We start from the raw sequence: 144,179 nt of genomic DNA on the forward strand, positions 1-144,179 counted from the left end.
AGTACTTAGATACACTCTATGTAGGCCTCCATTTGTATTCCTGATATGGGCCTGCTAGTGATACATAGTCCTCTCCTACAAGATTGACAAGGAAGAAACAGAAAACATAAGGCAGTGATGTTAATATGAAAACCGACCACCCAGCCACCCAACCAACAACGGACACAGAGCATGTAGCAACAGGTAGCAGGCACTGGAGCTGTTTCTGCCTCCTGCCCACACTATGAAATTTACGTCCTCAACATAGTCCCTCTGAACTCTAAATGCATTGCCCATAAATTTTAGGCAAATCTGTGCTTTTCACAATTTTATTTCTGAAAATAAAGCCAGGCACACAGCCTTATAGAATGTCTCATTTTTGATTTGATCATGTTGAATCCATGGGCCACCTGCTATTGTTGAAGTAAAATTCAATTGCAATAGACTTAATTCAAAAAGTCGATATCCAGGTATACGGACATTTTTAGACTCTAAGGACCCAGTCTATAGGTAATGATTATTAGTGACCAGGGACCCAGAGCTCCAATTAAGAGAGATTGACAAGAAACTCAGAAGGGCAAGTTTCTCATCTTTGGTTCTTTACCGACTCAGTGAAAAATGTCACCTGGATGCTATTGAAATTCCAAATGGCATTACCTCCCACACCACGAAGACCAGCACTGCCTTTATAGAATAATCAGGTGCTCATCAAAGCAAAAGACTGCTGAAAGGGACAGAAAGCAAGACACACACGTGCACACACACAAACACGCACACACACAGAATATCATATCACCAGCTCCGGGATTTGGGTTCAGAAATAGCTATGCTAATACTCTTATATTTTTTATGTTCTATATATCAATGAAAAGAGAGATTTTATTCTTCCTGGAGAGTAGCTATTTAAGAAATTAGTAAGCATTAAGAAACTCTTTTTTAAAAAATCTCTTTGGACTTAACTTTATGAAACAAGGAAATCATTGTTCTGTGTAGGAGTCTGGTCTCCTTGGAATAACATTTTTTCTACCCAGTCACATTGCATTGTAGTAGAATGTGTATTAAGTCTTAAATCTGCATGTAAGCCACAGGGACCAATGGGTTTCTCTCGTGAGTATTCACTGCCATGGACTATATTCATAATCAGACGATCAGTATGGCTAACATGTGCCAGCTTCCCTGGAGGAAGCTGAGGGAGCCTGTCTGACATCATGATACCAGAGAAATAATGTGAAGAAGCTGTATGAATGGGGCTCTTTGTTTTGCCTGTATTTTAAATGTTCTCACTTTTCACAACACTTTATGGAGAGCTCTTAAAAAGCCTTTATTGATGGAGATAATTATTAAATGTCAGTTTCAAAAGAGGTGTTGTTGATGTAATGTAATATAATCTGCTTTTGCAAAAAGTCTTTTTATCCCAGTGTATTGAAGAGTACTTCGCCAACCCAATCCTATCACCAAAATTTAAGACGTAATTCATAGAGGCCAAAGAAGCTCTTTTTGAGATTTAAATTTAGAGGCATATGATATTTATTAGATGGGATACCCTAAAAAGATTGGCATGAACATGGCACATTGCCTTTCTTTTTCTGTGACAACTAGACGTTGACTATTGACTCATTCCATAATCACGTGTTGAACATCTATTTACACCAGCTGCTATTCTGTGTGGTGGGATAAATACAATGTCTATCTTTTAAGGACTGAAGGAGACATGGATAAGTTGATGGCACATACAGTGTGATCAGTGCTGTGTGAGGAACCTGTGCCAGGTAGAAAGTGTGAAGAGAATATTGATTCTCAGAGAATGGTCCCAGGAACAGCAGAATCATCCTTATTTGGGAACTTGCTAGAAATGCAAATTCTTACCACACACACACAAAAAGATAGAGTGTGTGAGGTTAGTTAGGCTAATTTAACCATTCAACTATGTACACATTTATCAAAACATCATGTTGTACAGCACACATATATATACTTTCTATTTATCCATTGAAATGAATAAATAAATAATTTTAAAAAGGTCTTTAAAAGAAAAAAAAAAGCAAATTCTTAGGCCCCGAATTATTGAATTCTAAACTCAACTGGGGCAGGGGGAGTTGAACCATGTGGTCTGCTTTAACAAGCTCTCCAGCTGGTTCTGAGGCCCAGTCAAGTCGGGAAACCACTGGCCTGAGGTGGTGATTCCCAAACTGGTGCAGATTAAGATCACCTGAGGAGCACTTAAAACTCCCAGGGCTCAGGTCACATCCCACACCAATTAAACTGTAATCCCTAGGGGTAGATGAAGTGATGGCTGCATCAGGTTTTAAAAGCCAAATAAGATATTTCAAGGAAGACATAGTGAGAAGGCATTTCTGGTGGAAAAAAGAGTTCATAAAAGCACAGAGGCATGAATCGGCTTTGTGTTTTGGAGGTAAATGCAATACTTGTTGAAGCAGAACATTTAAAGGTAAAAGTGAACAGATATTGATACACAGGGAGCCTTCTGGCTGTTAGTACCTGGAGGATGAATTGAATCTTAGTTTTATATATATACTATATATATATATAACACATATAATATAAAAGTTATATATGTATATATATATGAGTTGCATATATATATAAGTTTTCCCTGTTCTTTATTGGGAAATTGGTTTGGGTTCCATTTTGCTACCTACTCAGCTCACTGCCTGGTGTTGGTTTTTTTGTCAAACCCACTCCTTTTGTTTGTAATTAACATCAGTGATTGTTTAGAACACAACAAAACTCAGCCACATGCTGCTCTGAACAGAAGGACAGACAGAATTGGTAGCTGATAACTAAAAAAAAAGATATCTGAGACAAAACAGAGAAGGGACAGAAAAGGAGAGGGTGGCTGTAGACTTTTCCCCCGGCTAAGTCAGGGAGCAACTCTGGAATAACTGCATCTGCCCACTAAGGAACCAAAGCTAGACACAGGAAGTGGGTGGGAAGAGCCTTCTGAAGAACCCCAGCTGCCACAGGCCCAGCAGCTGCACAGACCCCTCTTGTTGGGACACAAGACAGGGTTCTTTTAGTCCCTTGAACTCAACCTTATCTCCAATGGTGGGGCAGAGAGAAACTGGATTTCTTCCTGTGGCTGAGCATGTGAGAATGTGACAGTTACTTGGGGTAACAGGTTTCCTGTGGGTCCCACATCCAACAGGGCTGTTGTGTGGAGGGTGTGTACTGCTGCCAGCACCAAGCAAGGGGAGAAGAATGACAGGAGTGGTCCCATCTTTGATTTGTATAATATAAACATTTCCAAGGGACAGACATGGACCAAGAACTTAAGCTACAGCCATTTTCCCTCTTGGCAAAGGGGACCATGTTGGTTGAACAAAGAGCTCAGCACCTCCTGCTCACCCCTCTCCTCCCTTCCACCTCCCCTTGAACATCTTCAAGATGCCAGAAGCTGTAACAGCATCTACCCCTTGAATAGGATTCAAGGTCAGCACCAAGTAGGTGTTCACATTCACAGCCTGCTGACCAGATTCAAGGCAGTTTAATAAACAAAGCAACCATGAGTCCGCTATGAGGAAAAAGGTGAACGTTCAGGACTGTACTGACTTTATGAGGCTCAAATCTCTACTTTTGATAACATACCAAATGGAGGGAAGTTGGAGTTGCATATGTTTTAGAGACAGAATGCATCAACAAGTTGAGCCTGAGATTGCAGTGAGCAATTTATGCATAACTCTAAGGTCAGCCTCATTTGGAGTGGAGGAGAGGAAGTTTGCTCCTGAGGGAATATGTAAGGAGTTTATTGTTTGCTTCTGAACCTTGCTCTGTGGGCCCTCTCAGCATCATTTCACATCTCCTTCTATTATACCATGCAATGTATTTGGGAGAAAGGGCCAGGTCCATTTTCTCCTGGTAGTTGATTTTGTTTTCGTCTTCAGTTACTGTTTCATGGATCTCTTTTTGTTGACTATTATATATGGAAGACTTACTCTATGTTAAGCTGTAATAAGCACTTAACAGGGCAGCATGAGAGCATAGTTCTTTAGCTAAAGGCTTTAGGATAATTCTGCCAGGTTCAAATCTCAGCCTTATGCTTTTGGTCAAGTCACCTTATCCAACCAAACCTCAGTTTTCTCATATGTTAAACAGAAATAGTAATAACAGTATAGGTAGTTGCCTCATTGAGTTAAGAAGAGGGTTAATGAACTTACTCATCTGATATGCTCCCTACAGTACTGTGTCTGACACATAAGTACTCAATGAATGCTACACACTTTTTTTTTTTTTTTTTTTGAGACAGAGTCTCACTTTGTTGCCCTCAGTAGAGTGCTGTGGTGTCATATCTCACAGCAACCTCAAACTCTTGGGCTCAAGTTATTCTCTTGCCTCAGCCTCCCAAGTAGCTAGGACTATAGGCACCTGCCACAATGCATGGCTAATGAACTATCCAACCATACTTTTCACAACCTTAGAAAGTATATACTCCTCTCCCTATGTGCACAAAAAAAGAGAGAGAGAGAGAATTAGTGATTTAGAGAGTTCAAATTTAAGTAGTTCTGGTTCAATGGCACACAACTTACATGTGGGAGCTTCAGAATTCAAACTCAGTTCTGGGGTCAGAGTCCACGTAATCAAACATTGCACTTGATAGCCTTTTACTGAACAGTTACTTTTTATTATTTTATGGTTGAAGTTCACCTCTCCTCTCTTTCGCAGAATGATTGCCAGTTTGTCTTCTGCATAATTTATTCTCAAACCTTAATGCTTTTCTGCCCTGATTTAATTTCTTTTTTCCAGTTTGCAGCTCCACTGCTGCATTTCTGTGTGTACTCATAACAGTTTTGAGTACCACGTGCTATAAGCTGGTCATTTTGCTTCTACACATTCATTCCTAAAGATAAGACTCTTTCTTAAGAAATAATAGAATAAAGCAGCAACAGACTCTCAGATGTAATCATTGTGGTGTGCAATGAATATCTAAGCACTTGCAGGGCCACTTTACTTTCAAATATTCTTTTCTTGTCTGCATTACAATGACTCAGAAACACTCTTCTGAAGACAGCTGGCTATTATAGTCTGGGTAAAAAGCCTCAGCAATAGATCTGTGCTCTGCTTAACAGTGAGAGAACAAAATGGCATATGTCAAGTTTCAGATATATGTGTGCACAATTATATATATATTCATACCTGTGTCCACGTAAATTTTATATATATTCATATCTGTGTGTGTGTAATCATTAGAGACTATTAGAGAAGACATAGTTGGGTTTTTATAAGGCTATCTCCACAAACCACAACCATAAACTGAAAAACAAAGAATTAAGTCACCTAAAAAACTATTGGACTGAAACATTTGAAATTGGATGGCTTTTCTGGGACTATTCAGGTACAGATAAGTTGGAAAGTCAATTAATGGAAGTCAATTATTGTCATATGTTTATAATATCACACAGGTTCATTTTTAGAGCTATAACATCAAATAGATTCTTCCCAATTATGACCCAGTATGGTTACATAATGCCCAGCAATAATGAATCTAACATTTTTTGTATAAAGGCTGCCAGTAGACAGGCTCTTGTTTTTAGTTTTCAGTTAGCCACATTGCTGTGGTTTCTTAAGGGCAGGAGCTGTACCATATTTATGTTTCTTATCCCCCCGCTAAGGATTTGGTAATTAGCACATGGTTCCACTCACTAAATGAAGAAGTATAATTAACTGAAGTTCTCTTTTGTTGACCTGCCATTTAACTGGTTTAAAAGCTACAAAACTAGGAGGCGGAGCAAGATGGCAGCCGAGTAACAGCTTCGTGCATCTGGGCACCGTGAGTCTGGGGAGATAGGACTCCAGGCATCTCTGGCTGGTGGGATCTGCCTATCATCACCCCTGTGAGGATACAGGGAGTCAGCGAGAGACTTCTGGATGCCAAGAGAGGACTAAAACAGTGGAAAAATGGCAAGTGGTCGCATGTGTTCAATCCATCTAAACCCGCCCGCAACTGTAAGTTCAGTAGCAGCGAGACTTCAAACCAGAAAGGCCTTACCTGTGAACTGTTTTGGTGTCTTTGGACTTGGCACTCAGTTGAACTGCCTTGGGGAGAGCCTGAGCGGGAGTGCGGAGAACTTTGGCCATTGTCTAGGGCCCCAGTCTGAGCCGCTGAGCCAGATGGAGCTAACAGTGTTTGGCTGTGAGTCACAGGGAGCCATTGTGAGCGATCTGCCCTGCAAGCTCCGCCCTCAGGGTCGCAGAGCTAGAATTGGGTGGGACCTGGTAACCCAGCGACCAAGTAGCCTACGGGTGGGGTGCCTGAGCCGCCTTGCAGCCCTAACCCTCAAGGGCAGAGTGAGACTGATTTTGGCACACTGGGTAAGTGGATAGCCACTTCAGCAGTGATTCCAGTGACAAGCACTTTCCTGGGAAGGCTTCTGCACAGCAAATTTACAAGTTCGAAGTGCCTTTTAAGTGGGCTGAAGAGATATTTAGGGTGTCTACCTGCTGGGGTTTGAGAAATCAGCAGCCTCCAGTTGAATCAGAACTGTAATTAACTTCTCATACCCCAGAAGACCACGAGTTGCCCAGACAATATTCAATAACATATACATACTGCTTTGTTTTTAGTTGTGTTTTTTTTTTGTTTATTTGTTTATTTTGATGTTGTTGATGTTGCTTTGTTTTTTAATTTCAACCTTTTCCATACAGATCCTTTTCTTTCTCAATTTTTCTAGTTTAATTATAATTTCCCATTGCTGCCTTTTTCAATAACTAGAACTTCATTTTTGCTAGTGTTTCTACCGCTATTATTTGGTTTTTCACCAAATTTTATCCTGCAAAGTTTTCTGTTTGCTTGTTTTGGTTTGATTTATAGCATTTTTGTCTTTCCTCTCTACTTGGTGGGGGTGGGGTACTGTGTCTGATCAGGTTAGCAAAGAGCTGCTGACCTGAAGGGAATCACCCAACTGGGCACCCCAAGAAGGTGGGTTTTTTTAAAGGTTGTGTCAAAGTACCCTACTGTTCACCTATATTGCTCTGTCTCCCTCTTTCTGTGCCTCTCTTCTTTTTGTCAATATTCCTTTCACCCACCCCCTCTCCTTTCTCTATTTTTCTTTTTTTTTTCTTATCACTCGATCCTCCTTTCTTTCATCCCTTTTTTGCTCTTCAATCTTCTAACTCTTCTGGTACTGTAACCCTTAGTCCATAGGCACGAGAACTTAAAGAGCAAGAGGAAGTGAAAGGAAAATCAGGGCAAGGAAACAGATAAAAGAAATCACTCATGAGGAAGAATCAGCAGAAAACTCCAGGCAACATGAAGAACCAGTCCAGAACAACCCCGCCAAGGGACCATGAGGTAGCTACTGCAGAGGATTCCACCTATACAGAAATGTTAGGAATGACAGAAAGGGAATTTAGAACATGTGTTGAAAACAATGAAAGAAATGATGGAAACAATGAAGGAAACTGCTAATAAAGTGGAAAATAACCAAAAGGAAATCCAAAAACAGAATCAAATAAGAGATGAACGATATGAAGATTATAAAAATGATATAGCAGAGCTGAAGGAACTGAAACAGTCAATTAGGGAACTTAAAGATGCAATAGAAAGTATCAGCAACAGGTTAGACCATGCAGAAGAAAGAATTTCAGAGGTAGAAGACAAAGTTTTTGAGATAACTCAGATAGTAAAAGAGGCAGAAAAGAAGAGAGAGAAAGCAGAACGTTCACTGTCAGAATTATGGGACTTTATGAAGCGTTCCAACATATGAGTTATAGGAATTCCAGAAGGGGAAGAAGAATGCCCCAGAGGAATGGAAGCCATACTAGAGAATATTATAAAAGAAAATTTCCCAAATATCACCAAAGATTCTGACACACTGCTTTCAGAGGGCTATCGGACCCCAGGTTGCCTCAACTCTAACCGAGCTTCTTCAAGACACATTGTGATGAACCTGTCCAAAGTAAAGACAAAAGAAAAGATTCTGCAAGCTGCCAGGAGTAAGCACCAGTTGACCTACAGGGGCAAATCCATCAGAGTGACTGCAGACTTCTCTAATGAAACTTTCTAAGCAAGAAGACAATGGTCATCTACCTTTAATCTACTTAAACAGAACAATTTCCAGCCCAGAATTCTGTACCCTGCTAAGCTAAGCTTTAAAATTGACAGAGAAATCAAATCATTTATGGATATACAAACATTGAGAAAATTCGCCAAAACAAGACAAGCTCTACAGGAAATACTTCAACCTGTTCTGCACACTGGCCACCACAATGGATCAGCAGCAAAGTAAGAACTCAGAAATCAAAGGACAGAACCTAACCTTCACACTGATGCAACAGAAAAACTAAGCAATGGACTCTCACAAAATAAGACGAATAGAATACTACCACATTACCAATTATCTCAATAAATGTTAATGGCTTGAATTCCCCACTGAAGAGACATAGATTGGCTGACTGGATTAAAAAACACAAGCCATCCACTTGCTGTCTGCAAGAAACACACCTGGCTTCAAAAGACAAATTAAAGCTCCGAGTCAAGGGTTGGACGACAATTTTTCAGGCAAATGGAATTCAGAAGAAAAGAGGAGTTGCAATCTTATTTTCAGATACATGTGGATTTAAAGCAACTAAAGTCAAAAAAAACAAAGATGGTCACTTTATATTGGTCAAGGGAAAAATACAACAAGAAGACATTTCAATTCTAAATATTTATGCACCCAATTTAAATGCTCCCAGATTCTTGAAAGAGACCTTACTCAGTCTGAGCAATATGATATCTGATAATATCATAATAACAAGAGACTTTAACACTCCTCTTACAAAGCTAGACAGATCCTCTAAACAGAAATTAAACAAAGATATAAGAGATTTAAATGAGACCCCAGAACAATTGTGCTTGATAGATGCATATAGAACACTCCACCCCAAAGATAAAGAATATACATTCTTCTCATCACCCCATGGAACAATCTCCAAAATTGATCATATCCTGGGACACAAAACAAATATCAACAGAATCAAAAGAATTGAAATTTTACCTTGTATCTTCTCAGACCATAAGGCACTAAAGGTGGAACTCATCTCTAACAAAAACGCTCGACCCCACACAAAGGCATGGAAATTAAACAATCTTCTGTTGAATAACAGATGGGTGGAGGAAAAAATAAAACAGGAAATCATTAACTTCCTTGAGCAGAACAACAATGAAGACACAAGCTACCAAAACCTATGGGATACTGCAAAAGCAGTTTTGAGAGGAAAATTCATCACTTTAGATGCCTACATTCGAAAATTAGAAAGAGAGTGCATCAACAATCTCACAAGAGATCTTATGGAATTGGAAAAAGAAGAACAATCTAAGCCTAAACTCAGTAGAAGAAAAGAAATATCCAAAATCAAATCAGAGATCAATGAAATTGAAAACAAAAGAATCATTCAGAAAATTAAGGAAACAAGGAGTTGGTTTTTTGAAAAAATAAATAAAATAGATAAACCATTGGCCAGACTAACTAGAAATAGAAAAGTAAAATCTCTAGTAACCTCAATCAGAAACGATAAAGGGGAAATAACAACTGATCGCACAGAGATACAAGAGATCATCTCTGAATATTACCAGAAACTCTATGCCCAGAAATTTGACAATGTGAAGGAAATGGATAAATATTTGGAATCATACCCTCTCCCTAGATTCAGCCAGGAAGAAATAGACCTCCTGAACAGACCAATTTCAAGCACTGAGATCAAAGAAACAATAAAAATCTTCCAACCAAAAAATGCTCTGGTCCAGATGGCTTCACTCCAGAATTCTATCAAACCTTCAAGGAAGAGCTTATTCCTGTACTGCAGAAATTATTCCAAAAAATTGAGGAAGAAGGAATCTTCCCCAACACATTCTATGAAGTAAACATCACCCTGATACCAAAACCAGGAAAAGACCCAAACAAAAAGGAGAATTTCAGACCAATCTCACACATGAATATAGATGGAAAAATTCTCAACAAAATCCTAGCCAATAGATTACAGCTTATCATCAAAAAAAGTCATTCATCGAGGGACTTTACCTATCAATTGCAATCAGTGTAACCTGGCTTATTGTAACCTCAATGAATCCCCAACAATAAAAAAAAAAAAAAAGTCATTCCTCATGATCAAGTAGGCTTCATCCCAGGGATGCAAGGCTGGTTTAACATACGCAAGTCCATAAACGTTATCCACCATATTAACAGAGGCAAAAATAAAGATCACATGATCCTCTCAATAGAGGCAGAAAAAGCATTTGATAAAATCCAGCATCCTTTTCTAATTAGAACACTGAAGAGTATAGGCATAGGTGGCACATTTCTGAAACTGATTGAAGCTATCTATGACAAACCCACAGCCAATATTTTACTGAATGGAGTAAAACTGAAAGCTTTTCCTCTTAGAACTGGAACCAGACAAGGTTGTCCTCTGTCACCTTTACTATTCAACGTAGTGCTGGAAGTTCTAGCCAATACAATTAGGCAAGACAAGGAAATAAAGGGAATCCAAATGGGAACAGAGGAGGTCAAACTCTCCGTCTTTGCTGACGACATGATCTTATACTTAGAGAACCCCAAAGACTCAACCACAAGACTCCTAGAAGTCATCAAAAAATACAGTAATGTTTCAGGATATAAAATCAATGTCCACAAGTCAGTAGCCTTTGTATACACCAATAACAGTTAAGATGAGAAGCTTATTAAGGACACAACTCCCTTCACCATAGTTTCAAAGAAAATGAAATACCTAGGAATATACCTAATGAAGGAGGTGAAGGACCTCTATAAAGAAAACTATGAAATCCTCAGAAAGGAAATAGCAGAGGATATTAACAAATGGAAGAACATACCATGCTCACGGACAGGAAGAATCAACATTGTTAAAATGTCTATACTTCCCAAAGCAATCTACCTATTCAATGCCATTCCTATTAAAATACCAACATCGTACTTTCAAGATTTGGAAAAAATGATTCTGCGTTTTGTATGGAACCGGAAAAAACCCCGTATAGCTAAGGCAGTTCTCTGTAACAAAAATAATCTGGGGGCATCAGCGTACCAGATTTTAGTCTGTACTACAAAGCCATAGTGCTCAAGACAGCATGGTACTGGCACAAAAACAGACACATAGACACTTCGAATCGAATTGAAAACCAAGAAATGAAACTAACATCTTACAACCACCTAATCTTCGATAAACCAAACAAGAACATACCTTGGGGGAAAGACTCCCTATTCAATAAATGGTGTTGGGAGAACTGGATGTCTACATGTAAAAGACTGAAACTGGACCCACACCTTTCCCCACTCACAAAAATTGATTCAAGATCGGTAAAGGACTTAAATTTAATGTATGAAACAATAAAAATCCTCAAAGGAAGCTTAGGAAAAACACTGGAAGATATTGGCCTGGGGAAAGACTTCATGAAGAAGACTGCCATGGCAATTGCAACAACAACAAAAATAAACAAATGGGACTTCATTAAACTGAAAAGCTTCTGTACAGCTAAGGAGACAATAACCAAAGCAAAGAGACAACCTACACAATGGGAAAGGATATTTGCATATTTTCAATCAGACAAAAGCTTGATAACTAGGATCTATAGAGAACTCAAATTAATCCACATGAAAAAAGCCAACAATCCCATATATCAATGGGCAAGAGACATGAATAGAACTTTCTCTAAAGATGACAGATGAATGGCTAGCAAACACATGAAAAAATGTTCATCATCTCTATATATTAGAGAAATGCAAATCAAAACAACCCTGAGATATCATCTAACCCCAGTGAAAATGGCCCACATCACAAAATCTCAAAACTGCAGATGCTAGCGTGGATGTGGAGAGAAGGGAACTTTTACACTGCTGGTGGGACTGCAAACTAGTACAACCTTTCTGGAAGGAAGTATGGAGAGAGCTCAAAGCACTCAAGCTAGACCTCCCATTTGATCCTGCAATCCCATTACTGGGTATCTACCCATAAGGAAAAAAATCCTTTTATCATAAGGACACTTGTACCAGACTGTTTATTGGAGCTCAATTTACAATCGCCAAAATGTGGAAACAGCCTAAATGCCCACCAACCCAGGAATGGATTAACAAACTGTGGTATATGTATACCATGGAATACTATTCAGCCATTAAAAAAAATGGAGACTTTACATCCTTCGTATTAACCAGGATGGAAGTGGAAGACATTATTCTTAGTAAAGCATCACAAAAATGGAGAAGCATGAATCCTATGCACTCAATTTTGATATGAGGACAATTAATGACAATTATGGTTATGGGGGGGAAGCAGAAAGAGGGACGGAGGGAGGGGGTTGGGGCCTTGGTGTGTGTCACACTTTATGGGGGCAAGACATGATTGCAAGAGGGACTTTACCTAACAATTGCAATCAGTGTAACCTGGCTTATTGTACCCTCAATGAATCCCCGACAATAAAAAAAATAAAAAATAAAAAAAATAAAAGGTACAAAAGTCTTTTTTTTCCTTAGCCTTTTGCACTAGGTAGCTGTTCAACATTTATTGAGCAGCATTCATTGTATCCAAGATGCACTTTGGATGATGTAAAGAAGTGTTATGTAAAAAATAGCCGAAACCCAACCCTATCTTCAGGGAGCTCCTGGACGGACAGAAATTCAGGCCTGTATATAAGTAATGATCAAGCTACAGAGATAGTCTCTTGGCTATGAAAATCTAGCCACGTTCTAGAATCAGCAAAGCATTCCTTCCCGTGTTAGGTTGCATAAACAGAAGAATGCTTATTGTATGTACATTTTTTAAAGTCAGCTCTTCTAGGTTGCAGAAGGATTCAGAAACACCACAGAGGAGGAGGCTCAGCTTCTTCTGGTTTTCATGTGTGGACATACTTCATAATGTCAAATATTAGGAAATTGTGCCCCATTGATGCAGACTCTGGGCTACTTGTTTACCTTTTCTCCGGCTGCTCTTCAAGACTCCATGTTTTATAGGCTGAGACAATTATCCCAGAGTTAGGAGGTATCTGAAATGGCACACCCTTTTACAATTCCGCTATAGCTATTCAATAGTCACAGCCATACTGTAGTGATCATTTCTGGATGATAAATGGGGCAAATGAAAAAGCTACATCAGGGCTTTAAAATAATACAGACTGGTCATTTTCTGCCTACTACATCATGGAATATTTCATCAGAGATTTATCTCTTCTGTTACTTAGTCCACACACATTTACCTCATTTTTACATGTTTTATTTACGTGCTTAAAAACCCATCCAGGAAAAGATCCAGTGCCTATTCCACAAGGAATTTGTATGTCTTGCTAGATTATTTGAAGGCCACAGATGTGTTACAGCCTAACCCTTCTGAAGGAACAATTGTTAGGTTTGGAACTATATATGCTATTTGCTATAGAAGACTATAGCCCAGGAAGGCCTAAAATATACCACAGAATATGAATAGATTGGTTATTATGCTACAGCTTAAACATGTACCATAGCTGAGGGCAAAATATCTCACAACTAATTATATTCATTTTACACTTAACAGTACGTTCAAAATACAGATCTTAAAATGTGTAAGTTGAACTTCTGTTAAAACTACATTCTCCCTGAGGAAAATAATATTCTTTTCTTACTATACTTCAGGCTACATTTGCAGGCTGCCAAAACAGTTTATTTAATTTAGGGAAAAAAGTCTGTCCAACTATTGTCAAGGATCATGTAACAGCCAGTTATTTTGCCTTTTTTTTTTTTTTAAAGCCTTGTAACTGTACATTTTGTGTTCTGGTGGCCCAACCCTGGGCTAATTGTGAGGGGCAGGATTGAAAGAGTTGATTCAAACAGGGAATGAATATGCATCATACAGAGCTTTGGTGTTAAGACACTTTCATATGCATTATCTCATTTAAATTGTCCCAAAGGATCTACAGATAAAGGTGCTATTATTGTCCCAGATTTGAAGATAAGGTTTTATTTGAAAAGAAGTGATAGAGGTAGGATTCAAGAACAGATGTTGTGACCTGAAATCTTGGTCGTTTTCTACATCCATATTTCTAAACTCCAGCATGTGCCTGGATAAAACTTGGGCAGGATGATGTTTTCAATCTGGCTGTTGATTCCATTCTACCAACATTGTTTAGATTTCTCTTAATAGGTAGTGTGCATAAGTCAGAATTCTAAGTTTAGGGTTTTCTAAAGGAACTTCATGTGTTTCAGATGCCAATGGAAATTATTTAAATCTTAGGAATCAGAGAAACAGTATAGTATTTATTGATAGCATTGGATTCTTCTTGTTAAGGCTAGAAGCAAGAAATGCCTTTCGTTCTGGTCCTGACCTGCAACTTATCTTACAATGGGTCAGTAAGGACAACTAGTTTTTGTGGACAAAGCAATGGAATTGAAACTTTAAGTTAATCTTGAAATACTTTCAATAGGAAGTGAGTGAAGTTTACATCAGCTCATATTTAAATAGTGCCTAATACGTGAGGATACAGTTTAGATGTTACTGCTTCTCAGCCTTTTGGCTGAAATCAAGTGATACTGTTTAGATGTTAAATGGATGGGGGAAGGGACATACATCTTTTTGCCAGATCAATTCCAATTTATGGCACCTTCTCTAGCGTCCTTCCTGTCTGCTTAGAGCCACTGACTCCTTCACTTATAAATATTACATGATCAAGATAGAAAACTCCCTTTAGGACAAAGTCCCTTTCTGGTGGGGTTTAGGAGGAGGGATATAAGAAAAGCATATATATATGTGTATGTATGTAAAATAAACACATAATAATATTTTATATAATATATATAATAAAGAAGAATTTTCCAAATGTTATTTTAAAGTAATATAAAGCAAAAATTTTTGATATTTAGATAGAAAGATGTATTTAATTGGGATTAATGAAAGAGGAAAATTTTATCATTGGTGTCATTTTTAGCAGCAGTGACAAAAGTTACCAAAAATGTTGGGACATATGGAAAATATATTGCTGCAGGAGAGCAGGGATTCAGATCTCACTATTCTTTGAGGATTATAACTTCATCTACCACCCTGAGCAGAGTACCTTCATTAAAAATAAAGTTTTATTTAACAATATTTGGAGATTTGTTTTTACTTGAGGACTCAGGAAAACATAACCCCTATCTGTTATAGGTGCTATGTCTGTAACAATTACTGCATCTGCCCTTTTTTGATGCCTGGTTTAGAAATAGTCATGAGAACAATTCTCACCAATGAAGTAACAGAGGAATTCAACTTAGGGACTCCTGGAGATGTTTTTATGAAGACAGCGACACACAGAGAGAAGGTGCCAGCTTTTCTTCCAGATGACATGCCTTTATATCGTAGTTGGGATAGTGACAAGGTGAGTCTGAGGATGTGGCCAATAAACAAAAGAGAGGATGGGGAGAAGAACCTCAGAGACGTGGAAACCTGATGCCAGGAAAGCTTCTTGGCTCTGAGTCTCTAATTCTATCGACTTCTGACCTTATTTTCTCCCACGCAGACTGATGAGGATCTCAGTATCATGATCAGGGGCTGTGATGCTTTTGAAAAAGAACACAAGTTAGAAAAATGCTCATTGGAAATCCTTTCTCCTCTCCCTTCTTGTGGTAAGAGTGCCTATTCAGACACCTTAGCTTTATGGCAGGAAGAATATAAATTCTAGACTGGTTTCTCCTGTGAACTCTCTTTATATGATGATTTAAAGCCTTTTATCTTTTAACTTCCTATATTGAACTATTAAATCTTCCACCAGAAGGGACCTGTCCCTATCTTCCACCTGTTTCACAGCCCTTGTAGCAGAGATTGTTTGTTCCCTTACTGAGCAATTTTTTTAAGAATTTAATGTCTGTTTGCATGTGAAATACACTAGACCTTGTGGGTGATAAGTGAAAGAAGCCATAAATAATGGCCTTTGACCTTAATAGAGTGGCCACCTATCATAATTTGCTTAGACAGGTCAGGTTTGTGCCAGGTGTCCTGATGTAATGACTAATAGCATCTCTTTTCATTCTCAAAAGTGTTTCCAATTTATATAATAAATTATATTGTTCCCCAGACCTTAGAGGCCTTAAATTTGGCTGGGGAGACAGGAGACACAAACAGAAAAAGGCAACTCACAAAGCAAAGCAAGTGTGATGAATGCCAAGTTCATGGCTGGGTGATCAGTGAAGGGAATCGCATTTCAGGAGAGACTGATGAGGCCTTCAGCAATCTGGTAACTGCTTGAGGAAGACAAGACTTGAGTTGGCTCTTGAAGAACATGCAGAATGGAAACCAGCAGTGAAGTAAGGAGATCAAGTAATAAACCCTTCACTTGAGAGACTGCTGAAATCAAAACACAGCATAATTTTTCAACTTGCATAAGTCCTGGTAAAAATGATTCTCTCCACTCTTCTGAGCAAGCTGATGTTGCAGGCAAACCAGCTGGCAGCTTGAGCAAAAAAACCATATTGGCTCATTAAAATATAATATGTGGGTATTTTCCAAATGTTCAATCTGGTTCCCCACCACATTAATGAGCCATTTGCCTTGCTGACATAATCACTACCCCATGGCTGTGGAAGCATAAAAATAAATGAGAGCTAGATGGGCTACAACATGTGCCCAGTTGAGGAGCCCCCAGAGGCTGGGCTTCAATGGTAGCTCCAAGATGTGCCACTGCATATACCACCCATTTCCTATTTGGCTCTATTTTCAACCTCCTTTTTGGGCCAGTGGGTACAGGAACACCATAAGAAGGAATGTTGAATGGGATTATGAGCACAAAGCTACTAATTCAATTTTCAAAGGCATCTTAGAGAAGTGGTGAAGAGCGTCCCACAAGTATAACTCATTTCATTCTTCAAAACATCTGTAATGAACAGAATTGAGTTTAGGGCCTTTGAATCCCAGCTGTGAGCATCACAACCACCTTGTTCTCTTTGAGCATCATCCTGTTAAATTAAACACACGAGAACATTCTATCCTAGAGTTTGATTACGTCAACGGCTTTTAGATTCATTTTTTCTTTAAAGATGAAATCTTTTATTCAAATGAAATCTTAAAAGTAATGCTAATTTGGATGTGACAGAGCCTACTACTTGTCAACTCAATATTCACTCTCACTTTCTTTCTTATTAACAAATGCCCAATTTTTATTTGGAGAAGCTATATGCTCAACTTAAAACAATCAAAACTAAATTTCCCAGCTTTTCCTTTACCCAAAGGTAAAGGAAAGATATAAGAAGATATAATATGAGAAAAGCTCAAGGAAAGATATAAGAAGATATAATACAAGAAAAGCTCTTCTAAGATGACTAAATGAAATGGCATGTACTTTTTGCCCTTTCCCTTTCCCTCCAGTCTGTCTGAATTGTGGTAGTGATGGCTGGAGCTCTGGTAGCCTTCTTGAGAACATGAAGATGGAGCCTTAATCTAGTAATGTAGGAAGAGAAAGACAGAAGGAACATGGGTATATAATGATATTATGGATTGACCATACCGGGGCTGGAACTGCCCACTTATAAATTTGATTACGTGAAAAAATTATCCCCATTTCTTTATGTTACTTATATGAAGATTGTCATATTAACAAAAAGGGCAAATGTTAGTGTTAAACTGATAAACTGATAAATATTAATATTTGGATGTGAAACTGACAAACAGGACATTACTCTGGTTGAAGTAAAGAAAAATGGAGGCCAAAGTTCTATCTACTGTAGTATTTGAATTATAAGATATTTACTAAGCAACTTTGGGCTAATATGGTATTTAATAATTAGTACCTAAAGTTAATGTGATACTAATAATTAAATAATGGGCCATCTGTAATTTATTTAATCTTAATAGATTCATGACCCTCTGCATTGACTGTAGAATGTTATTTGAGGCAGAAATATTAGAGGAAACTAATTTTTTTCTGTTATTTTAGAAGAAGTACTAGTAAATCTGGAGTGGTCTAATTCAGACTTTAATTAGTATTAAATAATATGTCTTTTTCTCAATTTAAATGAAAAAGGAAGGTAGAAGAAAAATAAAAAGAGAAGAAGGATATTTTTGAGTATCTATTAATTGAGCGTCATTTAATAAATGGCCCATTTAACCATCACTACATACCTAGAAGGGAAGGAAATCCTGTATGTCGCCCAATTTCAGCAGGCCCATCTACACTGAATACAAAGGCAGTACCCACCTGAGTTGTGCAATGTGACACCCCTAAATTAGAGGACATAACCTTTTTGATTATCTTCTGTTCCTTCTTTGGAGAGCCAGCCAGCCTCCATTCTATAACAATCAGAATTGACTCCATATGGCTGGGAGGGCCTGTCTATTCCCCTTGTCCCAGGCTTGGCTTATCTGACCACTCCATTTCCTAGCCACAGTTGATGCAAGGATGCTCCTGACTAAAGACGGATCAATGAGAGTACCCTCTTGGGACATTTGCTGGAGCTGAAAGGAAAGCTCTTTTCTCCTCTTGGATCCTGAGTTGTGAAAAAGCACAAAAGCTTTCAGCTGCCGGTGGCTGTCTCACCACTATGTATTAAGAGCTTGCCTAAAAATGGAGCTGGAATATTCCTTGAGCACCTGGATCCAGTCACCTTAAAGACACTGGATTTTTTTCAGTGACCTGAGTCCATTAATATCTTGTTCGTAAAAAGCTGTTTGATTTCTGTTTCTTTTATTTGCTATCCAAGGGTTGCAACTAATGCAGGTAGCTATTATCATCTCTGTGAGGCTCTGAAAAATTAAGTAACTTGGCTAAGCGAAGTCAGTAATTGATGGAAACAGGATTCTAAAATAGGGAAGTCTGGTACTAACATCCGTCTCCTTTTTATTACAGCACGCTGCCTCTGCAAACCGATGAAAATCAATCACAATTGATGAAATCATGTTGATTTATCATTAGGCATTCTAAAATATAATATCATTGCTACAAACACAGTTTCTGTGTCTCAGATTTTATGCTAATTCCAACTGGAAAATTTATGAAGCGGAGTCATCACTCTTTGTTATGGAAATATTTTCATGTTTATAAAACTTGAAAGAATATTTTGACTGGGGCTGGCTACAAATCCTCTTTGAATACCTACTATGTGTGTGGGTTGGGGTTGTTAGTCAGGAAGCAAAATAATGAAGCAAATGAAAATAATGGTCTACATAGAGTGTTACGTAAATTTCAAGTTACTCTATCCCAGGATAGGAAGCAATGCAAATACCAATGTAATGTAATGTAATAACACCAACACGGATAAAATGCTATGGCGAAAAGGGGGTGGTGTTATTTGAACTAAGCAATGAAAATCATACAGGATTAAGCATGAGGCAATGTGAGCAAGGCATTCTAGGGTAAGCACTGTAAATAGAACTTTCTACAGTCATAAAATGTACTATATCTTCCCCCATTTAGTCTGAGATACTAGCCAGGGATAGCTTGGATACATGAAGGGTGGCTAATTCAACTGAGGAACTGCACAGCTAATGTCTACCATACGGGTCAGTGCATTTCTAGACAAGAAAAGAAGCAAATAACACAAGCAGATGTGTGAGATGGAGACAACAAAAAGCACAGGGTTTGCTGAAAAGTAAAGTAAGTTGTCTGCTTCAGTTGAAATCAAGCTCATAAGGAAGGAAAATGAGAAATGATGTTTGGTAAAACTGAGTGGATCCAGATCATGGAAGACTTTGACGTGGAGCTTTGGTTTTGCATAACTGGGAGGAGACAATGTCTCCTGACCTAAGAAGTGATATGTTCAGTCCTATGCTAAGGGAATTTTAAACTAGGGATGCTAAAATTCCTATGCTAAGGAATTTTGAACCCACTTCCTGGTTCAAAGACATCCATATCATAGCAGGTGTGAAAATGTAAAAGAAGGGCGGCGCCTGTGGCTCAGTGAGCAGTGCGCCGGCCCCATATACCGAGGGTGGCGTGTTCAAACCCAGCCCCGGCCAAACTGCAACAACAAAAAAAATAGCCGGGCGTTGTGGCGGGCGCCTGTAGTCCCAGCTACTCGGGAGGCTGAGGCAGGAGAGTCGCCTAAGCCCAGGAGCTGGAGGTTGCTGTGAGCTGTGTGACGCCATGGCACTCTACCAAGGGTAATAAAGTGAAACTCTGTCTCTACAAAAAAAAAATAAAATAAAATAAAAACAAAAAAAACAAACAAACAAAAAAGAAAATGTAAAAGAAAAATGTAAAAAAGTGAAAAGTTACAGTGGTGTAGAAGTAGAGGTAAGAGACCATAGGAGACCATGATGAGAGTCTACAAAAGGGATTAAAAATCTGAACTAAGTCAGTGACAATAGTAAAAAGATGTGGTATATCATGAAAGCAAAAACAAGAGAACTAAAAAGTGATTGGCAGAGATGGAGAATGAAGAAGAGGAATTTTGGAGAACATTTTGGAGAACAAAGGATGGAAGCAAAATTATCAGCAACATAGGTTTGGTAGAAAAGATTATTCTCTATATAAAAATACTGCTAAATATATTGTAGTTTTGTTTCAATATTTGGAAAGTGGTTCTCCTTTTATATTTGATTTTCTATTAACTATACACGTAGTATTGTATTAAGCAGAGCATTTCTTTCTATGTCTTTCTAGGTAATATATATTTTAAGCCATATGAAATTTTTGCTTCATTAAAGTTTTATCAATTTATGGGAACTAAACAAGATCTGAGGAATAACTTTCAGATTCAAACTTATGTGTCAAAGAAGTATGGGCAGCTGTTTATACGTAAAAGGAAACTACATTAAGTAGTAGTATTATAGTATATTTATGGGCTGCTATCATAAAATACCATAAACTTGGTGACTTAGAAACAACCAAAATTTATTTTTCCTAGTTACGAAGAGTGAAAAGTCTAGAATCAAGGCAGATTCACTGTCTGGTGAGGTCCCACTTCCTGGTTCAAAGACACCCATCTTCTTGCCATAACTTCATATGAGCATCTCTGAGATTTCTTTTATAAAGTCACTAATCTTATCATAAGGGCTTCACTCTCATGACTTAATCACCTCCCAAAGGCCTCACCTTCAAATGCCATCCATATCTGGGATTAGAATTTAGCATATGAATTTGAGGGGCCACAGATATTCAGTCAAATATAATTTTTTATTTTTTGGACAGAGTCTTTCTCTATCATCCTGGGGATGATGCTGCTCACATCAACCTCCAACCTCCAACTCTTGGGCTCAAGCGATCCTCTGGCCTCAGCTTCCCTAGTAGCTGGGACTATTGATCCCCACCACAACACCTGGGTAGTTTTTCTATTTTTAGTGGAGATGGATCTCGCTCTTGCTCAGGCTAGTCTCAAACTCTTGAGCTCAAGAAATCCACCCACCTTGGCCTCTCAGAGTGCTAGGATTATAGGCCAACACACCCTCCCAGTCAAATATAATTTGAAAAATAAAAAAAAGAAAGAAGAGGAAAGAAGAAGGACAATTCCCATTAAACACAGAAGTGTGAATGACACAGGGATTTATTTATCTTTGCTCTCTCCCAAATCCCCACCAAAGTTAAATTAAAGGGATAAATACTCCATAAATCCATAAAGATGGAGAGAAAATGAGGGGGAAAATGAGGGGAGAAATGAGGGGAAAAATGAGGGGAAAAATGACAGCAAATTAAATATGCCAACATAATTTTGGAAACTGGAAGAATGATTTAAGATTCAAGCAGCAAAAATGATACTGATTTATGTGGGCAAAGAGCTGAAACCTAAGATGATAGAGGGAACCAACAGGAAGCAGCTAATTCATCCTGCAAGACTCTGAGAGGCTCAGACATTGAAAAGATTGGGTCCCACAGCAGACAAAATAGGAGGGTTGTTGAAAATCTCCTTAACAAGCAGTTAGACACCAAATTCCTTCCCCTACCTCCAAACATCTGCATTCTGACCATCCTGCATTCACCCTTCAAGAGATATAATTCTGATTTTCTGGAGTCCGAGCAATGAGGCGCAGAGGAGTGTAGACGTCCTCCCATAAAATGGCGCTAAAATGAAGCATTATCAGTGTTGATACACTGAGAAGTAAAAACTTTAACCTCCTTCTCTGATAAGATGCTAAGCATCAGGTTTATACTGTTCAGGCAGGAAATGAGAGTATCTATCCAAGATAAAAAAATCTAGATACTGACAATTTGCTTTCCCGGAATGAGCTGCCAGATCCCTGGCAGATTGACTTACTAGACAGCTGGCCAGCTAGAAGCATCTTCCACACACAGCGTATGTCCAGGTAACTATTTAGTCCCTCCCAGACTCAGAGAGATGACAAATACCTCCAGAAGTTTGAGGGGAAAAAAATAAAGAACCAAAGCAAACAGACAAAGAAAAAGGTAATCACAGGATAAAAAAATAGTATGAAAAGTAGAGAAAAACTTTAAAATGTTATAATTAATGTCCTCAGAGAGGCAGAATGTTTCCTCAAATGCAATCATCAGAAAGGGAATAAACATAAGAAATTTAAAATATGCCAGCTGAGCTAAAACATCCCATTAAAACTCTGGAGAACCAAATTGAGATCTCCCAGAAAGTAGAATTTACAAGTTAATGAAAATGTTAGGAGAGAAAAGGAAATAAAATCTGAGGATCAATCCAAGACATGTGGCCACAGTTTATGACTAAGTTGAATTCTAGGAGGAACTGAGAAAGCAGGGGGAAGGGAAAATAGAGGAAAGGAGGTAGTAAAACAAAAATGAGAAAATGAAAGTTATGAGTTTCTAGATAACAGAACAAATGAGGAAAAGACACACACCAAGACTTATTATCATGACCATCCGGATCACTAAGGCCCAAGACAAGATCCCAAAGACTTTGAGAGAGAACAAAAATGAGACGTGTGTAAATGGGATGACAGCAGATCCTGGTTTGCCTGGGGTGTCCTCAATTTATACTTGTTGTCCTGGCATCCTATTTGCTCCATTATTTGTCTAGAATTTATCATCTCTGTTTTGTTTGTTTGTTTTGACACAGAGTCTCACTTTGTAGCTCTTGTAGACTGCTGTGGCATCACAGCTCACAGCAACCTCAAACTCTTGGGCTTAAACAGTGCTCTTGCCTCAGACTCCCAAGTAGCTGGAACCACAGATGCCCACCATAACACCAAGCTAGGTTTTCTATTTTTAGTAGAGACAAGGTCTCGCTCTTGCTCAGGCTGGTCTCAAACTCCTGAGCTCATGCGATCCACTGCTTTGGCCTCCCAGAGTATTTGGATTACTGGCATGAGCCACCATGCCTGGCTGAATTTATCATTTCTTAAGAAATTATTATTTGAAGCCTTAGAATAATCCATGATGGTTTTATCACTGCTATTTTGTATTTCCAGCCTAGGGCATGAGATGTATGCCTAATGAATGGGATACTCACTTAAACACATGGTTAAACCTGAAAGATGATCAGCAATCTTATCCCTCTTTCTCTTTCTCACCCTTTCTGGATGCTATGTATCCAATCCTTTCCTTCAGAGGACAGCATTTCTTCCAGAGAAGAAAGTGAAATGCACTCCGATGCTAACTAACTTCTTTCAGGCAGAGGTAATATCTGACACCATTACTCTGCCAGCCAGTTGGCCTACCACTGGGTACACAGCTGTGCTAGGTTTCTTCAAGATGCATGAAGCCCTGGGAAGTGGGAATGTGAGAAATATAGGTTATATGTAGGCAAAATAGGTGTGGGAAATATGGGCTAAGCTTATGTGAAGAGCACATCAAGAGTGGTCTTAATTCATTGGCTGTGGTGGATTTCTCCTTTATCTCATAAATCTAAAACTACTTATCTTATCGTTTGATTTTTTTTTATTTTGCAGTAAATTCATTTACCCCTAATCACCAAACACATAAGTTTATGTTTAATTATTATTATTATTTTTTTTGGCAGTTTTTGGCCGGGGCTGGGTTTTAACTCGCCACCTCTGGCATATGGGGCTGGCACTCTACTCCTTTAGTTACAGGCACCACCTAGTATATGTTTAATTTTAAATGATGTGCTTAATTTCCATTTTTCAATAAAGTCAAGGGGACGAATATGAAATCGTCACCTGCATAAAATGTTTGTCGGCATTTCTCATCTGTGTTAGAATTGTCACCATGATGTTGTGTGCAAACCATTCCAAAGGACAGTGGCTTCAACAACAAGCATGTATACTGATGCTCAAGGGTCTGTAGATTGATGGTGGTTGGGCTGATAGGGGCAGGAGTTAAGGGGGTGATTCTTCAGATTGCAGATTGAGTGGTTTTGATTCAACTGTGTTTATCCATGGCCAAGTCTGATAGGACAGTAGCTACTGAGTTCATGCATGATATTTGCACAGAAGATTACAGAGCACAGCACGAGAACAAGATCATATAACAACATCAGGTTTGCCAGTCTTCTATTGGCTAAAGCATGTCACAAGGATGAATCAACATCAATGCAGAGGGGGAGGTGAATGTTTGCTGAACACTAATCCAAATTATCACTCCCTTTTTTTTTTAAATCATGTGAGCCATAGTAATATTATTAATCACATGATCAGAAGACACAAACCTAATAAATAAGTATTAGCATCTATTTCAAAAGTTGTTAATTAGGCTCGGCACCTGTGGCTCAAGTGGCTAAGGCACCAGCCACATACACCTGAGCTGGCAGGTTCGAATTTAGCCCGGGGCCGCCAAACAACAATGGCTGCAACCAAAATATAGTTGGATGTTGTGGTGAGCGCCTGTAGTCCCAGCTACTTGGAAGGTGGAGGCAGGAGAATCGCTTGAGCCCAGGAGTTGGAGGTTGCTGTGAGCTGTGATGCCACAGCACTCTACCCAGGGCGACAGCTTGAGTCTCTGTCTCAAAAAAAAAAGAGTTGTTAATTAAACAAATTATGCCTGACTAAAGAACAAACATCTACCTATCACTCCATGATGCATAACTTTTCATTTAGATTAAATAAATGACTACTTTAATAAGTTAATTTTGCTCACTTTTAAGTCCAGATTTTTAATAGATGTAAAAAAATGAAATAATGGCATTATAAGTGTTGGCTTCATTAGCAGAATATGAATTTCCCACAATTAAATTATGCCAATTTTATATTGGTGTCATTGAGTGTTAAACCAAAATTAGTTGTTTCCAATAATAGTTGAAGTTTTTAAAAATATCTAACTCATGGAATTAAAATAAAGCTTTCAGAATTTCATTTCATTAAAGGTGAAATGCCCGATATTGTAAAATCAATGAAAAAGTTCTACATTAAAAATACAATGTTTGCTTCTGGAGTCGTAACATGATATGAAATTTGGGGAAGCAAATAATAACTGAACAGCAGAAATATAATTGGAATTAGTTATGGTGCATTCGTGAGCCATAGCTGCTTTTCAATAAGCTGCAGTAAAATCAAAGCTGAAGTTTTTAAAACTTACAGGTAATTTACATATACAGTTGAAGTGGACTGTAACATGTGTATTTATGTGAAGCTGATGTTAAACAAACAAAAAACAACAAAGAAAACTACATCTTGGAAGTACATTCTTTTTCTGTCTTTGAGCCCAACTTCATTTAGATTTTAGAAATACTAAAACTTTTAAAGAACTTCTTTTTCTGCCTTTATAAATATTTCACCATGACATTAAACTTTTGTTTGTAAATGAGAACTCTAAGTTTTTGAAGATAACCAGGAATACTTCAACTAAAATGTTCAAAAGAAGTGAAACACCAGCCTTTATCTTTTGAAGCTCTTAGTGATTACAATTCTTAAAAATAAAGTTTACGACCATGTGGTAAAAAATGCATTCTGACTTACTAAATGATGAACTTGTTAAATTCTCAAAAAAATAAATTTTATAGATAGAAAGACATTATGATTTATGATTTATTCTTTCAAAGGCAAGAAAGAAACTGAATAAATTAAAAAGTTGCATACCAAAGGATGGGGTCAGGAACTGACCCTGCAGAAGTAATTCTCACTCATCTGGTTAAAGCCAATAACCCAACAAATCAAAACAAATGATTGTTGGGATCCCACTCCTGCATTGGTACACAAGCCAAACAATGGTAGCTCACATGGTGAACAAAATTTAATAATGAAATTCTGTGATTGTGTTTTGAAATATCTCAACTTGGGAGAAGAATGTTCTGTGGACTACCACTTAAAAATGGGTAACAAATTATATATGAGAATGGAATAAAGTTAAGAAGGTCTATGATGTTATGGCATCTAAATTCGGAAAAACATTTAAATAATTACAAATAGAGAAAACTTATTTGATGTGCTTTGCCTCCTTAAAAAAAAAATGGAAAGAGGAAGAACTCTGAATAAAAGTTACCTTTCAAATAATTAGACTACAATAGTTAAACAATTCATCAACTCCCTTAAGAATATCCTTCATCAAACAAAGTTTACTCTACAATTACAGAATACCTCTCAGCATATAAGGGGAGTATTTTCTCAGTAAAAATATTATGGTCAACAGAGAAAAACCAATAAAGGTTGTCAGAAATGTCAAATATATTAACTATTTAAAAATTCAACATTAGAGAAGATTTTGTAGAATCAGGCAATTTTGTAGAAAAAATTTTGTAGAATCAGGCAATTTTGTAGAAAAATTTTGTAGAATCAGGCAATTTTGTAGAAAAAAAAACATAGGCAAAACTCAGAGGATTTTTAGGGCAGTGAAATCACTCTGTAGGATCCATCTATAATGGTAAATGTATGTCATTACAAACTTATCCAAACCCATAGAAAGTATAACACGAAGAGTGAACCCCAGTGTAAACTATGGACTTGGGGTGATGGTGTGTCAGTGTAGGTGAGTAGGCTATAACTGGTGGGAAATGTTGACAATAGGGGAAGCTACACATATGTTGGGTAGGGAAATAATGGGAAATCTCTACTTTGCTGTGAACCTAAAAATGCTCTGAAACAAAGTCCATTAAAGAAAAAAAAATTCAGGAAATTTCCAACATCATGATACCAGATCTTAAGGCAGTCCCCAAATTACAAACATCCAGCTTACATACATATAACTCGTACTTATGAACAGAGGCTATTATAGTAAGTCCCCAAGTTGCAAACATCCAACTGATGTGCGACTCACACTTACAAACCTACAGAACCTATCTTGTTTGTAACCCAGGGACTGCCTATATAGCTTTTAATTATTAAACTACATAAATAGGTACCAAGAATAATTGATGTCTTTATACTATTTTTAATATTCAGCAATCAATATAAAAAAGGAATTTTTTTCTTCATTATACATAGATACATATTTTAAAATTTTAGACAGAATTTTTAAAATATCCTTTACTAGAATTAGCTTATGGGTCAATCAATGCATAATAATAATGTCTTAGCCCTGGAGTGCTGATTTGGTCCGGGGACACAGGCTGTTCCCTGGAGAGGAGCTGAGCAAGGCGCCCAGGCCTGTGTCCACACCCTTGGCAGCTTGACCCTTAAGTGTACCTTTTGTGTTGCTTGCCTGCTGCTTTGGTTGTAATTCCAAGTTAAAAAAAAAAAAATCATCCTTCTCTTCAATTGTTCAGTCTGGATCAGCCTTTGTGGCCTGTCCTACTTCTACTGATTTAACTAGAAATTTTTATATAATCACACAAGGCCTATGGGGAGCAGGATTGCAGTAAGAGAGAAATCCTCATTTTCCCTAGAGGAAGTCATTATTCAGCAGTTCATGTCTGTTAAGTTCGGAAAAATAAACAAGGAAAAGCATTATAGATTGAATAAGTCTGGCGGGTAAATAGCTGAAGAAACAGCTACAATGTTGGATATGGACTTGGGTGGAAAGGGGTGAGAAATTGGCACTAAAAGTTTTGTTGTTGTATTTGAGTTTTAAAAATTGTGAACGCATATTTTTTTAATTTTGTAAAAGTAAAGGTTTTTTTTTTTCAATTAAATGTGTAATATACATAGTAGGAACTGAAAGTTTCATCTTCATGTCATTTCTAATTTTCATGAGTTTCTAGTTGTGCATCTGATTTCCTCCTGTTTTTTGTTTTTTTTTTTTCTTTTTGTTGTTGTTGATTTTTGTTTTTCATGTTTTCTTGAGACAGTCTCTGTTGCCCGGGCTGAAGTGCAGTGGTGCAATCACAGCTTCCTGCAACCTTGAACTCCTGCTTTCCAGTGATCCTCTTACCTCAGCCTTCCAAAAAGCAGGGACTACAAACGTGTACCACCAGGCCTTGCTAATTTTTAAATTTATTGTAGACAGGGGGGTATCACTATGTTGCCCAGGCTGGTCTTGAACTCCTGACCCCAAGTGATCCTGCTGCCTCAGTCTCCCAGAGCCTCCCACTGCTCCTGGCTCCTCTTCTTTTCTGGCCATTTCAGCACAGGAAGTTACTAATCCTCTATGATTTGAGAATCTTGCAGACTACCCTAGGTAACCTTAGAATTACTAAATCATTATAAAAGGTTTTCTATTGGGTGAATTTTAATCCATTTACTACTTAAAATATTTCAAACTCAAAGCATTTTTACAAAAATACAATGGATTAGAATCTGGAAAAGTAATGAGCTTCTTCATTTTCTTATGTATCACTCCCAACATCGCATACTATAGTTAAAAGATTACCTCCTTCCTGCAGATGTTCTTCTTACCATGTGAAAGGAAAGCAGAGACCACTTTCTCCCATTTCCCATGCTAGAGATGAGACTACAGAAGGATTATTATAAATCAAGGTCAGTGGTGGGTGGAAATGTGGGGATTCCATAAGGAAAGCTGCGCACCAGACTAAGCTTGTTACCAAAACATTTTTTACAAGGCACTGACTTCTCCTTTCTTTAGTTTCTGGGTAAACAAATTAAGAATGCTGAGTGCTATGGGCTGGCCCCCAGGTGTCTGTGCATTAGACCCTGAGACTCGCAGGGGCTCTGGGGCCTTGTTCATTCCAGGTATTCAAATAGTCCAGCGATTGGGTCAACCCATTAGGGACCATCCTCTGATCCTGATGGACCAGGCAATGGATTCTCTTTCATGTGTGCTCAGACCTCAGATCAGCCTCCACCAAAACCAGATTTCATCAGCAGTGAACAGTAGAAAACTTCTTGTTGAAGTTGCCAAGAGAGTCAGGGGCTGGGTAGGGTCTCACAGGAGGTTGGAAATGGTATTAGGCAAAAAATGGGAGTTAATATTGAGGGTAGTTTTCCATTAAGTCTGCTTTTACTTCCCTGTTAAGAGTAAGGAAGTACAGTAACTGATTATCATCACAGCCGCAGTCACTGGGGCTTTTGCACACCCAGACAGGTATGGTTTCTCTTCCTGCCTTATCTCAGTTAGTCCACATCACATCCGTAGGTTGTATTTCCCTTTCATGAGAGTCAATAAAAGAATGCCTAAAAAGTGATGAACACAGTGCCTGCCAGTGTATAAATAAACGTTACCGTTCTATCACCACTAATCATCAATACAGGCTCCTTAATGTGTTGTGGTTATAAAGCTGAGTCTTTCAGAATCTTTGCCAGGCTAAGGTAGACACTTCCCCCTTGGGGGAAGACTGTGAGAGGTAGGCTGGCGCCTGTGGCTCAAGGAGTAGGGTGCCAGCCCCATATACTGGGGGTGGCGGGTTCAAGCCCAGCCCCGGCCAAAACTGCAAAAAGAAAAAAAAAGAATGTGAGGTATAGAAGAGTAAACTCCTATGCAAATGTGCATTCCTATATTTTAGTGGCTACCAATCTCACCAGATGAAGGAAAGACAAAAGACATTTCTTAACACCAATTCTGGTGACTGAAGTATATCATGTGTCTAGGTATTGATTACGAATAACTTGGCTGGGCCAATACCTCCTCGGACTAATACTGACATTTTTGCCTAGTAATCAAAGGCTCAGTTTCACAGCCTCCACTGTCCAAGGAGAGAATGTGATGCTTTCTTCAAACATAGGTGAAGTTTATTAGGTGTTGTAAAGGAAACTGGCCATCAAGTGTCCTTTAATGCCACTTGTCACTCAGAATTTATGATGCTAAGAACACAAAGTGATAGCTTTTTTAAGGATTAAAGGGAATACTTTATCTCTATAGTGCTAAAAAGATGTTACCAAAGGTAAGTATACATTTTGGAAGTAAAACTTAATTAAATTTTGTATTTAATTAAAACCTTTAATTTTGCAAAAAAAAAAAAAAAATTACATGGGGGTGGCGCCTGTGGCTCAGTGAGTAGGGTACCGGCCCCATATACTGAGAGTGGAGGGTTCAAACCTGGCCCAGCCAAACTGCAGCAAAAAAAAATTACATTAAAAATAGACATTAAAAGGTTAAACATTAGTGTCCTGGGTGCTTTAATGGTTGTGGTCAAGGGGCATCAAGGAGAGAGGTGATTAAATTAAGAACTTTGGCATCAGACAGATAGAACTAGGATTAAACATGGCCCTGACTTCACCTACCCCTGTCTTCGGGAAAGTGACCTCTTTATATGTTGCATTTTTATGTCTGTAAAATAAGATACCTTAAGGAGGCTTTATGAGGATTATATGAGATTATACCTTTTAAGTACTTGGAACATAGTAGGTACTTAATAAATGACAGTTGTAATGATAATAACATGAAGAGAATCAAGAGACCCTGGAAACACATTAGATTCCAAAAATTTGGCACAACGGAGCATCCATTTTCAAATCATTCGACCTAAACAATTTTCTCATCTTGCCCAAAACTTGAGCATATCTAACCCCTCCTGTCCTTGCAAATCAGCTCAGAGAAACATAGTTAGTCCTGGACAGGAAGGGGGAGAGAGATAAAGGGTTGCTCACAGATGATGCCTCTTTGCACATAGGGGGTCCCACCCAAACGTTAGCACATGGTGAACATAAAAGTACGTTAAACCAAGCAGACCAGGGAACACATTCAGCAAAAATGCCATTCCCAACAGGAGCAACTAGCATTTTAGAGTTTCCCGAAGGGCATCAGGGATGTGAAACACACCAATGCAAATTCCACGAAACCCAGAAATTATCTGTAAAGTGGCCAGATATAGGGAACCAACAATTTCAATCAGTCTTGCAAGTACAGGAAATGAAGAGGACAAACACTGGCATAGGCAAAGTCAGGGGATGGAAAGATAAGGACTGTAGGTCCCATGAGGCAAAGAAATGACCGATTCACCCCAGGGAGGAGGAATTAGATGTTATTATATGTTATGTACTTATTGTGAATTGCTTTTTGTTTTCATTCTATAGTATATTCATTCTCGGTTATTCATTTCTTTAAAAATTCTCTCTCTGGTGGAAAAAGAGGACAGATGAAAAATTACCTAATGGGTACAATGAATAAATAGTACCTGAGCCATAGGAACACTTAGAACCCTGCCGCAAGCATCACAAAAGTGACTGAAACAAAAGTGATGCATGTAACCAGAAACATTTGCATCCCTGTAATACTTTGAAATAAATGAATTTGAAAAAAAAAAAAATTTCTCTCTCTGAGGCTTTGGTGCGTGCCACACCTTCTGGGGGCAAGACATGATGGCAAGAGGGACTTTACCTAACAAAGGCAATCAGTGTAACCTGGCTTATTGTACCCTCAACAAATCCCCAACAATAATAAAAAAAAAAAAATTCTCTCTCTGTTGCTGTTAATGACACCTGGAATAACTGAACTTCTACCTGATAATTTTAATAACAGTGTTAACCTGGATAGAACAAGCGAGGTGAAGGCCAGAGTGTTGTGTTTAGCAGAGTGTTGTCTGAAATGAGTGGGCTAAGCATTGTATTTCACATCAATTTCCTCCATTGTTCTCAACACTACTTTGTAAGTAGGGAGGGAATGTATTATCATATCCTTTTAACAGAGAACAGAAAATAAGCTCTTCAAGATTTAGTTAATTTCCCAACTTTATAGAGCACGTGTTAGAACTCCAGTCACATCAAGTAAAACCAGATCCCAGGACCTCTTTTATTACTTTGCCCTCCGAAAAATACTTTTAATATGTTGTTTTGGTTTGCTTCTGGTTTAAAAGCGTTACATTTTAAAATCCAATTTAGATTTAAGTCTACTAGTATATGTTGAATATGAAATCTCTGAGCTGTAAAAAACTTGGGATATTTCTAAGCCTCCAAGAGCTGTATACAGTCTAAGAGGAAAATCAGTTATAATGGAAATGAGAGATGTATTGCATGAGTTGGATCTTTAAAATACTCATTTCATACAAGGAAATGTTTTAGCATTACACTCCATGCTAATACAGGGCAGAAAATATTAATATCAATAGCCCTCTGGGATGGAATTAGGGGTGAAACATAAATCCAGTCAAGTCCTAAAATTTCTGTTTAACATTTATTGAAGCAGCTAGACTTAGTCACATTCTGAAGATGTCAACTCATTTTGTTAAATTTATATGTGTGTGTGTCTAGATAGACTAAGAAATGTTAAATGTAATATAGTTTTCACGTATTATGTGTGAAAAATGTTCTCCTTTTGGTTGATTGGTTATGGAGATTTTGAATTCACAGACCCTGGAACCTGCAGACACCCATGTGCAGATGGTAATTGCTCCTTCCTTTTCCCCACTCTCCACCGCCCTCTGTCTATCTTGTTGATGTTTTAGTTTACTTTTGCAAAGCTCCCAGGAAGGAAGAAGAGACTATTGCACTGGCACATTCCAAGGTATGAAGCTGATGTTTTGAACCAGCCACCTCTGGAGGTGTTGTGTGTTTGGTTCTGAGAGGTTGGGGTGAGTTTCACATCTCCCCTAACCCAAGGATGAATGAGTGAGTGGTCTGGGGTGAGTCAGTCATTTCCGATAATAAGGAATGGCTTTGAGCCAAGGTCTTTGAGCTTCTTCCTCACTACCTACTTCTCTTGATTTACTTTAGTGGAACAACTGCTTGGAGCAACTTCTTGGAATGACTTATTGAATTTTCTAGTTAAGACAGATATTAGGGACTATTGAATGTCATCCCCATCATTTTATGAAAATGGACGCACCTGGAAGTGATGTACTTCCCCAAGGCCACACATCTGGTAGTGACAAGTAGAACTAGAATTCCAGCTTGCTGACACCTGCTACTTAAATCTCTGACTTCTTTGCCCAGTCAAATAAGTGATTTAACAGAGATGGTCACTGAATTAAGCAGTTGTTTTGATTGAATTGCTGTAATAAACTCAAGTGCCTGAAACTAGGGGTTCATTTTTTCAGTTGAACTATAATGCTGATGAAAAGACTTGAAGCTGATTAAGTGTTTTAGATTTAATTCTCTCTCGATTCCTTGGATCATGCTCCTATCTGGCTCAACCTCAGAATAAAGAACTCCAGAACGTTTTATTAAGAAATGCAATTAGGCATGGCATGTAAAATGTATACTCTTGTGTGATTATAGGAATTTTGCCATTATACCCTCTCAGCCAAAGATGATTTTATTATGTGGGATTGAATTGAAGTCATGTAAATGGAAAAACAGTATTTTTTAAACATCAAGAAAGAACAACCACTGCAGAGAAGGTGATAACATCTACATCACATAAATGTTGGGTTTTGACTAATATGCGGCATTGTTTGGAACACAGGATAATGGACTCTAAGAAGGAAATACCAAGCACCACCTTAACATTTCTCAAACACATCTCATGGCAAAACCCATCATGAAAGAGGTCCGCTGGCAATCATCGTAAAATACCTAATGGTTTCAGTTGTAGGACCAAGGAATTTGTGTCAACAAAGATAGGGAATGGGACAAAAAAAGTTGATTTTTTTTTTTTTCTGTAACTCCTCTACCAGTGTTTTAAAATTTGTGAAGTACTTTTTTCACTTATGGCTACAGCAAGGTACAGTGAAATTTATCATGAAACTGGTTCAACAAAGACATTTATAAAAGGCTGTAAAAATAGATGCAAAGTGAGAAAGACCGCCACTGTGCTTATCACATAAGTCTGCTTCAGTCATAGCCATGCTGATGGAGTTTTTGTTTAATCTGCGATTTCCAGCAGCAAGTTCATTCCCTGTTTAATGCCAATTTCCTTTTAGGATTTCCATGTGACTTGCATTAGCTCTTTTGGCTTCAAAAGCACCTCTAATGAACCATTTGTAGTTTTTTAGAGTGCTCAAAAAATTAGGCTGTGACAGTTATCCAAAACGTAATTTGTTATGCTGTTTAATTATTTAATGCGCTGTTTAAAAATTTAGATATGGCCTCTGGTTGATTGTTGGATACAGTACCATTAAGGTGGATTCGAAGCGCCTTCAAGACTGTAATTATCTGCTGCGTCCTTCATGGTAAGAATTTATAAATTAGATTGTAGTCTAATAAAATGCTAATTCAAAAATGTCAGCTTTAATGTTTTAAAAAGTATTTCTTTAAAATGTTACTAAACACCTACATCTTTGAAAAACGTAATTACTAAGCTAAGGAAATTGAGTGAAATATTCAGTTAAAGTGAGTGTTCTAATCCATACATTCATAGTGTTGTTTCATCATATTTGTATGTATTCTTATATATATCCCATTTCCAAGTTCTCAAGAAAATACATGACTCTTTTCCACAGAAGTATCATTGTCTATTATATGGCTCAAATTTTTGTGATAATCATGGGTCTTGATGCAAACCATACACTATGACTTTCTTTAACAAATGACTGTTGAATACCATGGGGGGAAAAAACAACCCTCATACTTTTACAGGAAAAAGTAAAAGTAACTGATGGCTTTCTCAGCAATGTACTATAAATGTGCCCCTTATTGAAAAAAATTAATATTGTGTATTGTTTTCCAGGAATAAAAGAAATACAAGGCAGCTTAGGTAAGTCTTTTTTTGAAAAATATACTGATGACTTCTGCATTAGAACCCCCTGGGGTACTTGCTTAAAATACAGATTCTTGGCAGATCTCTAACCGACAGAATTAAAGGAGTCTCTGAAATTTGAAAACCAATGATAAGATTCTTAGCAGTTTCTTTTCTTTCTAGAATATCTTCCCTGAGCCTTCTCAAGACCAGAGACCAGATTGCTAGCCTTACCTTTATGTTTTATATTACCTTACGTCACACTGGGATTATCACATAGAGGGCAGGGCCGTATCTTGTTCACTGTTATATTTACAGAGCTTAGTACAGTAACTGATACATGATAAACCTTTAAGAAACTACATGTTGGTATAATAGATGAATGAATGGATGGATGAATGACAAATGAGTATGAGATAGGCCTTTGGCCACAATGAAGCAGAATTGATGATAATCCAATTTTCCAAGTCACAGACAAAGTGTTTTTAAATAAAGAGTAATTCTTTTCCTTTCCCACCACTTATTTCATCACCAGTCCAGGAAAGGGTGTCCTTTTAATGATAATTTCTAATCCATCATCTTCAAAATTGAACTTTCACCTTGGTCGTGATATCAAAGTAGGTCTATAGATCTATAACAATTCATGTCTGATCTTTTGCTAATTCAAATTTAGAACTGCTGTGGACCTTTGGCATTGGGATCGAGAATGTTCTTGAGAAAAGGAGTTAAAAATTCAAGTTAAGAAAAGTTCAGTGCAGTCAGGTTGTTGATTAAGAGTGAAGGGACACGGGATAAGATAGATAACTACAAAAACCTCGTGTAATTCTCTGGGGTTAAACCTGAAAATCAGTTAAAAAACCATAGTTAAAGAGTTTTGAAAATTCTGGCCAAGCACTTCAGATTAAGGGGAGTACTTTATTTACTTAAATATAGAGTACAATTTGTGCTAAAAAAAAAAATCACCCTTAAAAAGAGAGCATGGATGTCTAATCTAAGAAAACAACTCCGGGCACCTGTTCCATAGTTATCTCACAAACCACATCTCTGGGATAAAAAAAGGAACAAAATAGGAGCTGTCTAGAACCTTTTTTAAATTTAAATTATATATTTAGTACAAAGTTCTAGTACCAGAAGGCAATAGATGGTGACTGTCTTGAGGTCAGGGACCATCAAATCTTTACCTTTGAACCTCTCATGCCAACAAAAGAGCTTGCTCATAGCAGAAGCCACGTGGCCAATGCTTGTTGAATATTAAATAAAACCAAAAGGAAAATGCACACTGGCACCCAAAGTACTCAAAGTATTGACACAGGGGCAATGCGAGAGTTGGATATGGACATGACCAAGGCATGAAGCCAGAGTGTGGGGCGGAAGTGTGGCCACTAGAAGTACATTTATTGAGACCAGATGCAAGCTTATTGGATTGTGAACAGCTGAGATAATGGCCAAGGTTTATCTTCCTTTGCTTCTTAAAACCTGGTTGAGTTGAAGGTTTTTGAGTGGGATCTGAACACTTGTTCAAAGAAGGTTGGTAAGTGGTTAAGTGTACTAAAGGATCAGAGGAGGGTTTCACAAACAGTTTGGCTCAAAGCATTATCCTCCTTGAGTATAACTCCTAACATCTCCCAGCAGGGCCAGCTTCGTGGGCATATGACCTATGCAGTCACACAGGCCCTTGTTCACTTGGGTTAATGCTCTGTTGTTCCCATCTTCAAAATCTTAATCATTGTTACATTAAACTTGTGTTTTGCAAGTGACATTCCATGGAGCAATGGAACAAGCACATGGACAGAGATGACACTAACAGTGTGCCTGGCTATGCCATTTCTCTCCACCCCATCTGCGGGGAGCATTTGTGCTGCATTTATAGAATACAAAATTTTGGAGGACCCATGATTTGGGCAATAGCAGCAAGACAGGACGTTTGTAAAAGGTAACGTTTATAGCAGAGGAAGCTGAGGGTGCCGACAGCTCCAGGAGTTTCCACTTTCTGTCTGAACCAGAGTGTGCTTTTAATAGAAAAGAAGGCAAGGGGATTCTAAGATACATCAACAATTTAGAAATTCCATCATATTGTTTCTTACCCCTGTGGTTCCCTGTATTGGCCTTGCTTTCAGACCAGTATTCCAGGGAATGACATCTTGGAAAATGCTGGAAAGAAGGAATGCACAGCAGGGAGCTGAAGCTTAGACGATCCCCTAACCTCCACCAACCAGTTGCATGGCTCACACTTGTAATCCTACCATTCTGGAGGCTGAGGTGGGCAGATTGCTTGAGCTCACCCAGCTAATGGGCATGAAAATTAGGATTCAATTCAGGTTAATCTGACTCCAAAGACCATTTTCTTTAAATTTTATTTCCAGGAGGGCTGGCTGACATTCCTCAAAGAGACCATTTGGTTATATCCTTCCATTTCTTTTTATCAAGAAGGAATAAACCCTTTATCACCTTGATACCTATACATAATTTCAAGCCCACCTCAGCTATTACCCATATTTTTTCCCACCACTTAAGCCACTCGCCCAAATTAATAACTCTCTATTCTGTGTTACCAGGTATCCCCTGTATGTGTTACTGTTATTCTACTTATCATATTGTAGAGGGATTTTATAGTTTTGTCATCACTTTTAGGCAGTGACCTCCTTAAGTGAAGGGCCACAACTTTTCTGGTTTTGTATACTGAGTACATAATAAGAGCTAAACAATTTTTTGCTGAAACACATTGAGTTAGATACTCAGTGGAGCCGCCATAGATCTAGAGGTTTGTAAGATAACCTAAGTGTGGAAATGACAACAGTAAAAATGGAAAGACAGGGGGGCAAACACAGAGCAGAAGAGGTGAAATCACAGGACTCGGTGATGGGTTTGAAGAGAATAAAAGATGACACTGAGCTACCAGCCTGGTGCCTAGAAACAAGGCAGACCCTGTAATAAAATCAGGAAAGGCAAGAGGAGGGATTGGTTACAGAAAAAAAAAAAAAAATGATAAATTTGTTTCAGATACGTTAAGTCTGGTTTTAATGCTTATTTTACCCAGTCAAAGCCCAAGTGGAAATACTGGGACTAATGACAGCATTCCTTTCCAAAAGTGGATTAAAAGTCTTCTGCCATTTGGCAGACAAAAGGCTTTTAAGTTCTTTTCTAAAATATACCTTTTCATGATGCTTGGTTTCTGTTTAACCTTTATTCAAAGCTGTGCTTGTCCTAACAACTAAAGAACACGTAGGAGGTTCCCACTCCTTCCCTTGGTCTTTCAATGCTCCTGTCACGTGCTATGTAATTCTAAACCAGTCACTTTAGGTTTCCACGTTTTACATAAAATGGGACAAATTAATTGTCAGAGCAGGGGATTTGGGTCCTTCCTTATGAACTGTGGTTACTGAGTAGAGTCAGTACAATCTAATGATAAAATCACAAAACCCTGAATGTCCAACGGGAAGACAACAGAATTCTGATGACAAAGTGTGTCCTGCAGGAAAATGGATACAACAAATAGAGACTGGATCAGAAACTTACAAGTTCTAGGTCGGGTGACCAAATCTTGGTAAGAAACACATGAGAGGAAAGTCAGAGTGACTAAGTCAAATCACCTGGTTGAGAGTCATGTAGAGAAAATAGGTGAGTTGAAAGATACAGATCGGGAGAAGTGAGAGGGGCTGGGTCTTAACCTCTCAACCAATTGACCAGCAAGTGTATTCAAAGCCAAAAAAGGGTCTGGAGTCTTCACTGTCAGGCATGGGCAGAGCTTGTTTTGTACACAACTGAACACAATTGAAAACTATACTCAACTCCCTTTGGTATTTAAAAAAAATCTTAAAATTAGAAAAAATCAGAACTTAGAAGAAAACCTTGCATGTAAAAATCATGCCACAATCTGAAGATAGTCTGTAGTTGAGTTCACTGTATTGTAACGATGATGATATCTTAGGTCTGACTAATGTGCAAGGTTACGTAGGATGTTAACACTGGAGAAAACAAGGAAGAGTATTTGGGAACTCTGTACTATCTTGGCAACTTTTCAGCCAAGTCTAAATTTATTCCAAAATAAAAAACTTAAATTTAAAAATGATTAATTTACCTAGTAGAAAAATTAGTTACTGCTTAAGGTGTCTTTCGAGAGAAAGAAATAACTCAATAGCCCAGGGCACATATGTGGAAACTGATAAACTTTGGTTCTAAACCTGGCTCTCTTATTTACTAGCTGTGAGGCTTGGAGCCAGTTTATTTAACTTAAAATAGGTAAAGTGTTAATTTAATTCACTTACAAAATGAGTATACTGATGGAGTACACTTATAAAATTGTCTGGCGTGCTTTGCTCATTACCTGGCATGTGGCTAGTGTTCAATTAATGTAACAGTTATTAATAGTAGAACATTGGTTCATGTTTGTCTAGTGTGTGTGTGTATGCACGCACGGAGAAAGTTAAGCATGGGGCACCTAGGGTGTTTCATCCCTGCCCAAATGAAACATTTAACTTGTTTTGCTGTGCTTTGGGTTCAAAAACAGAAGTCTTGTCCCAGTGTTCTGGCAGAAATAGGATTTTCAATTCAGCTACTTTTTTTATATTAAAGCAAGCGCCATGACCAAATGGTCCCTGTTCTGGAGTTACCAGAATGACATTAAAAATGAGTGGGCAGAGGGATTTTATTAGTCATTTGTTGGCTTTGCAGCAGCCATTTCCATAAAATTATAGGACAATGATAAAATTAAAGCAGCTTATTCTGAGCTTTGGAAAGCTGGTCCCAATGTCTTCGAATCGTCATAGGTCAGGAATGTAGAACAGGAGCAATAAACTGGAGAATTATTGCCTGATGATCTGTGGTCCTTTTGGCAGAGAAGCCAAGACCTCTCTGGAGCTTGGCCTGAGGTAAATAGGCTGAAGACAGGAAACACTGCAGTGCTGAAGAAGGCCTGGCACACCTGGGTGTTCTGGTTAGCATTGTGCGTCCAGTCCTAGAAACGTCTCAGGAACCGTACCTAAAAGACCAAGAGAAACTTGGATCAAACCCAGGGCCTTAGGTCAACCCACCCAAGTCCTCTCTGGCCTGCTAGTCCCCTGAGTAAACTTCATTACCCTGGACCCTCCTTCCTCTTCTCTACTTTCGCCTATCAAGCGGCCCTCTCACCCCTTTTCCACCAGGATGCCCTGTCCAGCACAGTATCTCAAAAGTTAACATTGTGGAACAAATAAATATTGCAGTTTAAACACTCAAAATTGAGTTCTAGTCCTAACTCTACCACCAGCTGGGATGGGAAAAAGACCGAACACCTCCCACAGTCTCTGGTTTTTCACATTCATTAGATTCCTTTTGCATTAAAAACAGAAATAATAAGCTCCTTACCTGATCTATAAGATTGACATGGGGGCTTTGAGAGGTTTAAATGAAACATTAAAAAGTGCACCTACTAGGCACCCAAGAGTCATTCGTTTCCTTCCCCCTTTTATCCACTGGAATTGTTTTCTGGAGTTTCAGGAAAATATCCAGGGATGAATTGTCAGTATAATTTCCACTGCCATTGGCCTGATTTGGGCCTTGCTGACAAGAAGCACAATGAAAAACAAAATGTCTCAGAATTCCAAGAAATATTGCATGTCAATATCTAATTACACCGTAGCCTTTGTGGATTGTGGATTATGCCTTTTGCAATTTTTAAAAGCCAAGCAAATTTCAAACATGTATTGTCTGCTCTTTCTAAGTCTAGATTTCTGATAGTAACTGATTTTGACTGTTATACCAAGGATATGTAAGAAATAATTAGTTAATTGTATGACCTTCTTTCTTAATACCCATGTGATACTTGCTTGGATGAATTTGCCTGCTCACTTCACTTGTATTTTTACTCTAAATCCATTGAGAAGAGAATAGTCAGAGCTTCCTATCTAGATCTTATATTTCCTTGAAAGCTTTTATGAATATTTCCAGCATATTCACTCTCTTTTCCCAAAAAAGACACCTGAGGTGATCAGAATCCAATTCTGCAAAATGTTATTTATTTCTTCAACAGCTCTTAAAATTTCTAATGATAATAGAGAAATTGCTCTTGGGCATTTTTCTTTTTCTTTTTCTTTTTTTTTTTTTGTTTTTTTCTTTTCTTTTCTTTTTTCCTGAGAATGATGGGGCAAAGAAGACCATTTGCAACTGACTGAAAGGTCATACTAACTTTTAAAATTGCCATGTCTTTAAAGTTTCAAATTTGATACTTAATCACCAAATGCATTGCATGATAAAAGGAAAATTGTTTCACAACAAAAATAAAGAATAAATAGAAGGAAACCATAGAGCCCAGTAGAAGAGACAATCACAACCAATGTGAAGTGGTTAGAAGCACAGATGCCCCAGGTTCTCACCCAGAGCTACCCACATCAGCTTGTGATTTTAAAGAGGTTTCTCAACCTCTCTGGGTTTTCATTTTCTTACCTGCAGCACAGATGATGTGATAACAGTGTCTGTCTAATAAAGTTGCTGTAAGAATTAAAAGACTCAGGGTCTACCACTTAGTAAGTACCATATAAATATTTTTAAACAAATAAAAATAATAATAACATGATGAATACACACCTGTCAAAACCCAGGGAAATTTATAGTCCAAAGAGTGAACCTCGCTGTGTGTAGATTTAAAGAAAATCATTTAGGAGGTTGGATGGAATGCAGAATATGAGAAAACAAGCTAGCTACATTATAGCAGTAAGTGTTGCGTGACCGGAGACAGGAATGAATAGCAGCTTTGCCATGGGTGTAAACTCGCTCCTGTAATTATTAACTCAAGAAACAGACTACACAAGATGAGATGGCGTGTAGCAAAGATCTTTATTTAGGGGTTTGATTTTATACCTTATACTTAATCTATTATCTGTTATTTTCACCATTACCTCAATTTACCTATCTTAAATCTACTAAAAAGGAAATATCCTGTTACTACATCAACACAAACATTTTACAGTAAACATTTTCTTCTAAACACTGACTAATCCCTGGGCAGGTGTGTAAACAAAATCATAAAGAAGAAAGTAGGCACAGGGGAACAGAGTTAATGGAAGAATATCTTCAAGCATTCACTCAGTTTACTCAGTATGAAGTAATGACTGTGTCTTTTCCTCAGGGCAGAGCACCTATAGACTTCTGACAATATGTTGTTGATATACGTCAACCCTCTGGCTCTATCCTACAGTATGAAACAACCTCATTTTAGGGGATGAAGGAAAAGAGGCTGAATAGAGTGACTGCAAAGGATTGGAGTCCGTACTTAAGGTGAAAGAAACTGTGTGGGTTTCACCCTGGAGGCACTCCCCTTGGCCATCTGGCAGTACTCAGCAACGTGGTATGTAGCACTCTTTCTAGGATGAGTTGAAGAACTTAATTGACCTAAGCCCTGTGCTCTATTTGATAGAGGTAAGAATTGATTAACAAGTCCAATGCCACTATACATGAACATAGGAATAAAATGATCATCTAAGTGGAAGACAGCGTTTGGAGCCGTGTTTCTTACTGTTAACTAGGAGGTTACAGGTGGGTGAGGGAAGGAGGTTAGAATAATCTATGTCATAATGCATCCGAGTTGGAGACACCAGTATGAACTCACAGTTAGGGTAATATGCACAGTTACATATAGGAATATTCATAAACATAAGCTAGTATGTGCACATCTATTTCCTTGTTCTTTTAGCCAAGAGGGCTGGAAGCAACAACATACAACAGTAACAAACATACCCAGCACCTAGATCTCCGTTTCTAACACCATTTTCCAATTCTAGGAACCAAGGTTTCATGGAGAAATGGCTGGTCCAGGACCAGGACAAGAAATGTACAAGCAGAGCTTGAAGCATCTTCTGTGGCCAGAAAGTACAGAAATGGTTGCAACAAACAAACCAGCAAAACACAACACCAGCAAAACACATTAATGGGAATAAGTCAAAGGGACAGAGAGCCAATTAAAAGAGCTCCCAATAGCCCACAGTGGAACAAATTGAGCTGTCAAAATAAAGTAGTATTTGGTTATTTCCAAAAACATAAAATAAATATCCATGAGTCCATAGTGATAAAAATAAGAAAAATCAACGGAGAAGGGGAGAGAAGGAGAAGGGAATAGGCAAATCTCCTATGCAGAAGATAATTTATAGATACTTTTCCCTCAAGAATATGAGTTAACTCCTCACTCCTTAAGTGTGGGTGGTGCATATAGTGACTTCTTTCCAAAGAGTACAGTTTGGAAAGGGGGAAAGAAAGAGTAACTTTATAATTGGAGACAACTGACAATGCCATAGGAGTTAACATCAAGAATGACATCATGTTGATGTGTCCTTGATAGGATGTGGTGAAAAATGACAGTTTACCTCTGTGGCCTTCCTCTCAAAACCCACGACCCCAGTAAAATCATGAGAAAAACATCAGACACATCCCAACAAAGGGACTTTCTACAAAATGCCTGACTGGTACTGCTCAAAACTGTCAAGGTCGTGATGATCCAGGGAAGTCTCAGTGACTGTCAGAGCCCAGAAGAGCCCAAGGAAACATGATGACTCAATGTAACATAGTATCTTTGGACACAAAAAAGTCATTAGATAAAAACTAAGAAATCCTGAGTGAATATGGATAATTAATAATAATTATTATTATTGTATATACAGTTAATATACAAACTATAATGGGCCAGGCATGGTGACTCCTGCCTATAATCCTAGAATTTTGGGAGGCCGAAGTAGAAGGACTGCTTAAGACAAGGAGTTAGAGATAACTTTGAGCAAGAGGGAACACTGTCTTTACAATAAATAGAAAAAGTAGCCAGGCATGGTGGCACATATCTATAATCACAGCTACTCAGGAGGCTGAGACGAAGGAGAGTAATTAGAGTTTGAGGTTGTAATGAGCTGTGATGACACCACTGCACTCTAGCCTGAGTGACAGAGAGAGACCCTGTCTCAAAAACAATTAATTAATTTATTTTTTAAAAATGTAACAAATATGCCACATGATGTACCATACAAATTTAAGGTGCCAATATATGAGAAAAGTAGTCCCTTCTTATCTGCAGTTTTCACTGTGATGGTATCCATTGCTCACTGTCAACTACAGTCTGAAAATATGACAGTATTTGAGGGGGTGAGAGAAAGGGAGAGAAACCACATTTGCATAACTTTCATTACAATGTGTAGTCATGTAATGTTCTATTATTAATAATACTGTTATTAATCTCTTCTGTCCCTAATTTATAAATTAAACTTTATCATAGGTAGATATATATATGTATATATATATATAGTGTGTGTGTTTGTGTGTATATATATATACTATGTGGGAAAACATAGTATATATATATATAATATGTGGGAAAACATAGTATATATATATATATATAATATGTGGGAAAACATAGTATATATACACTTCAGTACCATCTGTGGCTTCAGGCATCCACTAGGCATCTTGAAGTTATCCCCAGTGGGTAAAGGGATACTACCGTACATGGTTACTCAATACTATAGCCACAATTGCTCTATAAATCTAAAACTATGCTAAACTACAAAGTTTACTTAAAATAATAACAAATGGTTAACATTTATTAAGCACCTATAATATGATGGTGACTTCTCATGCATTAACTTTGTTATCCCAAAATAACTGGTACCAGAAAAAATGCCACTTATCATAAATCATCCAAAAACAGGGTTTTGAATTTGATAGTACACATAAGTAGTGAAAAATAACAAGCTGTTTTGCATGTTCATTTTGAAAAAGGAAACTGAAATTATTAAACTAATTTTATCAAAATATACAGTCTTAAAAAGTTATGACATATGCATAGTTATGCAGGGATTCTTGGCATTAACAAGGAACAAATAAACTCGGTGGGGGGGGGTGTTGTATAATTTTCACAAACAAAATAAAGGGCATCTTTTTCTTTTTTTTTTTTTTTGAGACAGTCTCACTGTCATCCTGGGTAGAGTGCTGTGGTGTCACAACTCACAGCAACCTCAAACTCTTGGGCTTAAATGATTCTCTTGGCTCAGCCTCCCAAGTAGCTGGGACTACAGGCACTCACCACAAGATAGCATAATCTTAAAGAGGATGTTTTTACAAAAAATATTTTATGACTTGCTTCATTTTCCCAATATTTCTTATAATTCTCTAATGTTCAAATCATTCTTTGAAAATCTAGCTGACCATCATCTTTAATCTCCATGAAATCCAGCCAGATGCCCCCAGTTGGAGTTAACTTTTGATGTTCCTTTGACTTCCAGATCATTTTGATCATACTTGTCTAAAAACCTTCATTTTTATTTGGTTAGGTATTAGACCTAGTCATTTCAATCCCTTTCTTCTGCCTAAAAATGACCCTAATAACTGAAATAATGTTTTACTGAGTTGTATGGCCTCTGTAGCAACTAAAATTGGGGTGCCTTATATTTAGTCAAGGTTAGTTTTCCCATTTGTGAATTTATAAAACCTGCCATTCCTGACTCACAGGATTATTGGCAGAATTCATGAGGTTGACTTTTTCCCCAGGCTGGGCCATGAGTTCTATTAGCATTTTCCTAATCTTTCGGGAAAACACTGTTTTGGTATGAGATATATAGCCTCTAAATATGGCCATCATCAATTCCTCAGCCCCTATATGTGCATGCTGTTCCTCACAAGAAGAAGAAGAGTTGATTTCCTCTCCCTTTGAATCTGGCCCAGCCTCCTTGTGACTTACTTTGACAAACTAAAGTATTGGGATTTCTGAAGCTATGGTTTGGAAGGAGTCATCAGTTTTTGCTTTTGGAAACCAACTGCCCCCTTTAATGTCTGACTACCCTGAGACCACCATGCTGTAAGGAAATCCAAGCTATCCATATTAGTGGTGATGGTGGTGACAGTGATGGCAGGGAAACCATGCAGATCACTGAGATGCCATTCATGTGAGTGAAGCCTTACTGCCTTCATGTCCAATCCAGCTACCAGATGAATGAAGCTGAATGACTCTCCATGACATCATGTGGAGCTGAAGAGCCAGCCAGCTGAGCCCTGCCCAAATTCCTGACTCGTATAAAGACAGAAAACAGTAAATCATGATTGTTTTAAGTTCTTAGGTATTAGATTTGTTACACAGCTATAGACAATTAAATTATAGTAGGTAGGACAGTTTTTCCATTTCTGTATTTAAAGATACTGGCAAGCTCCGATGCCCCTATTCCAGATAATCTCATGCAAGTGGACAGGAAATGGGACCAAGAACTGGTAAATTTTAAAATTTCATCATTAAATTCTCACATAGAACTAAGTTTTAGTGTCAGTGGTCTATCACTGGTTTCAGAATCCTCAGTGCTGTGCGTGGAATTAGAAAGTCAAACTGAGCTGAAACACAGCCACAAGACATTAGCAAGCCATTAATATCTGAGATTAGCAAGATAAACAAAATAAAATAAAAACTCCCCCTTAACAGTCATCAACAACATGCTCAACCACTTGCCACATTAGGTCAGGCAAGCTACAGAAAGGTAAATAAAGAACACCACCATCAGAGACAAATGAGTAAACAGGTGAATACAAGAATAGTACTCTTGATTATTTTCCTAAGCAAAATAATAAGCTTCAGGCTCACTATTTCTTCAGTTACAACATAATTAGCTTTACCATCAGAAGAAAATATTTGCTTTATGTTGGTCAAGACTTTTATAATTGCATTTTGGATAACAAAAGGGTTTGACAGTTTTTTTTGTGTGTGAAAACATGAGAGAAAGGAGTTTAAGATTCTCAGATGAGTGAAGTGCTATATGGTATTTTCGTATTACACTAGAATGTCATTAAGGGGATATGTATGCCAAGCCACACCACCAATTTCCAGATATTGACTCTAACCAAGATGTCAATATTCTAGTCACATCATCAGAGTTTAACCTCGACTAATGTCTACTGACACAAGACACTTTGCTTGCCCTTTAAGCCATTTATATCTTTGCTTTAGGCAAAATGCATTCTGCCTTTGTTGATATATGATTGTCAAGTACTTGAATCTAAAACTCCAGACTTAGCAGAACGAAAAAAAAAAAAAAGACAAGGAAAAGAAAGAAAAAGACAGTGCTGGTTTTCGCAAGAGGCATGTCTGCCTTTGAAGCTTCATATTACAGAAACAGAAATGAGAGTCTCCTGCGGTTTTGATTATAATTGTTGCTATGTGGCCCTCGAGTTTTCCAGGGCACCTCACATGTGCCATTGGCTGAATAGCACTGATTAGTGAATGAATATGACACAGAAAAGCCTAGAGGTCTTTCAGCCTCCAGCCACTGTCCAGGAGGGGGAAGAACATCCCATGGGCTGGGGATTTGTTAATATAAAGCACTTTCATTGCTCCAATTTCCACTCATGTGGATTTTTCCTGGCTCCAACTCAGTGACCTAATTCTCTAATTTTCCTCCCTTTGAGAACATACTTTTTCTTAAGTTATTTTTTCCTCTGAAATCCACTTCAATCCCCCCTCCCCTTCCCTTTTGATTTCTTATTCAGCCTAGAAACTACCTCACCAGTTGTAATTAGCCTGAGTACTTGGGTTGGGGGTGGTGAGGAGAAGGGCTCTCCTCAGGAAAGAGCAGGAATAAAGCAAGATTCCTTCTTCTAAAAGTAAGGAAGAGAAAGAAACACAAGCCCATGTAAGCTGATTAAATCTGTCTTTGCATTTTCCTCTATTATGAAGCACCACACTCTGATGAGGACTCATTCTTTTTGTTATTTTTCTAACCTTAATTGACCCATACTATACATTCTCAGCTTGTTAGGCAGGATACCCTCTCCAATAGACTCTCTTGGAGCAAATGAGGAGCAGAAATATATGATTTTTAAATGTCAGGTTAGCAGCTGTCTACTTTTTCTTTTTTTCCTATCTCCATCTTTCCTGGGTGTCTGTGCTAATTTGCCTAGAGTTGGGTGAGAAAGGTCTGCACTTCATTCCTATTAATGTCATCTTGAGCTAATTTTGCAGTGTTTTAGTGGGTCCATTAGGTCCGTACAAATATTATTTCTATGAGAGAATTTTAACGTCTTTTATGTTTTTATAAGTCAATTTTTTTTCAGTAATAGCAGCTACGGTGCCTGCTATGCCTTGCTCAGCGTCTTAATTTTATTATCTCAATTAGTCACCACAATAACCATGGGAAGTAGTTATTGATATCCACATTTTAGATGAAAAATCTGAAGCTTGAAGTTAAGTATAATCACTTGCCCAAGGAAACCCTGGCTGGTAGCCCTGAGATTGAAATCCAGGGCTCTTTAGCTTTAAGCCTTTACATTAACTACTATATTAAACCACCTTTCAAAAAAACATACACTACCCTTTTGAAAATTTTTGAAGAAAGAAAGAAAGAGGGAAAAGATGAAACAAAAGAACAATGATTGAAAGGAAAATAAAGGAGAGTGTTTTCTACTCACACACAGCCAGCAGAGGTATCCCACCTGTTGTGGCCTGCAGGTTGCATGCGGATTATTGAGGACTATTTTGGTTATTAGTGGTGTTGGATATTGCAAAAAGAAACATATTCATGGACCTTTTCTTTTGACCATCAGCTTCCATTAGTGTTTGTGTATTTACTGTGTAACCCAAGACATCTCTTGCACTTCTGATGTACAGCAAGAAAGAAAAAAGGTCAGACACCCATGTGTGTGTAGCTAGTGGTGGGGAGAAAGGAAGGATGCCGCTGAGAACTATTTAAAACTAGGGGGAGGTGGAGCAGAGAGAGCCCTGATTTGCAGAGAGCCAACATGATACAGAAAGCGAACTATCTGGTTACCCTATTTTTAAGAGTGGTTACAGGCAACACAATGTTTAAAAATCAGTTGTTGAATTTGATGCAAATGGTCACTGGGTGGGTATCTTGTCCCTTGTATCAATTGATGGCCATTCTTGGGAGAAAATATTGACTTCTCTTTTTTGGTAGAGATAGCATAAAATTCTAGTCTCCTAGCAAATAAAATTTCTTAAACTTTCCCTTTGCCTTAACCCTTTAATAAATATAAAAGTGAGAAGAAATATAAAAGAGCAGAAGCCTACTTTAGTCATGTTTATACAACCTCCCACTATGTTCTAAGACCATAATATTTTATTTCCTTTTATATATTTTTGTGCATTTTTCAAATTCTAAAATGGATATCTATATAGTTTTCATTATTAGGTACCAATTAAAAATCCCTGTTTATTTGAATTAGCTTGTCAGAACTGATAATAAGCACCTGCCTTTTGACTGCTTTGCTGAGAGGTACTCTCTTTAGACCAAAGACTCCTGATTAAACAGTCTGTCATTCTGACAGCAAGGGCAGCAAGAAACTGCTCTCTGACCAGCACCGGGTGTTTCTTTTGTGAGTCCAAAAGACAACTGTGGTTGCAATCTCTTGGCCGTATAATTAATGAAGCTCCGTGATGTCTTCACAAGCTGAGTTCCCAGAGCCATGACAGTCAGTTGGCTGGCTGGAGCACAATCTATAGGAGAAGCATGGATGAAAGCACAGGAGACCATGACTACTGTCCACTCTGAAATCTATGGGAAATGTAATTTCATTTTACCTTTGAAGTTCATGTTGAGAAGATGGCTCACTTTTGTGGCCATTATGAAAATATTTTCATAATTTTTCATAGCTTAAGGGCTTTTTATGGTGCATTAAGTATCTATGATCTTCAAATACATTACAACCTATTAAATCTATGATCCACAAAATAAGAAACTCAAGAGACACAAAAGAGTAATTCATAGTAGTTTTCTATAAGGTTCTTTCTTTGTAAAATAGAAAAAAGTTATATGCCCTTTCTGTAAAAAGCAAGTATTTGAGTCCTTGAAACCAGTGGCAAAAGGAATGTAAAAGGAAAAAAAAAAATTCAACTGCCTTTACCTAATTTCTTCTGCATGTATTTTTGGCTCCTTACAGAAAATATGTCTAACTATGTCTATTGCATTACATATCAAGACATTAAGAGTCATTGCCTTAGAATTCATGACTTCTTACTTTCCATGCCAAAGTTTGACCACACCTGTATGCTTAATACCAGAAAGAGACCTTCTCATTGCAGTAAAAATATCTTCAAACTGGAGTGCTCTAATTTTGCTTGGCTTTAGTTTCATGAAATGACTCACACAACACTTATAAATATTTCTTCCCATATTGAATAAATAAAATATAATCAGATAACTAATTTTCAGTAACTAACAGTACTAACTATCCCTTACTCAGAAATGGAAGGATTGCAATTTTTATCCTCTGATATGACAATAGTTTTGAAAAATAGCCCCTTGGAAAATCATCATTTGACTCTTGGACACAGTGTTTCAGACCTCAGTGTTAATTACATTGAGCAGTGTAACCAGAAAGTCACTTGAATCATCATGTAATAATTTGTGATTCTGTGCCTTAATAGTCATGCTTCCAAAGGACTGAATGTTCAAATATCATTGCAATGAAGAAGGAATTAATTCATCCAATATTACTCATATCCCAAAGTAACTCACTCTCAAGATTCTCATTTTTTTAAATATAATCTTTAAAAATAAGATAAAAAATCAGAATATTGAAGTTTTTGATGGTGAGTTGGCAAATTTGGAATCTCAAAAGGAAGCAGAGATACAAATTTCGAGGAATCTGGTAGTGCATGTGATCTTCAAAATGAGGACAAATTGCCTTACCCCTCCAGAGATTCACAATCTTTGTTAGCAAAATTGACTGGTTCAACTGAGTGAGTTCACTATCTACTCTAGAGGATAATATATGTATCATTTAAAAACAGACAAATAAAGTGTTTGTGGTAAAATCTCAAATATCTCTAGTGTCACAACACTACGCAACAGCAGAGTGTACTTACTCCCCTATTAAATATTCTGCTTATCAATATTACTTTGTCTAGTCTAGATGGCACTCACATTCCTTTATATGGAATTGTTAATTTAACAAATGTTTACTGAGAATTTACTATGTGCATTAATATTGTGCAAAGAACAGTGAATAGGAGACACGTGGGTTGCCTGCGCTCAGTAGTTCAAAACTAGCCCAGGAAAGAATGAGACCCTGTTTCTACTAAAACAAATAGAAAAACTAGCTGGGCATTGTGGCACATGCCTGTAGTCCCAGCTACTCAGAAGGCTGAGACAAGAGTATCACTTGAGCCCAAGAGTTTGAGGCTGCTGTGAGCTATGATGCCACAGCACTCACTCCACGGTAACAGAGTGGAACTCTGTCTCTAAATAAATAAATAATAAATAAATAAAAAAAGGGTAAATAGAACCTGGCTTAGTATTTAAATTGCTCACAATTAGTTGAGGAGATAGAAATATAAGCCAATAATTATAAATGTGACAAAAATGTTATTATAGAATATAAAGTGTGGGGAATCCCAGAAGAAAGGTGCCATTTGGGCTCTTCTCATTCTCTGCCATGTATACTCCACATGGGCTTTTACCTTTACCACTTGGCAGACTGTGCTTGTCAAAGTCAACAATGGCTCTCATGTCACCAAACCTGGGCCATGTCTCAGTCCTGATCTTGCTCAGTATGTTAGTGATATTTCACACAGTTGCCCATTCCCACCTCCTTTTTTTTTTTAGGATCTCTGCTACTTTTGCTGTCTTTTCTTTTTGTTGTTGTTAAATCATAGCTGTGTACATTAATGCGATCATGGGGCACCATACACTGGTTTTATAGACCATTTGACATATTTTCATCACACTGGTTAACATAGCCTTCCTGGCATTTTCTTAGTTATTGTGTTAAGACATTTATATTCTACATTTACTAAGTTTCACATGCACCCTTATAAGATGCACCATAGGTGTAATTCCACCAATCACTCTCCCTCTGCCCATCCTCCTCCCTCCCTCCCCTCCCTCACTCCCTTTTCCATATTCTTACGTTATAACTGGGTTATAGCTTCCATATGAAAGTCATAAATTAGTTTCATAGTAGGGTTGAGTACATTGGATACTTTTTATTCCATTCTTGTGATACTTTACTAAGAAGAATATGTTTCAGCTCCATCCACATAAACATGAAAGAGGTAAAGTCTCCATCTTTTTTCAAGGCTACATAATAATCCATGGTGTACATATACCACAATTTATTAATCCATTCGTGGATTGATGGGCACTTGGGCTTTTTCCATGACTTAGCAATTATGAATTGGGCTGCAATAAACATTCTGGTACAGATGTCTTTGTTATATTGTGACTTTTGGTCTTCTGGGTATATGCCTAGTGGAGGAATTATAGGATTGAATGGCAGGTCTATTTTTAGATCTCTAAGTGTTCTCCAAACATCTTTCCAAAAGGAATGTATTAATTTGCATTCCCACCAGCAGTGCAGAAGTGTTCCCTTTTCTCCACATCCACGCCAACATCTCTGGTCTTGAGATTTTTCTGATATGAGCTAATCTTACTAGAGTTAGATGATATCGCAAAGTAGTTTTGATTTACATTTCTCTGATGATTAAAGATGATGAGCATTTTTTCATATGTCTGTAGGCCGTGAGCCTGTCTTCTTCAGAGAAGTTTCTCTTCAAGTCCCTTGCCCAGCCTGAGATGGGATCACTTGTTACATTCCCTCCTTCTTGAGAGGCTTTCTTCACTAAGCTCCCGGGAGGTCATTCTTTCTTATTTCATTTCCTATCCCACTGGTCACTCTTTTTTATGTTGTTTAAGTGTGTGTTTTGTTTTGTTTGCTTTTCTTCATTTTACTGACCTCAAAACATTTGAGTGCCCCAGAGGTGAAGCCCTGATCTCTCTCTTCTTCTCCCAAGTGATTTTACCTCATTTTATGGCCTTAAGTATCACCAATTATAGATAACCTCCAAATACCCACTAGTGCCGGTGACATCTCCACTGAACTCCAATGGACTTATTTAACTGCCCATTTAACATTTCCACTGAGAGGTTCAACAGGGATCTCCAACATAGCATGATGAGAAAACAAATCTTAATTATTTCTACCAAATATATTTCTTCTACAGTCTTCACCACCTCAGTAAATGGAAATTCCATCCTTCCGATTGTTCAGGTCATAATTTTTGGTGTTATCCTTGGCTCCATATTTTCTTCACAGCCTACTTTTTAGTTCTGCTTTCAAAATATATTCAGAATCTGAGAACTCGTAACCCCTCCACTCTAATCACCCAGATTACTCTAGCAGTCTCTTATCAGGTCTGTCTGCCTTGACATTTCCCTCCCTACACTCTGTATTTCATATGGCACCACAGAAATATCATTAAGACAATGCAAATCGTATCACTCTTTTGCTCTCTGCCTTCCAGTGGTTTGCAGTCTCATTCAGGATAAAAACCAAAGTCCTTTCCATGGTCTACAAAATCTTGCCCGCAGCTACCAATTTGTTCTCATCTTCCACTCATTCACCATACTCCAAAGAGACCTTCACATACTACAATATATCAAGAATTCTCTGCCTCGGGCACTTTCCACTTGCTGTTTCTTCTGCCTGGAATACTCTCCCATATTGTCCCATACTGTCCCCATAGCCACATAACTCAAACTCATGCTTTGAGTTTCTCCCTATTCCCATCTCACCTCATCTGTGGTCTTCCCTGACCACTCCAAAGTAACACCCCATCCACTTATGCTGCCTGATTTTTCATCATCCTACTTTCACCTTGAATGTATTTTTTTCTTTTTGCTAATTGTTTATTGCCTCCTTGCCTCCACTAGAATCTAAATTTTATCATACTAGAAAATGTCTGTGTTTTTTTTTCACTATCGTATTTCTAGATATTAAGACAGTATCTGACCTGTAATAATCTTTTCAGAAAAAAAATACATTTTAATTGATTATTTGAGCTGGGAGAAAATGACAAAGGCACCAAAGCAGAGGCAGCTAGCACCTACAAAGAAATAAATTTGATCTGTTTAAAATAGGAGTTGGCCAACCACAGCCTGGGGGGCCAAATCTAGCCTATTTGGCAAATAAAGTTATATTGAAACACAGCCATGACCATTTATTCATGTATTGTCTATGACTGTTTTTGTTTTATAACAGCAGAGTTGAGTAGTTGTGATAAAAACCATGTGAGCTACAAGCCTGAAATATTCACTATGAGGTTCTCTTTTTGTAGAAAAAGTTTACCAATCCTTGGTCCGGAGAGTGGAATTCATGGTGAGGGTGGTGGGGAGATGGAAGAGGAGGTGAGGCCAAGCTGGAGCAGTTGACGTGAGTTTATATTGCATATGGAGGCCAAGAGAGAATGACACAGTCAGCACTGCTAGGCAAGAAAGTCTCTGAAAGGCAGTAACTATGTCTAATACAATTTGTGCATAAAAAAGTGCTGTGATATTTAAGCCAGAGCACTGTGATATTTAAGTCAGTCATTCCAGTATCAGCTTTCACCAGGACTGAAGCCTTAATGCCACTGCCATGTCTGGGATTAGCTGTTGAAGTAGGAAACAAAACAATAGTGAAAATCTTCCCTCATCTTCCCTCCTGTGAGATATTGGTTTGGACATGATCTGTCTCTTGTGATGAGTCTGCTGTAGGCTGGTCCAGTAGAGTCACTTCCAGCCTGTAAATATCTGCCCTGGGCTCATCTCAAGAGCCTCGGAAACATGGATTGGTTCCAGAGTACCCCAGAAACTTATGTTTCCTCAGATCTGCTGGTCTTGTTTTAGGAAGTTCTTGGAATTTAGAAAAAAAAACCAAAAAACCTTCTGAATCATTTTGATATAGGATGACAAGCAAAACTCTAAATTTTCTGTGGTTTGACAGCTCATCAGACTTTTTCCAAGTCCTCTAAACCGTGTGGATCAGTTTTAGACTTTGCCACTGAGTAAGGTCAAAAGATTGCTGATCCAATGTGCTTTTACTCAGATTGGATTTCACAATAAAGCAGCCTTTGTCCTGGTATCTTTGGCTCTCTGAATTTTGATTCCAGCCAGACCATAAGTAAGGGAAGGAGTAAAATTTGAGAAGAAAAGAGAGAGAGACAGAGACAGAGAGAACAAATATGTTCTAAATTTCACAGAACAAAGAGGAGCTCTGGCTTGTGGTTCAGCTTGAGAGGTGATGCCTCGGCCCTCTTCCCTTGGAGAATGCAGTGGGGAAATCTGGTCTGTTCCAGTGAGGCTCTGGCATTTGGGTTTAATCTGATAGATCCCAGTGTGCTTACTTTGATTTAGGACTAGCTTTTGGCCTGACCATTGTGCCCATCCCTCAAGTGTGTAAAAACAGGGGAAGCCAAGTTTCCATTTGTGTGTTCTGACCCATTCAACTTGAAGGCCATTGCCCTTGTAACGGTTATGTTGTTTCTTGGTTTCCTCCTTTAAAAATTCAAAATATGGGTTAATTGATAATTTATATGTGATCATTTGAAGGAGGAAATGGAAAATTACAAAGCAGACAACAGTTTAGCTCTGAGTAAAAGAAGCAAAACTTTGATTTCTGCTGTAGCCTTTAAGACCCTGACTTTTCAGCAGATCAGAGAGGTTTTCTTTCTTTCTTTTTTTTCTCTTTTTGGTTTAATTTGCTACTTCAATTTTCAGGAAGGAGCTAGACTAAGCTTTACAGGCATTATCTGCCTGGAATATGATGAATTAATTGTGGGTTTCATTTTGTAAGAGTTGTTATCAATAGAAGGGGTGCTAGCTCAGCCCTTTTGAAAGCATGGAGCAGACGGAGGTGGCTCCAATAATCACATTAAGACCATGGATACACACTTGCCTTGGGTATTTGGAGTTGGGCTTAATCAAATCTGGATTTGACATTTCACAGCCCACATCGAGGATTTCTACAAAGGAACAGCAGAGCACTGCCAGCCAGCCCTTCCTCTTCCCTTAACATCTCCTGAGTAACTGAATAGTCCTTGTGCTGATCTTGCTGGTGCTCTGGCTGCATTTCCACCCTGCTGCACAGCCCTCTGAGCTTCTTCAGGCCCCTTTTATCTTTTGGTCAGTGCAAAAGTGTTTATGAAGTGCCCATCATACACTGGCGCCCTGGGCTATCATCTGGGATAGATTTGATAGTGAATCAGAATGGATCCCTGGCTCTGGCATCCTTAAATACATGGCAGGAGCTGCAGAAACCTAACCCACGGCTCAAAAGCAATGACCTGTTATTACTTATTCATTACGTTTCACGTGCCAGGCAGAGGTAATACCAGGGAGCCTAATAAATGGTGCCTGCTGTTGAAGAGGTTAAAGTCCAGTGCAGTGGTTCCCAAACTTTAGTGAACTTAGAGGCCCCAGGAACGACTATTTAAAATGGGGACAAGGCAGCTGCACTTTTTTTTATAGAGAAGTATTTTCTGAAGTAATTATTCTTTGGACTCTGTTTTTAGAAATACTGATCAAAGTGGAACTGATGTAAACAGATAGTTGCTTAAATATCATAATAACTGCACCTGTCACAGGGGACGCTCAAAGGTAGAGCCCTACCTTGTTTGGGAGTCCATAGAAACTCCCCAGATGAAGATTTAGATCTTGTAAAATGATATAGGGTTTAGCAGACAAGCAATACCCACGTGGAGCTGTTGCGGGAAAGAGAATTCCAGGCAAGGAAGAATGCAGGCGCAGGACAGCAAGGTGCAGAGAGAGTATCTCTTGGGTGCCATTTACGTACACAGCTGAAAAGCAGAGGGCAGAATACGATGCCAGAAAGGTAGGCTGGAGACAGGTCATAAAGGATCTTGAAAAACAAAGTAGGATTATATTCTGCTGGTGAGAAACCATTTTGTAACAGGATGTAATGTGATCAAATCTGTCTTTAAGATAGATTGCTCAGGTAGCAATGAAGTGCCCTATAGGAGACAAACAAGATAGGAGGCAGGAAGAAATTAGGCATTCATCTATTAGGGTTGTTAGGTATAAACATAATAGGTTTATTGTCAGCATACGAGGGCAGTCTGGAACGTACCCAGCCATGTATGTCTCTATTTCTTGTATTACATGCAAAGTAGTCTTTTGTTGTAAAGACATCTGTGTAAAGAAAGCTGAAGCACCAGGCTCGGTAAGGGCAGGAGTCACAGAGGACCCAGCTGCAGGACCTTCCCTTGGGGGTTCTGTCACAAGCATGCCCTTGGCTTTCTTCCTGCACCTGCTTTGCACCTTTCTCTCCATTCACTGGCTTCCTCCATCTCTTATATCTGCCTCATCCCTTCCTCCAACTTAATATTTCTATTCCTTTACTATCCTCTCCTTCCTCAGTGTCATGATTCTATCTATTGATATTCTTTTTCTTTTAATTCCCACACTATTGCCTCCTTCTTTTAGTATTTTCGGTCTCCAATTCTTAGAGAAAGTGGCCAATTGGCCCATCCCATCTCTTCTCAGGTCACTGGCTAGTCTGTAATGTCTATTCCCTATCAGGAAATGTACTTGAACACACCTGGAAGAGGAGACTAGAGTAAGTATCCACGTTACCTTAAGATAATTCATGAGTTATGTGAGGGTCAATCTCTGTAAGAAATATTTAAGGGTGGGTCTGGGTGGCATGGATCTGAATCAAAAGCCAGCACATGTGAAGTGGGCATAGGTCATGACTGGGATGCACAGGTAAAATCTAAACAAAGAAAGAAAACTAGGGCGGTGCCTGTGGCTCAAGGGAGTAGGGCACCGGCCCCATATACCGGAGGTGGTAGTTTCAAACCGGGCCCTGGCCAAAAACTGCAAAAAAAAAAAAAAGAAAATGGGAACTGACCTAGGGTACCAAAAGGTTAGGTGGTTTGAATAGAGAACAGAAGCAAAAGTCTGGAGGTGTTTCTACACTGAGCTAAAGTCTATAGCAATTTTTTTTAAATTCAGCTTCTATAACTACTGGTGTGGGAAGGAAAGAAATAATTAGCCCCTGGTGTGGGCAGAACCGAAAGGACACAGATGAGACACTTGTAATAATGGGGCAAAGCTGCCCGTTCATTTAGGTTGCACATTAGTGATCCACTTTTTAGTGGACTCCGAAATTTATTTGTACAATGACAGTCACCAGCTGTTTTGAAAAAAGTTATCTTTTTTTCTAATGGAAAAGCCTATGAGTGATGAATGAATGCCAAGTAATTGATTTTGTAAGCCACAGCTGGATAGGCCGACAAAATTGTATAAATGCAGACTCTTTCTTGAGCAAGACTTCATCAATTCAGAATGATTGGAAGAAAACAATTACTAGCATAATTATGTGAGCATCCTGAATTGTGGAACTTGGTAAAGCATCCTTATTTTCGAGGGTAAGAATTCAAACTTGGTTCCTGTAAGAATTAGATCCTTGAAGACATGCTTAAATAAAATGTTGAGAGTGATTTGTAATTGACATATCAATTTCTTTTATGTAAACAGTCTTGCCACATTTTTAGCATATTATTCTACCCCCCTGTAATATTCTCCTAGCAAAAGTTTAATGCATCATTCATTTCTATGGCAAACTTATTGCCCCATGAAGTGGAAGATAAATTAAAAAAAAACTCTTCCCAGCACTAATTGTTATGGATTAAAAATTGATCTTACTTACCTAAAACTAGGAGAAGCCTACATTGGTGGCCAACTTTCATCAACACGCTAAGTGAAGAGTTTCTGTGTTAGCCATGACTGACTTCTTCCCACCAAGACTTTAGGTCAGCCTTGAAATTGGGTTTTGAAAGCCTTCAGTTCTGCAAACATCCAAAAGTCATAAAAAACTTCCATTAGCCATTGGCAGAGCTCCTTGTAAACAGCAGCTTCCACTCTTTCCCATCATACTGGGCTAAGAAAATTTAGGAGTTCTCACCACACAACACATGTTCCCATGAAAAACAAGCAAAAATAGGGCAGTCAGGAGAGACAGGCACAGAGATGGCTCTTCACTGCCATGGCTTCTTGGACCCTTCCGGATTTCTTTGAGGGCTGATCTGTAAGCATTGGAAACATTGGTTATGAGGATTTTGCCAAGTGTGGGAGGCCACGCATCTTCCTCTTTTTTTTTTTTTTTTTTCATTTCAGGTTAATGTCAGGGGACAAACAACCAAATCATAATATTTGAACCTGCTAGGTGGAATCCCTCTTGTAGTTATGTCCTCACCCAAAAGGTATGCCATCCACCCCTGTGTTGTGCCCATTCAGTGAGATCACACCAACCCTTTCCATTTCACCTCTTCCCAACTTAAATTGAAAAGCATTTTTCTCCTATGTGGGCATGAGTTAGATTGTCTACTGGATTCCTATTAGTATTGAGTACATTGGATTCTTGCTTCTCCACTATTGTGATACTTTATAGAGAAGAATGTGTTTCAACTCCATCCAGGTTAATACAAAAGATGTAAAGTCATCATCTTTTTGTGGCTGAATAGTATTCCATATTATACATATACCACAGTTTATTAATCCATTCCTGGGTTGATGGGCATTTAGTTTGTTTCTACATCTTGGTGATTGTAGACTTAGCTGTGATAAACAACCCAGTGCAAATATCCTTAAGATAAAATGATTTTTTTTCTTCTGGGTTGATGCCTAGTCGTGGGATTGTGGGGTCAAATAGGCTGTTTTGCATGGAGCTAGTTGCTCAGGGTTTGGAATATTCTTTTCCTCTTCATTGCAGCTTCTGGGATGGTGAGTCTGGTCTCTATGCAGCTGGGATGGAGGCAGAGGATATATGTAGTCAGTCATCTAAAAGCAGCAGTTTAGGGTTCCCCTAAACTATCTCTGGCAAACTCAAGGGATGGCCAATCCCTGTGGTATGTATCAGCAGGTGGATTTTAGAGACTTTGATCACAGTGCCTCTTAACTTGAATTTCTCAAGCCTGAAAGTCTTGATTATTCTTTTCTTTCCTCACAGGGGTACCTCTTCATCCACTCTATTGAGTTGGTGGTTTTTTCCTGGACTTTTCATCTCTTTTCTTCCTCTTTGGAGAATTAAAGTAAGGAGGCAACATAGTATAATGGTGGGTAACCCCAAGATCCTAGGAGCTTGCGGGTCTAGACATAAAGTAGAGGCTTTGCCACTGAATCGCTCTGTGACCTGGTGCTTAATTTTACTTGGTTCATTTCCTCATCAGTAAAATCAGAAGAATAACAGCAAACTCTTCATTAGATTGTTATGGGGACTAGGTAAATTAACATACACAGCTATTAGACAGGAACCTGGTCTGTGCAGGCATAGACATGATAATCTGAGTTCTTCTAGATAACTGAGTTTTTCTCCTCTTTAAAGAAATGTTTGGCGAATTACGATGTATGCTCTTGATAGAAATATGTAGAATCCTGGAATTCTTCTGACTCTAAGATGCAGTTGATCCCATCTTTCAGGATTAGATATACAGTGTCCTCACAATCTAGCCTCAAAGTGCTAGCTGCTCTGACATGTCAAATTTATGCATCATATGTTGGCTTTGCACACACACTATAAAGGGCCACACTGGATCTTACTGAAAGTCACAGTCATTATTTGCACATTCAATGCCTATTCTCATCCAGGTACTGTGTTGGATCATGAGATATCAAGGACAAACCAAAGTCTTTACCCTTAGAACCTAATAGGTTCTAAGGCATGATTATCTGTTCATAATCATGTACTAGTTACCAATTGCTGTGTAAAAAATTGCCCCCAAATTTAGCTGCACAAATCAGCAAACACTTATATCACAGTCTCTGCAAGTCAAGAATCCAGGGGCAGCTTAGCTAGGTGATCTAGCTAAGTGCCTTTCACAAATTTGTACTCAAACTCTCTGCTGATGCTATGGGATCAACTGAGGCTAGAGAATTCTTTTCCAAGCTGACTTCCCTCACTTAAGCAGACCTCAGTTCCCTGCTGGCTATTGGAGGGAGGTTCCCATTACTACCTAGGCATCTCCACAGACTGCCTGACCCACAACAAGGCGGGGCAGCTGGCTCCCTCCAGAGAGTCATCCAAGGGAGAGAATGAGCAAAAGAGCACCCAAGACTGAGACTGCAGAATTTTATAACCCGATCTCAGAAGTGATATAACATCATTTCTTCCATACGCCACTGGTCACACACACAGACCCTGGTACCAGGAGGTTAGGAGGAAGGGAAACACACAAGTGCAGGGGATCGCCCAGTAGTTCAGTGGGGCAAGACTTGGAAACTGCGTGCATTATGTTGGCCCACGTTCCACTAGTCAGAAATCACCTACTTGCAGGGGAGACTCAGAAATGTTGTCTATCCATGTCCCCACACTAAAATGGAATGGGATTTGGTACATGCATACCACTCACTCCGCCACACCCTCTATTTGAAAAGAGACTGTCTATTTAAACAGTTTAATTTTTTTGTAAAGCAGTCTGTTCAGTTTTAATACAACAACAAAATATGATTGCTTGCCCGTTCTGTGCCAAAGCAACTGATTGATTGCATATTTTCACCTCTCCAGTGCTTTGTAAATGCCGCCCCTGTGAGGGGCCGGTAAGCAGGTGCTGGAGAGTAGTTCCTGAGCCATTAAGTTTGCTGCTTTTTCAGGAATACTATTAAGATGCTGGCAGAAACAAGTCTTGCCTTGTTTCCCAAGTGGGGAAAGAAGAACGTCTTTGTTCCCAAGCAAATGAAAATACAAATCACAAGACTAAAATTATGAATGCAGAACAATATATCAAAATGTGGCTGGTGCGTAGCATGTTCATGCATTTTAATATGCATCTGTCATTCCCTTTGCTAAATTCAGTAGGCTCTGAAAATATTAAACAATGGAGTACAATTAATGATTAGAGGAATTGTTTGGGAATATATTTTAACTTATTTATGTTTCTACTGGCAAACCTCTTGCTTTTTAATGGCCCTGAGATGTCAAATCAGATCATTTTATTGCTCAGATCTCAGATCACCGTGACCTAAAAACAATTCACAAAAATATTTTTCATAAACCAATGTGATATAACACTCAAGTGATTGTAACTGACTAAAACCTTTCCTAGGATAGAAATATCAAATCCAAATTTGGAAGCTGGGAAAGAGGCTTTGGATTAGATATTCCATCTCTCCTACTCATTCTGAAGTCTGGCCATATTTATTTCCAAAAACCACATAAAAATTTAGGACTTTCTTTTTTTTTAACCTCTAAAGGCCCAATGTGCTGAGCCTTCTGCTCCAGTTCTCTTTGTCGCTAGAGTTTTCAGAATCACTTTTGCCCTCTTCTGGGTTTGTTTGTGTTGCTTTCTATTTGAGCAAATCCCAAAAAAGGGAAATCACTGTCAGGGCAGTAGGAAAAATGAACCAAATTTTTCAATCACACTTAGAATCCTTGTTCTCTGTCCATTGAGACTTCTCCATCAGGGAAGGAGAATTTATTTCATGAGAACCCAGCTCTAAATCATAAACTTGAACTACATCAAGTTCTTTGTTGTTAATTGGCACTTACCTCACCTGAAGGCTTTTGCCAAGAAGAGCAGAGGGGTTTAATGGGGAAAGGAGAAAGGAAAGAGCCTGGAGTCCTGGAAAACACTCCCAGCCGCGTGTGCTTGTAGCTGGGGGGCTCTGCGCTCCCCGGTATGCTAATAACAAAGTGGTCTGTGTGCTCTCTCGGCCCTTGGCTGTTTGTTTGGGGGGCGATGCTCAGACTGGGGCCTGAGTGATAACTGCTTCGCGTAATTACGAAGACAGCTTGAAAACTATGCTCCTCTTTGTTTCAGCCTCCAGATGACGGCTGTCTGACCGCTGTTTGTGCCAGTTTTCTTTCAAAGCGCTTTTCTTTCCGTATTTCAAAGGTCAGTGTGTTTACTAGTGGCCAAAAAAGAGCCTGTGTGTAAGAGAAAGAAATCTATGGGGCTGAGCAGCAGGAGACCCAGAGAGCAGGGCGGAGACCTGGATTTGAATCCTAGCTGAGCTTCCGAAAAAATCAGAGAATGCAAATGATCCAACCTCTTCTCCTGTTCACTGCTGGGGGAGTAAGTAAACGCTATCAGTGCTTTTTTTTTTTTTAGCATTAAAAACCAAATTTCTAGAAGTCTGATTCAGGAAGAAGAAATGTAGGTATTTCCAGTAAAGACACATTATCAAACACTCAGCCAAGAAAATGTCCACGTCATCTCCTTGAAATGGACATTTTTCCCTCCCTCAAAGAAAGCAGGCTTGATATTTTGGCCACCCTCAGAAATCTTGAGATTGTTTCCTCAACAATGTTAGAGTGGGAAATAACAGCAACCCCCAAGACCCTTTTTAGGACTCTCTGATGTCTTTCTGACATCATTGCCCAGCTGACTGAGCTACCTGCTCTTATGTAAAACATTTATTCTTCTATTATGAATATTTCATGCTTCGGTGATGAGTCCTGGAATACAAAATCAGATTTCAGTGGCCTTAAGCTCAATACTTATTTCAAATGCTCTTTGTGATCCCTTTTCTTCTAATCTCTGTTCTTGCTATCCACTTTCTTTCAATTTCCAGGGAAAAGAATGTAGAATAAGCTGCTAAAGTAGTGGACAAAATGCATTCTGAAACCAGATTTATTTGTCCAGGTTCAATCTGACTACTACCACATATTAGCTGTGTGACCTTAGATAATTTACTCAACCTCTCTGTGCCCAATAGTTTTTCTTCTTGTGCCCTAATACAAGTACTCCCTTCATGGTGTTCTGAGGATTAAGTGGATTAGCACATGTGACATGTGAAGAACAGTCCCTAATACTTCATAAACATTCAAATGTTAAGCTCATTAGGAAAAAATTACTCCTCCTTGCTGAAAGGGGACCTTTGGGGGACATTTTCCTGCCTACCACATGTGCCTGCCTAATATTGTCAGTAGGATGCACCCCTAGGATTTCAGTTCTGGAGCATTCTAGATGCATAACTTCTGCATTGGGAAAAATCTCTTTTGTATTTCTTTTCTTCAAGCAATCTACCTACACCCGTAGAAATAAAGTAAATTTGCAAATGCCAAGGGAATAGCACCTGGGTCGTAAAGGGTGAAGGAAAGTAAAACAGAAAAAGAGAACAAATGAAATGTCTGAAACTTAATCTTCCAGTTATGGTGGATTTCCTACCTTCTACGAAATAAAGGTACTTTCTGCCCTGAGTGTGCACAAGACAGACAGAATTCTCACTGCATAGCCAGAGGAATGGAGGGGAAGAGAGATACCCAGAGAGAAGGGAACTGAAGGGTACTGAAGCCCTTGTCTAGACGCTGCACTTTCGTCACACTTAATCCATTAGTTCAATAGCATCACCTCCATTTTGCAATAAAAAAAAAGCAAAGGTTTAGGGAGGTTAAGTGACTTTTCAAAGTCTGTTTAGCCAGTCAGTGGCCTGGCTGGACTTAAGCCCACTTGTATTTGATGCCTTCTTGGGAGGAACCTGGCTAGGATGGAGTTCCCAGGAGTTCCTGGGGGCTGAACCTAGATTCCAGCAGATCTGTTACTACACAGGCAGTATTAGCAAGAGGCTCTTGTGTTTATTATAAGTCATTTCTATCCTTGTTCACATGAAGTAGCCTCATGGGCATCCTTGTTTTGAATCATGCAATTTCTGGCATCAAGGACAGGGGAACCTTCAGAAAGGTAATTTCCATTCACCGCTAAAGCCAAAGCAGGTAATCCATTGCCACTTTAAAGAAGCCTTCTGGCTCTAGCTTCATTCTGTATGCTTTCTAAAGCAACTTACAAAGAAAGTAGTGCCTTAGCTTCTTACTAATGCTATAAAAATTTGTTCAAAGTTAGTGGTTAAAAGAACCCAAATTTATCACCTTATGGTTTTGAGTATCACAAAGCCAAAATCAGCCTCACTATACTAAAATCTAGGTATTGGCAGGGCTGAATTCTTCCTGGAGGCTCTCAGGAAGGGTCTGTAATCTTCCATTTTCCAGACTATAGAGGCTGCCTGCCAGGCTGGGCTCCTGGCCTCTTTCCATCTTCAAAGCCAGTCACATCTTCCTCACCAGACCCTGCTCTGACATTGACTCTCGTGCTTCCCTCCTCCACACTCAAGAAACCTTTGGAATTACATTAGTCCTACCCACAGCATCCAGGATAATTTTATTTTAAGGTAGATGATTAGAAACCTTAATTCCATCTCCAACCTCAGTTCTTCCCTATCATGTAGCATGACATATCCATATGGACTCTGGATATGGACGCCTTTGAGGGGACATTTTCCTCCCTACCACAGGTGCCTGCCTAGTGTTGTCAGTAGGATGCACCCTTAGGATTTCAGTTCTGGAACATTCTAGATGCATAACTTTGACAAGTTACTTAATTTCTTTGTGCCTCAGTTTCCTCAAGTGGAAGAAGATTAAATGAATGGATACTTTTAGAACGTCTCCGGCACTTAGGTCTTATTATTATTATCTTTGTGATTATTTTGTAGATGATGCTGCCAACCAGGACACAGTTTACAAAGTTTATGCCACTACATTGTGCCTGCGTCTTAGGACATTGTTTTGCTACGTGCCAAAGGCTGTGGTTGTCTGTGACTTCTCCACGTCTCCTCTTTCCCTCGGCTGCCCATCAACCTGCAGGCCACGCCCTCCGGTAACTTCTGCCATCCATTCAGCCACTGGCTGACCCAGATTGGACACCAGTCCAAAAGCACATAAATGTGCACAAAAGATGAACAGAAACAATGGGAGCAGATGTAGGCAATGTCTTCTGATTGGTTTGGGAGTTTCAGTCTGAAGAATTGTTGAGGTCAGTGTCAGACTGACTGTCAATCCTCTCGTTCAAAGCTTCATCACAGAAACACCAACACTGGCTCCTTTCTGCAGTGGGCAAGGTGAGCTCTGGACAGCTGCCACATTGACTGAGGTTCAAATCCAGGCTCCACCTGTTGAAAGATTTGTGTCCTGACATAGATCATTAAGATAGGCAGACCCTTAAGGATGAGAGAACATAAAATTCCACTACAGCAGTGATTTTTAACCAGTGTGCTGTGAAAATTTTAAAGATCGTTAATTATTTTCAAAAGAGATTCAAACCACAGTAAGTGGGTTTTTACTCTTTTGGGGGATGAATGTAATTTAAAGCATGCTGCTGAAGTTTAACTATAGTTTCAAGCATGCTGTGAGGTTGCAAAGGTTGGAAAACACTGCCCTACAGAGTATTTTTTTTAATATGAAGATGTCCCCTCTGCCAAGGTGAGGATGGTTATCTCAGGAGAATTATAGATCAATTCCACCTCTAGTCTTATAAACCATTCTTTTCCTTGGAACAAAGTTCCCAGGGTTTGTATCAGATAAATTCAAAATGCTCCTTATGAAGTTTTGAGATTCACTTCAGCTATGACCTGGGTGAGCTACAGGTTTGACGAAACAGTAAAGTTTTGCCAAACTCTTAGTAAGCCAGAACTGAGACCCCAGGATGCAGCTGCCCCCTCTGTGCCCTCCTCCCACATTCTGTTGAAGATGTCACTTGCAGATTCAGTCTGAAACCAGTTTTTTAATCTCTAGTTGCATAACTTCTTCACAGAGATAAAGAGAACTCAGGTATATGAATTCCTTCTTGGTCATGACCTCGGACTCCTACCTCTGTCTCCTTCACTGCCTTGGAGAAAACAGCCCATGTTGATAAGAATCCCAGTTATTTTCCACATACCTGAAGATTTCATTGAATTCAACCAGGTTTTCTAAACCTGTTTGTGTATATTTACGCATACAATGTGAGTAATTTGCGAGCATTCACCAAAAAGTCTTTTTTAATATTATTAAGTCATAGCTGTGTACATTAATAAAATCATGAGGCACCATACACTGGTTTTATAGACCGTTTGACAAATTTTCATCACATTGGTTAACATAGCCTTCCTGGCATTTTCTTAGTTATTGTGTTAAGACATTTACATTCTACATTTAGTAAGTTTCACATATACCCTTGTAAGATGCACAGCAGGTGTAATCCCACCAATCACTCTCCTTCTGCCTTTCCCCCTCCCTCCCCTCCCTCTCCCCCTTCCCCCTATTCTTAGGTTATAACTGGGTTATAGTTTTCATATGAAAGCCATAATTAGTTTCATAGTAGGCCTGAGTACATTGGATACTTTTTCTTCCATTCTTGAGATACTTTACTAAGAAGAACATGTTCCAGCTCCATCCATGTAAACATGAAAGAGGTAAAGTTTCCATCTTTCTTTAAGGCTGCATAATATTCCATGATGTACATATACCACAATTTATTAATCCATTCATGAATTGATGGGCACTTGGGCTTTTTCCATGACTTAGCAATTATGAATTGGGCTGTAATAAACATTCTGGTACAAATGTCTTTGTTATGATGTGATTTTTGGTCTTCTGGGTATATGCCCAGTAGAGGGATTACAGGATTGAATGGCAAATCTATTTTTAGATCTCTAAGTGTTCTCCATATCTCTTTCCAAAAGGAATGTATTAATTTGCATTCCCACCAGCAGTGCAAAAGTGTTCCCTTTGCTCCACATCTGCGCCAACATCTCTGGTCTTGGGATTTTGTGATATAGGCTAGTCTCACTGGAGTTAGATGGTATCTCAAAGTAGTTTTGATTTGCATTTCTCTGATGATTAAAGATGATGAGCAATTTTTCATATGTCTGTAGGCCGTGCACCTGTCTTCTTCAGAGAAGTTTCTTTTCAAGTCCCTTGCCCAGCCTGCGATGGGATCACTTGTTCTTTTCTTGCTTATACGTTTAGTTCTCTGTGAATTCTGGTTATTAAACCATTGTCAGAGACATAACCTACAAATGTCTTCTCCCATTCTGAGAGCTGTTTGTTTGCTTTACTTACTGTGTTCTTGGCTATGCAGAAGGTTTTTAGTTTAATCAGGTCCCAGTAGTATATTTTTGAAGATGCTTCAATTGCCTCCTCATAAAATACTCGCCCAGACTGATTTTTTCAAGGGTTTTCCCTGCACTCTCTTCTAGTATTTTCATAGTTTCATGTCTTAAGTTTAAATCTTTAATCTAGTGAGAGCCTAACTTAGTTAATGGTGAAAGGTGTGGGTCCAGTTTCAGTCTTCTACAGGTTGCCAGCCAGTTTACCCAGGACCATTTGTTAAAAAGGGAATCTTTCCCCACTGAATGTTTTTAATTGGCTTGTCAAAGATCAAATAATGGTAAGTAGCTGGATTCATCCCTTGGTTCTGTATTCTGTTCCACACATCTACCTCTCTGTTTTTGTGCCAGTACCATGCTGTTTTGATCACTATCGAATTATAGTATAGTCTGAGGTCTGGTAGTATGATTCCTCTTGCTTTGTTTTTATTTATGAGTAATGTCTTGGCTATTCGAGGTTTTTTCTGATTCCATATCAAACGAAGTATTATTTTTTCAAGATCTTTAAAGTATAACAGTGGAGCTTTACTAGGGATTACATTAAAATTGTATATTGCTTTGGGTAGTATGGACATTTTAACAATGTTGATTCTTCCCAGCCATGAGCATTGTATGTTTTCTCATTTGTTAACATTTTCAGCTATTTCTTTTCTTAGAGTTATATAGTTCTCTTTATAGAGATCTTTCATGTCCTTTGTTAGATAAACTCCCAAATATTTCATCTTCTTTGGCACTACTGTTAGTGGAATAGAGTCCTTAACTGTTTTTTCAGCTTGACTATTATTGGTATATTTAAAGGCAATTAATGAATTTATGAATGTTGATTTTGTAACCTGAGACGCTGCTGTATTCCTTGATCACATCTAAGAGTTTTGTAGTAGAATCCCTGGTGTTTTCCAGATATACAATCATATCATCTGTGAAGAGTGAAAGTTTGATCTCGTCTGACCCTATATGGATAACCTTCATCGCCTTTTCTTCCCTAATTGCGGTGGCTAAACAATCCAATACAGTGTTAAAGAGCAGTGGAGACAATGGGAAGCCTTGTCTGGTTCCTGATCTGTGTGGAAATGATTTCAATTTAACTCCATTCAATACAATATTGGCTGTGGATTTGCTATAGATGGCCTCTATCAGTTTAAGAAATATCTCTTTTATGCCAATTGTCTTAAGTGTTCTGGATCATGAAGGGATGCTGGATATTATCAAAAGCTTTTTCTGCATCAATTGAGAGAATCATATGGTCTTTGTTTTTTAATTTGTTTATGTGCTGAATTATACTTATAGATTTACGTATATTGAACCAGCCTTGAGACCCTGGGATAAAACAGACTTGGTCATGATGTATAATTTGTTTGATGTGTTGCTCGATTCTGTTTGTTAGGATCTTGTTGAATATTTTTGCATCTATATTCATTAGTGATATTGGTCTATAATTTTCTTTTCTTGTTGGGTCTTTTCCTGGTTTGGGGACCAGGGTGATGTTTGCTTCATAGAACATGTTGGGTAGTCTTCCTTCTTTTTCTACATTTTGGAACAGGTTGAGTAATATAGGTACTAATTCCTCTTTAAAGGTTTGGTAGAATTCTGACGTGAAGCCGTCTGGTCCCGGGCTTTTCTTTTTAGGGAGATTGTGTATGGTTGATACTATTTCAGAGCTTAATATGGGCCTGTTCAAAATTTTCACTTAATTCTGGCTAAGTCTTGGAAGCTGACGTGCTTCCAAGTATTGGTCAATTTCCTTCAGATTTTCATATTTCTGAGAAACAGTTTCTTATAATATTCATTAAGGATTTTTTTTTAATTTCTTAGGAGTCTGTTGTTATTTCATCTTTGTCATTTCTGATTGATGAGATTAGAGATTTTATTCTTTTTTGCCTAATTAGGTTAGCCAAAGGTTTATCTATTTTATTGACATTTTCAAAAAACCAACTTTTTGATTTATTGATCTGTTGTATAATTCTTTTATTTTCAATTTCATTTAATTCTGCTCTAATTTTGGTTATTTCTTTCCTTCTACTGGGTTTGGGGTTGGAATGTTCTTCCTTTTCCAGTTGCTTGAGATGTCCCATTAAGTTGTTAACTTCCTCTCTTTCCGTTCTCTTGAGTGCTATAAATTTCCCTCTTAGGACTGCCTTTGTGGTATCCCAGAGGTTCTGATAATTTGTGTCTTCATTATTGTTTTGTTCCAAAAATTTGGCAATTTCCTTCTTAATCTCATCTCTGACCCAGCTATCATTCAGCATAAGGTTATTTAACTTCCATGTTTTTGTATGAGTATGCTGATTCCTGTTGTTACTGACTTCAACTTTTATTCCATGGTGGTCCAAGAACATGCAAGGAATAATTTCTATTCCTTTAAATTTACTGAGGTTAGACTTGTGACCTAAGATGTGATCGATTTTGGAGTATATTCTGTGGGCTGATGAGAAGTATGTGTATTCAGTTTTGTTGGGATGAAATATTCTGTAGATGTCTGCTACATTCAAATGTTGGATGGTTAGGTTTAAATCTAAAATTTCTTTGCTCAGCTTCTTATTGGAGGATTGATCCAACACAGCCAAAGGAGTGTTGAAATCTCCAACTATAATGGAACTGGAGGAAATCAAGTTGCTCATGTCTGTTAGAGTTTCTCTTATAAATTGAGGCGCATTCTGGTTGGGTGCATAAATATTAATAATTGAAATCTCATCATATTGAGTATTACCCTTAACAAATATGAAGTGACCATTCTTATTCTTCCTAACTTTTATTGGTTTAAAGCCTATTGTGTCTGCAAATAGAATTGCAACACCTGCTTTTTCTGATTGCCATTTGCCTGAAATATGGATGACCATCCTTTCACCCTGAGTCTCTATTTGTCTTTTAAGGTAAGATGTGACTCTTCTATGCAGCAAATATCGGCCTGAGTTTTTGTATCCAGTCAGATAACCTGTGCCTTTTTAGAGGACAGTTTAAGCCATTCACATTAATGGAGAATATTGATAAGTCTGGTAAAATTTTGGGTATCGAGTTTTTCAAAAGTCCAGTGGACATTTTTAATCCTTTCGCCACTGTGGAAGTTGGAGTTTGATCAAAAGTTTCTGAGTGAGTTTACTTTTGTGGTAGAGGATTGGACTGGTCATTATGGAGGATAGGTCTGAGAATATCCTGAAGAGCTGGTTTGGTTATGGCAAATTTCTTCAACATATGAATGTCATTAAAGTATTTAATTTCTCCATCATAAATGAAACTCAGTTTAGCTGGATACAGGATCCAGGATTGAAAGTTATTTTGTGTTAGGAGATTAAAAGTCAATGATCACCCTCTTCTGGCTTGAAAAGTTTCAGCAGAGAGATCTGCAGTCATTCTAATATTCTTCCCTTTTTAGGTAATGGATTTCTTATGTCTGGCTGCTTTCAGAATTTTCTCCTTCATTTTAACTTTAGTGAAGTTAATTATGATATGCCTGGGGGATGTCTTATTGGGATTCAGTCATGCTGGGGTTCTGAAACTGTCTGCTATCTGAATTTCAGAATCTCGTGGCATGTCTGGAAAATTATCTTTCATAATTTCATGGAGAAGGGCCTCTGTGCCTTGCAAGGCCACTTCATCACTTTCAGGGATTCCAATAAAGCGGATATTAGCCTTCTTCAAATTATCCCAGAGCTCTCTGAGAGAATGATCCATTTTTGCTCTCCATTTCTCTTCCTCTTTGAGAATTTGGGAGTGTTCAAAGGCTTTGTCTTCAATGTCAGAAATCCTTTCTTCTGCTTGCTCCACTCTGTTACTGAGGGATTCTACTGTATTTTTCAGATCTTTGAGGGCTGCAAATTCTTGCTTGTATGTCAAAATCTTTGGTGGTTTTGTCTTTAAATTCGTTAAATTCTTGAGACAACTTTTGAATTTCTCCTCGAATTTCTAATTCTGACTTTTGAATTGCTCCTCGAATTTCTAATTCCAAATTTTCCTCCATTTGGTTAATCTTGTTTGCCATCCAAATTCTGAATTTGATTTCTGACATCTCGGCCAGCTGTTTATGAATGGGATCTTCAGTTACATCTGCCATATCTTTCCTTGAGGGGGTTGATCTATTCTGGTTATTCATGTTACCAGAGTTTTTCCACTGATTCTGGCCCATGATTGTTTTACACCGTTTGATTTTTCCCCTGGAGCTTTATCGAGGACCCATACAGTGCTATGGCCTGAGAAACTGGGGACCTGTTTGGTGTGGTGGGACTAAGTGGTTCTGTCTTGTTTTCAGCTGGTCTCTGTTCAACCCTAGTGAAACAGTTACTCTGGGTTGAAGTCTCAGCTGTGGAGAAATATCAGCAATTAAGTCACCCTGCCCCCCACAGGCAACAATTGGAAAAGGAAAATCAAACCTTCCTAGAACCATACACCCAGGGCACTACCTGAATAGTCCTCGGGCAATTGGCTCAGTTCAAAAGGTCCAAATGAATTGTCTCAGTCAGCACCTATCTCAGGTGGGAGAGTTTAAAAGGTCTCTGGCAACTGGATCACAGGGGTCTGGTAACTACTCTGATGTGGCTTGCTCCAGTGCTGCATGGAGTCAGGAGGACCCACCCAGCAAATAGATCAGTCTGGGAAGATTGATGCCTCCTTCCCCACCTTGCACCTCTGTCACACCCAGTCACTGATAGTCCAGCAGGGCTTTGACCCAGTTGCCTGTAGTGAACAGATACTCCAAGGGGTTTGCACCTGCCTGAATCATGAGGAAATGTATTTCTGCTCAGCCAGGCCGCTGCACTCTGCCTCTATCTAGCAGGGGGAGGTGAGGCCTGACAACCTCGGGCACTTGATGGAGGCTGGGGTGTGTTCCAGCCCCGCCCCTGATTGATGTTACTGACAGAACAGAACAGAACAACTTTGCGGGAATTTGTTTCTGTCCCTGCTAAATTCCCCTGCAGAAGAGAAGCTGTTTTGAGTTCCCAGAGCCTGCGCCTTAGGCCCTGTTTTTGCTCCTGCAGGTTTGTATTTGGTTACCTGTCAGTTCTAGCCTCCTGTCTTCCTTTGTCTATAGGCTGACAATCCCCTAAGGGCTGGGTGCGTCTTAGGCTCAGTAAAGCGGTCCTCTGGGTCAGCCCCGTCCTGGAAATTTCCCGGCTCTGCGAGTGGGTTTTCTAGTCCCCACACTCCACCCAGGCAGGTACCACCTCAGGCAAACCCTTTACTCACAGGGCCTATACTTCCATCCCAGATCTGTTCTGCAGTGGTTGTTACCTGAGAAGATGCCTGGCCTCCTCTGGTTGCCCAGGGAGACAGGGGGTGTGGCTTTGGAATATCCACGAGTGAGCCCTATTGTGCCAAAAATGGCTGCTGCTCTGCGCCTCTGGGCACTGCTGCGCAGGTGGCTTGGTTCCCTCTCAGCCGACCATCCTCTCCTCACTCCCATGCTGCTGGTGGTAGCTGGTTTCTCCCAGCTATAGTGAGTGGTCTGAGACACAGAAAGAGAGAGAATTTAACATAGAATTTTCAAAGCTTCAATTTTTTATCAGGGAATCAGAGGGAACAGTAAGTTTTCTTGAGACAGAGTCTCACTGTGTTGCCCAGTCTAGAGGTACAATGGCCTCATCATAGCTCACTGCAACCTCAAACTCCTGGGTTCAAAGGATCCTCCTCTCTCAGGCTCCAAGATGCTATGACTATAGACATCTGCCATCATACATGGCTAATTTTTCTATGTTTGGTAGAGACAGGGTGTTGCCCAGGCTAGTCTCAAACTCCTGGCCTAAAGCCATCCTCCTGCCTCAGCCTCCCAAAATGCTGAGATTACAAGCATGAGCCATTGTACCCAACTTGGGGAATTTTTTTACCCATAACAAAATTTACCATTTTTTAGTATTTTTAAGCACACAATTCGGTAGCATTAAGAACATTCACACTGTTGTCCAATCGTCACCACCATCTATTTCCAGACACTTTTTAGCATCTCAAACAGAATCTCAGTACCCATTAAACAATAGGCCTCCACCCACCCACCCCCAGCCTGTGGGAACTTTCTACTTCCTATCTCTATGAATTTGTTTACTCTACATTCTTTATAGAAGTTCAAACAAATACTATTTTGCTATTTTTACCTTTGTGTCTGGGTTATTTTACTTTGCATGTTTTCAAGATTCATTCATGTAATAGCCTGTATTGGAATTGCATTCCTTTTAAGGCTGAATAATATCTCATTGCATGTGTAAACCCCATTTTGCTTGACCGTACATGGGATGATAGATGTGTGGGATGTTCCTACCTTCACTGCAGTCATTTTATGGCCTACTGTGGAAGTGGCGACCCATGGCTTCCACTGTAATCTATCCCCTGAAAGTAAGTCTGAGTCTTGCTTAATGACTTGCTAGGAACAGATGACAACAAATGACTAAGCCCACACCCTCCACACTCAGGAGACAGGGAAGGATCATTGAAGTACCAAGGAACCTGTGGACATATTTCTAAAACAATAACAGATACCTAAGTTTAGTAATTGCACACAATTCTTTCCATAGAGCAGGCCCAGTTATTACCCTTACTTTTCTTGATGGTTTTATAAAAACCTGAGTTTAAGAATCTTTCTAGGGATTACAACTGAAGTAGCCCTGACCAGAGTATAGTGCTGAAGATGGGCAAAATAGAAAAATGACCAGCCTTATACATATTACCCTAATACAGCTTACTTTGGTATATCTGGTATTATAGATACAAACCTGGTTTCAACAATGTTCTCAGGCCCAGGTTTCCCAGCAGGAGGAATGAAATCATACTTGCCTCATGTAGTGGGTGTCAGTTCAGTAGCAGTAAAGGCTGTAGCATGTATATTTAGAGCATATTCAGAGTTATTATTACTGAAATCTGTCTTTATATGGAGTTGACAGAAGGGTAAGTCTGTAAAGACAGAAATGACTACAAAACAGAATAATCCCCCAAGCTGTTCTCCTTTTTATTAATCCAGTCACCATTCTTATTTTTTTTCTCTTAAACTAAGCACCACAAGTCTGAGCTGTTTTGTCTTTTTTCATTTATTATGCTAGTTCAATTTTCTATTTTGTGATGAATGGGAGGAAGTTGCAGAGAGGAAGGGAGGCAAGCAGGATTTTAAAAAGCAGTTGGCCCATGCCAATTATGGCAGGAAACAGGGGAGGTGCCCCTCCTGTGGTGTCCCTGGCCATTTTTCTTCATTACTGTAATGGTGGCCGCTCTCCCCATTACCAACACATTTCTCTTCATTACCAGTGGTGGTGATGGGGTGATGATGAGTGCTGTTCACAACCAGTATTCTGTAAAAGATCTAGCAGATGAATAATAATTATTCAAAACCATAGCTGGAGGCCAGAAAAGGCAAATGGCTAAAGTGAGGCCTTGTGTCCCAGGAAGACCAGGAGGTGATTCCCTTTAAGGGTGAGGAGATCATGTTTCTCAGTCAGAGTCCATCTTGCAGTGCTGGGCCTGAGTATGTGTTCTCTGAAGATCTGGCCAGAGAACAGTGACTCATTTAAACCACCAAGCGTGTGTATAGTAAAAATACACACATGCCATTGGTTCTGTTTCTCTGAAGACCCCTGCCTTGTACAGGTAGGTAAATATACACATGTAGACACATAGATGTATGTGATCGTTTATACAGGGTGTCCCAAAAGTCGTCCCACACATAAGGAAAATGGGAAACTGTAGCTATATGTACCATTATTTACAAAATATTTATTATAAAATCTTACAATATATTTACAAAATATTCTGTGTCTATTTACCTCTTTGTAAAACTGTGTAATGACTTGTTTTGTAAATAAAGGTACATTTAACTACAATATCCTATTTCCCTATGTGTGTGAGTGTATATATACATATATGTGTGTGTAAATGTGTGTGTGTGTATACAGACTGTCCATGAAGTACATGTGTAATTTACCATGTTAAACTAATTTAAATTGCACACAAACTTTAAGGACAACTGTATATAAAATGTATATATTTTTAATATAAATTTTACAATTTATATATATCATATATTTACATATTTTATATATATGAGATCTAATTTGGATGTTCGTTTCCTCCAAATCTTATAATGAAATTTGATCCCCTTTCAGAACTTCTGAAGGACATTTAAAAAGAAAAAAAAAATTTGATCCCCAATGTTGGAGGTGGGGCCTAGCAGGAGATGTTTGGGATGTAGAGGTGGGTCTCTTAAGAATGGCTTACTGAGGTCCCCTCAATGCTCACTCCTTAAAAAAAAAGACCCTGGCACCCTCACCCTCTCATTTGCGCTCTCTCTCACCATCTGATAACGGCTCCCCCCTCACCACCTGCCCTGAGTAAAAGTGTCCTGAGGTCCTCACCAGACGCAGATGCTGGCACCATGCTTCCTACACTCTTTTCAAAATAAATTACCCAGCTCTGGTATTCCTTTATGGCAATGCAAAATGGACTAAGGCAGCATATAAGTATGTGAATAAAAAATATATGGAGAAAGAGAGATGTATCACAAGAATTGGCTCACATGATTGTGGGGGCTAGTCCAAAATTGAATGAGAGAGCCCCACAGGCTACTGACTCAGGGAGGAGTTGTAGTTAAAATCCAAAGGCTGCCCACTGGCTGTGCTTCTTGCTTGTGTGTGTGTGTGGGGTGTCAGTCTTTGTCTTTTTCTTCAAGCCTTAAACTGATTGGATGAGACCCACTCATCTTGTGGAGTTTAATATGCTTTGCTGAAGTCTATCATCATAAATATTAATCTCATCCAAAAAGCAGTACCCTAAAAACATCCAGAATAGTGCGTGATCAATTATCTGAGCACTGTGTTCAAGCTAAATTGACAAATAAAATGAACAACCATACTGTCTATCTGTAAATCTAGATGAACAAGATACAAAGAACTTGTGACTCACAAATAAAGATGCTAACCTGGGCTTTTACCTAGTGACCAGTCTTTGAACTGGGCTATTAGGATTCTTTTGGTGATAAAAAGCCAGTAGGGGCAGGCTCCAGCATGCTAGCCAGGATCAGAGTCCTGCCTTCTGCCAGGAATCCCTTCCAGATGTTTGAATTGAGGGAAACAATGGGTCCAAGGTCAGGAGGCGTCTGTACATGGGCTTAGAGGAGAAGCAGAGTGTACACACCATGGGAGAGGGAGGCGAATCATTTATTAAAGTCCACTTTTCTGTTTCACCATCTAATTGCTACTCTTGCTTTGACTTTCTCACTAGCCTTGGCTATCTCCTGTCCCAGAGCTCCTCTGCTCAACTGGAAAAGGTATTGAAACAGGCTGCAGAATTTCTGAGCCCAGCAAGTAGAAGCAAGTCAGCTTCCTAGAGATGGATGCCTGGGTGGGGCTCCCGTTAACCCCTGTAGGCCTGGAGCATTTGGGAAAGAGGCCCTGTGAAAAGATTTCCGCTAGAAAAGCATTGCCACTTGCCAAACTCCAACAGTGTATGCAGCCTGTTAAGAATGACAGAGGCGGTGTTCAGCGCAGCAGGCTTTCAGTCTGAGACAGAGGGATGAAAGGAGTACATATGAAAACAGCAGGTGAGAGTGGATGTATCACACAGGGAAAAGATGTTAGAGGAATATTGAGGTATATTAATTCTCCCCAGGCCCCTCAAAGGCAGTAGCTTTATTGAAAGCAAAGATGTGCTCTTGAACTAGGCCACGGTTCCTAACAAGTGCCACAACACCATCTGCTCAGTAGCAAAAGGCATAGGAGGTGGGAAAGACAGACCCACATGGATCCAATGCTATTCCAATCGTAATCTCTATTTCCTCAGGAGTACTCACAAGCTGGCATGTGAATTTGTGTCTTCCAGGTGACACTTCAGACTTAGACTACTCCGAAGGGCAACACAAGGCAGTGGTCTTTGGGATAATTTGCACCTTTCTGAGGGCTTGAAATAAGCAACAGAAACAGCAACCACGTGGCACCTGGAAGATTTTGCCTACTGATCAGATCTGGAGAGGCATCTGAACTGACTATGGCAAGTCATCCAACCCTGCCCAAGACCAATCATTCAGCATCAGGGGAAGGCATGGTCTTGTACGATCACGCCTATCTCATGCTAAATTCAATGAACATCCTGAAGGGGTGTGAATCCCCCTCAGCTCTGACAAAGCTCAGACTCTCTTCAATAACTAGCTCCAGGCTTTTGGCTTTGGTCTTTTGTTGTATTTTCCTTACTGATTGAACAACTTGCTATTTCCCTAAACTGATTTCCTGAACTCCTGAGCAGGGAGCGTGCTGTGGCCACCTCCCTTTCCAGACCCGACTCGCTCTCAGCCACCTGGAATTGGCTCTACCTGGGCACCCAGACACCCATTTGGAAATCTGGGCAGGATAATTTCACCACACTCTTCCCGTTGCCCTGAGTAACCTCCATTCTCACAGATCCCACCACTAGCCATGGTCTGGTGACCTCCGCATCTGTATTTCTATTCCCCAAACTCTCTTTTGAGCCTTAGACAGGACCACATCTGTATTTCTATTCCCCAAACTCTCTTTTGAGCCTTAGACAGGACTTCTAAACCCAACTGTAGAGTGGAAAGTTCAAAGAACATGCCCCAAACTTAACTCAGCATCCCAGCCTGCAATGTGCTCCTGCCTTTGATCTGCTATTAACACCACCAGCTTCCCCCATCACCAGAACAGGTTACCTTTCACTTTGCCATCTCCAACCTCCTGCACGTCACATGCATCCAACCTACCACCAAGTTAGGCTCATTTTACATTTTAAATAGTTTTATATATATATGTATCTCTCTCCTTCCATTCCTACTCCTATCGCCATGATCAAACTCTGAGAGTCATCCTGGCTTGTTCACCCAACACAAAACTCTCCATCCTTAAGAGAAGTAAACATGAAACTAATTACCTAGCATTTCTTTGGCTTCTGTCTCTAGCATTACCTCCCAATAACGTCCCTTTTCCCTTTATACACTTGTAATACCCTTATAATTGCCCGTATGTATTTCCAGCCCCATACCTCTGTGGGAGTTATTCCTTCAATCTGGAACACTCATGCTGCCCTTCCTCACAGGCTAATTACAGCTGACTCATCTTGTAATACTCAGCTAAAGCATTATGTCTTTCGGGAAGCCTCTTGTGAACTCCTGGAATGGAACAAGTCCCATTCTCCTTTATTATTCCTCATAACACTATGCCGATTTCTCTGTTATTACCTCCTCTGTCAATTTCTCTCACTGGATTTTCTTTTTTTTTTTTTTTAATCTTTGTCCTTAAAGCACCTAAACTAAAACCATAACAGACATTCAATTTTATTTTGCACTGAATTCCCATATCTTTGTATTTTTAGGCACCCATCTATGGGATACTAACTCTACCAGAAAATTTCCTTGCTTCATTAAGACAACAAAATATATCCAAAAATTTCCAAGGGTTTTAAATATCTTCCTTCTTGAGATCTTCTCTGCACTGCACCTACTTCTCCAAAACCACTGACCTCCTAGGAAAGTGACTTGTCGTCAGGTAAGGTAGGTTAGACCCAACAAAGGAATTACTGGAACGAAAGGAAGTCTCTAGAAAGTATGCAAGATACCGGAATATATAAGAATATGTGAGATTCCACCACTTTGCCCAGTTGGAAATGAGCACTTCATCTCAATTAAATCTCTGTATCTCCCTGCTAAATGCATTACAATATTGAAGACATAATTAGGTTTAAGATATCAATTTCTGTCATGTGTGGTAGCTCATGCCTGTAATCCTAGCACTGTGGGAGTCCAAGGTGGGTGGATTGTTTGAGCTTAGGAGTCCAAGACCAGTCTGAGCAAGAGCGAGATCCTGTCTCTACAAAAATAGAAAAACTACTGGGGTGCTGTGGTGGGTGCCTGTAGTCTCACCTACTTGGGAGGCTGAGGCAAGAGGGTTGCTTGAGCCCGAGAGTTTAAGTTGCTACGGGCTAGGATGATGCCGTAGCACTCTACTGAGGGCAACAGAGTGAGACTCTGTCTCAAAAAAAAAAAAAAAAAAAGAAAAAGAAAAAGAAAGAAAGAAAAGAACCAGAGAGGAAGATATCAATCTCAATCTATATGAGGCTTAGCATATAGTAGTCAGAGTGAGGAATTTAAAGATGCAAACTTTCTTGGAGGCGTGTTCCAAAAAGATATAGCTGTGTTTCTTCTTTAAAGTCTTCCTATCTCCCCATTATATCCAGGATCAAAATCCTTATGGCACAATATTCCAGAGAGGCATAAAGGCACAAAGATAAGAGTATGTGTCCTGGCATTGGACCAGGTGGCTATTACTTGCTAACCACATCAACTCTCCATCTCTTAGTTTCCTCATCTGTAAAATGGGAATTATAAAATAATAATGTACTTCCTTTATTTTATAGGGTGTTGTGAAGATGAAAGTAAAGACATGACGTGAACGTAGAAGAGTGCTGGGCACACTAATAGTCAATAAAATCTAACTGTTGCTACTTTCTCTGTCTGCATTCATCAATGGACTGCAGGGTATTGAACTGGAAGTTTCCCTGCTATATCCTTCTTGCATTGCTTCACAGCTGCTGCTAGGAAGATTTTTGCCTTCTTCAGGCTGATTCTTACCCTGCCCATCTGTCTCTGTACAGGGGCCCTCTTAGGTCCTGCCACAGATCTCCACGTTCCCTGCTCACACAGTCTGTCCCACGTTCCTTTACCTGTCTGCCTCCAACACAGTACACTAAAACCCTCAGTGGGAGGGATTTTTTTTTCTCTTTCTCATTCAGTGTATACCAAATAACCGGCATTTTTTAAAGAAATGTCCCAAAATATCTACAAAATGAGCTATAGATTGCTTATACCCAAACACATATGACAAGTGAAAACAAAAATGTATCTAATAACCAAATGGAAAATAAACCAATCCAAGCAAATGTTGTTAGCTTCGGTGCCTATATCATATCACTTTTGTGTCCCAAAATTCTCCCCTGAAGTGAGTTTCTCTTGCCATAAATAGGGAAAAATGGGAAATTGTAGCTAAATGTAACTTTACTTACAAAATACTCATTACAAAATTTTACAAAATATTTACAAGACATTCTCTACATGTTGGCCACCTCTTTGTAAAGTTTTGTGATGGCTATTTTGTAAATAAAGATACATTTAGTTATAATGTCCCAGTTTCCCTATATATGGTGACTATAGGAGCAACTTCTGGGACACCCTCCACTGAATAGTCACAATAATAATCCTATATGTACCTTAGAGAATGAATTTATTTTTTGACAACCCTTAAAAGGAAATCAAAATCCAGTTTTGGGTAAAGATGGACCAGCTATCAAACTGGTTAATACCACTAGAAATCAAAAATAGATGTGGCTGGATACAAAACTAGTACATCTATACAATGCGATCTTATTCAGTGACCAAAAGAAATGAGCTCTCAAGCCTTGAAAAGACATGGAGGGCCCTAAAGTGATATCGGTAAGTGAGAGAAACCAGTCCAAAATGGCTAAGTATGGTATGGTTCAACTATATGACATATAAAACTACAGAGATAGTAAAAATCTCAGTGGCTGCCAAAATAAAGGGGAAAGCAGTGAGTGGCTGACAGAGGAGATTTTTAGGGTGGTGGAACCGTTCTGTATGACACTACAATGGTAAACGCATGGCGTTCTGTATTTATCAAAACCTGCAGACTGCTCATTTTATTATGCATCCTAAATCTACCAGATAGGGTCTTAACTAAGCTTCATGTACAATTTTAATCATCAACTCCTATATTCCTAAAGAATTCTCATCTAAAATTTTGATAAAAATGATTAGGACTGAACCAAGCCCAAAGTCCTGCTTTTCCACCCATTATAATCCATTTTTTTCACATGGCAGTCTATGATCTTTTAAACTCATGAATCAGGTCACACCATGCTCCAAATTAAAATCCTCCATGAATTCCCTTGCACGCACTGGTCTTTCAGACTTCATCTGAATCTTTCCTGTTCTGCCAGCACAGCAAGCTCACCCCAGCCCCAGGTCTCCAGATACTTGCCAGATCCTTGCTCCAGGTGTGGCCTGTGATTTTGTGAGGACATCATGAAAAATGCACAGACCTTTATTTGTCCTTACCAGCTTTCACTGGTGTTTGTGTATTTAATGGGTGACCCAAGACAACTCTCCTTCCACTGTGGCAGAGAAAAAAAAAAAAAAAGGCTGGACGTCCCTGGTAAGATGCTCTTACATCAGATCTCCTTGTGGCTGCTTCTGTCAGGTCAATGTCAACACCTGAGAAAGGCTTCTCTTCCCACTCTAGATAATGTGCATGTTTATTTTTATTTAACATCTGTAATTATCTTCATAATTACAGTTTCATGAGAACAGGATACTATCTGTGTCCCCAGTGTGTCCCCAGCGCCCAGAGGAGTAGTACTTGGATTTCAGGGAGTGCTCAATCAATATTTTTGAATGAATGAAAGGATAGAAGCATTTTGCTTATTTGCAGTGATTCATTAATCAACCTCCTTTGGATATAGTTATTCAGACACTACTAGCTCTCCCCACGTGTCCGTGTTACTCATAGACATATCATAAAAGGCTTTACCAGATTTCATTCTTGGTGCATTCATGGTATGTGGGTCTAAAAAGAAAATCTGGCTAATTTGATAGAACTTTTTCTTATTGTAGCCACTTGGTTCTTTGTGATTGTTTCTGAGCTTTCTGATCTAGTGTGTTTCATGAATTTGTATCAGTTACACTGGTGTTTGGCCTTGTGATTCCTCCTTCCTCAAACATGAGGGACTATTTGAAAATCATGTTTTTAGTCCATCACCACTTTCCTCCCACCCCTGTCATAGTTAGTGATTCCTAAAAGGGTCTGGACAGGGTGCTTTACAGAGTGTCTGGACAGGGAGCTTGTTCTTTAATGGGATGGAGACTCAGCATCTGGGCTCCCAAGCAGCGTATGTAAGATCTTATTAAGCTCTTATTAACTGTAAGGTTTAGTTTCCATGGGCCTATAATTCCATGTTTCTAACACACATCTGAGCAATGACAAGCTGCTTTTCTGTTGCCCTACATTGAGTAGAAGGCTTCCAGAGTCGGACTGTCTGGGCTCAAATCCCATCTCTGCCACGGGAAAACTAACTTCCCTGGGCCTAAGTTTTCCCATCTGAAGAATACGAATAATAACAGCATGGAATTTCTAGGTTTTTGTGGGTATTTACTTAGAGAATGTATATATCAGATCCTTTAAATAGTACCTTGCATCTATAATCAAAGCTGGCTGTGATTATCACTACCTTGAAATGTAATTCATCCAGACTTGAACTCATATAATTGTCACACGCTTTCTTATCATCTGCTCACTTATTTGGCTTTAGTTCTTTCTTTTATGTTGAACTTCTATTTTATATATTTTTTTTCTTTTCTTTTTTTTTTTTTTTGAGACAGAGTCTCACTTTGTAGCCCTCGGTAGAGTGCCGTGGCATCATAGCCGACAGCAACCTTGAACTCTTGGGCATAAGCAATTCTCTTACCTCAGCCTCCCATGTAGCTGGAACTACAGGTGCCCACCACAATGCCCAGCTATTTTTAGAGATGAGGTCTTGCTCTGGCTCAGGCTGGTCTTGAACTCCTGAGCTCAAGCAATCCATCTGCCTTGGCCTCCCAGAATGCTAGGATTACAGGCGTGAGCCACTGTGCCTGGCCCATATTTTTTGTTTCATCCTTTTCGTTGGTGAAAAGGAAAGCACAAAGGAATGGAGAACTTTTACCTGTGTTTGTCATATATTAACCATGTGCCATCTACCTCGAGTCATCAGCTTAACTTTTTGTGTTTTTCCTCTTGTTTCAAGCATACCCCACTTCATGCTCTTGACATTTTGGTAAACTTCAATTCACTGTGGAACTCTTCAATGTTAGGAGTCTGTTTAACAACAACAGAATCATTTTGCATTGTTTTCATGGTGAATAGCTAAGTGATTGCTGCACATCAGGCTGTGTGCCTTAAATGAGCACAAGTCTCCCACTCAGTCTCTTGCTTCTCCGCTGAGGAGGCCAAGATGATAATAGATGAGCTTTCAATTACCACAGATAAGGGGCAGGTAGAGCAGGTTGCCTGGTTTATTATCAGTTCTCCAAGAACTCACTACACCCTTGTTTAAAGACAATTTAGAAAATTGGAATGGTGATGAATGGGATAATTGCTGGAGTGCAAATTACATCAAATTTTGCAAAGTTGTTGCCAAATCCCATTTTATTTAAATAAAGAAACAACTTGGAGTAGTATTGTCGTCAACACGTCTGATAGATCATGTGCTATGCTAAGCATTGCAAAAATTAGAATTATAAGTCTGCACTTTTCACAGGAAAGCAACTCTTAGATTAACAGGAAAGCAACCCTTAGATTAATTGGCTGTGATGCTCATCCACACCGGTGGTTGAGCACAAGCAGAGTCCAGGGCAAACCAGACTGTGTGCACTTTAAATGCCAACAATCTGCATTTGCATTCAATGTAAGAAACTATTAAAACAATATTCCCACATATTGTATTGGATATTTCAAGTGGAATGTCAAGTATCCTACAGAAACACATTTCTTTTTACTGAATATGTATGTAGAGTGTTAGTCAATAGTTTAGGTTCTAAAGTCAAATTACCTGATTGTGTCAGTTGAGTTTTTAGGAAACAGATGCCAAAATGAGTTCCATCATGCAAGGATTTTCTTAGGGAAAATGCCCGGGTTGGAGAAATGGGAAAGGCTGTGAGAGCCATGCTCAGTGATGCATCTCTGACCCCAGGTGAAAACAAGAGAAAGGAAGGTTGGATGAAATATCCTAGGATGCAGTGAGGTCCAAGGGAGGTTTGGCAAATATCTTGAATTCTTCAACTTTCCTAGTGCCATGGCTCTTTAATACAGTTCCTGTGGGCCACAACCCACAGGTTGAAAACCGCTGCTTAAGACAAAGGTGGCTTTTGGAGAACCCCATCTTGTTTGAGGGCAGACCGATCCTTGAACCCCAGCAATGGGTTGCAGGGAGCAGTAGCTGAGGCCCTTGATGAATGATGCATTCATTCTCTAATTGGAGGCCTCTGAGACACAATCTCATGAGTGCCACACCATTAGTTGGCTATGTTATTTTGGCAAGTTACCTGGCCTCTCTGTTGGCCTCATTTTCTTCATTCAGAAGATGGTAGTAAGATTAGTACCTCCTCTGTTGTGTGGATTGACACAATGAATATATTATTATTTTTCTCAGGAGCACTCAGGCCTTCACTGTACCAGCTGCTTCCAAATGCATCCTACTTACGGGTCTTTGGAAGGGCTGATGTCCTGAGCTGAAATTCATAGACATTCTGAGCTAAAGGGCAATGCTTTACTAATCTCATTCATCAGAAAGCATTTGAAATATTTCACATTTTGACTTTGCATTCACTCCTTTTTTTAAGAAATGAAAGAAATTAACTTATGAAGAACAAAGACATAAAAGACTTGAAGCAAAAAACTAACAAATATCAACAACAAAAACAGAGTCTCAGATACACAGGGGACTATACAGAAGATCTAACATTTGGGTCACTGAGATGCTAGAAGGAGAGGAGAAAGAGCTAGGGACTAGAAAAGCACAAGTTATAATGACTGAAAATGTCCAAAATAGTGCAAAGGATATAACCTCGGGAATGAAGCGGAGTTAACCCAAACAGGATGAACTCAAAGAAATCTACATTAAAGCATGCCATAGTCAAACTTGCAAATATTAAAAGATTAAGAAACATCCTGAAAGCATGAGAAACAACTCACATGTAGGAGAAAATGACTCAAATGTTTTGAAATGTTCCATTGCATTGTGCACTTTAGATGGTTGTGTTAACCACTTTGATATAAGCATTCTATATTGTATATCAAATCAGCACATTGTACCCTATAAACACATTAATGTACACAGTTACAATTTAATAAAGAAAAAATTATGAAAAAAATGACTCAAATGACAATGTCTTTTTATCAGATGTGACCAAGGGAAGTGCTATAATACTGTCCAAGTGAACAGTCAGTGCTGAATCCTATATATGATGACAATATTCTTTTGGAAAGAAAGGGATTCTCAGATGGAGGAAAACTAAGAGAATTTGTTAGCAGCAGAGCTTCCCTAAAAGAATGGCTAAAGGAAGTTCTCTAAACAGAAAAGAAGTGATAGACTTTGGAATATTAGGAAGAAATATGTTAACTCTTCGCTAAAAAATTTTGCAATAAGTAGACACACTTATTCTCTTGAGTTTTCTAAATCATGTTTGATGGTTGAAGCACAATTTATAACACTGTCTTATATGATTCCAAATGAATGTTGAGGAAATATTTTAAATAGTTATTTTTTAAACAGCTAATAAAGGACAGACAAACCAAAAGAAGAAATAAAACTTTCCCCATGTCTAATGGATGTGATTTCTGTGCAAAAAATCTCATGGAATTTAAGCAAAAATAAATAAACAAAATAAAAAAAGAAAAGAAAAGAACTAATGAGAGAGTTTTAGCAAGGTTGCGAGATACGAATGAGCACACACACAAAACCAATTGCATTTCTATATATTAGCAATGAACACCAAGATAAAAAAAATGCAATAACATTTACAATCAATCCCAAAAAATAATGTTCTTGGGCAAACTGGAACATATGTTGAGAAATACAAAATGCTGATGAGAAAAATCAAAGAAGACCTAATTAAATAGACATGCTATATTTATGCATTGAAAAGATTTGACAAAGTGAAGATTTTAATCCCAAAATTGATAAACAGTTTTAATGCAATTCCTATCAAAATCCCAGCAAGACTTATACAGATATAGACAAGACTATTTTTAAAATTTTGTAAAAAAGCATAGGAATTAAAATAGGGGAACTAAATTTTAAAAAGTAGAATGAAGGAGGAATTATCTACCTGATTTTAAGACTTAGCACATAAGTACAATAATTAAGACTCAATGGTATTAGCAAAGAGTCAGACACATAAAGATCAATGAAACAGACTAGAGAACCCTGAAATGGACCCACACAGATATGCCCAATTGATTTTTGGCAAAGGTGCAAAAGCAATTTAATGAAGGGAAAATAGCATTTTCAACAAATAGCACTGGGGTCATTAGGGATCCATGGGCAGAAATTCAATCTCAACCTAAGTCTCATTCTTTATATAAGAAATAATTCAAATAGATAATCGACTTAAGTACAAAACATAAAAATGTAAAACTCTCAGAGAAAGCTATAGGAGAGAATCTTCAGGGTGTAGGGCTAGGCAATCGGTTCTTAGACCTGACACCGAAAGAAAAATCCATTAAAGAAAATAAATAGATTTAATTAGAACTAATCAAAATTAAGCCCTTTGCTCTGTGAAAAACCCAGCCAGGAGGATAAAAAAACAAGAAACAGGCTCCAAGGAAATAGTTGCATACCACACAGCCAATAAAGGATGGGTATCTGGGATATATGAAGAACTTTCAAAACTCAATAGTAAAAGCAAACAATCCAGTTAGAAAATAGGCAAAAGATATAAAGAGACATTTCACTGAGAAGATACACAACAAGTAAGTGTATGAAAAGATCTTCAATATCATTATTCTTTAAGTGAAATTAAAACCTCATTGAGATACAACTGCATACCTATATTTTTATATGTAACATATAAACTATTAACTCAACGTATTAAGAAAATGGAATATTAGCCAGGCGCGGTGGCTCACGCCTGTAATCCCAGCACTGTGGGAGGCTGAGGAGGGAGGATTGCTTGAGCTCAGGAGCTTGAGGCTTGTCTGGGCGAGAGTGAGACCTCGACTCATGGAAAAAAAATGGAAAAACCCAGCCGGGCACCGCGGCGAGCGCCTGTAATCCCAGCGGCTTCGGAGGCTGAGGCAGCAGGATGCCCACAGCCCAAGTCTGAGGTTGCGGTGAGCTGCGACACCATTGCCCTCTGCTTAGGGCATAAGGTGGAACTCTGTCTTGACAAAAAAAAAAAAAAAGAAAATGGAATATTTATAAACATACAATAGGCTATTATACAAAAGATGAGTACATGGGCCATCCTTGGGCCCCCTATTCAGTGCAGACTATTTGCCAGATATTGTATGTGTGTTCTCATTTTACCCTGACAACCCCCTGAGGCAGTAATGCAGAAAACATATCATCAATAGTTTCTGGTTAAATGATTACATCATAGAGGAGTTGAATGTGCAGATGGATGGTGGTTATTTGGAATCAGTAAAGGTTAGGGCAATGTAAAATGTTTTAAGACACAGGACATTTAGAAGCATGAGGCTAAGAGAACTTGTTTTAAGAGAATTATGCTCATAATACCAAACTAAAGTCATAGGACCAGGGAAGAAAGATGCAGGAAATTCTAAGAAAATCAGAAACATTAGTTATAAATGGGAAGCAAGAACTCCTGAAGTAGTATGCATCTTTGGGAATGGCACATAAGTTCTCAGAATGAGCACAAGATAAAGATACTTTATTTAGAACTTTTCTGTTAACTGCTGCATGATGTAATTATTTGCAGGGCTGTGCATATTTGATCTCTTGGCAATCTGGCCCACCACACCTAGGAGACTGGCTATTTGTATTCAGGATAGCAGGGAATCCACTGTAAACTTCCTGAAAAGGCGGGCCTCTCATGGAACTGCATGTCTACTGGCATGACCATTTGCCTGTTATGACCCTTTTACAGGGATTTGACCTCCAGCTTCTGAGCTTTCTATTCCCTAGCTTTGAGCCAGAGGTCACCACACTTGACCTCTGGCCTCAGTGTGATCCCTGACTCCCAACTCCCAACTTAGCTTTGAATGTTCTGCACAATCTATGGTCTCCAAGGGTTCAGACAACAGCTCCTCCAATAGCTCCCACCAGCTGTTGCTGCTTTTGTTCTCTTTCTTTCTTTCCGTCTTGACCAATTGAAATCAACACCCCCTAACAATGGCAGGGCCCTTCCACATTGTCCTGTGTGCTGTCTTTGATTGATTGCTAATGATTATCATTCTGAGTATCCGTTTTTCAAAATGCTAACCATGCTACTACATTGATCATCTCATTTAGCAGTCAAGAATCCCATGAGATGGATATTTTATCCCCATTTTTGAGATCAGTAAACTGAGGCTCAGCAAAATGAAAAGTAATTTGTTCAAGTTCACACTGCCAGAAAGGGTCAGTTTTTTTTTTACTTTAAATCCATTTCTCTTGCGTCCTATTTATTAAAAATTTTCCATAGGACATCCCAGCTGTTAGTTTGGCTACCGAAAGTACTCACTGTGACAAAGCTCTAAAGCTCTTAGATTTTTTAATAGTCTAGAAAATTCTTGTACAACTTTTAAATCCTTTTAGTCCTACCTCCTATGTAATCACAGCTGCCCATGAGTTTATGGAGCTTTGACCAACCAGCTTCAGCATGTGCAAGATAGCAGTATCTCACCTCAATTGACACTCAGCTTGGAACCCATGTCACTTACAATTGCACAGTCCAAAAGTATTGGAGATCTAGTGCCATAGAGTTCATCTTTGACCAGTGTGGGATGGAAGCCAAGGAATCCCACTTTCGCTCACATCATGCAGTGGACACATATGCTAAGCCTCCTCAAAAGAGCCTACAGTGATAAAAATGGTCAACTGGACCAGCCTTCCTTTCTCCGGGTTCTCTCCCCCTTGTTTCACTTCTCTTACACCTCATTCCCGCTTTCTGAGTTCACATTTCCAAAGTAACTACATCTACACATGAGATTGACTCAGTCTTGGCTTCTGGAGAAACCTAGGCTAAGACTCTGTAGATCTATGAGTATGAATTAGCTAGTCCTTTTCTTTGCATGTTTTGTAACATGCAAATCACAGTTTTCCATGTTATATACTTGCATGATTGGCTCAAGAATTAATCAAATTTATTTATTTTCTTAACCAGCTGATTTGTCTTCAGTGATTTTATAACAACATGAGCAGACACCCCTATGAAATGTGTTACCAGCATATTTTTTGTGAAGCTTATTTGTTTTGCAGTCACAAGGGAACTTGAGTTAACTACCAAATTTAAGGTGGTTCAAGTTAGTTCAGTGGTTTCCAGACTGGTTGTTAATGGTTCTTATGTAAATGGTTACCAAAACTTTTGTTTGATGATAACAAACTATACTAACAAATTCCCAGCTAATCACTGACATTCCTAAACTTCCTTGCTGCTCCTTATAAGCACTATTTTTGGTAAGCTATCTAATGTCTACCTGAGAATGGTTTAAGCTATTGTCTTATGAACATGCTGTGCCCTCTTCAGAACGTATTCACAGGCCAGTTTAGCTCATTTGACCACTGGTTCTATGGGGTGGAAGAGACACAGTGATGTACACTTTGGAAAAACTCCCTGGTGCTACTGGTACTCGATCACCTTTTACCTTCGTATTCACACTCTGCCCACTCACATCCTGTGAGATCTCAAACCTGTGGTACAGGGCAGACACAGATGTAAACAATACAATGGAACAATGAACTCATTTCCCTGGGGCACTGCCTTTAGAAGGTCAATGGACAAAAAAGTAAAACCAGACAAGTGCAGTCAGTGGAGGGAACAAAACCGAAAATCTAATGCCTTTTTTTCATTTCATAGAATCTTAAGAGGCCTAGAGTTAAAATTGCTTTTTATGAAATATCCTTAGCAAGTAAATTTGTTTAAGAGTGGATAAGCTTGGAGATTCTCACATATTCAAGGTGATTGGGATCTGATACTCTAGAGAATTGATGGTTGCAGTTTACTCTGAATGTCAGACAATGGAAGTATGGAAATACAGATTCTAAATAGGTTATATACCATGGCTGAGATATTGTTTTTAGTTTTCTTTTACTTTGAAAGACTGTCATCTACACTATATAAATTCAATACGACAGTCATCACAGAGCTGCATTATTTGACCAAACAGCTTCAAGGTTAGTTGCATTAAAATTAGTTCCATCTTTGAAAGATAGGATTCCATTTGCTGCCGGTTGTCCCTTGTTGCTAGTACAAAACTTAGTATCGATGTTCAAACAGGGGTTAAGTCAGTAAACACCAACCTTCAAGAAAGACTTTCTTTAATCAAGTGAGAGTCTATCTTAGTTAATGGTGAAAGGTGTGGGTCCAGTTTCAGTCTTCTACAAGTTGCCAGCCAGTTCACCCAGCACCATTTGTTAAGTAGGGAATCTTTTCCCCACTGAATGTTTTTAATGTTTTTAATTGGCTTGTCAAAGATCAAATAAGTAGCTGGATTCATCTCTTGGTTCTCTATTCTGTTCCATACATCTACCTCTGTTTTTGTGCCAGTAGAAAGCTGTTTGATCACTATCAATTTCTAGTATAGTCTGAGATCCGGTAGTGTGATTCCTCTTGCTTTGTTTTTATTTCTGAGTAATGTCTTGGCTGTTCAAGGTTTTTTCTGATTTCATATAAAACAAAGTATTATTTTTTCAAGATCTTTAAAGTATAACAGTGGAGCTTTAATAGGATTGCATGAAAATTATATATTGCTTTGGGCAGTATGGACATTTTAACAATGTTGATTCTTCCCAGCCATGAGCATGGTATGTTTTTCCATTTATTAACATTTTCAGCTATTTCTTTTCTTAGAGTTTCATAGTTCTCTTTATAGAGATCTTTCACATCCTTTGTTAGATAAACTCCCAAATATTTCATCTTCTTTGGCACTACTGTGAATGGAACAGAGTCCTTAACTGGAAAATACTGGAAGAGAGTGCAGGGAAAACCCTTGAAGAAATCAGTCTGGGCGAGTATTTTATGAGAAGGACCCCCCAGGCAATTGAAGCGGCTTCAAAAATACACTACTGGGAGGAAGATTAAAAATGGCGGCCGAGTAATAGCTTCCCTGCAACTGGGAACACCGAGTCTGGGGAGATAAGACTCCAGGCATCTCTGGCCAGTGGGATCTGCCTATAATCATCCCTTCGAGGATACAGGGAGCCAGCAAGGGACTTCTGGACCCCAAGAGGAGGACAAAAACAGGGGAAAACTGGCAAGTGGTTGCGTGTGTTTGATCTACCTAATCACGCCGGCAACCGTAAGTACAAGCAGCAGTGAGACTGCAAACTGGAAAGGCCTTACCTGTGAACTGTTTCGGTGTTCTTGGACTTGGCACTCAGTTGAACTGCCTTGGGGAGAGCTTGAGCAGGAGTGTGGAGAACTTTGGGCATTGTCTGGGGCCCCAGACTGAGCCACTGAGCTGGGCACACAAAGCCATTGTGAAAGAACTGCCCCGGCAAGCTCTGCCCTCAGGGTCTCAGAGCAAGGATTGGGTGGGTCAAAGTAACCTACTGACTGAACAGCCTAAAGGTGGGGACTGAGCTGCCTTACAGCCTTAATCCTTAGGGGCAGAGTGAGACAGTTTTGACACACTGGAGCCTTGGGCTGTTGCCCTGGGTAGAGTGCCGTGACATCTCAGCTCATAGCAACCTCAAACTCCTGGGCTTGGAGCCACCCAGACCTCCATAAGAGCTGTGCAGTGACCCCCGACCAGTAACCCGCACCTACTGGGCCTCCACATTCCCTGAACAGGAACGGCGGGAGCCACGCAATCCTGCATCCTCCCTCCTGTGTCCTCCCAGCTTCCACACTAGCCCGTTCATCTGGACAGGGACTCTGGTAGCTGCGTGCCCTTTGGAGCCCTCCCTGCCTCTGCGCAGAGCTCGTCTCCTGGCCAGAGACTGCTGGAGCCTTGGGCTCTCTGTGCCAAAGTCACTGGGTGCCTGGCACTCCCAGAACCATGCGCACCACCCCCAGCCCTGTTGCTGGATCCAGGTGTGTCACAAACCGGAGCTGCTTCCACAACCAGAACTCCCTAGCTAGAGAAGCCCCAGAGGAACTACACAGGGTCACTCCCTACAAAGATCCAGCAACAATAGAGTGATCCCGCTGGGATCTAATCTTGGAGAGACACCTCCCCAACTCTGAGGACAGCCAGAGGCAATGGTGAAAAACAATCATGAGGTGAAATCAACTGAAAAACTCTGGCAATATGAATAATCAGAGTAGATCAACTCCCCCAAGGATCAATGGGGGCAGAAACAGCACAAGACCCCATGCACAAACAAATAGCTGAGATGTCAGAAATTGAATTCAGGATCTGGATAGCAAATAAGAACGAATTAGAATTCCAAAAGTTATCTCAAGAATTCAACAGATTCAAAGATTTCGACACATTGAGACAAGAAGTTGCATCCCTCACAGATCTGAGAAACACAGTAGAATCCCTCAGTAACAGAATGGAGCAAGCGGAAGAAAGGATTTCTGACATTGAAGACAAAGCTTTCGAATGCTCCCAAACCCTCAAAGAAGAAGAGAAATGTAGAGCAAAAACAGACCACTCTCTCAGAGAGCTCTCGGATAATTTGAAGAAAACCAATATTCGTCTTATAGGGATCCCCGAAAGTGACGAAGTGGCTTCACAAGGCACAGAGTCTCTTCTCCATGCGATTATGAAGGAGAACTTTCCAGACAGATTCCGAAAGAGATTTGAATTTCGGAAAGAGATTCCAAAATCCAGATAGCAGACAGTTTCAGAACTCCAGCATGACTCAACCCAAATAAGACATCCCCCAGACACATCATAATCAATTTCACTAAAGTTAATATGAAGGAGAAAATTCTGAAAGCTGACAGACAAAAGAAAACCATTACTTACAAGGGGAAGAATATCAGAATAACTGCAGCTCTCTCTGCTAAAACCTTTCAAGCTAGAAGAGGATGGTCATCGACTTTTAATCTCCTAAAACAAAATAACTTTCAACCCAGGATCCTGTACCTAGCTAAACTGAGCTTCATTTATGACGGAGAAATTAAATACTTCAATGATATTCACATGTTGAAGAAATTTGCCACAACTAAACCAGCTCTCCAGGACATTCTTAGACCTATCCTCCATAAAGACCAGCATAATTCTCCACCACAAAAGTAAACCCACCCCAAAAGTTTTTGATCAAATTCCAACTTCCACAGTCACAAAAGTATTAAAAATGTCCACCGATCTCTTGAAAGGCTTAACAATACTCTCAATTAATGTGAATGCTTTAAATTGTCCTCTAAAGAGGCATAGGTCGGCAGACTGGATACAAAAACTCAAGCCAGATATCTCCTGCATCCAAGAATTGCATCTTACATTAAAAGACAGATATAGACTCAAGGTGAAGGGATGGTCATCTATATTCCAGGCAAATGGAAAGCAGAAAAAAGCAGGCGTTGCAATCCTATTTGCAGATGCAATAGGCTTTAAACCAACCAAAATAATTAAGGATAAGGATGGACACTTCATATTTGTTAACGGTAATACTTAATATGATGAGATCTCAATTATTAATATTTATGCACCCAACCACAACGCACTTCAATTTATAAGAGAAACTCTAACAGACATGAGCAACTCAATTTCCTCCACTTCCATAGTAGTTGGAGATTTTAACACCCCTTTAGCAGTCCTGGATAGATCCTCCAAAAAGAAGCTAAGCAAAGAAATTTTAGATTTAAACTCAACCATTCAACATCTGGACTTAACAGACATCTACAGAACATTTCATCCCAAAAAAACTGAATACACATTGTTCTCATCAGCCCACAGAACATACTCCAAAATCGACCACATCCTAGGCCACAAATCTAACCTCAGCAAATTTAAAATATAGAAATTATTCCTTGCATCTTCTCAGACCATCATAAATAAAAGTTGAACTAAATAACAACAGGAATCTTCATACCCATACAAAAACATGAAAGCTAAACAACCTTATGCTGAAGGATACATGGGTTATAGACGAGATTAAGAAGGAAACCACCATATTTTTGGAACAAAACAACAATCAACACACGAATTACCAGAACCTCTGGGATACTGCAAAGGCAGTCCTAAGAGGGAAATTTATAGCACTGCAAGCCTTCTTCGAGAAAACAGAAAGAGAGGAAGTCAATAACTTAATGGAACATCTCAAGCAACTGGAGAAAGAAGAACACTTCAACCCCAAATGCAGCAGAAGAAAAGAAATAACCAAAATCAGAGCAGAATTAAATGAAATTGAAAACAAAAGAATTATACAACAGATCAATAAATCCAAAAGCTGATTTTTTGAAAAGATCAATAAAATAGATAAACCTTTAGCCAACCTAACCAGGAAAAAAAGAGTAAAATCTCTAATTTCATCAATCAGAAATGGTAATGATGAAATAACAACAGACCCCTCAGAAATTCAAAAAAATCCTTAACAAATACTATAAGAAACTCTACTCTCACAAATATGAAAATCTGAAAGAAATCGACCAATACCTGGAAGCTCGCCACCTACCAAGACTTAGCCAGAACAAAGTGGAAATGTTGAACAGGCCTATATCGAGTTCTGAAATAGCATCAACTATACAAAATCTCCCTAAAAAGAAAAGGCCAGGACCAGACGGCTTTACGTCAGAATTCTACCAAACATTGAAAGAAGAACTAGTACCTATACTACAAAACCTCTTCCAAAATATAGAAAAAGAAGGAATATTACCCAGCACATTCTACGAAGCAAACATCACCTTGATCCCCAAACCAGGAAAGACCCAACAAGAAAAGAAAATTATAGACCAATATCACTAATGAATATAGATGCTAAAAGAGTCAATAAGATCCTAACAAACAGAATCCAACAACACATCAAAAAAATATACACCATGACCAAGTCGGATTTATCCCAGGGTCTCAAGGTTGGTTCAACATACGTAAATCTATAAATGTAATTCAACACATAAACTTAAAAATAAAGACCACATGATTCTTTCAATTGATGCAGAAAAAGCTTTTGATAATATCCAGCATCCCTTCATGATCAGAACACTTAAGAAAATTGGTATAGAAGGGACATTTCTTAAACTAATAGAGGCCATCTGCAGCAAACCCACAGCCAATATCGTATTGAATGGAGTTAAATTGAAATCATTTCCACTTAGATCAGAAACCAGGCAAGGTTGCCCATTGTCTCCTTTGCTCTTTAACATTGTAATGGAAGTTTTAGCCATTGCAATTAGGGAAGAAAAGGTGATCAAGGGTATCCACATAGGGTCAGAAGAGATCAAACTTTCACTCTTCGCAGATGATATGATTGTATATCTGGAAAACACTAGGGATTCTACTACAAAACTTTTAGAAGTGATCAAGGAATATAGCAGTGTCTCAGGCTACAAAATCAACACCCATAAATCTGTAGCCTTTCTATATACCAACAATAACCAAGCCGAACAAACAGTCAAGGACTCTATTCCTTTCACAGTAGTGCCAAAGAAGATGAAATATTTGGGAGTATACCTAACAAAGGACGTGAGAGATCTCTACAAAGAGAACTATGAAACTCTAAGAAAAGAAAAAAGAAATAGCTGAAGATGTTAACAGATGGAAAAACATACCATGCTCATGGCTGGGAAGAATCAACATTGTTAAAATGTCCATACTGCCCAAAGCAATATATAATTTTAATGTAATTCCTATTAAAGTTCCATTGTCATACTTTAAAGATCTTGAAAAAATAATACTTTGTTTTATATGCAATCAGAAAAAACCTTGAATAGCCAAAACATTACTGAGCAATAAAAACAAAGCAGGAGGAATCACGCTACCAGACATGAGACTGTACTATAAATCGATAGTGATCAAAACAGCATGGTACTGGCACAAAAGCAGAGAAGTAGATGTCTGGAACAGAATAGAGAACCAAGAGATGGATCCAGCTACTTACTGTTATTTGATCTTTGACAAGCCAATTAAAAACATTCAGTGGGGAAAGATTCCCTTTTTAACAAATGGTGCTGGGTAAACTGGCTGGCAACCTGTAGAAGATTGAAACTGGACCCACACCTTTCACCATTAACTAAGATAGACTCTCACTGGATAAAAGATTTAAACTTAAGACATGAAACTGTAAAAATACTTGAAGAAAGTGCAGGGAAAACTCTTGAAGGAAATGGCCTGGGTGAATATTTTATGAGGAGGACTCCCCAGGCAATTGAAGCAGTATCAAAAATACACTACTGGTACCTGATCAAACTAAAAAGCTTCTGCACAGCCAAGAACATAGTGAGTAAAGCAAGCAGACAGCCCTCAGAATGGGAGAAAATATTTGCAGGTTATACCTCCGATAAAGGTCTAATATCCAGAATCCACAGAGAACTAAAATTTATTAGCAAGAAAAGAACACATGACCCCATTTTAGGGTGGGCAAGGGACTTAAAGAGAAACTTCTCTGAAGAAGAGTGATGCAAAATCTACAGACACATGAAAAAAAGCTCATCATCCTTAATCATCAGAGAAATGCAAATCAAAATTACTCTGAGATATCACCTAACCCCAGTAAGAGTAGCCCACATAACAAAATCCCAAAACCAGAAACGTTGGTGTGGATGTGGAGCAAAGGGCCCACTTCTACACTGCTGGTGGGAATGCCCGCTAATACGTTCCTTCTGGAAGGATATTTGGAGAATACTTAGAGACCTAAAAATAGACCTTCCATTTGATCCTATAATTCCTTTACTAGGTTTATACCCAGAAGACCAAAAGTCACAATATAACAAAGACATCTGTACCAGAATGTTTATTGCAGCCCAATTCATAATTGCTAAGTCCTGGAAGAAGCCCAAGTGCCCATCGACCCACGAATGAAGTAACAAATTATGGTATATGTATACCATGGAATATTATGCAGCCTTAAAGAAAGATGGAGACTTTACCTCTTTCATGTTTACATGGATGGAGCTGGAACATATTGTTCTTAGCAAAGTATCTCAGGAATGGAAGAAAAAGTATCCAATGTACTCAGCCCTACTATGAAGCTAAATTTTAGCTTTCATATGAAGACTATAACCCAACTATAGCACAAGACTATGGGGAAAGGGCCAAGGAAGGGGAAGGGAGGGGGGAGGTTTTGGTGGAGGGAGGGCAATGGGTGGGGCCACATCTATGGTTCATTTTAGAATGGGTACAGGCGATTGCACTAATGTACACAGATATGATTTAACAATAAAGGGAATTAGAATCATTCTTAGGGAGCTTGTCAGTGCAAGGAGTCATGCAGAATTATGAATGTATTCAGCACCTCTGAGTTCTTATTAAATGCAGTTAGTGATGCTGACGTTTCATTTTAAAATATATTTCTTGTAAAATTTTGAAACATTGGACTTCATATAATGGGAATTTCAGTTGAATTTATCATAAAAATGCATGAATAAAAAAAAATACAGTACTGGAACCTGTTAACACTAAGAAGTTTCTGCACAGCCAAGAACACAGTAAGTAAAGAAAGCAAACAGTTCTGAGAATGGGAGAAGATATATGCAGGTTATGTCTCCAACAAAGGTTTAATAACCAGAATCCACAGAGAACTCAAACATATAAGCAAGAAAAGAAGAAGTGATCCCATCGCAGGGTGGGCAAGGGACTTGAACAGAAACTTCTCTGAAGAAGACAGGCGCACGGCCTACAAGACATATGAAAAATTGCTCATCATCCTTAATCATCAGAGAAATGCAAATCAAAACTACTTTGAGATATCATCTAACTCCAGTAACATTAGCCCATATCACAAAATCCCCAAGACCAGAGATGTTGGTGTGAATGTGGAGAAAAGGGAACACTTCTACACTGTTGGTAGGAATGCAAATTAATACATTCCTTTTGGAAAGATGTTTGGAGAACACTTTGAGATCTAAAAATAGATCTGCCATTCAATCCTATAATTCCTCTACTAGGTATATACCCAGAAGACCAAAAATATAACAAAGATATTTGTACCAGAATGTTTATTGCAGCCCAATTCATAATTGCTAAGTCATGGAAAAAGCCCAAGTGTCCATTGATCCACGAATAGATTAATAAATTGTGGTATATGTACACCGTGGAATATTATGCAGCCTTAAAGAAAGATGGAGACTTTACCTCTTTCATGTTTATGTGGATGGAGCTGGAACATATTCTACTTAGTACCTATCTCAAGAATGGAAGAAAAAGTATCCAAGGTACTCAGCCCTACTATGAAACTAATTTATGGCTTTCATATGAAAGCTATAACCCAGTTATGATCTAAGAATATGGGGAAGGGGGAGAGGGAAGCGAGGGAGGGGGGAGGATGGGTGGTGGGAGGGTGATTGGTGGGATTACACCTACAGTGCATCTTACAAGGGTACATGTGAAACTTAGTAAATGTAGAACATAAATGTCTTAACACAATAACTAAGAAAATGCCAGGAAGGCTATGTTAACCAGTGTGATGAAAATATGTCAAACGGTCTATAAAACCAGTGTATGGTGCCCCATGATCACATTAATGTACACAGCTATGATTTAATAATAAAAAAAAGAAAGACTTTCTAAACTAATGTGAAAAATAAATCCAAAAAAATAGAAAATACACACATACATACACACCTACACATATACATACATGCAAGGATTGCAAAATTCCACAGTAGCTGAATCCTTGTCTAAAAATCTTTACCAAAAGCATCACTAAATATCTGCCTCTATGTGTTACTTTTCTTTCTCCCATACTTTACTCAAATCTCTGGTATAGCATTCATGACATAGGGCGGCGCCTGTGGCTCAAGGAGTAGGGCGCTGGTCCCATATGCTGGAGGTGGTGGTTTCAAACCCAGCCCCGGCCAAAAACCACAAAAAAAATAAAAAAAAATAAAAAATGAATAGCATTCATGACATTTTATTATAGTTCTCTGTATATCATCGACCTTTACAAGTAAGCCAATCCTAATATGTATGTAGCACATGGTAGGCAACAAATAATGTTATATGGCAGGAATTGGTGAATTACTTGGTGGTTAAATCAGACTCGTGGTAGCCAATCTTTTTGTTGTTGTTCTTTTTTTTTGGTTTAAGGATACGCTCTTGGATCATCCCTAGGAAGGATCAGGTTCTGTATATATCATGGTTCTCCTTATAGTATCACAGATAAATAGCTTAATATAGAAACAGATGTATAGAAATTTTGGTAAAATTCTCAGTGTATTATAAGAACAAATTCATGGGCCATTCCTGGGCCCTATGTGTGTACTATTGTGTATTATGTGTGTACTATTTGTCAGATATTTTTATGTGTATTGTCTCATTTTACCCTAATAAACTAGGAATTGCGTCCATTTCTAGATCAGGAAATGGAGATTCAGAAACCTCATGTAATCTCCCAGAGAAACAGAGCCAGACACAGGCATGGGTTTTTGGAATCTAATTCCAAGATCTGTTTTACTCAGTGGCTTTCTTCCTCCAAGAGTATTCGTTTAGACACATATTCCAAGGGGGAAAATATCCAAAACAATTGGTTGGCATTGCATCAATTCAAGACAAAACAACCTGTTGATGAACAAAATCATTCACTCTTCACTTGATTATTTTGTTGTCATGAACACACAGGCATACTCTAGCTAAGAATGAAAAATGTCTTTCATAAGACAGTTGTTGAGTTTGGCCCCTGGCATGTCCTGTTCAGTACAGTGGCAGTGTTATTTTTCTTTTAAATCTCCAGGCTTCTTGCACCATATTCAAAAATGACCCATGCTTCTTTGTGTTTTCATCCTATAATTTATTCTCAAATTTATTCCTCATGTTTTATTTAAAACTTTAGTTTTTGCTTTTAAAAGGCACTTGTAATACATATGTTAGTTGTGGGAATCAGTATTTTCCCCTGAAAAATAGGCCTTTAATTTTATAGAAGTCAGTAGACTACTATGATTTGCTATGTAGAAATTTACATTACAGGCAGTTTTTCAAAAAAAAAAATCACTTTTTTTTTTTTTTGCAAAATGCCACACCTAGTCAGAGAAAAAAAAAGAGCAAAGACAAAAATTCCTTTTGTAGTGCTGTGAATTCTCTTGTCTCTTGTCTCATAGCCGTTTTCTCTCATCACTACATTTCTAAGACTCCAAATGAGGGATTACAATTCAGGAAGGTGAGGGAATGAGCTGACCTCCACGGATGCAGAGGCAGCCACTTTACTACCATATTTCAAAGGGGACCATCCCAAGCTGATACCAGTAGAGATTCATTTTCTTGAATATCATAGAACTGTCGATGAATAAAATAGTAGCTGTCCAGGTGCTATTGAAAACTGTCATGTAAATAAGTAGCTTACAAGCCAGACATGGGGACAAATAGGAACATGTCAACTGACATTCAAATCTCATTATAGCATTAAAGTATTCTTCCTGAGAAGGAGGTGACATGATTTATATAAGTGCATATGGAGGAACAGACAAATAAATCCCAAAACACAAGTTTTCAACAATTTGTCAACTGACAATATAATGTTCAACAATAATTGCAAACAGTACTCGATTCTTCTTGCAATGTTTCACCCGATTCTTTTGTTTGAGCAACTAGGAAATCTAATGATCTGCTCACCTCATCAGATTGGTGGGACTGACCTCATTCAGCACAGCCAATTGTTCATAACTCAGTGTTGTGAACTGTGCTCAGGGTTGGGCTTTTTCTATTGAGAGTGTCTTCGGGAGTCCTTGTGAGTCCTATCCATTTCAGCTTTTCATTTCTTCCAGTAAAGTGGTTGTGCTCAGGAGTGTCAGGATGTTTACAATGTGAAAGGGGATGGAGTGGTGCTGTTGTCATGTATGAGAACAGGTCTCCTGTCTGCTCAGAGATGCAGAGGTCAAAACAGCTTCCCTGGCTGAGGATTAGTGTGAGTGCATTTAATTCACATCCAAGAGTTCAGGTACTACTTAAAGCAGTTGATCTGAAGTACAGGTCCCTACACTGATTCCACTCTGTGATCAAATTCTCACCCCTTTACTGTGGAATAAGAAAGAATAAGATTCACGTAGTGAGGTTTTAATAAATCTGAGTTATTTTATTTTAATTCTGAGATTCTACTTTTTGGTATCATTTGTATGAAATGACAAGGCTAGTACATGGTTTTGTTTTGAAATTGGTTTCAAAGTGGCTACTTGGATAAATTAAGGATTTGACAACTATATGTCCCCTCCTTAATTATTTAAATTTTTCTGGTCTACAAAATGCAAAGGGCTGAGAATAATTATCAAAGATCGTATTCAAAATTTTGTTCATAATATTAGTTATTCTTTGGATGAGAAAACATGAAAAAACGTCTTCTAATAAAAGTTCTCTAACAAAGTCAAAGGACTACATTTTATAGCTAACCCCCAGATTGAGGAAAGACCTCATTATAAAAGGTAGAATAAGAAAGATTATCGGAAAAAATAAATAGGAAAATATTACCATAAGGCTGGAAAAATTTTTAAGCAAAATAGGAACCAGAAATGATGGAGAAAAATTTATAAAGGAATAGATTTGACCCTAAGGATCCCAGTTCCAAAGTATTCATTATCTAGTTTTATGGTGGATAATAAGATATATCTCCAATTTTGGTAAGTGTGTAAAGAAATTAGACATTCTTGGCTGGGTGTGATGGCTCACACCTGTACTGCCAGCACTCTGGGAGGCAAAGGCGAAGTTGGATCGCCAGAGCTCAGGAGTTCAAGAGCAGCCTGAGCAAAGAGAGACCTCATTTCTAAAAAACTAGCCAGGCGTTATGGTGGCACCTGTAGTCCCACCTACTAGGGAGGCTGAGACAAGAGAATCACTTAAGCCCAAGAGTTTGAGATTGCTGTGAACTATGACACCACGGCACTCTACCCAGAGCAATAGAATGAGACTCTGTCTCAAAAAAAGTGACATTCTTGGAGTGTAAATTAAGTACCTTTTTTCCTAAATAATTTGTAATCTACGTTTAAATACAAAACAAGCAATCCCCTTGACCTGACAATTTCATGTTTGGGAATCTACATGTATTTTGTAGAATATTAGCAAGGATGCATAAATATATATATATGTATATATGAGATGCTCATTGCAGCATTATTTGCAGAAGCAAATAAAAGAACTTAGTGAAAAAAAAAATTCAGTGAATTATGATGCATGGCACAATGGCACACTGAACAGTCATTAAGCAAATGAAATTGATCTGAATAAAAGTCTAAAATATAATATTAAGTGAAAAAAATCCAGGAGCAAATGAATTTATTCAACATCATTGCATTCTTATAAATATACCTTTGGCACACACACGTGTACACACACATCCATGCATGTCTGTAATTTTTTTTAAATCATGCATTATAGTCATCAATTCATAACAGTGATTATTTTTGGGAGATAAAATTGGTGGAAAAGAGGTGGAGTCATGCATGAGCTTGTGCGCATGTATGTTTTCAGTATTTTTACTTTTTTATATTATTTTATTTTATTATTATTATTATTTTTTAAAGAGACAGAGTCTCACTTTATCGCCTTCGGTAGAGTGCTGTGGCATCACAGCTCACAGCAACCTCCAACTCCTGGGCTTAAACGATTCTCTTGCCTCACCCTCCCAAGTAGCTGAGACCACAGGCACCCACCACAAATACCAGCTATTTTTTGTTGCGATTTGGCCGGGGCAGGGCTCGAACCTGCCACCCTTGGTATATGGGGCCAGTGCGCTACCCACTGAGACACAGGCACCACCCAGATTTTCAGTATTTTTAAATACAAATAAGTAAATAACACAAATAGCTAATAAGAGGGCCTAGGTTCTTATTTGAGGTAGCAGACACTGCCCAGCTTGAGCACCATGACTGACAATGCACTTAGAGCCAAGACCCCCATGCACACTCACCTGATCACAGCTCTCACGCTGTTCTAGGCACCTTCACCCGAGATCCTGAACCCACAAAGATCTGTGCATAGAATCCGGGGTGGGGGCCTGTAAACTTGGATGAATGGGGGAAAAAATACATCTGCCTTTTTATTAACCTCTCAGTGAAATTTAGCAGTTTCTGAGAATACAGGCAACAAGCTCGAGAAGTGTTAGCCGTCCCTGTGACTTTGTCATCAACATAAATCGCAGATGTTTTCACATCTTATCACGATTGTTAGAGACATCTCAAAATATTTGTTATGAACTCCTCTGCTCTCAGGATAACAGTGTTTGAGAGTTTCCACTTGAGCATGTTTTTCAGCGCGGTGATACAGAAGCACGTCTGTTATTGTAGCACAGCTTTGAAGTTTGTATTTGGTCACTGTATGCCAACATAATTGCCTCTCTTTGTAATTTCCTTTCAAAAAAATTTTTTTTACACATTTAAACATTATTTAGAATAGGAGTTCATAGGATACTCTGGACCACCCAGAGGAGGAATGGCACAAATTAACAAGGTGAAAAAGCACTTCAAGTCTTACTGGGCTTCTGGAAAAAGACTTTGGAATGTGGTAAACATGATGCTAGATTGTAAATTAGAGGCTTGCTGCTTACTCTTTACAGCCTGCCTGGAGATGGACTTGAAGCCTTTTGGACGCTTTTACTCTGTACCAAGCACTTCCCAGGTGCTGAGGACATCATGTTCAATTAAAAGACAAGATTCTTGTTCCCATGGCACTGAAATCTCAAGGGATGTGTGGCAGCAGGGGAGCTGGATAATAATTACGGCTAGAAGTGAGTTCTATGAAGAAAATAAAAGCTCACTGGCGGGGCTTTGGATTGTTTTCTAAGATCATCAGGAAGGCATTGGATGTCTCAAACAGGGCAGAAAATTTATTACAGGAAGACAAGAGAAAATGGTGGTTTAGAAAATACAGAAATTAAATGTATTTAATTAAATTAAATGGAATTATTTCCATTTCCATAAAGAAATGGAAATAAAGTAGAAGAAATGAGCTAGTTGGGTTGCCATTCTCATTTTCTGGCCCCACGTAAGGACTAGAACATTCGTTCTAGAGACTCTTAAAACCTATCTCCTGGCCCTGCATGGTGGCTCACACCTGCCTGAGCTCAGGAGTTTGAGACCAGCCTGAGCAAAGTGAGACCCCGTTTTCTACTAAAAATGGAAAAACTTGCCGGGCATCACGGCAGACGCCTGTAGTCCCAGCTACTCGGAAGACTGAGACAAGAGGATCAGTTGAGCCCAGGAGTTTTAGTTTGCTGTGAGCTGTCTGTGATGCCACAGCACTCTAGCCTGGAGCAACAGGGTGAAACTCTGTCTCAAAAAAAAAAAAATCACTAGCATATTGTAGAGATTTGAAAGCATGAAACTTAAATAATTCCATTAAAACACGAATCAGACTGCTCATTTGGCACGACGTAGGGAGGCAGTTGCAGGGATAAATAGCAGCTTAGCCTGGTAGTTGGAAGTTATGCACAGGGTCAGAAACACATTGTGTTTCCAAATACAAAGAAAACAAAATCAGATTCTGTGAAAAGAATACATTGATAGGACATGTCATTCGAAGTGCCAGGAAAAATTAGGAATCATATCATTTTCGGAAGATTAAGGACAAAATGTCTTAGGACAGAGCAGTGTTTTCAACAAGAGGCTTGCATGATCACGCTGGCGAGATAGAAACCCGTGAATCAGTTCTTAGCAACAGTGAGTAGCTTTCATAGCCAGAAGCCTCTCCACTCAGTGACACATGGCTCTCCTCAGCAACAGCTGTGTGATTATTGCTAAAGCCTGGGGGCCCAACAGCTCTGGCAAAGCGCCTTATGTAACAAGTATCTACCAGGGACACAATATATAACACTTGGTCACCGCTTTTGTTGTTGCTATTGTCATGTTATAGCTACATTTATTGAGCACCTACTCTGTCCCTGCAGTTTATTAGAAATTTTATGTATGTTCAGTTATTTAATCTTCCATAAGCCCATTGCATGGTGAGTTCAAAGAGTGTAAACATCTAGCCCAGGACTGTCCAACAAAACACTCTGCAGTGATGGAAATGTTCTGTCTCCACACTGCCCAATATGGTAACCACTTAGCCATTTAAGTTATTAAACTCTCAACTCATAGTGAGAACAAATGAATTTTTATTTACTTTTGGTTTCCATATATATAAGTTTAAATAGTCACATGGGACTAGAAGCTACCATATTAGTAAAACAGAACCACAGAGGCATAAATATTCAATCCCAGGATTATCTGGCTCCAAAATCATACTTTAAAGATAAGTACTAGTTGGGGTTCTCTAAATACGTCATCATGTTTGCATCATGAGAGCTTTCCAGTTAGTGCTTACAACGACTTGCTTGTCTGTAAGCCTAAGAAAGCATTGAATGCTGGTACCTTGAGGAATTTGCCACTGCAAATTCTATCTACAACAACTATTTTGGTATTAGACAGTGCTACTTACAATAACTATTTTGGTATGAGAACTCCCTGGTTATAAACATGAAGCTAACCAGAAGTGGAAGAGAAAAAAAAATGAATAAAGAAACTATTAGTGCTAGATATTTTCTATTTGTCCTTCCAATCAACCCTCTATTGCTCTCTACTCCGTTCTGGTCTAAGGGAGTTACAATCTATGGACTACTTGCCTGCCCCCCAGCTTCTGGTTGAGTCCAGCCAGTGGAGGGCTCTGGTTGGAACTTGAAGAGTAAGAGGAGAAAGAGCTTTTTCTCTTTTCCTTCCAAGCCATGGCTTAGCAATGACTATGTAATTATATCTGGGAATTACATAGCACAACTCCTAGTGAATGGTTCTCTCCCCTGGCTGCAGATTCCAGGTGCTGTTCCCTCTCCTTCTTCAGCCAGAACTAGTAACAGCTCCCCACTGTTGCCAACCCTCGGGTGGTTCCCTGACTATCGATGGTTTCTCTTAAGCCTACTCACACTTGCAGGGGAGTCCAACAAGCAGCCTGCAGACCTCGTGCAGATTATTTGAAACCTGTTTTGTTTATCTGTGGGATCAGATATCACAATAATTATGCGCAGACCTTTTTTCGCTCACCAGCTTTCATTAGTATTTGTAAATTTAATGTGTGGCCCAAGACAACTCTTCTTCCTCCAATGTGCGGCAGGAAAACAAAAGATTGGACACGCCCAAATTTTCTTCTTTTATACTCTTTGGATGTGCCATTTGTTTCTTGATAAGAACTCTGATGGATACATTCTTTGGTGAATTTAAAGAACTTATGAGCTAATGATAAAGAAATGATGTAGCATTTCACAAAGTGGCTATCATATCACATATTCTTAGATACAAAAAAGTGCAGCCTGTCACAAATTATACCCAGCAATTTCTCAAATAATGTTGCTTGGCTCAATGTCATTGTTTTATAATGTTGAAAAGGGGGGAAAATCAATTCCTGGCCAGGGCCACTGTCTGTGTGGGGTCTGAACGTTCTCCCCATATCTGTGTGGGTCTTCCCTGGGTGCTCTGGTTTCCTCCCACACCCCAGAGATGCTCATGTTCAGTGGATTGGTCAGAGGCTGGGTGAGCAGGTGTGTGAGTGTGCCCTGAGATAGAATGGTGTCCTGCCTGGGGTTGGTGGCTGCCTTGCCGCTGAGCTGCCAGGGTAGGCTCCCGCCACCTGCCACCTTGAGCTAGAATAAGCTGGTTGGAGAATGCATGAATGAACTGATATAAATTATTTATTTCAATATTTAATATTAAAAGCATTTTGTGTCTTTATTTAGAACTTTGTTCATATTTTTGTGACCAGAAATATGCAGTGGAACCTTAAGTCTAATTTATCTCAATCAACCTATTGGTTTGGTAAATTGGTTTCATTCATTACACATTGTTTTGGTTGAAGTTGCAGTTTCCAAGAATTTATTAACATAAACTGTGTTAAGTGAGGACTTAGTGGATATAAAAGCTTTGCCAAGAAGCAATATCTGGTGATCTGGACTTTATTTTGATATTAAAAGAGCCCAAAGAAAATATATGAGTAAAGACATTCATCGCAGTATTATTTTCTACATTAAAAATTGAGAGCAAAATCATAAGTCTGCCAAAAGAACAATGGTTAGGTTATAGTATTCTTTTCATAAGGGAGAAGTATGTAGTCATTAAAAAGAAGGAGAAAGAAGAAGTACCAAAACAGAAATCTATGACACACTTTTGAGTAGACAAAACTAATTGTCAAAATATGTGTGTTGGCTTGGCGCCTGTTGTACAGTGGTTACCGTGCCAGCCACATACACCGAAGGTGGCAGGTTCAAACCCAGCCCAGGCCAGCTAACCAACAATGACAACTGCAACAAAAATTAGCCAGGCCTTGTGGCAGGCACCTGTAGTCCCAGCTACTTGGGAGGCTAACACAAGAGAATTGCTTGAGCCCAGGAGTTTGAGGTTGCTGTCAGCTGTGATGCCACAGCACTCTACCAAGAGTGACTTAGTGAGACTCTGTCTCAAATATATATATATATGTGTGTGTGTGTGTGTAATATATTCTAATATTTCTAAAAATAAGTGTAAATTCATTTATTCAGTAAATTTATATTGAGTACCTACTATGTGTCAGGCATTTTTCTAGGCTTGGGGATTCAGCTGGAACAAAAGAGTTACAAAATCCATGCCTTGGCCAGGTGTAGTATGGCCAACTACTTAGGAGGTTGAGGTGGGAGGATTACTTGAGCTCGAAGAGTTCAAGATCAAGCTCAGGAAGAGCTATGGTCATGCCACTGCACCCCAGCCTGGGTGCAGAGGAAGACCCTATCTCTAATAAAAACAAAAATGAAAATAAGCAAACATAATTCTTGCCTCATGGGGCTTGTAATCCATTGAGGGGAAGCAGGTAATAAATGAATTTGCTCAAATTCATAGCATGCTAAGAGGCGAAATATATAGATAAGGGAACGGGGAACATTAGACAGAGGGGTAGAGTCGTGAGCAGGATAACCAGGGAAGGCCTCACTGAGAAGGTGACATTTAAGTAATTTCTACAGGAGCATGGGGGAGGGGGGACCACAAATACATGTGGCGAAAGAAAATTCCAGGTAAAGGGAATAGAAAGTGCAAAGGCCATGAGGCTGAAGTGCGCCTGACATATTGGAAGGAACTGGAAAGTAGAGAAACACCTAGCGCTAATTAGTCCTGGAGAGTGAGGAGCATTCCTTCTTTTTTGAAGAGATATTCAGCTTTAATTTTATATACCATTATAAATTGTTAGAATGTTAAAATGGATGCGTACATTGTTTAAAATTTTAAAACAAATTGTTTTTCCAAGAAGAATCAGAAAACAAAGGATCAGTTAAGGGTCTAGTCCATGACAAGAAAACTTTTTTTTTTTAGAGACAGAGTCTCAAGTTTGTCACCCTCAGTAGAGTACGGTGGCATAACAGCTCACAGCAACCTCCAGCTTTTGGACTTAGCTGATTCTCTTGCCTCAACGTCCTGAGTAACTGGAACTACAGGCGCCTGTCACAATGCCCAGCTATTTTTGTTGTTGCAGTTTGGCCGGGGCTGGGTTCGAACCTGCCACCCTCCATATATGGGGCCGGCGCCCTACTCACTGAGCCACAGGCGCCGCCCGACAAGAAAATTAAACATAACTCTCCAAAGTGCCAACATTTTTCCAGGAAGCAACTTAAGAAATTTGGGGTCAAAATTACATATTGGGTGCGCGGAGATTAGGTCCGAGCGCCGGGGCGGAGGCAGGCAGTCCGCTATGGACGCCAGCAGCAGCCTTCACGAGCGTCAGGGCGGAAACTGGCGCAGGAGAGCTAGCCTGGTCGCCCCAGCCCAGCCCAGCCAGGCCCAGCTCCCTCCCCACACCAGGGCAGCCGCCGCCCCTGCTGGCGGGAGAGAAGGTGGAGGAAGAAATCCTGCTCCTAGCACGCGCGCACTAAGGTAGACCACTATGATTCCCAGCAAACCAAGGACTACATGCAGCCGGAAGGGGGCTGGCACCCGGACCTGCTCCTGGACCCTGCCTGGGAGAAGCAGCAGGGAAAGACATTCACAGCTTGGTGCAACTCCCATCTCCGGAAGGCAGGGACACAGCTGGAGAACATGGAGGAGGACTTCCAGGACAGCCTAAAGCTCGTGCTGCTGCCGGAGGCCATCTCAGGTGAATGCTTGGCCAAGCCAGAGAGCGGCAAGATGAGGGTGCACAAGATTTCCAACGTCAACAAGGCCCTGGATTTCATAGCCAGCAAAGGGGTCAAACTGGTGTCCATTGGAGCTGAAGAAATTTTGGATGGGAATGTGAAAATGACCTTGGGCATGATCTGGACCATCATCCTTCGCTTTGCCATCCATGACATCTCTGTGGAAGAGGCTTCAGCCAAGGTAGGGCTCCTCTTATGGTGTCAGAGAAAAACAGCCCCGTCTAAAAACGTCAACATCCAGAACTTCCACATAAGCTGGAAGGACGGCCTCGCTTCTGCGCCCTGATCCACTGACACTGGCCTGAACTGATTGATTACGGGAAGCTGCAGAAGGATAACCCACTTAAAAATATGAACACAGTTTCGACGTGGCAGAGAAGTACTTGGACATCCCCAAGATGCTGGATGCTGAAGACATCGTCGGAACTGCCCAACTGGATGAGAAAGCCATCATGACTTGTGTCTAGCTTCTACCATGCCTTCTCTGGAGGTCAGAAGGCGGAGACAGCAGCCAATCGCATCTGCAAGGTGTTGGCGGTCAACCAGGAGAATGAGCAGCTTATGGAAGATTACGAGAAGCTGCCAGCGATCTGCTGGAGTGGATCTGCCGCACCATCCCTTGGCTGGAGAACCGGGTGCCCGAGAACACCACGTAGGCCATGCAGCAGAAACTGGAGGACTTCCGGGACTACCGGCGTCTGCACAAGCCCCCCAAGGTGCAGGAGAAGTGCCAGCTGGAGATCAACTTCAACACGCTGAAGACCAAGCTGTGGGTCAGCAACCCGCCCGCCTTCATGCTCTCTGAAGGCAGGATGGTCTCGGACATCAACAATGCCTGGGGCTGCCTGGAGCAGGCCCAGAAGGGCTATGAGGAGTGGCTGCTGAATGAGATCCGGAGTTTGGAGGGGCTTGACCACCGGACAGAGAAATTCCTGCGAAAGGCCTCCATCCACGAGGCCTGGACGGACGGCAAAGAGGCCATACTGCGGCAGAAGGATTATGAGACAGCCACGTTCTCCGAGATCAAGGCCCTGCTTAAGAAGCACGAGGCCTTTCAGAGCGACCTGGCCGCCCACCAGGACCACGTGGAGCAGATAGCTGCCTTGCACAGGAGCTCAATGAGCTGGACTATTATTACTCACCCAGCCTCAACGCCGGTTGCCAAAAGATCTGTGATCAGTGGGCAATCTGGGGGCCCTAACTCAGAAGCCGAAGGAAGCTCTAGAGCGGACAGAGAAGCTGCTGGAGACCAGCGACCAGCTGTATCTGGAATATGCCAAGCAGGCTGCGCCCTTCAACAACTGGATGGAGGGGGCCATGGAGGACCTGCAGGACACCTTCATCCTGCACACCATCCAGGAGATCCAGGGAGTGACCATAGCCCATGAGCAGTTCAAGGCCACCCTCCCCAATGCTGACAAGGAGCACCAGGCCATCCTGGGCATCCACAAGGAGGTGTCCATGGTCGTCCAGACCTACCACGTCAACATGGCGGGCACCAACCCCTACACCACCATCACGCCTCAGGAGATCAAATGGCAAATGGGACCACGTGCAGCAGCTGGCGCCAAGGAGGGACCAGGCTCTGACAGAGGAACACACCTGCCAGCAGCACAATGAGAGGCTGCAGAAGCAGTTCCAGGCCCAGGCCAACGTCATCAGGCCCTAGATCCAGACCAAGATGGAGGAGATTGGGAGGCTCTCCATCCAGATGCACGGGACCCTGGAGGACCAGCTCAGCCACCTTCGCAGAAGAGCATTGCCAACTACAAGCCAAAGATTGATCAGCTGGAGGGTGACCACCATCTTATCCAGGAGGCGCTCATCTTTGACAACAAGCACACCAACTACAGCATGGAGCACATCCGTGTGGGTTGGGAGCAGCTGCTCACCATTATTGTCAGGACCATCAAGGAGGTGGAGAACCAGATCCTGACCCGGGCTGCCAAGGGCATCAGCCAGGAGCAGATGAATGAGTTCCCGGCCTCCTTTAACCACTTTGACAGGGATCATTCTGGCACACTGGGTCCTGAGGAGTTCAAAGCCTGCCTCATCAGCTTGGGTTATGATACTGGCAATGACCCCCAGGGGGAGGCAGAATTTGCCTGCATCTTGAGCACTGTGGACCCCAACTGCCTGGGGGTAGTGACATTCCAGGCCTTCATGTCCCATGAGACAGAGCTGTCACAGATACCGCAGACCAGGTCATGGCCTCCTTCAAGATCCTGGCTGAGGACAAGAACTACATAACTGTGGACGAGCTTCGCTGGGAGCTGCCGCCGGAGCAAGCTGAGTACTGCATCGCGCAAATGGTTCCCTACGCCGGCCCCGATGCGGTGCCGGGTGCTCAGGACCACATGTCCTTCTGCATGGCGCTGTATGGCGAGAGTGACCTCCAGCCGCCTGCCCGGCCGCCCTCGCCCCTGTATGCCGCGCCCCGCCTTGCGCCCTCCACTGTCCCCAGTCTCCTGCCTGGGTTTGGTTTCAGCTCTCAGCCTCCGCAGGGCGAGCTGAGGCTCACGTGGCATCGAGCCTCCCTGCCCGCGAAGTGACACTTTACAAAAGTATTTTCTGCAAAAAGAAAAAAAAAGTTACGTTAAAAACCCAAAACTACATATTTTATTATAGAAAAAGTATTTTTTACTCCACCAGACTTAAATGGAAAAGAGGAAAAATTAACTGTTTGCACCAAAATGTCGTGTTTTGTTGTGACATAATAAAATAAGCAAGTACAAAGTTAAAAAAAAAAATTACATATTGATATTTGCAGGATAATTCGAGTGTGACTGTGCAATGCCAGTGGCATCTCCAATGTCACTGTAGCAGTGACAGCCACATGCTGATTATTTATATCACGTCTTGTCAGACGCTATGGCCTCTGACAGCAGCTATGCACTCACTTCTTTGAGTTAAGGGATTTGTGTATGAGAAGTTCAGGGATGTCATCCTTACCATTCATTGTCCTTAAGCAAACTATCAGCCTTAATAGAAGTGGAAAAATTCCTGGAAGCAAGTTGTTAGAAGAAATTGGCTAATACAACTTTTTAGATTCTTCATTCCACATGTAATTGCAAATTCCCCAAAAGTCCCCCTGGACTCCCCCTGAGTCAGCATCTCAAAGCTTTCTTCAGCTGACCTTGAAAGATGACGTTGGTTTCCTCCCAAAACAGTGATCTTTTCAAGAACTCTGAGATCTCTTTCTTCCCTCTACCTTCTCCTTTTCTTCCCCTTTTCGTCCCAGCTTATGTCCATATTAACCTTCACTTTGTTCTACATTTTTCTTCCCTTTAAAAATTCCAGTTGGCCTCTCCCTCACCCTGGGTCTCATTTTTGCCCCCCTCAGTTTCCCTTTTCTCCATATCTTTTTAATATAATTTATGGTCAATGTTCATAGCATGGAACTGAAATTTATCTTAACAGACTAATGCTTTTCACCTTGCTTTAAAGGGAAAGAAACAAAAACCAAGGAGAAATTTATAAACATGTAAATAAATTAAAACGTTTTTTCACTTATTTTATTTTTTAAAAAGAAATGAAAACAAAGCCTTATCCAAATGGCTTTTTATCACTATAGCTGAGGTCAAGGTGTGCCCTGTGCATGCACTAAACCAAAGGTGAATCAGTCGGCTGTTATTCTGGTAGTCAACAGCAAGACATTAATTAAAAGAGAACTTTATATTTTTATTTTATTTATTTATTTGTTCATTTATTTATTTATTATTTTGAGACAGAATCTTTCTCACTATGTCACTCTGAATAGAGTGCTGTGATGTCACAGCTCACAGTAATTTCAAACTCTTGGGTTCAGGCAATTCTCCAGCCTCAGCCTTATAAGTAGCTGAGACTACAGGAGCCTTCTATGATGCCAGGCTCATTTTTTTCTATTTTTAGTAGAGACGGATCTGGCTCTTGCTCAAGCTGGTCTCCAATTCCTGAGCTCAAGCAATCCATCCACCTTGGCCTTCCAGAGTGCGGGGATTACAGGTACAAGCCATTGTGCTCCACCTAAAAGAGAACTTCAGAAGAAGCATGAAGAATATGCTGAGCCCAGTCTCTTTTCCTGTGCCTATGACAGACTTTTCCAGCCAATCACAGCCCTCTCCCCGCCTATTTCGGCTCAGTTCAGGATCCTTCTTCACACAACACTCCAAAGAGCCTCTGCCACTAAAGGGTGAAACATATTTATCATCCTGCTTCGGAAAGCTCTCTCCTAGAGACAAACATCTGTCATCTGGGCTCTACTGCTTTTCCAGAAACAGGTAAAGACAGAAACAGGAAATCTCCTTAGTCTGGTGCAGCAGTGTCCAACCTTAGGGCTTGCAGGCTGCAGACGGATTTTGTGAGAATTCTTTTTTGTTTATTTATGGTATCATAGATCATGAAAAGTATGCAGTGACTTTTTCTTTTTTCTAATCAGCTTAGTGTTTGTGTATTTACTGTGTAGCCCAAGACAGCTCTTATTTTTCCAATGAGAGGCAGAAAAGAAAAAAAAAGGTTGGACACCCCTAGTCCCTCAAAGCTCTAACTTGGATGAGCCACTCAGAGCTTTGCCCCAAGGCACCACAATTTAAAGGACAAAGGTTTAATAACTTTTAAAGTTTCTGTAATTTTTCCCCTGCCATGGTCGACTCTCCATCTGCAGGGAGACAGCTGTGGCCAGACATAGACCCTTCAGGAGCTGATGAGGACTGGAAGGAGCTAGTGAGTACAGGCGGAGTTAGAACTGGAAGTCCAGGGCATGGGCCCCTCTTCTCTGCTGTCTCCCTTCTCCCACTCCACAACCCACCTTGGCATATTCAGTTCTGTCAGTCAGAGACTACATTTTGTGTGTATTTTGTCCCAGATCTCAATTATTGCTAAACGAACCTTCAGAGTAATTTAATCCTTTTATGTTGGATAATGGAACCAATCTCAATACACAGGGCCTCTTTGTAAATCGGAAGAGTTCTAGAGCTAAATCACAATTTGAAAATGTGAATTAGAGACCTTAAAAGTGCCATTTTTTTTTTAATGTGGTGATTTGGGGTCTATAATGGAAAAGAAATAAATAATTTAACTGTACACACAAAAAATGTTCATCAGAGTATTGTAATAGAGAAAATAAGAAAACAACCGAAACCTTCAACATGAATCAGTTACTTAAAAACAAAACCTCCATTCATATAAAGCACCATGCAAAAAATTTAACCTGGAGCATGCTTATAATTTCAACTTAATTTGCACAAAAAACTAAGTATGTAAACAAAGCACATGCACTCTCTAATATTATGAAATAAAAATTAATAAATTAAAAATTTTCAACCTGATGATTTATTAATTATGTTTACAATATACTGTTAAACTTCAAAGTAAAATTATAAACTTTATAAACTCTATCATATGTTTTTAAAAATACTGTATATAAACAAGCAACAATATTGATAAATAACAACAAATTACCTATGGTTATTTCTGGGTTGAACTTATGAATTTATTTTTATTTTCTTCTTTTTGCTTGTCAGTGAGTAAATTCCATATTTTTCGAAAGAAACCATCAAACATTTTGACTATCAAAATACAATGAAGGTTTCATTTGCTTCACTGATAACCTCTTTTTCGCTAGTGATTATATTCATGGAAAAGTATTGAGGATGTTTAACGAGTTGTGGTGTAACATGAATGTATTTATTTTCATCATTTGAGCTTTTGTAGCTTTTGAGCTGGAACACCAGCGTTTCAACCCAAGCGAGAGTTGCCCCCCGGCAATAAAGAGGTGTTTGTTTTATCTCTGCTTATCCTATGATTGCTTTGTGGGGTGGGAATTTTGTTGTTGTTGTTTATTCCTATTGCTACCAAATAGAACAATTTTGCTGCTCAGTACAATACAACATCTACTTAACAGTTGTGAGGAAAAAGTGGATCCAAAATGAGAAATTGTCTTTTGGACAGTCTGGTCTGTAAACATGCACAGTGTTATTAAGGTATTATCTTGTAAACCAGATTCTTCACAGCCTGAATCTTTAAAGTCCCTTTGCAAGGATGAGCGCGCAGTACACTCAAGCTGTCGTCTGCAAATTACATCTGGTAAGGAATAGAGCGACCGCATCACATACACAAGTCTCACTGTTTGTTGTTCCCCAGGTCTCCTCATGGACTTAAATTTGCTTGCTGCTCAATTGATTTCCTTAGCATTGCAGAGAAGGCCTAAAAACTATTTCTTCTAAGTCAAAACAGTACAGAGTCAAAACCGTTTGGAAAAAGCAGATCATTAACAAATCTCTAATGATCAGCAAGTTCAAAGTAGTGGTTCTGAAGGTCTGCTTCCAGCAACTGCATCCCTGGGGCCACATCACAAGTTCCATGAACTATGAGCACGTCTGCCTTCATACGTCCCGTCCTTCATTAAAAAGATAATAAATTAGAAAAAGACTCAGAATGAATATTTGTAGACCACACTGGTAGAAAGATGAATGTAGTGTAGATTGGATTCCTCATATGCATTCGTCGTTATTGTACTAATTACTTTTTTCTGATATTAAGAGATTTTAAATCAAACTGTCTTCATGGTCTGCTCAAAGTAGAGCGGGCCACAGACACTGTGCTTAGAGTGCCTGGTGGATAAGTTGGCCTTGGCACCTTATTGAAAATGCAAATTTGGGGGCTCCACCCCAGACTTAATGAAGCAGAAAGTTAGCCATGTGCATTTTGATGAGCACTCCAGATGATGCTGAAGCACTTTCAAATTTGAAAACAGGGCAAAAGACATGAAAAGAACCTTCTCTGAAAAAGGCAACTCTGAATGGCCAGCAAACAGATGAAAAAATGCTCATTATTCCCAACCATTAGAGAAATGCAAACCAAAACCTAGTGCCAGTGAGAATGGCCCGCATCACAAATTCTCAAAGCTGCAGAAGCTGGTGTGGATATGGAAAGAAGGGAACACTTTTACACTGCTGACGGCATTGAAAATTAATATGACCTGTTTGGAAAGAAATATGGAGAACCCTCAAAGAACACAAAATAGACCTTCCATATGATCCTGCAATTCCATTACTAGGCATCTACCCAGGAGAAAAAAAAAAATCATTTTATCATAGAGAAATTTGCACTAGATTATTTATTGCAAGCTCAATCTATAATCACCAAGATTTGGACATAACCTAAGTGCCCACCAACCCAGGAATAGATTAATAAACTGTGGTGTATGTACACCATGGAATACTATTCAGCCATAAAAAAGATGGAGACTTGACATCTTTTGTATTAACTTGGATGGAGTTGAAACACATTCTTCTTAGTAAAGTATCACGATAAGGGATAATGCAAGAATCCAATGTACTCAACACTCACATGAAGCCCATAGATGATCTAATACACACCCACATAGGAGTAAAGCTCAGATCAATTCAAGGTGGAGGGTGGGGGAAGGAGCGGGTGGAGAGAGGGGAGCAGGGAGGGAGAAGGATGTGCTCCCTCTTCATGGGCACAACGTTAGGGTGTATGACACACCTCTTAGGGGTGGAACACAATTATAAGAGGGACTCTACCTGAAAAACACAAACATTGTAACCTAATTCTTTGTACCCTCAAATTAACTTGAAACAATAAAAACAAATTTCTTTTTTTTTTTTTTTTTTTTGCAGTTTTTGGCCAGGGCTGGGTTTGAACCCACCACCTCTGGCATATGGAGCCAGCGCCCTACACTGTTGAGCCACAGGCGCCACCCAAAAAACAAATTTCTTTTAAATACTGTACCTTTTCTTTATTATCTTTTTTTTTTTTTTTTTGGTTTTTGGCCAGAGCTAGGTTTGAACCAGCCACCTCCGGCCTATGGGACCAGTGCCCTACTCCTTGAGCCACAGGCGTAGAAAGAGAATTATCTAAACCTTGACAGACAGTTGTTAGACTGGGTGTGAATGAATGCTGCTCATAATATTCATGATGAAATAACGTAGCAGGTGGGTATTTGAGGTGGGCTCACATGTGTATTCCTGTGTGTCTTGGATCAGCTGCGTGCAGATTTCTGCATTCACCCAGCTTTTCTCTCATATGCCATTGCTCATAAGCAAGTGCAAATTTTGCATTGTGCTCCAATTGTTTTCTAATGGGACTGATGCATATTTTCAAAAAAGCATTATAGCAGAACTGACCCTGTGTGTGTATAATATATGAATTCTACATATAAATTCCATATGTAAGCACTATTCTTGCATCTGAAGGCTGATCTTGGTACTCTCGAAGGGTTCTGCTTTATGCACAACATTAAATATGAATGGATGTGTAAGAGATTGCATGTATGTGTTTATGCTAATGTAGGATAAATCTTACTTGGAGCAATAGTGCATTACTCAAATATGATCCTATGGAAATTATTTTGCATGTGAATGCAAAGCATTGCAATTGCAAGTTTGATCAATATCTACATTTATTAATTCTGAATAGGATTTTTTAAAATCTTCTACACTGGAAAAAATTTGGGAATGAAATCACATTTTTAATTTATGATTTAAAATGGAGACACACAAGGCTTGGTGTGCTCTGACCTAATAGACACGATGTAGGGGCTTGTGGCACACCTCCTGGGTGAGGGACTCAACTACAACTGGGACTCTACCTAACAAGCGCAAACAGTGTAACTTCATTCTACCCTCATGTTATTCTAAAGTAAAAAATATATAAATAAATAAATGAAAATAAAATAAAATTGGGTGGTGCCTATGGCTCAATGAGTAGGGTGCTGGCCCTATATACCGAGGATGGCAGGTTCAAACCCAGCCCCGGCCAAACTGCAACAACAACAACAACAAAAACAACAACAAATTAGCCGGGTGTTGTGGCAGGCACCTGTAATCCCAGCTACTTGGGAGGGTGAGGCAAGAGAATTACCTAAGCCCAAGAACTGGAGGTTGCTGTGAGCTGTGATGCCACAACACTCTACCAAGGGCGAAAAAAAAAAGAAAAGAAAAGAAAAGAAAATTGAGACGCAAATTTGGTTGATACACAATAGTAAATGTTTCCAGATTCTCTTATTACAACACTGATCGTGGCAGTTTTAATCTTTTCCTTACCATTGTTTGAAGGAATCAAGTATAAGTAGTTGCTGCTTTTCATGTTTTCCTCTCTCTCAAGGTTTGTCAGGGAGTGGCCACTGAGCCCCTGTGACTAAGTTCACACATGCACAGCAAAGCGTGTAGTTGTGTTGCTCCTTCTGTCCCATGGAGAGAGAAACCCGTGCAACATTTGATAAAGATGCATCACTGAAAGAGGGACTTGGCCAACAAAAGTGAAAGTGCCGCAAAGAGACAAGAGATGTTAACTCTGGAAGGGAATTTGGCTTTAATGTAAACAGTTACAGAAGACATAGCTGACGGTGGGAAGGTTGACACAGTTGACGCTGTTGCCTTCAGAAAGATTCTGCAAGGAGGGGAACTTAACTGAAGGGAACTAACCAACATAAATGAAGAAAGGTGGTGATGAGAGATGGATGAAGATGTCCTAGAGGAACAGACACCTGCAAAAATCTCCACATTAGGAGCTTCCTGACATTGAAAACGCAAAGGATCAAACCCTGGAAGCTAATGCAAACCTGGCAAGGTGTATTAGCTGATGCACAGAAAGGGTACTTGTGCTGTATCCTAAGTTACATAGCATTGTTCAAACTACTAGTGATACATTGTCTTACAAAGAAAGGCACGGTAATTCTCAATTTTTCTAATGTTTTAAATTATAGTATACAAATAAATATTAGCTTTACTGTTTTTCCCTTATGTATCTCTAAACAGCAGAAAGATTAATGTTACATTAACAGTAATGTTAATGTTTTGACCAAAAAAAAAGGTCATAGAACAATTGTAGTTTTCCCATTGGTTATTAAAATAACCTTACACATTTCACCTTGCGTGTCTGCTTTTGCCATCCCTTACTACTGTGGTAAGTGAGGACCGCTGGTATAACCCTTGGAAAATGTAAACTGACAAACATGATGTTAATTCTTCAGAAAACTAGGATAATTTTTGTCTTGTCCAGTAAAGAAGTAAAGAAGCCACCCCCCATCACAGGCCTTGTTCTTATATAATAACTTGTTTAAATAATATCTGAAATGCCCTTTACACATGAATTCTGATCTCGTTTAAATTCCTTCAAGGTCATCGAGGGTTTGGTGGGACAGAGCAGGGGAATGCAGGAGTACGGGGGAAGCCGTCCAATTACTGAAAAGAATTTCACCCCGTCCACTTCTTGAGGTCTTGGAGCCAAGCTAATCAATGAAAGAGGTAAAGTCTCCATCTTTCTTTAGGAGATGTTTCCTCTTTCCTCTAGTCTCCTCTTTCATGTTTACATGGATGGAGCTAGAACATATCCTTCTTAGCAAAGTATCTCAAGAATGGAAGAAAAAGTATCTAATGTACTCAGCCCTACTATGAAGCTAAATTATAGCTTTCACATGAAGGCTATAACCCAACTATAGCACAAAACTATGAGGAAAGGGCCAAGGAAGGGGAAGGGAGCGGGGAGGTTAGGGTGGAGAGACTCTAATGGGTGGGGCCACACCTACAGTGCATCTTAGAATGGGTACAGGCAAAACTTACTAAAGGCAGAATATAAATGTCTACATACAATAACTAAGAACATGCCAGGAAGGCTACGTTGAACAGTTTGATGAGAATATTTCAGATTGTATATGAAACCAGCACATTGTACCCCTTGACTGCACTAATGTACACAGCTATATTTAATAATAATAATAAAAATAGAAGAATATTTAGTTCAACTAACATGTTGTATAATTTACAGATAGCTCTTACCACCCCTGAAGACTAATGTCTGGTGTAAATGTGATAGGCATTTTTAACATCTCCTTAGCAATTGCATACCATATCATCATTACAAAAGGGGGGCAAGAATTACACAAAGCTAACAGCTTTTGAATAATAATCCTTTATGGATGTTTTGTGAATCACTGCTAAATCTACCTTGGGCTGAGCTTGTTTTAAGAAAAGCACTACCAACTGATGCTCTAAGCATGATCTTTCTAGTAATTACCTTCTCTGTTTATATGTATAATTTAGAGATCTAAGAATTCATTTTTTGATAAGCTGGTGTAAGTAGGATTTTCAGATAGGTTATAAATCAGATTTACACACAACTACCATCCACTGTATTTCACATTCAATGCTTAGTGCTAGCTTTTATGTGGAAGTCAAGTTCAAGTGGAAAATCATAAACCTTTGGAGTACCTCCTCTATTCCTCCCACCAAACCTTTACTGTTAATATGTGATTCAACGCGTTTGACTCTATGGAGATAGTGAAAATTCCTCTTTTGTAAAATTGTTTACTGCAAGCAAATGTTTGTGTTCCTACAATTATGCATATGTTCAGAAAACAAATAAATAATCTGGATAAAAGCAAAAACCTTCATTAATAAAGCAGTTGTTATCCTGCACAAAGATCAAAACTCGGTTTGGTTTTTCTTTTTTCCCCTCCTACAAATTGACATCAGCTTGTACTGTGTTTTGACATTATATAGACATGCTTTCGGCAACATTAGGCCAAATGTCATAAGAAAGCTAAAACTCAGGCAAATTTTTTAAAGATTTCTAAACTGCCACATTTTTATAGTGTGAATGATTGATTGAAATTTGTTGGGATTCCAGAAAAACTAAAACCTTCTCAAAGAAGGCAATGCATATTTATAAGATAATTGGCAATTCTACAATATGCTTGCTTTAGCAGAGGCAATTAAATACAAAATAACAAAAATAGGAAATCATACACAAGATCCTGGAAAGAACAGACTAAGGAAAAAATAGAAATGGTATATATATTAAATTCCCCCACTGTTTGTTTACGTTTCTATAATACCGGCAGCGTGATTAACATAGAACTTTCAGGGTTCCGTGTTGAAAATGCATTTGAACATTACTCTTCTATTTTCTGTATTGAGAAATCCAACTCTGATTTTGAAGAACCAGGAGGAAATTGCACTATAACTATGTAAAGCAGCACACGTAGGCTGGGTCCTCTTAGGGAACATTAGATGCTAACCCTGGAGCTTGCCTTTCCTGGTGGGGCCGTATTGATACCAGGAAGAATGTTTAGCAGCACACGGCAATTTGAACATTACAGTTGAGGAAGCCAAGTGGCTCCTTCCTCTCAGATGCCAGACGTAAATACTGTTTCTCTAGGGATGGGAAGAAAACGACATTCTCATCCATGTCTATGAATGCGCCAAATACTGTACCACACACATTCTATACTTATATATCCTTGTTTTAAGATCGTCACAGCAACCTTATACAATAATATGTCTTCTGCGTTCATCCTACAGAGGAAGGGACTAAACCTCAAAGACATCATATGATAAATCTCCCAAACAGAATGTTGAATGAAAAACACAAGTGACAGAGAATATTAGTGGTCTAATACAATTCATGTACGTTTTCCCAGTAGTATGTGTTACTGAGAGAGAAATACATTATGTAGTAAATGTTGCTGAATATGGACAGACATGACAAATCCCACTTTTGGGATAGTGTTTTTTTTGTTGTGGTTGTTTGTTTGTTTTGGTGGAGGGAAATGTGGTTAGATCAAAGGATACACAGGTGCTTCTCCTTTCTTTGTGTGTTTTCTGTTTAGGCTGGGACTCTTGAGTAATCACTGTATCATTCTCCACATATTTTTCTGTGGCTAAAATATGTTGTATTTATAAATTAAAAATAAGTTCTGCAACCTGCTAAAAGTCACATAGTTATTAAAGAGGAGGCAGGGCTGGATTTGACTGCACGCCTGCTGGTACTAGAGGTTTTGTTCTTTGCTTCTCTTTATGCTTCTCGCCAGCTCAACTTTGCTGGAGCCTTCCTATACATGCAGCTAACCTGGGAATGAAGGGGTTGATTGGTTATTTCTCTATGACTGTGCACCACTGAATGGTGGTGAGGCAGAGGAGACCCAAAAAGAAGCAAGTGGGTTTGTGTTTTATGGTGAAGAAATCTATGCTACTTAGATGAATGACAATAGAAACTTACCCAAATTCCCTTTCCTCCTAAATATTATTGTCCTTGCTGTGTGAATCGATAGAGAAACAGTACCTGCTGTTCACACGTACTTTGCTGTTGCTACTACTACATTGCAAGATTTCCCAGTCAATGGAGCAGGACAGGATGAAAAAGTTAACTTGTTTATTACCCACTTTAATAATGAAGCCACAACGTGGACACTACCTAGAAAACACAAACAATATAATCCAATTAGATGTACCCTTATTAATAATCTGAAATAAAAATTAACAATGGTAATGAATCCAAGAAAATAGTCTATGAAGTTCTATCACAATCATAATTATTTTTAGGAACAATATTTAGGAATAACTGGATGCTGGCCACAGATAATGTGTGATACATTTACATAGTAAATTTATATTATGTAGTACTTGAAGTCTGGGTCTTTCTCTGTCACCTGGGCTAGAGGGAAGTGGCATCATCATAAATCACTGCAACCTCGAACTTCTGGGCTCAAGCTCTGAGCTCAGCCTCCTGGGACTACAGGACAGGTGCTACCAGGCCCAACTAATTTTTCCCTCCCTCCCTCCCTTCCTTTTTTCTTTCCTTCTTTCCTTCCTTTCTTCCTTCCAAGTGAGCCTCCCTCCTAGACCTCCCAAATTGCTGGGATGACAGGCATGAGCCATCATGCCTAACCTTGTGATATATTCGAAACTACTAAAATTGGTTTTACAGATGTTGCTCTTCTCCCTACTCCTTTCCCACCCAGTTTCTTGCCTCTGACTCAGTGGATCAGTGCCTTCCTTCCACCTAGCATGGATTCTAGCATATGGTGGCTGTCAATAAATATTTGTTGAATTGAATGAGTAAATGTGTGAATCAATACGAGGAATAGGGCCTGCTGTCCACACATACTTATTTTGTAAGGGAGGTGGCAGTATATGGCGGCAGAGTATAGTGATTTAAGAGTGTCAGCAAGGGGTCAGCGGTTAAAAACACCGCCGATGGAATTAGACCACATCCCTGGAACGTCTGATCTATTACTTATGGTGTTGGTGGCAAATAATCTTACCAACACCATAAGTAAGTTTCAGCTTCAGTGTCAGTTTCAGCTTCAGAAAAATGTGGATAATATTAAAGTTTCTGGTTTAAGGTTGTGAGGATTAAATGAGAAAATGCCTTTACTGTGCTCAACGTAGTTCTAGACACGTAGTAAATGCCCAAGAAATTTTAGTTATTATTTAGATCATTTTTGGTTTCGGCTACAGAACCCTTATTTTTATGGGAGAGGGAGATACTGTTTATGTCTCATTGCTCTCTGAATAAGTTTATTTAGGAGAAAAAATACACAGGTGATACCTATCTTTTGTTTTTTTTAGCAAAATTTTTATTTCCTAGTAACAGTCACTGTTCACCTACTATTGCAGAAGAAAAATGACTTTAATCTCAAAGGCAACATTAAAAATAGGGAAAAAGAAAACAAATCAATAGAGGCAAAGGTCATAGAAACAGAAGATTTGAACATAAAACAATGCTCCTGAGCTTTGGAGTTTTATACACAGGCTAAAAAAAAAAAAAAAAAAATGCGCAGATAAACAGGACATCTGGAAGAGAAATTATATAATTTGGATACCAACATCTAAACAATTTTACATGTCAAATGTTTTAAAGAATCTATATAACTAAAAAGCCTTGAAATAAAGAACTATGTGCAAAGGTTTTATTTTCTAGCAATGTGATTTCCTCTCCACAGGAGCCTGATGAAATACTCCACGCAAACACACACACACACATGCACACACCACCATTCCACCCCAAATCAGTTATATTCTCCACCACGGAGAATGTGGAGATTGCTTCAAGAAAAAACTAATGACATAATGAAGCTCTTGAGGGTGATTATTATTATCATTGTACTTGTTAATCATCAGATGTGTGGCCAAGATCTATCATTATAAATACTCCTTTTAATGGTCCTCACAATTTTTTCAATGATTATTTCATATACAGGAATAAGTTATCAACATTTGCCACTCAGGGCAGCAGTTTTAAAATAGTTTTTATCACAGTCTCCAAGAAAGAATGCCTTTCATTGCAACCCACATGCTCTATTTGATTTCATGTTACATTTTTATTTATTTATTTTTATGTTTTAGAGATGAGGTCTTGCTTTGTCACCCAGGCAGGCAATCATCTTGGTGTTATGCACCAACACCATAAGTAATAGATCAGACGTTCCAGGGATGTGGTCTAATTCCATCGGCATAATCATAGCTCCCTGTAGCCTCCAACCCCTGTGTTCACACGATCCTTCCATGCTCAGCCTCCTGATGAAGGTGGGACTTACACTTCATGCCAATGTGCCCAGCTCCCATTTTATTTTTTTAATGTTAGCTGTGATCCATCAAATTTATTTTCACAGCCCACTAATCGGTCATGACCCACTGTTTGGAAAGCACTGCCTTAGATGTTCTATTTGAACTTTCCCACTGAAGCTCTCCAAGCAGCAGAGCAGTGGGAAAGCACTGGATGGGGTGGAGAGAGGGACTCTTGAGCAGCTGCCTCAAGTGCAAAATTTCTTTGAAGTCCCTTTATTTCACCAATAAAATTTATCCAATTTTGTCAGTAGGCACCAAACAAGACGGTTAGTTTTGACTCATTTTCTTGCCCCCAGTGGAGTGCAGTGGCATCACAGCTCGCAGAAACCTCAAACTCTTGGGCTCAAGCGATCCTCTTATCTCAGCCTCCCAAGTAGCTGGGACTGCCACAGTGCCCAGCTATTTTTAGAGACAAGGCCTGGCTCTGACTCAGGCTGGTATCTAACTCAGAAGCTCAAGAGAGCCACCCGCCTAGGCCTCCCAGAGTGCTGGAATTACAGGCATGAGCCAGCATGCCTGGCCAAATCTCCCATTTAAATAAGAAGCCAAACATCCAAGGGACACGTGCCTTGATATTCTGGAGCCACAACTGGTGTACCTGGGCCTGCAGAGATTCCTGAGCCCGCTGCCCTCTGCAAAGCAGGCCATGCAGGAGGATGAACTGACCCCCAACTCAACAGTGGGCATCTCAGGGCCTCTGGGCTGTCTGATGATTATTCAGCACAGGGCTCCTGAGTGATCTCAGCAAGCAGAAGAGACATTCCTCGTTAGTCTGTGTGACATGTCTGAATGTGAGCCCTGTGCCTTTCTCCAGCTAGCACTTCTGGGACTGCTAGCTGGAACCGTGAGCTCCTAACTGGATGACTCAGACCCTCATTAACTCACACCACACACGCGCACCCTCGGCGGCTGCTCTCCCAGGAAGGGCGCAGGCAGCGCTAACGAGATCGCCCTACAGTGGGCTGAGAAGAGCTGAACGATGATGAACGTGGAGCCGTGGAATCAATCATTCTGAAGGGAGAACGCGGTAATTCTCTCTCCGTGCAGTTGACCTGACCGCAGCTTGATGTCATCGTTCCGGAGTCAGCCATCGCCAAGATCAGAGTGGGCCAGCACGCAAAGAAAACAAAAAAATAAACAGGGGAGGGAGAACCTCTCGCCTTTTTAAGCACTTCCTTTTGTTATTTGGTGTCAAAGGATCCCAGTGGCTGGGTTGGGATCCAAAGATGAGGTGAAATGCTGGTACTGTGGTCCCTGAAAGAGAAATTCTCTGAAAGTTCCAACTTGTTCTTTGTGAAAAGGCAGCCAGAAACTTGAGATTAGGTATATGCATTAAAAAAATAATAATCAATAGAAACCCAAGAAAGAACTCTTTGATAAAACTATAGCTACAGATGGTTACAGATATAGGCAGATATAAGCAAGGGAGCTTAGGCAAACAGAGCTGGGTCACAAATGCACGGTGGCAGATCCTGCCATAAGCTCTCTAAATGTTAGTATCAACTTCATCTCCCTCTCCCTTTTCCTGCCGCTGTGACATTGCTTGCAACTATAAGCCAGGCCTCCTAACAAAGGTAGGTTTCAGCAGCATGCCTTATTGTCCCAATAAAAAGTATCCTGTAATTTGAAAACCTGAGCTTCTTTTCAAAAGTAGAAGGGGTTTCATTTATGTCGTGATTCAAAGAATAAAGTACACTTGCGGAAATCTGGACTTTGAGAAGTTGAGTGTTGTCCCTAGCTGAAGACGACGGTCATCAACTCTCAGTCAAAGAAAGTATTTCAGGCAGAAATTATAATAACATTTAATCCCCCTTAAGAAAAAAAAATACCTTGGCTGGCTGCAGAATTTGAGCACAAAATATGGGAACGTGAATGTCATTGCTTTTTGGCACATTTCTGAAAGGCTGGATTCAAAATGCATAATCAACAACGTTTCTTAAGATAGTTGTTGCTGTTTTTTAAATATACAAAACCAAAAGATCAAAGCTCATAGCAAAACTATCTGGTTAAAAAGTTAAAAATAGTTTTGGGAGACAGCTTAGGAAATATAGTTAGATGACAAGGAAGGAAGGAAGGAAGGAAGCTATAAAATGCAGGGTTGGTGTTTTTAAGCATTGTGCCTGTGAGCACGAAAGGCAGAAATATTGTCATTTCTCCTTTTTCATTCCCACTCATTTTTATCTGCGGTCTCCTATCTGGCTAGAAAGCCCGTCAGCCATCACCAGCCACCTACTAAGGTTTCTCTGTTTGTTTGGATTTGCTTTTTAGGATCTAAGTCTTGCTCTGTTGCCCAGTCTGGAGTGCAGTGGTTAGTCACAGATGCAATTGTGGTGCACTGTAGCCTTGAACTCTTGGGGCCAAGTGATCTCCCAGGTAGCTGGGATGACAGGCATGAGGCACTGTGCCCAGCCACCTACTAAGGTTTTTAAATATATTATTCTAGAAAGTAACTAATGTCTATACACATCACCGGTGGGCAGTAAAGCCTGATATGAAGCAAATTATCAGATACATTAGCACATCCTGAAAGTCACCAGGATGCTACTTTTAAACATGTACTTTTTGCCTTTTTTATTTTTTCAGAGATGAAATTTTGTTTTGTCACCTGGTGAGTACAGTGGTGCCATCATAGTTCACTGCAGTCTCTGACTCCTGGGCTTCAGTGACCCTCCTGTCTCAGCCTCTTGAGTAGCTGAAACTATAAGTACGTCACCATCATGCTGGTTAATTTCTTAATTTCTTGCAGAGGCAGTCTTCCTATATTGCCCAAGCTAGTCTTGAACTCCTGGGCTCAAGTGATCCTTCTGCCTCAGCCTCCTAAGGCGCTGGGATTACAAGTGTGAGCCACTGCGCTTGGCCCTACTTTTTGCTTTTATATAGCATGTTATGATATATTCACTTATTTTGCCCACATAACAGTTATGTACAGTGAGAAGTATCATTTCCATATTTTAAGTGAAGGAACGGAGGTGCAGCATTGTGTTATCCCCCAGACTAGATGAAGTTCCCTTTTATAAGTTCTCATAGCACCTGAACTTTTCCTTTATAACACTCACCACGGGCATAATTAATAAATAATAATTAATGCCTCTTCTGTGAACTTCTTGAGAGGAGGGACCTCTCCCTCTTCTTTAATCACCAAATTTCAAACAGCCAGCCCAAGGCCTAGTGTAGAAGGGGTACTCAGAAAACATTCACCATTTGAATGAACATACAAGTATCATTTTCCCAGTTTCATAGGAAATAACAGAGCAGAGCACTAGTTCAACTTGAATCTAAATCAGAATCCTTAGACTCAACTACAACTCAGACTACAAACGCAAACCAATCAACCTAATTGCATGTACCCTCTTATTAATCCAAAATAAATACATATATGCTTATTACTAAAAACACGGAAAATAGGCTTGGCCCCCGTACCTCAGTGGTTAGGGAGCCAGCCACATACACCAGTGTTGGCAGGTTTAAACCTGGCCCGGGCCTGCTAAACAACAGGGACAACTACAACAAACAAATAGCCAGGCATTGTGGCAGGCCCCTGTAGTCCCTGCTACTTGGCAGGCTGAGGCAAGTGAATGGCTTAAGCCCAGGAGTTGGAGGTTGCTGTGAGCTGTGATGCAAGGGCACTCTACTGAGGGTGACAAAGTGAGACTGTCTCGAGGGGAAAAAAAACATGGAAAATAAAATATAGCCTGTTTATAAAAAAAAAAAAATATGAATCCTTTGCCAGCCAGCTTCCAGAAAACTCCTCATTTAACCGTAGGCAGCATCTCTAGAAGAGGGGGATATACCATATATTGCCCACAAATGTCCCCTCATCTACCAAGCTGAATTTGAATGTATACTTGCATTTCATTTTTTTTTTTCTTTTTTTGAGTCAGAAATAAAAAGTCACTTTGTCATCCTCAGTAGAGTGCTGTGCCATCACAGGTCACAGCAACCTCAAACTCTTGGGCTTAAGTAATTCTCTTGCCTCAACCTCCTAAGTAACTGGGACTACACGTGCCCGCCACAACACTCGGCTGTTTTTAGGGATGGGTTCTTACTCTTGCTTGGGCTGGTCTCAGACCTGTGAGCTCAGGCAGTCTACCTACCTTGGCCTCCCAGAGTGCTAGGATTATAGGCATGAGCCACCCTACCCGGCCTCTACTTGCATTTCTATTCTGTTTCATTCCTTGTCCAAGGAGACCCATCCGCTCCATACTCCTCTTATTCTAATTACCAGGGACTTTGCCTCTAAATTTACAGCTTCTTCTAGCCCTGCTAGCTACAGCTACATTTTTAGCCAAGACCTCGACCCATCCTCACCCTGCCCCAGCCCATCTCTGGCCTTCTAATTGTTCCTTTTGAAGTTTTTATTTCTTATTTTGGCCCTGTAGGATAACCTTGTTCCATTGTAAGCAAACTCCATTATCTAGGCATTATGGGTGCTGTCCAAGTAAAACCCACCACTGCTGCCTACTGCAGCTGTCCAAGCCTTTTTGATTCTCTTCAAGCTCTGATCTCACAGTTCCCAGTCTTGGCACATAATTATATCTCTTAGCCTGCTGTATACTGTATGATTACTTCTGTGTAATTTTTTCATAAACCTATTTTATCTCTTTCAAAATAGAAAAAAACTTATTATTTTTTTTTTTACCCATAGAACCGTACCTTGAAGTAATATTCCAATGATTCTAAATAGGAATGTTGCTGATAAAAAGCTGGTGATAAGAAACAGTTAATGATTTGAGGTTAAATCTATGAAAACTTAGCATGCAACTGAAAGATGAAATGGCAAGCTGTCTTTTAGCATTACTCATGGAGTTCCTTGGCTAGGATTTAGAGTAAGAACGGACTTTTTCCTCAGATGGAAGCCCATTTAGTTTCTTTCTTTAGCAATGGAAATAGTGGCTCCCTTTAGCCAAGTAAATAACCTTAAAGAAACTGAAAAGGGATGTCTCCAAGTTTAAAGCTGAACACCATAGATGGCATTTATCACTTAGGACAGAATGCTGAAGAATGTGTGTACCTACTTTGGGGAAGCTGTTATGTGACTTTTATGTTCCACAAAATGTGAGATTATAATCTCTGGTAGCCTGAGCCATAATACCCATTCAATATTTAATATAAATTTCCTCAGGCGAAAGAGTAAAGCAGAGACTTATCTCTATTTAGATGCTCGTCTTTATAAATATAGAGAAAGAATAATATTTGAACAAAATGCTCAGGAGTGGAATTGGTGCAATGGGTCATCCATTTGCCATGCATAGAGAATTAAGTGAGCAAAGGAGGAAAAAAAAAAACAAAACTCTGCTTTTCTGTAACTAATCAAATTTTCATCATGAACCTTAACCCCAGAGGGAGATCAGGTGGCAGATTTTGAATACACCAAGTAATGGTATCTCAGTATGATTTGAATAGTTTCTTTTGAAGGACTCATGATATTTCAGGTAACTGTTCAGTCTTTTAGATTTTTCTTTCCTCTTCCTTACTCATCCTCGAGATGTCATCTATGTCTGGGAAAGTGACAGCTCACAGTTTGGTAGCAACTTCACAGAAGAGCTCTGATTTGTAGACTGTCAGAAGATCTTCACTGGTTTCTGCCATGAAGTTGCTTATCTATTCTGGTTTCTGGACTATAATCAGCTGAGATATGTCGGGTTCCTGCTGGCATGTAGCTTATTATAACTCACATTCAAATTCTGGATTTGCAACCTCCAGAAGCAAATTCCCTACAGTACTCAGCCTCATTATTGCAACTTGAGGACTCAGCTAATCTACCACACTCTCCACTTCTCTACCACCTCATCGGGGCACTCAGGAACATGGAAAGTCCCTAAACACCTGCTTAATCCACCAGGAGCAAGGGGAACTTTTGTAGGATCATCTATGGAGTTGCCTCCCATTATCAGCATAGCATTATTGCTCCATGTCATGCTGGACATGGCCCCATACCACGAACTGGGCTCTCTCTAAATACCTGCAACTTTCCTGGGTTAGTCCATAGGGTTGTTATGGCAGAACACCATAGACTGGGTGGCTTATAAGGAGGAAAGATTTCTTTCTATCCATTCTAGGGGCTGGAAAGTCCAAGATCAAGGCACCAGTAGATTCAGTTTGTGGGAGAACCCATTTCCTGGGTCATAGATGGTGTAGAAGGGGCAAAACAGCTGTCTGTGGCCTCTTTTATAATAATATTAATCCCATCTGTTGAGCTCCCCTGGGTTGTCCAGGTAGTCTGGTAAAATAGATGCTTTAAGAAAGACCTTATAGATTGAAATGAATTTACCATACTCTCCCTCAGTCAAGTGTCTATCCCCAGTGGAAAAAATTGATGCCAGGACATAGATATAGACATCAGATTTCTTTGCTTTCCAGTTTCTCTTTCCTCCCATATATCATTGAAGTAGAAGGAGCAGACTTTCTCCTCATCCAGATTCCTGACATTCCTTGCCCAGGTCATACTGTCCTTCTTCCTAAAACGATAAGCCTCAAAGCTCAGTCTAAGTGAGCCATCTTCACTATGTTCTAGAAGAAACTCCATAGATCTGGTAGGCTAGGCATGCTTTTAATATTAAGGGTCATGAAGAGAGTAGAAATAAATCCTTTGTTTATTGTGAAGTCTTGCTTTCAAAACTTCTATCATGCTGAGGATTCAAAAATACCCTACTCTGAATGTTAAAGACTGATATTTACTCCAACTTGCTCTTTAAATTTCTGCTGAACGTTCCTAGTCTTCCTCAAGACAGAAAGATGACCCTTTCAGAAAAAGAAAGAAGGTTACATGTTAAAGAATGCAAAGGAAAAATGCATCGCAATTCTACTTCTCTGAAACATAATCTTTGAATAGCATTTTGCTCCTTTCCCTCTCCTCTTTTTCCCCCTCTACCCTGCCCTCCTCATCTTTAAATTAACTAAGAGTACCATCACATTGTGAAGTTTTGAAGTTGCTACATGTGCGTATTAATAGATTTGGGGACATCTGCTCTCCTGATGCATCCTGAGAAAAGACAGTACACTAAGTGGTTAAGAGCCCAACCCTGGTGCTGAGCCACAGATACTTGAATTAAAATTCCTATCCTAAAACTTATTCCCTTCAGCAAGTCATTTTACCCTGCAAAGCCTTTATTTCCTCATCTAAAAAATTAAGATGATAGGCTTGCCGCTTATAGCTCAATGAGTAGGGCGCTGGCCATATACACTAAAGCTGGTGGGTTTGAGCCTGGCCTGGGCCTGCTAAACAACGACAACTGCAACCAAAAAATAGCCAGGCATTGTGGTGGGCCCCTGTATTCCCAGTTACTCAGGAGGCTGAGGCAAGAGAATCAAGAGTTTGAGATTGTTGTGAGCTGTGATGCCACGGCACTCTACCAAGGGCGACATAGTGAGACTCTGTCTGAAAAAAAAAATTAAGATGATAATATTTAGATGCTAGGATAGTTATAAAGATAATATCAGGCATCTCAATATCAACTGTCCAAAATAATACTCTGATTGTCTGCCCTGTAGAACTCTTCTTCCCCCAATCTTTCCATATCAATAAATTGCACCTCCTTCCTCCAAATGAAAAAGGCGAAAAGATTTAGATCATCTGGTGCTCTACTCCCATTTTCATATCCACATCTCAATTCCCAGGAAATCTTTTTTTTTTCTTTTTTTATGCTAAATACAGTAGAATCTGACTACTACTTATCATTTTCACCTCTATCCCCTTTGTCCAAGGAAAATCATCTATTATTTCTTAGTTTGGGCAATGAAAGTTTTCATCACAGAATACTCCAGTGGTTTAACACCAAAGAAGTTTGTTTTTCACTGTTAAGCAGTGGGTAGCTGTCAGGCAAGCAGTGATCAGGGATCTGGCCTCCTGCATCCTTGTGGTTGTGCACCTTTAACACTGGCATCTACAGCTGCAAAAGGGAAGGAGCACAGAATGGGTGGTTGTGTGGGCCAACCTCAGAAGTGTCATACATTACTCCTATAGCATTAGGCAGAACTCAGCCATGTGATCATACCTAGCTCCAAAGGAGGGTGAGGCATATAGAAATATAGTCTAGTGGGCCAGGTGAAGTGGCTCGCTCCTGTAATCCCAGCACTCTGCGGGGGCCAAGGCAGGTGGATGGCTTGAACTCAAGAGTTCAAGACCAGCCTGAGCAAATGCGAGACCCCATTTGTAAAAATAACTGGGCATCCTGGTGGGTACCTGTACTCCCAGCTGCTTGGGAGTCTGAGGCAAGAGATTGTCTTGAGTCCAAGAGCTTAAGGTTGTTGTGAGCTATGCCATGGCACTCAACTGACAGCAATTGAATGAGATTGTGGAGAGAGAGGAGAGAGAGAGAGAGAGAGAGAGAGAGAGAGAGAGAGAGAGAGAGAGAGAGAGAGAGAGAAAGAAAGAGAAAGAAAGAGAAAGAGTCTAGCTATTTGTCTAGGAGGAAGGCAAAATGGATTTAATAAGCCTCTAGCCAATCTCTGCCACTCTCAATATACCAACTAGACATGAATTCCAAGAATTTTCTAATTAGTTTTCCTGTTTTCATCCTTGTGCTCCTATAATTTTTTCTCAACATCTCAACCTGCGGATCCTTGAAAAACTCAGATCATGCCTTGGCTCAAAGCCTTCCAATGGCTTTCCATCTCTCTTCTTTATTCTAAGGTCCATATCATGACCTCAAGGTTTTATGTGGTCTACCTCCCACCCATGTCTTTGTTTCACTTCCTACCGTTGGCCCCCTTGCTCACTCCACTGTGGGGACACAGACATCATCCTCAGATATGCTGAGCACATCCTGCCACAGGACTATTACATTTGATTTCCTTCTGCCTGGAAAACTTTCCATTGGATATTCTCAGGGCTCACTCTATGTTCAAACTCCAGTTTATTAAAGTCTTCCTTGAGTAGCCTATCTGAGATAGCACCCTCAATCCCCTCTCTGTTCCTTTTATTATTGTACTTAACATGCTATCTATCTGCCTAGTGTCTCTCTTCCAGGATTAGACTGTCTTCTCTCATAGTAGAAAAACATTTGTTTGATTCTCAGCCCCATAGGACTAAAAACAGTGCATAAAGCAAGGACTCAATATTTTTTTAATGAATGAATTATTTATCACATAGCTGAGCAAAAAGTAATCAATAAATTGTATCATAGCTATGATAACAAGTTTTTCTCTTAGACTGGGAAGGATTTTTTTCCCTGTTTTATTCAAATTTGAGCTTTTGTGATTTGCCCCCCAAAAGATATGCAAATCTAAAGTGTCTTTTTCATTGAGTATTGCTTAAAGTGATTTCTGAGTCTGGGTAATTTATAAAGAAAATAGGTTTATAATTTGATCCTGCAATCCCATTACTAGAAATCTACCCAGAAGAAAAAAATCATTTTATTAGAAGAACATTTGCACTGGAGTGTTTATTGCAGATCAATTTACAATCACCCAATTCAGGAAACAACCTAAATGCCAACCCAGGAAAGGATTAACAAGCTGTGGAATATGTATAGCATGGAATACTATTTAGCCAAAAAAGATGGAGATTTTACATATTTTGTATTAACCTGGATGGATTTGGAACACTTCTTGGTAAAGTATCATAAGAATGGAGAAGCAAGAATCCAACATACTCAATTTTAATATGAAACCAGTAGATGATTTAATACATATGCACATAAGAGAGAAACTCAAATCAATTCAACATGGGGGATGGGAGATTGAGGGAGTAGGGAGGAAATGGGTGTGCTCCCACTTAATGGGCACAATGTTAGGGTGTATGGCACACCTCGTGGGGGCAGGACACAATTAAAAGAGGGACTCTACCTAACAAATGCAAACATAATTCTTTGTACCCTCAAATTAACCTGAAACAATAAAAAAAGAAAGAAAAAAAAAAAGACAGGTTTACTTGGCTCACAATTCTGCAGACTATACAGGAGCACGGCACCAACATCTGCATGTTGTGAGGGCATCAGGATGCTTCTACTCATAGCAGGAGGTGAAGCGGATCCAGCGTGTGCAGAGACCACACAATGAGAGAGGAGGCGAGAGAGGGGAGGGAGGCACCAGTCTCCTTTTAAAAATCAGTTCTCAAGAGGGACTTTACCTAACAATTGCAATCTGTAACCTGGCTTATTGTACCCTCAATGAATCCCCAACAATAAAAATAAATAAATAAATAAAAACCAGTTCTCTATAACTGGATCCACCTCGAAAGTCCAAGTAGAGGGAAAAAAATATAATAATTAGCAATTAATCTTAAAAAAATGTTCTATAAGCAAATTAAACATAGCACATAATTTCAACTATTTAGGAAACTTTAAGCAAATAAACAAAAACATAATAACCCTCCCCCTCCTAAGAAAACTCAACCAGCTCCCTTGGAAACTAACAGACTAAGAACTCTCTTACCCCAGAGGAAGGACATTAATCTATTCATAAAAAGTACACCCCCATGACCCAGACACCTTCCATTAGGTCCTACCCCCAAAATTATTTTATTTTATTTTATTTTATTGTTAAATCATAGCTATAAATTAGTGCAATCAAAGGGTACAAAGTGCTGGTTTCACATACAATCTGAAGTAATCTCATCAAACTGTTCAACATAGTCTTCATGGGATTTTCTTAGTTATTGTATGTGGACATTTGTATTCTAACTTTAGTAAGTTTTGCCTATACCCAATCCAAGATGCACCATAGGTGTGGCCCCACCTATTATCTTCCCTCCACCCTAACCTCCCCCCTCCCTTCCCCTCCCTTGGCCCTTTCCCCATAGTCTTGTGCTATAGTTGGGTTATAGCCTTCATGTGAAAGCTATAATTTAGCTTCATAGTAGGGCCAAGTACATTGGATACTTTTTCTTCCATTCCTGAGATACTTTGCTAAGAAAAATATGTTCCAGCACCATCCATGTAAACTTGAAAGAGGTAAAGTCTCCATCTTTATTTAAGGCTGCATAATATTCCATGGTATACATGTACCACAATTTGCTTGTCCATTCATGGGTCGATGGGCACTTGGGCTTCTTCCATGACTTAGCGATTATGAATTGAGCTACAATAAACATTCTGGTACAGTTGTCCTTGTTATATTGTGATTTTTGGTCTTCTGGGTATATACCTAGTAAAGAAATTATAGGATCGAATGGCAGGTCATTTTTAGATCTCAAATTATTCTCCAAACATCCTTCCAAATGGAACGTATTAGTGTACATTCCCACCAGCAGTGTAGAAGTGTGCCCTTTTCTCCACATCCACGCCAACGTCTCTGGTATTTGGATTTTGTTATGTGGGCTACTCTTACTGGGGTTAGGTGATATCTCAAAGTAGTTTTCATTTGCATTTCTCTGATGATGAGCTTTTTTTCATATGTTTGTAGATCATGCATCTGTCTTCTTTAGAGAAGTTTCTCTTCAAATCCCTTGCCCACACTGAGATGGGATCACTTGTTCTTTTCTTGCTAATACGTTTGAGTTCTCAGTGGATTAAGGTTATTAAACCTTTATCAGAGGTATAACCTGCAAATATTGTCTCCCATTCTGAGGGCTGTCTGCTTGCTTTACTTATTGTGTTCTTGGCTATACAGAAGCTTTTTAGTTTTATCAGGTCCCAGTAATGTATTTTTGATACTGCTTCAGTTGCCTGGGGAGTCCTCCTCATAATGAATTCACCCAGGCCGATCCCTTCAAGAGTTTTCCCTGCACTTTCTTCAAGTATTTTATAGTTTCATGTCTTAAGTTTAAATCTTTTATACAGTGAGAGTCTATCTTAGTTAATAGTGAAAAGTGTAGGTCCAATTTCAGTCTTTTACAGATCGCCAGCAGGTTCACCCAGCACCATTTGTTAAATAGGGAATCTTTTCCCCACTGAATGTTTTTAATTAGCCTGTCAAAGATCAAATAACGGTAAGTAGCTGGATTTATCTCTTGGTTCTCTATGCTGTTCCAGACATCTACTTCTCTGTTTTTTTGTGCCAGTACCATGCTGTTTTGATCACTATCAATTTATAGTACAGTCTCAGGTCTAGCAGCATGTGTCCTCCTGCTTTGTTTTTATTGCTGAGTAATGTTTTGGCCATTCGAGGTTTTTTCTGATTCCATATAAAATGAAGTATTATTTTTTCAAGGTCTTGAAAATATGACAATGGAGCTTTAATAGGAATTGCATTAAAATTATATATTGCTTTGGGCAGTATGGACATTTTAACGATGTTGATTCTTCCCAGCCATGAGCATGGTATGTTTTTTCCATTTGTTAACATCTTCAGCTATTTCTTTTCTTAAAGTTTCATAGTTCTCTTTGTAGAGAATTTTCACGTCCTTTGTTAGATAAACTCCCAAATATTTCATCTTCTTTGGCACTACTGTGAAAGGAATAGAGTCTTTGACTGCTTTTTCGGCTTGGTTATTGTTGGTATATATAAAGGCTACAGATTTATGGGTGTTGATGTTGTAGGCTGAGACATTGCTATATTCCTTGATCACTTCTAAAACTTTTGTAGTAGAATCCCTAGGGTGTTTCAGATATACCGTCATATCATCTGCGAAGCGTGAAAGTTTGATCTCTTCTGAACCTATGTGGATACCCTTGATCACTTTTTCTTCCCTAATTACAATGGCTAAAACTTCCATTACAATGTTAAAGAGCAATAGAGACAATAAGCAACCTTGCTTGGTTCCTAATCTAAGTGGAAACAATTTCAATTTAACTCCATTCAATACAATATTGGCTGTGGGTTTGCTGTAGATGGCCTCTATTTGTCTAAGAAATGTCCCTTCTATGCCAATTTTCTTAAGTGTTCTGATCATGAAGGGATGCTGGATATTATCAAAAGCTTTTTCTGCATCAATTGAGAGAACCATAAGGTCTTTATTTTTTAGTTTGTTTATGTGCTGAATTACATTTATAGATTTACGTTTATTGAACCAGCCTTGAGACCCTGGGATAAATCCCACTTGGTCGTGGTGTATAATTTTTTTGATGTGTTGTTGAATTCTGTTTGTTAGGATCTTATTGAATATTTTAGCATCAATATTCATTAGTGATATTGGTCTATAATTTTCTTTTCTTTTTGGGTCTTTTCCTGGTTTAGGGATCAAGGTGATGTTAGCTTCATAGAATGTGTTTGGTAGTATTCCTTCTTTTTCTATATTTTGGAAGAGGTTTAGTAATATAGGTATTAGTTCTTCTTTAAAGGTTTGGTAGAATTCTGACGTAAAGCCATCTGGTCCTGGGCTTTTCATTTTAGGGAGATTTTGTATAGTTGATGCTATTTCAGAACTGGATATAGGCCTATTCAACATTTCCACTTTGTTCTGGCTAAGTCTTGGTAGGTGGCGTACTTCCAAGTATTGGTTGATTTATTTCAGATTTTCATATTCCTGAGAGTAGAGTTTCTTGTAATATTCATTAAGGATTTTTTGAATTTCTGATCGGTCTGTTATTATTTCATCTTTGTCATTTCTGATTGATGAGATTAGAGATTTTACTCTTTTTTTCCTGGTTAGGTTGGCCAAAGGTTTATCTATTTTATTGATCTTTTCAAAAAACTAACATTTGGATTTATTGATCTGTTGTATAATTCTTTTGTTTTCAATTTCATTTAATTCTGCTCTGATTTTAGTTATTTCTTTTCTTCTGCTGGTTTTTGGGGTTAGAATGTTCTTCCTTATCCAGTTGCTTGAGTGTCCCATTAAGTAATTAATTTCCTCTCTTTCTGTTTTCTTGAGGAAGGCTTGCAGTGCTATAAATTTCCCTCTTAGGATTGCCTTTGCAGTATCCCAGAGGTTCTGATAATTTGTGTCTTGATTGTTGTTTTGTTCCAAAAATTTTGTGATTTCCTTCTTAATCTCATCTATAACCCATCTGTCCTTCAGCATAAGGTTATTTAGCTTCCATGTTTTTGTGTGGGTATGCAGGTTCCTGTTGTTACTGAGTTCAACTTTTATTCCATGATGGTCTGAGCAAATGCAAGGAATAATTTCTATTTTTTTAAATTGCTGAGGTTGGATTTGTGGCCTAGGATGTGGTCGATTTTGGAGTATGTTCCGTGGGCTGATGAGAAGAATGTGTATTCAGTTTTTTGGGGATAAAATGTTCTATAGATGTCTGTTATGTCCCGATGTTGAATGGTTAAGTTTAAATCTAAGATTTCTTTGCTTATCTTCTTTTTGGAGGATCTATCCAGCACTGCTAAAGGGGTGTTAAAATCTCCAACTACTATGGAACTGGAGGAAATCAAGTTGCTCATGTCTTTTAGAGTTTCTCTTATAAATTGAGATGCATTCTAGTTGGATGCATAAATTTTAATAATTGAAATCTCATCATATTGAGTATTGCCTTTAACAAATATGAAGTGTCCATCCTTATCCTTCCTTATTTTGGTTGGTTTAAAGCCTATTACATCTTCGAATAGGATTGCAACACCTGCTTTTTTCTGCTTTCCATTTACCTGGAGTGTAGATGACCATCCCTTCACCTTGAGTCTATATTTGTCTTTTAATGTAAGATGAGATTCTTGTATGCAGCAGATATTGAGCTTGAGTTTTTGTATACAGTCAGCCTCTTTATAGGACAATTTAAGCCATTCACGTTAATTGAGAACATTGATAAATCTTTTGAGGGTCTGGTGGACATTTTTAATCCTTTTGCAACTGTGGAAGTTGGAATTTGATCAAAATTTTCTGGGTGGGTTTACTTTTGTGGTGGAGGATTACACTGGTCTTTATGGAGGATAGGTCTGAGAATATCCTGGAGAGCTGGTTTAGTTATGGCAAATTTCTTCAACACGTGAATGTCATTGAAGTATTTAATTTCACCATCATAAATGAAACTCAGATTAGCTGGATACAGGATCCTGGGTTGAAAGTTATTATTATTATTTTTTGGGGGGGGATTAAAAGTTGATGACCATCCTCTTCTACCTTGAAAGGCTTCAGCAGAAAGATCTGCAGTTATTCTAATGTTCTTCCCCTTGTAGGTGATGGTTTTCTTTCATCTGGCTGCTTTCAGAATTTTCTCCTTCATATTTACTTTATCGAAATTGATTATGATGTGTCTGGGGGATGTCTTACTTGGGTTGAGTTGTGCTGGAGTTCTGAAACTGTCTGCTCTCTGAATTTCAGAATCTTGGCATGTCTGGAAAGTTCTCTTTCATAATTTCATGGAGAAGAGACTCTGTACATTGTGAAGCCACTTCGTCGCTTTCAGGGATCCCTATAAGACAAATATTAGTTTTCTTGGAATTATCCCAGAGCTCTCTGAGAGAGTAATCTGTTTTTTCCCTCCATTTCTCTTCCTTTTTGAGAGTTTGGGAGCATTCAAAAGCTTTGTCTTCAATGTCAGAAATCCTTTCTTCTGCTTGCTCCATTCTGTTATTGATGGATTCTACTGTGTTTTGGAGATCTTTGAGGGCTGCAACTTCTTATCTCAATGTTTAAAAATCTTTGGTCATTTGGTCTTTGAATTCGTTGAATTCTTGAGACATCTTTTGGGTTACTTCTTGGAATTCTAATTTGATCTTATTTGCTATCCAGATTCTGAATTCGATTTCTGACATCTCAGCTATTTGTTTGTGCATGGGATCTTGTGCTGTGTCTGCCCAATTGATCCTTGTGGGAGTTAATCTCCTCCGATTATTCATATTGTCAGAGTTTATTTGTTGACTTCACCTCATGATTGTTTTTTCACCATTGCCTCTAGCTGTCGTCAGAGTTGTGGAGGTGCCTCTCCAAGATTAGACCCTAGTGGGATCACTCTATTGTTGCTGGATCTTTGTAGGAAGTGACTCTGTGTAGCTCCTCTGGGGCTGCCCCAGCCAGGGAATTCTGGTTGTGGGAGCAGCTCCGGAGTGTGACACACCTGGATCCATCAACAGGGCGGGGGGCATGGGGGTGCACACTGTTCTGAGAGTGCCTGGCACTTAGTGACTTTGGCTCAGAGAGCCCAAGGCTCCAGCTGTCTCTTGCCAGGAGAAGGTCTCTGCACAGAGGCAGGAGGGCTCTGGAGGGCATGCGGCTACCAGAGTCCCTGGCCAGATGAGCATGCCAGTGTGGAGGCAGGGAGGGTACTGGAAGGAGGACGCGGGTTTGCGCAGCTCCTGGAGTTCCTGGTCAGGGTGTGTGGAGTCCCAAGGGGTGCAGCTCTTACCAGGGTCTGGATGGAGGCAGATCGCTGATCATGGCGCAGCTCTTATGGAGGTTCGGGCGCCGATCGCTGATTGTGCGCAGCTCTTATGGAGCTCTGGGCACCGCTACATGTGGTTTTTTATGTCCTTGAGATACTTCATATAGGATACTGGTCTTCAGTTCCAACCACTTTGCTACTACATAACCCGCAATTCCGCTCCTATATGTTTACCTTTAAATTGCCATTTATTCTATGAATATTTTCTTGAAAGAAGTCAATTTTGTCTCTTAGATCAAAATATAAAGCAAACTTAAAGAATTAGGGGAAATGTGTGATATCTGTTTGATCCTGTAAGGTGGCACCTCTGCTAGGTCTTTCTCCTACCCCCAAAATTAGAAGTCAAATTTCAAAATTAGGTTTGGAGGGGACAAATATCCATACCATAGTGCAAGACTAATTTCTTCCTCATACTCTCATTATTCTTGACAGAACTCTATTCTTTCAACCTTCCATGTTTACATCATTTTTACATCTTCGCTTTGATACCTAATATGCTGTATACTCTATAGAATGAGGTTAGAAGTGAGGGACGTGGCCAGGCAAAAAAATGGGTGGGAGAAGAACTGAAAATTCAACTAAATTTCATTTTTAAAAAAATGAAAGAAGAAAAGTTGAACAACTACATCTCCAAAAAAAGAATAATAAAATATAAAAACTATAACTAAATTAACTGTTTTTGCTTGATTATGTGAATTTTTTTATCAGAATCATTTGTATGTATAGTTAGTTCCTCAATTTCTTGAACTAAAACAGTGACAGTATATAGAACTAGAAATAAGATGAGGTAAATATGACTCCCCTTTTTATATAAAAAACTAAAAGCATTTGCATAATACCTCAGACTTTCTTTAAGCAAGGTATTCCATCTGACATAACTTATATAAAGGAAAAAAATCACACCTTGACTATATAGCCTTAATCAAGGGTCATAGGTAGCTATAGACTAGAAATTCTGAACTGTAAAAAAAAAAAAAAATTCAATGTGACTTTTAATTAGCTCAGAAATGACCTCTAATACTTTCTATTTCTCCAGAAATGCCACCTTTTTTTCCTTTAGTAATTGAGGTGTCAAAGGACAATTTGAGACCATTTAAAAAGATTCAGGGTCTGGTTTTGTTAACTACTAAGCTAATTACTAGTACAAAATGAAAATTATCAGACACCACTGAAGTCTTGACAGGTAAAAAATATTCTTAAGAAATCTTGAGAGATTTAAACAGGTACTAAGATGTTTAAAATTCATTTACAGCTTTCTTTCTTGATAAATGCCAAAATATTTGGTGGGGGTGTGTGTGTTTGTGCTGGGGTTGGGGAACATGGGTTGGGGTAATGTGGCAATTGAGAAATCTGTGAAGTCTACTGTACATTAGTGACTATATCACAAAGTAGGATGTGAATTGCACTGATTTTCTAAAAAACATTGAACCTGCAATTTCTAGGGCAAAGTTTTTCCAAAGGAAATGACCTTACGTTTAGAGAATATAATAACGTTTTTAGAGCACCCATGTGCCAGATAGTGCTCCATCAACTACCTTCAGGCAGTAGTGGTAAGAACCACACACCCACATTCAGTGGACCTTTCCAATTCCTCCCACCTTCGTGATGAGGTCAGATCATAGGAGGTGGAACCTGCAGAAGATCATCTTAAAACAAAGTCGAGGAAGGGCAGCAACAGACCTGCAAAGAAAAGAAAACACCATCACCCCAAAGGAGCTCTGAGCATGAAGAAAGCAAAATATTCTTTTGAGAGAATCATTGTTATGTTAGGAACAAAGTCCAATGCTAGAAGTTTGGAGATAAAATGGAAAATGAACTTGGATGTAGGAGCTGGTTGATTTAGAGCACCTAGGGCCAGGGCAAGTGTGGGCAGGCAGATGATGATAAAGATAATGAGGAGAGGAAGGGGAAGGAGAGAGAGAAGGGTGGGGCCATGAGCATTTAGTAGACACCAGACTTGCTAAATATTTGCCATAAAGGTTGGCCCTATAGATCACTGTCATCAGAATCCTTAGCAAGGCATGTTTCAAAAACAGCTTTTCAGGTCCCAGATCAGCCCTCCTGGATGGAATCTCTGGGAAGTGGAGCCTAGGAGTGTAGCTTTCCACTTGTTCCCAGGGTATCTCAGACATACTTACTGTTTGTGCACTAAACTCTTTACTGGTATTGTTTTGCTAAATCCTCCAGCAACTCAATGAAGCCCGGACTATTATTATCCCTTCTTACAGACAACAAACTGTGAGTCCAGGAAGCTGACAAGACACACAGATACAGGAGGCAAAGCCCAAATGCAAATTCAGACATTCTTATACCAGATTCTGTGATAGTAATCACTCTAGACCAGCGGTCCTTGAACTTTTCTCTAAAAGGTCAGTTAATAAACATTGAAGGTATATGAGCTGTACAGTTTCTGTTGCAACTACTATGCCATAGACAGCGTATAAACAAATGGATGTGACTGGGCGTTGCAGTAAAACTTTATACTGAAGGCCTGAGGATGCCTGCTGTAGGGGAAGCGTTGCTTTTCAGAATGCAGCGCTCAGGACGGTTGCATCCTGTGAGCTTGATATGCAGAATCTTGGGTTTCACTCCAGACTTGGTGAATCCAAATCTGTATTTCTTTGTTTGTTTGCTTGAGACAGAGTCTCATTTTCTCACCCTAGTAGAGTGATGTGGAGTCATAGCTCACAGCAACCTCAAACTCTCAGGCTCAAGTGATTCTCTTGCCTCAGCCTCCCAAGTATCTGGGACTACAGGTGCCCACCACAATACCCGACTATTTTTAGAGATGGTGTCTCGCTCGGGCTCAAGCTGGTCTGGAACTCGTGAACTCAGGCAATCCACCCACCTCAGCCTCTCAGAGTGCTAGAATCATAGGCATGAGCCACCGTGCCTGGCCTCAGAATCTGCATTTCAAGGGCCACAGGGTGATTTTAATGCACACGAAAGTTTGAGACCCCTTTCTCCAGGGCATTTATAAAGGGCTTCTCTCAAAGCTGCCTTTATGACGTTTGCTATCCTTCATGCGCATGAATTCAGCTTGTGATAGTGACTGCTAATCACCTCCCAGAAAAGTTAAAAAATAAATAAATAAAAATATTTAATCAGATTAAAAACTCTTTCAACTAAACTCTATTACTCTTATGATCTCCTTTATCTTTCTTCTCTGTAGCACATAATCATTGTTCAGCTCCAAAAACTGGGGGAAAAAGTAGGAGTGAGATTATCTTTTAACTTTTTATTTAGTAGAAACTTAGAGAAATTCACACGAATAATATAAAGATTTTCCCTATGTTCAGATTAACCAATTTTTACAGGTGATGCCATTTTCTCCATCATTATCTCTCTTGATAGATATAGAGATGGACAAATAGATGATTTTTTCCTTTCCCTAAACCATTGGAGAGCAGATGGCAGAAATCATGTCCCTCTACCCCTGAACACCACATTTCAAGTTGATTTTCTAAGAATATGATAATTATCTCATATACCTACAATCTTATTATCAAAATCAGAAAATTTAATATTAATACACTGCTATAATTGGATCCATAGTCCACATTTAAATTGAGTTAATTGCCCTAGCCAGGGTAATGCT

At 39.4% G+C, this 144,179-nt stretch overlaps 1 pseudogene; it reads left to right on the forward strand.

The window, feature by feature from the left end:
* Window positions 1–15,151: 15,151 nt before the first annotated feature.
* On the forward strand, window positions 15,152–111,632 carry LOC128580891 (alpha-actinin-1-like; annotated as a pseudogene).
* Window positions 111,633–144,179: the final 32,547 nt, after the last annotated feature.

This window comes from Nycticebus coucang, chromosome 3 (assembly GCF_027406575.1).
Source record: "Nycticebus coucang isolate mNycCou1 chromosome 3, mNycCou1.pri, whole genome shotgun sequence".
Lineage (NCBI taxonomy): Eukaryota > Metazoa > Chordata > Mammalia > Primates > Lorisidae > Nycticebus > Nycticebus coucang.